Source organism: Mustela putorius, unplaced genomic scaffold, assembly GCF_011764305.1.
Source record: "Mustela putorius furo isolate JIRA1106 unplaced genomic scaffold, ASM1176430v1.1 tig00000450_pilon_pilon_pilon, whole genome shotgun sequence".
Classification (NCBI taxonomy): Eukaryota; Metazoa; Chordata; class Mammalia; order Carnivora; family Mustelidae; genus Mustela; species Mustela putorius.
The window spans coordinates 1,997,259-2,136,670 of record NW_025421385.1 but is presented as its reverse complement, the minus strand read 5'-3'; the positions used below and the strand labels follow the sequence as shown (position 1 = coordinate 2,136,670).

Genomic DNA, 139,412 nt, shown 5'->3' with positions numbered 1-139,412 from the left:
CAGATCACGATCTCAGGATCATGAGATCGACCCTGGAGAGGACTCCGCATTCAGCACAGTTTGCCTGGGATTCCCTTTCTCCCTCTGCCTCTATCTTTCTCACTGGTTCTCTCTTTCTTTCTTAAATAAATAAATAAATTTTTAAAAAATTTTTGAAGATCAATTTCCTCCATTTCTTTTGACCTTTTTAAGTGTGACTATTAGAAAATTAAAAATTATGGGCATCTGGGTGGCTCAATAGGTTAAGCCAGGTCAGGATCCCAGGGTCCTGGAATCGAGCCCCGCGTCAGGCTCTCTGCTCAGCAGGGAGCCTGCTTCCCCCCTCTCTCTCTGCCTGTCTCTCTGCCTACTTGTGATCTCTGTCAAATAAATAAAATCTTTAAAAAAAATTATACATGTGACTCATATTATGTCTCACAACACCATTTAAGATAGCATCTTCCCAGCCCATATGTTTGTAATTTCCTTTTTTCAGTATCTTATTGCTTTTAATTCTAACCACATCAAATAGTATAGAATCTTGAGCATTTTCTCTTTACTATTAGTTACCCATCACAAATTTTATAATTCAGCAAATTGGACAAGCATCTCTTCCCTATTTTCATCAAGGTCATTGACTTAAAATAATTCTGGTGAGCACAAGATCGATAGCACAACTCCATAATGCTTCACTAACCAGTTTATTTCACACTGAGGAAATGATTTACCACGCCTGGCTCTGCAGTGATTCAGTCAGTTAAGAATTTGCCCAAGAGTAGTGCTAGTCAGCCTACTTTTTATCATTTTATGTGAAAAGATTTAAAAGGAATTTTTGTGAAATGCTTTGCTAGAATCATAACATATTTGTGGAAATCCAGGCTTGAAGAACAGGAGGTAAAATTGAGATCTGCAGCATCGGAGGAGTTCCTCAATGTACCAATGAACCAACACTTCAAGAGGGAAACAAGGAATGAGTCAACCGAGATGATGACACAGTAGGCTTCTGAGCTCCCCTCCTCCCACAGCCACCCCAAATTTATAGCTACACACGGAGCAATTCCCTCTAAAAGAGATCCAGAAACTGGCTAAGCAACTCCTACACACTAGACACATGAAAAAATACCCACATCTAATTGTGCAAGAAAGGCTGAGACACACTTTAGCCGTAAACTGTATCCGTGCCAGGGTGCCACACAGTATCGGGAGGGAACTGCAATTCTGAGCTTCCCCTTGAGGAGCAAAAGGTTTGGATCCCACATCTGGGGTCCCACAACTCTTCAGACTCCCACCAGAGGGATGGGGCCTCCAGACAATGAGCTCTGAAAACCAATGGGATGTGTGTCCATGAGACTCATGAGACTGTGGCAAATGGAGAAGCAGTGGTCAGTGGGCAAGCCAGCACTCACCTCGCTACCCCCTCAGACTCAGCCCAGAGAAAGCAGGCAAAATTACCTACCTCTCAGTCTCCCCCTGAAAGGGGTTTATCTGCATACTCGAAAAGTCACTGTCCAAGGGTCATGCTTCTAACTTAGCAGGAACTAAGGTGCTGGTTGAAATAGTCCCCAGAGACTGGGAGCTGGTAGATACCCTTCATCCCTTTTCCCTCCAGCCTGCTCCAGTAATAAAACCTAGTTCCCAGTGTCTCATTGGAAAGTGTTTGTACCCACATATGGCTCCTCAGCTTTTGTGGCTACAACTGGAGGGACAGAACCCCAGACCACCTGTCCCCAGTATCCAGTGGGGCTTCCACTTGTGATTCTCAGGATGGTACTAAACAAATCGTTCTTAATGGTCATAGGAGCCATATAGCCTCATCTGTCCCATGCCTCTGGCCAGTGGCTACACACCCAGGACCAACATAGAAGGAGCAGGCAAAAATGCCCAACTCCAAGCTTCTGCCTAGAAGGAACTTAACAATGTATTTTCTCAGCTGCTGCCTGGAGTTACAGCTTCCAATCAGCTTGTATCTTGGTGCTAACTGTGATTCTTCCCTTTAGGATGATGATGGGTCCTGGAACACCATCAACTACTAGAAGCCACTAAGAACAAAGAAGGAGGCTTAGACAATCACAAAAGAGAGACAACTAACTAAGAGCCTGGGTCAGGCTAACTGATGATATTCATCTACACAAGACTATTCTTGTCAAGTCTAGGAGAGGTGGCTGTTTTACTGAAAGTGCAGAAACCAACATAGAATGTTCAGGAAAATAAACAGAGAAATAGGTTCCAAACAAAAGGACAGGACAAATATCCAGAAATAGATCTTAGCTAAACAGAGATAAGTGATTTACTTGATAGATATTTCAAAATCATGGTTTTAAAGATGCTCACAGAGGCCAGGAGAGCAAAGTATGAATGAAGTAAAAAGTTCAACAAAGAGATAGAAAATATTAAAAAGTACCAAATGAAATCATAGAGCAGAAATAACATAAATGAATTGAAAGACTCAGTAGAAGTGTTCATCAGCAGACTAGATCAAGTAAAAAAAAGGATTAGCAAATTTGAAGACAAGACATTGGAACTGAAAGGGCCAAAAGGGGGACAAAAAAAACCAGAATGAAAAAGAGTGAAGACAGCTTAAGGGACGTATGAGACACCATCAAACAGACCGATACATGCATTAAAGGGGTACCAGATAGAGAACAGAGAGAAAGGGGCAGAAAGGTTTTCGAATAAGTAATGGCTGAAACCTTTCCTGACCTGGAGAAAGAAACAGACATCCAGATCTGGGAAGCCATTTCCAAAAAATGAATCTAGAGAGACCTGCACTGGGATACATTGTAATTAAATTGTCAAAAGTTAGACAAGAAGAAAATCTTAAAAGAAGCAAGAGGAAAGCAACTTGCAAGGTACAAGGTAAACCCCATAAGACCAACAGCAGATTTTTCTACAGAGACTTTGTAGGCCAGAAGGGAGTGGGATAATATATTTAAAGCACAGAAAGAAAAAGAAACCCTGCCAATTGAGAATACTCTACCTGGCAAAGTTGTCCTTCAGAATTGAAAGAGAAATAAGACATTTTCCACAAAAACAAAAGCTGAAGGAAACAAAAACCACTAGAACAGAAATGTTAAAGGGAGTTCTTTAAGCTGAAATAGAAGAAAATAAAAAGAAAAATAAATAGAAATATAAAAATAAAATAAAAAAGAAAAAGAAAAAGAATTAGTAACATGAAAACATATGAAAGTATTAAAGTGGGAAAGGTAAATGTATAGTTAAATTCAGAATATTATTTTTTTTTAAAAAAGATTTTATTTATTTATTGACAAACAGATCACAAGTAGGCAGAGAGGCAGAGAGAGGAAGAAGCAGGCTTCATGCTGAGCAGAGAGCCTGATGTGGGGCTCAATCCCAGGACCCTGAGATCATGACCTGAGCCAAAGGCAGAGGCTTTAACCCACTGAGCCGTCCAGGTGCCCTAAATTCAGAATATTCTAACATTGCAAGGGTTGTCAGTAAATCACATAACTCTTACAAGGTTAAAGAGCAAAGTATTAAAAATTAAGATAATGACAGGGATGCCGTGATGACTCAGTGGGTTAAGCCCCGGACTCTTGATTTTGGTTCAGGCCATGATCTCAGGACTGTGAGATCATACCCCGTGGCAGTGTCTGCATCCAGCACGGAGCCCGCTTGTGGTTCTCTCCGTCCTTGCCCTTGCTCTCTCGCTACTGGGGCTCGCTCTCTCTCTCTAATAAATAAAATCTTAAAAAATAACTATAATGACAACAATTTGTTAATGGATACACAATATAACAAGATGCAGGGGTGTCTGTGTGACTCAGTCATTAAGCATCTGCATTGGCTCCTGCTCTTCCTGCTGGAAACCTGCTTCTCTCTCTCCCAGTCCCCCTGCTGTGTCTCTCTCTGTCAAATAAATAAATAAAATCTTTTTTTTTTTTTTAAAGATGCAAACTGTTACATAAAGAGTAACATGTGGGGTGGATATCTTTGGCACATGTTCAGAGTTAGATCCTTACCTGCTTAAATAAGATTGTAATGAATACAAGATATTTTATGTAAGCCTTGTGGTGACCACAAAGCAAAAGCTTATAGAAGATACACAAAACATAAAGAAAAAGGAATATGAGCACGCTACTCAAGAAAGTCATCAAATCACAAAGGAAGAGAGCAAGAGAAGGAGAAAGGAACAAAGGGACACAACTCAACCAGAAAACCATGAACCAAATGGCAACTCAAGTTCATATCTATCAATAATTTGTTTAAATGTAAATGGACTAAAATTTTCAATCAAAAGACACAGAGTGACTGAATGGATTAAAAAATATAAAACCTAACTATGTGTCACCCTCAAGAGACAGACGTGGACTAAAACTAAAGGTTTTCATATTCCATGTGAACAAAAAAGAAAAAAAGAAACAGAGGGAACTACACTTACAACAGACTAAATATATTTTAAGCCAAAAACTGTATTAAAAGACAAAGAAGGTCATTATAGAATCACAAAGGTGTCGATTCAGCAAGAGGATGTAAGTGTGAATATTTTTGCACCCAAGATCAGAGCACCTAAGCCTATAAAACATATATTAACAGAGGAAAAGGGAGAAATAGCAGCACATTAATAGTGGGGAACCTGAGTACTCTCCTTTCAACAGTGGACACAGCAACCAGACAAAGGATCTGCAAAGAAACATCGGACCCACAACTACTAGACCGGATGGCTTAACAGAGGCAACATTCCATTCAACAGCAGCAGCATAGCCCTCTTCTTGTGCACGTGGAACATTCTTCAGGATAGATCACATGTTAGACCAAAATATGTTGTGTATTAAAACCAACCTTGAGGAATTTCAGAAGACTGAAATCATAACAAGCATCTTTTCTGATCTCAATGGTATGAAACCAGAAGTCAATTACAAGAAGAAAACTGAAGAATATACAAATATGTAGAAATTAAACACCGTGCCCCTGAACAGCCAATGGTTCACAGAAGAAATCAAAAAGTATATGGAGATAAGTTAAAATGGACACACAGCATTTCCAAACTTCTGTGATACAGCAAAAGCAGTTCTAAGAGAGAATTTTATAGTGATAAGCACATACATTAATAAAAAGAAAGAGCTCAAATAAACAACCAAATTTTACACTTCAAGGAACTTTACACCTCAGGGAACTCAAAAAAGCAGAACAAACTCGGCCCAAGTTAGTAGACGGAAGGAAATAACAAAGATCAGAGCAGACATAGAGACTAAAAAGGCAATAGAAAAAGGATCAATGGAACTAAGAGCTGGTTTTTTTGAAACAAATAACAAAATAGACAAAATTTTAGCGAGATTTGCCAAGAAGAATAAAGGGAGGACTCAAGTAAATAAAACTAGAAATGAGAGAGGAGACATTACAACTGAAACCACAGAGATAGGAAGGATCATAAAGACTGCTATGAGCAATTAAACACAAAAATTTGACCATCTAGGAGAAATGGATAAATTCCTATAAACCTATGACCACCCAAGACTAAGTCATAAAAAGATAGAACATCTGGAAAGATCAATTACTGGTAAGGAAATTGAATCAGTAATCAAAAACCTCCCAACAAACAAAAGTCCAGGACCAGACAGCTTCACTGGCACAAGTCTGTGAACCATTTAGAGAAGAATTAATACCAATCCCCTCAAACTCTTCCAAAAAATAAAAGATATGGAAACATTTCCAAACTCATACTAGGAGGCCAGCTTTACTCTGGCATTACTCTGATACCAAAGCCAGAGAAAGTCATTGCAAGAAAAGAAAATTGCCAATAGACCTGGTGAACATAGATGCAAAAATCTCCAACTAAATATTAGCAGACTGAGTTTGACGATACATTAAAATGGTCCTACAGCATGATCGAGTGGGGTTTATTCTAGGCAACCAAGGATGGCTCAACTTCTGCAAAAGACTGAATGTGATTCGCCACATTAACACAATGAAGGATGAAAACCATGTCAGCTCAACAGGTGCAGAGAAAGCATTTGACAAAAGCAAACATCCTCTCATGACAACAATTCTCAACGAAGTGGGCATAAAGGAAATATACTCAACATTATAGGGCCGTATATGACGAACCCACAGCTAACAATATGTTCAATGGTAAAAAATACTGAAAACTTTATCCCAAAGGTAGAAATAAGACAAGGATGTCTAGTCTAACCACTTTTACTGACATAGTACTGCAGACCCTAGCCAGAGCAATGAGTCAAGAAAAAGAATTCAAAGGCATCCAAATAAGAAGGAAGAGTAAAATTGGTTCTATTTGTGAGCGACTTGGTGTTATATAAAGAACCCATAACTCTAAGTTTTAAGTTCATAACTCTAAGTTCTAAAATAGAACCATAAGTTGGTTCTATTTGCAGGTGACTTGGTATTATAGAGAGAACCCATAACTCTTTACCAAAAATGGTTTGAACTAATAACAATTTCAGCACATTTGCAGGATAACAAATCAATATACAAAAATCGGTTGCATTTCTATACACCAATACTGAACTATCAGAAAAAGAAATTCTGAAAACCAACCCCAATGACAATTGCATCAAAAAGAATAAAATTCTTAAGAATAAATTTAACTAAGGAAGTGAAAGATCTATGAACTGAAAAGTATAAGACATTGATGAAAAAAATTGAAGAAGACATAAATAAATGGAAAGATATTCCGTGCTCATGGGTTGGAAGAGTTAATATTGTTAAAATGTCCATAGTACTTAAAGCCATCTACAGTTTCAATGCCATGCCCGTCAAAGTCCAATGACATTTTTCACAGAAATAGAACAAGCAGTGCAATATTTGTACAGAACCATGAAAGACCTCACAGAGCCGAAGCAGTCTGAGAAAGAACAAAACTGAAGGCATCGCACTTCCTGATTTCACACTATATTACCCAGCCACATAAATCACAACAACATGGTATTAGCATAAAAACAGACCCCGGGATCAATGGAACAGACTAGAGAGCCCAGAAATAACCCCACACGCATGTGGTCAACCAAGTTTCCACAAAGGAGCCAAGAATCTACAACTGGGAAAAAACAGACTTTTTGAAAAATAGTGCTGGGAAAACTGGACAGTTACACACCAAAGAATGAAGCCAGACCCCGGTTTTACTCCTTACACACACAAGTGACTCAAAATGGATTAAAAACGTAGACACAGAACCTGAAACCATAAAACTCTTAGAAAAAAACACTTTACAGTCTTGGTGATGCTTTTTTGGATTTGACATCAAAAGCAAAGGCAACAAAGCAATAGTAAACAAGCAGGACCGCATGAAGTCAGAAAGGTCCGCACAGCAAAGGAAGCCGTCCACGAACGAAAGGCAACCGGTGAATGGGAGCCAACAGTGGCAAAACACACGTCTGAGAAGGAGTTGATATCTATACTGTGCAAGCAACTCACTCAACTCAATAGCCAGGAAACCCTCCGGAAGCAAAGAACCACCCCAAAATAAACGTAATCGAAAAATGGACAAAGGACCCACGAGACATTTTTCCAAAGAAGATACAGATGGCCAATGGGTATGAAGAAATGCTCGACATCACGCATCGTCAGGGAAATGCAAATCAAAACCTCAAAGAGCTATCATCTCCCACGTGTTAGGGTGTCCACGGTCAAAAACAACAAGAGGAGGTGGAGGACAGAAACCCCTTGCCTGTTGGCAGGGGCAGGAATGCACACAGCCAGTGTATGTGGAATCTAAAAAAAAAGGAAAGGAAAGGAAAAAAAAAGTTGCACTCATAAAAAGAGCAGAACAGTGGTTGCCTGGGGTCAGGGGTTGGGGGGAAAGAGAGGTAGTTTTTACGAGCACAAATTTTCAGTTTTGAGATGAATAAGGTCTGAGAATCTCATGCCTAACGTGGCGACTGTAGCTGATAACACTCTATTGCTTAATTGAAGTTTGCCGAGAGTAGAACTTGGACGTTCTCACCAAAAACCCCCCGAGCTGGTTATGTGAGGGGGGACTCCTGCCCCAGGGTTTACGTACATTGAATCATGGGTTTCCGTGCTTTCGATATCCGGCCATTTTATCTGAAAAAGCAGAGAAAGGAAGAGGTGTTTCTACGATGCGCTCTCCAAGCTCTTCCGGACGCGTCCCCGCGGAGGGCAGTGAGTCAGCCGGGTGCGCTCCCGCGCGTCTGGGGCGTCCGGCGACGAGGAGTCTGCAGGGCTCATCTTCCAGCCTTTGGTTGTGGAACTCAGCACATGTGCCGTCTCCAGTTCCGCGAGCATCGTGCTCTGTGGTCCAGTACCGCTGGCTTGTGGGACACTTGTCATCTGAATTCTGTGGGCACGTGTTCCCTCTCCCTCAGGTGTCAGGCTGTCGGCGTCTGCCCGAAGCTCACTCAGACAAGAAGAACCCGAAGTTTCCCGGCTGAAACTTCTCAGTCAGGAGAGCTCCACGGAGCCACGCCAGCCTCGAAACAGATAGAAAAATGATGTGCATAGAGGCAAACACGCTTTTTCACTAAAAAAGTGAAAATAATTCCACGTGAAAGTTTGGTAAAATTCAATACCTTCCCTGATACTCTCGATTTAACTTTCCTCCTGTGAAATATGTTCTTGCTTATGGAAGGACCCGTGACAGATTTCCACTGGGGACGCCTGCACCTGTGCCCGGGAGCGCCCCCTCGCCCCTCCTCCACCCACAAGGGTCCAGTGGGGGTCTGGGCAGGAGCAGCTGGGGAGCACCTGCCCCGGCCTCGGGCCTTCCTCGTGCTGTTCCGGAATGTGCTCTCCCCTCTCACCTCCTCAGGGAGGCCGACCCCGTGTCATCCTCCAACGCTCAGCTCAGGGGCTGTCCCCTCCAGGAGCCCGGGGCCCCATGCTCGGCAAACCCCCTCGGGGCTCTCCTGTCTGGCCTCGGCATGTCCTGGGTGCACAGCCTCGCGGTGACCACCACGTGCCAACACTGCCCACGATCGGCCACCTGGGCATTGCGTTCACCCCTCAAGCTCTGGCTTCGGTTGTTGGTTCTGCGAATCCTTCTTTCAAAACCTTCACCCCTGTTTCTGTTTTTCTCTTCTGTTCACTCCGGGACCTGTACAGGGAGGAGCAGCTCTTTCTCCTACAGCTGCAGCCCGGACACCGCCGTGACCGCCGACGGCAGACGGCGCAGCGAGGGAGGAGCAGAGGTTTACGAATTTCCTTGAGACGCATTGGGCTATACATGGGAGCACCCGGACCTGAGTGCCCCGAAGGCCGGTCAGAAGGCGGCGGGTCCCCGTCTGGGGCTGAGCACGGGGGAGGGGCCGGGCCTTCCGGGCGGGGGAGGCTGGTTGTGGGGAGCTGTCCAGGGAAGGATGGACGCAAGGGTGATGAGCCAGTTGCCTTATGCAGATAAGAGCCGGTGTCTTCTGCACGAAGGAACGGTGAAGTCCGCCGCCGCCTGGCATGGGAGGGGGGCCATGGGCTCCTTTCCAGAAGGAGAACTTGGGCCACGTTTTAGAACTTGGTCCTGCCTCTGCTGGTTCTCAGGGGCTTTAGTTGAAAGTGGTGCACAGGCGAGCGCTGGCTGGCGGGACACGAGGCCTGGGAACAAAAGAGACATATTTGGGGGTGGCATGTTCTGTACGCTTTGCCCGCATAAGCCAGACCCCCGCCGCAGCTTGCTTAACGTGTCCCCCTGCATCTGTCTCTCCCAAACCAACTGGCATCCCGCCTCCAGCCCACAGACTTGATTATGGAGCAATGCTCAACCTGCTCACCTGTGCATGACCCTCAGGACTCCAAAGACCTCTGGTTTTCAGGGTCAGAGTCCTCCCACAGGCAGTTCTCACTGTCTCCTGATCATGCTTCTGTCTGTAGGTCCCGGTGGTACTGATGGGCTGTTCGGCGTGAGTGTGTGGTGGTCGTCACGTATGGGGAATTATTGTCAGATGACCACTTCAGCCCGAGGATACTGTGATGTGACCTAACACCCATTGTCTTTTCATCCTTTCCTCTTGGCCTGATGACGTGAGAGGCGGTGCTCTCTCCTGTGCCTAAACCTCTTTGGTTCCCCAGAGTCCAGGCCCCTCGCAGCTGCTCAGGGACCGCGCTGAGGTTCGGGGGAGGGCGAGGGGCGAGGGTGCTTCTGGGTCGCAACTCTTACACTTTGGAGTGAGTTTTCTTATAGGGGGAGCACGAAGCCCCACACATCAAACTCAGGCTTTAAAAAGTGGAGTCGAACCCTCCGTATTCTAGTCTCCTCTCCAGGACAAACAACGCTAATCCTACCTTTCCATCTCCCTAACCACTGAGGTGCCCCCTGCTGTGCCTTTGTGCACATCCGTCTTCCCCAGCGATGCCCTGACTCCTGCCCACTTTCCTGCCCCATCCTTCAGGACAACGTGCAGGAATCTGGCTGCTGACTCGGCCTCCTTGGGAGCCCGTGCCCTGGGCTGCTGCTCAGGACTCCATCCCCAGGGATCCGTACACTTGGTCACACCCCCGCCCCCCGGCAGGCTGTGGTTGGGTTTTGTTATCTGTTGTCCTTGTATTGGTTAACAGCGAATGGTCTCAGATGGAAGACATAAGTGTGGAGTCTTAGGCAAGCTGAAATGGGGTTTTTCTCTCCTAGGAGGTCCCGTAGATACACAGTCCCAGATGGGTGGTCCCCACGAGGCCCGAGGCTCCCTGCCCTGCTGTCCCCTGTCCCCAGGGCATAGCCCTATGCTCACCAACTAAAGGGGTTGCTCAGCCAGAGAAGGGAGAAGGGCACGCACCAGGGGACCCTTCAACTACCCTAGGGCCAGAGCTGTCAGGCTGCTTCATGGGATGCACGCGGGAGGCTGCCGAGGCCGCATGCAGACTTTGGTCTTCGTTGCTGTGGCCACGTGCCCGGGCAACACTACCAGCGCCGTGGAAGCAGCAGGGCCCGGAAACCCGGGGAGGTTGGTCTCTGGGCCAACAGCTGCCTCTGTGATCTGCACATATTCGTGCCTAAACGTGGCCAGGCACGGCTCGTGTGCTTTGGAACTCACCTACGGGGCCACGCATCGGCCTGAAGACAACACAAAGGGGCAGGAAGTTTCGGCCGCTTGTTCCGTGGGTCTTGCTGGCTCAAAGGCAATGCCCTGTTACCTGTCTTCCTTGAGCCCGCAGAAGCAGGCTATCTCCAGTTTTCCTACAAAAGATGTCATTTTAACCAGTTCCAAACTCAGGAAACAAGTATGTAAGTGGTTGGAGCCTTGTGGCATCCAGGGAGGCAAAGCTGGTATGGGTCGGCTCTGCCCTGCAAACGGGGCGGCCGGAGCGGGACCCGGGAGAGCTGGGCGTCTGCCTCCTCCAGGAAGGGGAGACGGAGCTGGCCGGGGTGGAGGGGGAGGCACACAGCCTGCGTGGCACAGGGCGTCCCCCGTCGCCGGTGACAGCCGACATGCACTGGGTTTGTTTGGTTAAAACCGTGACCCCCTGGGAGGTGAATGAGGGATGTTGGGAGGGAAGTAAGAGACAAAAGCGTTTGTGAAAGAGTAACAGGCTGTTTCCGGGCTGCTCAGAGCGTGCATGACCGATGGCTTCTACTGACAGGAGCCGGGGACACTGGTCACGGACAGGAGTCACTTCCGTCTCTTTCGTATGTCCAAGGAGATGTCCTAGAGGCCAGAGGCTGTGGTCTTGGCAGCCCACTTGATTCCAGAGAATAAATGACGAATGGAAGGCCGGACTTGGGAAGATCCTGATTGATCCCGAAGTCCCAATAAATGTGAACAAAAGTCTTATATTCCAGCACAAAGCAGGGCACTCGGTAAGTATTGACCAAATAAGGGAGAAAAATATTTGAGGAAAGTTTTGTTTGTCTGCCAGTTTTATCAGTGGTTAGACAGAAACAACACTCATGAGTTTACTGTTACAGACATTTGTTTCTTGACTGTTTCCTTGGCTGGGCAGAAGCTTTTGATCTTGATGAAGTCCCAAAAGTTCATTTTCACTTTTTTGTTTCCTTTGCCTTTGGAGACATATCTTGAAAGAAGTTGCTGTGGCTGATATCGAAGAGATTACTGCCTATGTTCTCCTCTAGGATTCTGATGGATTCCTGTCTCACGTTGAGGTCTTTTATCCATTTCGAGTTCATCTCTGTGTACGGTGTAAGAGAATGGTCGAGTTTCATTCTTCTACATAGAGCTGTCCAGTTTTCCCAGCACCATTTATTGAAGAGACTGTCTTTTTTCCACTGTATATTTTTTCCTACTTTGTCAAAGATTAATTGACCATAGAGTTGAGGGTCCATATCTGGGCTCTCTACTCTGTTCCACTGGTCTATGTGTCTGTTCTCTATGTCAGTACCATGCTGTCTTGGTGACCACAGCTTTGTAGTAAAGCTTGAAATCAGGCAATGTGATGCTGCCAGTTTTGTTTTTCTTTTTCAACATTTCCTTAGCAATTCGGGGTCCCTTCTGATTCCATACAAATTTTAGGATTATTTGCTCCAGATCTTTGAAAAATACCGGTGGAATTTTGATCAGAATAGCATTGAAAGTATAGATGGCTCTAGGCAGCATAGACATTTTAACAATGTTTATTCTTTTGATCCAAGAGCATGGAATGGTCTTCCATCTTTTAAACAGTTAATGAAAACCAATGAGAATGAAGACACTTCGGCCCAAAACCTATGGGATACAGCAAAGGCAGTCCTAAGGGGGAAATACATAGCCATCCAAGCCTCCCTCAGAAAAATTGAAAAATCCAGAATACACCAGCTGTTTTACACCTTAAAGAACTGGAAAATCAACAACAAATTAAGTCAGCCCCACACACAAGAAGGGAAATAATCAAGATTAGAGCAGAGATTAATGAGATAGAAACTAGAGATAGAGTAGAACGCATCAATGAAATTAGAGGCTGGTTTTTTGAAAGAATCAATAAGATTGACAAACCATTGGCCAAACTAATCAAAAGAAAAGAGAGAAAGCCCAAATTAATAAAATTATGAAGGAAAAGGGAGAGATCAAAACTAACACCAAGGAAGTAGAAACAATCATCAGAAATTATTAACAGTTGTATGCCAATAAATTAAGCAACCTAGATGAAATGGATGCATTCCTGGAAGCCTATAAACTTCCAAAATTGAACCAGGAAGAAATTGACAACCTGAATAGACCAATATCTAGTAACAAGATTGAAGCGGTGATCAAAAACCTCCCAAAAAACAAGAGCCCAGGACCTGACGGATTCCCTGGTGAATTCTACCAAACTTCCAAAGAAGAAATAACACCTATTCTCCTGAAGCTGTTTCAAAAAATTGAAGCAGAAGGAAAACTTCCAGACTCTTTCTATGAAGCCAGCATTACCCTGATCCCCAAACCAGGCAAAGACTCTACCAAAAAGGAGAATTTCAGACCAATATCACTGATGAATATGGAAGCCAAGATTCTCAACCAGATCCTAGCCAACAGGATCCAACAGCACATTAAAAAGATTATCCACCGTGACCAGGTGGGATTCATTCCTGGGCTACAAGGATGGTTGAACATTCGCAAATCAATCAGTGTGATAGAACAAATCAATAAGAGAAGAGAGAAGAACCACATCGTCCTCTCAATGGATGCAGAAAAAGCATTTGACAAAATCCAGCATCTGTTCCTGATTAAAACGCTTCAGAATATAGGGCTAGAGGGAACTTTCCTGAACTTCATCAAATCTATCTATGAAAGACCCACAGCAAATATCATCCTCAATGGGAAAAAGCTCACAGCCTTCCCGTTGAGATCAGGAACAAGACAAGGATGCCCCCTCTCACTCTTGTTCAACATAGTATTAGAAGTCCTAGCAACAGCAGTCAGACAACAAAGAGAAATAAAAGGTACCCAAATTGGCAATGAAGAAGTCAAACTCTCTCTCTTCGCAGATGACATGATTCTTTATATGGAAAACCCAAAAGACTCCACCCCCAAACTACTAGAACTCATACAGCAATTCAGTAACGTGACAGGATACAAAGTCAATGTGCAGAAATCAGTGGCTTTCTTATACACTAACAATGAAAATACAGAAAGGGAAATTAGAGAATAGATTCCATTTACTATAGCACCAAGAACCATAAGATGCCTGGGAATAAACCTAACCAAAGAGGTAAAGGATCTGTACTCGAGGAACTACAGATCACTCATGGAAGAAACTGAAGAAGACAGACATCCGTTTGTAAGTGCTAATATGTCAGTAAGTATCTGAAGAAAGTTAAGAGTCTGGAAAGGAAATTGAGGTCAAACATTCCACAAACTATGATTCAGTTGGTTCTCCCTGGAGTTGTTCAGTGTACATCCTGTGCAACAATGAGCAGCAGGCTGGCTTACAGTTACTCACGTGGAAGTTAACACTCAGGTGCACGGGGGGCTGTGGCTGTGGGCACCTGGTGCAGGTGTGGACGCCTGGTCCAGAATACATGTGGATTGGAGGGGTTATTTATGTGGGGGTATGGATGGCAAGCAGGGTGGGTTATCAGAACCAAACAAGGGCAGAGGGCAGCTACTCCAGATGGCAGCTGTGGTGACCAGAGACTTGATTGACAGAGGGAGGATTGATCAAGTAGGTAAATATCCCGACGACTTTAGAAGCCATGTTTCTCATGGTGAGAAGGAAGTTATCAGTACGGAAAGAGAGAAGACTGGATTGAATCCTACAGCTCTGAGTTAAAATTGGAGATATTTGTGGGGAGGCCTGGTTTCACTGTATGTGGGCAGATGCAGATACAAGAAGAGAGGTAAATGTGTGTGTGTGCACTCACGTGTGAGTGTGTGTTTGTGTGTGTGCGGACATAAATGCATCCCCCAGCTTTTCCACCCAGAGGATCTGGGAGCAGACAGCCCCATAGCCAAGAACATCTAGAGCCCAGGGACCTGTTTCTGCATCCCCTTCTCCGTGGAATGGAGCCAGGCTTGGAGGAAGGGCAGCTTCCAGGGCTGGGGCAGGGCACACGGGCTGAGAGCAGGAAGCAGGACGCTCCGACAGTGACGTGGTGTGGAGCAGGCACAGTGGCCAGCTTGAGGGGCCCCTACGGGTCAAATCCGGAGTGCCTGCATGTCAGCATAGTGACGATACTGGTAACAATTAAACAACAGCGGGTCGTCAATAACCCACCGAGTCAAACAGGACCCCGGGAGCCTGCACTGACATCAATGACCAGGGACGAGGGGGAGCCGTTAGCAAAGTGGCAGCGTCTGGACGTGGAAAGACAGGAGGACGCAGAGTCCCCACTGGACGCTCCAAGGAAGCGATCGAGGAAAGGCCCAGGCGCGCTGCCCCCGGTGGCTGGAAGGTGGATGCGGAGGGGCCGCTTACAGAGTTTGCCGGCTTCTCTTCTTCAAGGACTTCCTCATTCCAAAGTGAGAAAGACTGACCCGAGAGTGCCCGAGTCTGCCAGACGCCCTTCATCTCGCCATTGCGGTCACTCTGAGCCCGGACAGTCCCAGCCCCGCAAATCCCAGCCGCGCACAGTCCCAGCCGCGCAGCACCGGCTAGGACCCCGTGCCAAGAGCACAGCCTAACTCCTGTGATGTTTCTGCCGGGACGGCGTGTCCCACATCTAGTGACAAGGAAACCCTGCACAAGCCCAAACGGAGCGACCTCCTCCAGTCTGAAGTGCCAGGGGTCAAGGTCATGAGACCTGGGAAGCCTGATTTTGAAAGATCCCTTGAGAACAAAGCATCCCACGTGTGTGTGCCCTGGCCCTTCCTGAATGGCTTTGGAGGGACGACGTGAGGGGAACGGGTCGGCCTGTGCGGACTGCGGAGCCATATCGGTGCCCGCGCCGTGTTACGGACTCTGTGTAAGACTGCGAAATGCACACCGGCCGCAGTTTCCTCTACGTGTTCTGCCCGATGAGAGCTGTAAGATGAGAGGCTGCTGAGAAAGGTGGAGTCTTAGCAAAAGCGAGAGCTTGAAGGTGGGTTTGGGAGACATTTCACGGGGAGTAAGTCAGGAGGGACGTGTGTTCGGTGGTCGGAAAGTGCAGACCGTGGAGGCGGCGTTTTATTCTCGTCACAATTGTCCTCGTGGCTTCAGACGTTCGGGGACCTGCTCTGTTTCACAATTACGTTTCCAATTACTTCCACGAATTAACTTTCTGTTTCATCTGACCCCGTGCTGGTTCCCAGGTGCTACCGTAAACGGGTGACACCCCGAAAAGCGGAACGCCCTCGGGCGACACGGTTAGAAATTCAACCTTGGGAGGCATGAAGGTGATGCTGGGGAGTCTAGTGGCGTTGCCCGGCTCGCTCGGAATTTAACTGAGACTTCACGCTGGTCCCTTGCCTTAGGAGAGCGTGGGAGGGAGAAGGGGCAGATGAAAGGTTGAGGCTTTTTGTTCTGATCATTGAAGGTTTGCTTTTAGTTAATGGTCATGTCAACCCGATACGTAATAACAGGTGCCGGCAGACAACCGTTCTACATAATGAGATCTTTTCTTTTTTTCTTAAAGATTTTATTTATTTATTGGACAGACAGAGATCACAAGTAGGCAGAGAGGCAGGCAGAGAGAGAGAGAGAGAGAGGAGGAAGCAGGCTCCCTGCCGAGCAGAGAGCCCGATGCGGGGCTTGATCCCAGAACCCTGAGATCATGACCTGAGCCGAAGGCAGCGGCTTAACCCACTGAGCCACCCAGGCGCCCCTAAATAATGAGATCTTAATGCACACGGAGGGAGGCCGTGACCGCGAGCATGGGAAGGGTTAGCCTTCATTATTCAAGCCCACACAGCCTCTCCAACTCCCTCGTGCACGCGGGAGCACATCTCCTTCAATGCAAGTGTTATCTGCCACAAACGTTCTTATTTAAAGGTAATGGAGTCCCGCGACATTGCTCTGTTTGGCTGGAGGAGGCAGAAGCCAGAGTGACTGAATGCTGTGGGCAGTGGGGGTCCCCAGAGAGGCTATGGAAGCGGACAGCCCGGTGGCTTGGTGGCTCGCTCTGCCCTGGTCCCATCTGACGTCCTTACAAGTGTGTATATTTCAACAAACCAACATGAAATGTTTAACCGTACATCTTTTTCTGTACGTATTGAAAAGCAGTATAAGTATTCAAACAATAAAAACATGTTTATCTCAGGGCCATGTTGACAAGTTTGTAAGTTCTTGGTTTGGGGTTTTTGCTAGAAGCCGGGCTTGGGTGTGAGGTAGGCCTAGTTGTGTCTGTTTCCGGGGCTCAGATAACGCCGTTATTCCAAGTGGTAAAAAGTCAAGTGGGTCGTCCCAGGGAAAGAACTCAGAATCACCTCCCGAGTGCGTGCTCAGGTGCAGCACGTGGGCTCGGGTGCACCAGGCCACGGCGGAAGGTCTGGGGGATGCTCGGGGCGGCCACACCCCGGGTGTGCCCTTGCTTTGTGACCTCCCACATTTCTAACAGTGCTCTCGGCCCCCGCCATAATGACTTTGGTCTCAGTGCTGAATTCTAAAGGCCATTTCTCTTCTTCATTCCCATGGAGTAATTCTGATACGTGCCTCATACAGGCCCCAAGGTTTTCCCTGATGTTTGGGGATGTTAGAGTGCTGGCTACATCACAGAAAAGGCCAGAAGAACCTAAAATCTAATATCAGAAATTTCTGCCCCCCAATTCATGGTATTTTATCATAATAATGTCTCCCATACCCCAGCCCAGGTAAGTCTCTGGATCTACATTTGATGTCTAAGAGTACCCATTAGCAGGCTTTCCAGATCAATACAGGTAGACGACCTTAAGATCGCTTATGCTCTAAGAATGAGCCGGCAATTTTAGGCAGCGACTTTTGCTTAAGTAACTTTTTTTTTTTTTTTGACCTTGCTGAAATACATCTGCAGTCAACAGCCTAACGCTGTAATTACTATTATCATGACTACTCTGCACACACAGGTTTGCTTGCTAAGTATCAGAGTGTTAGAATGTATCAGATGCCTAAGAAAGTAAGCTAGGGTTAAAAAAAAAAAAAAAAAAAGCGTTGGTTCTGTAGCTGATAGTAGAATTCAATAATCAACTCTCCCGAGAACTAGCTGGGCCAAAACTAAGAAAGAAGTACACAAAATTTAAATGTGTTTGGTGTAAAAGACCACCGTAGATTTTCTTTGGACACTTATTTATGTATTTGAGAGAGAGCGCAGGAGCAGAGGGGAGAGGGAGTCTCCAGCAGACTCCGTGCTGAGTGGGGAGCCCAATGCCGGGCCCCATCTCACGCCCCGGGACCATGACCTGAGCTGAAACCAACAGTCAGATACCGACCCAAATGCCCTGCCCAGGCTCCCCCATCGTGGCCTTTCAGAGGAGCCTGGACTCCCCTAAACCATGCACAGTCTACAAACTTCTGTCGTCGACGTCAAGGAAGACAGTTACACCCAGTGAAGATGCAGCCTTGGGTAGCAGCGTCAGAGACGGCCCTGTCTGAAGCTGCAGGTGACCACTACTTGCCTGCCTTCTTTCTTTTTTTCAACTAGCCTACCTTTGGGCCATCCCCGGAGTGTTCTGGGGGGCGCTCTGTCCTTGGATCATCCCCGGAGTGTTCTGGGGGGCGCTCTGTCCTTGGGCCATCCCTGGAGTGTTCTGGGTAGAGTGTTCTGGGTAGAGTAGGTGGAAGGTGTAGAACACTGGCTCATTCTCTGTCTTACTCAGTTGGCTAAACCACAGCTCGGCTTGAATTAAGGTCTCCTCCTACACTGTTCTAGTGCCGACAGAATGGGCGGGATAGATCTAGAAAAAGAGAGCAAACGCCCTGGTGGTAGTGGCCGCTCGCCGACTGTGCCCGGTGGGAGGGAATCCTCTGTCTTTTCCTCCAAACGGCTTCCTCCTTCCTATTTCCCCGGTGGAGACCGGACACCTCGGTCTCCATCTTTACGCTCAGGGGGTGACGTGGCTTCCTGTTCACGGAGAACACAGGAACCATCAGAAAGGAGCCTGCATAAGCCCCTCCCCACCCCCCACCCGCAGCCCCTGCGCCCACAGACGCTGCCGTGTCGCCCACAGCTCCGCGGGGGGGGGGGGAGCAGCCCCGCTCCTTCCCCGCCCGGCCCCTCCCCCGCTTGCTCAGCCCCCTTGGTCGAGGGCAGGGCGGAGAGCAAGGCCTTCCCACACCCTCTCGCGCGGTCAACGTTTTCTTCTCTACGGGCCATTCCCACCCACAGGCAAACCTGACCCTTATTCCCTGCATCTTAACAAAATATCTTTGACTCTAATAATATCTCAGCAAATTCCCTGAGATAAATGTTCATCTTCTCCCCTATCTTTAACTCTCCCGCAGACGGGTTTTTCCTCTACACCCCCCGGCGCAGCCGCGGCAAGGCTGCAATGATTTGCATGCTGCTGATCGGTCTACTGGCTCCTTTTTTCAGTTCTGGATCTGCCAGCAGCGCTGACACGGTGGGCCATCTGCTCCTTCTTGAAGCACACTTGCACCTGGCCTCCCGATCTCAGAACCTGGGCCCCTTGTCTTGTCACCTGCGCCCACTCCCTTGGTGACCGCATAAGGCATGAGCCTCCAGCCAGGACCCTGTCTGACCTCCGTGGGAAAAGAGACGTCCGCGTACTGGACGTCGCCCCTGGGCTCGTCTGCTTCTTATCCAGCTTCCCAAGTCCCTAACCAACCCCCTGGTCTTCTCCTCACCCCCACCCTGCCTTTGCCTCGGTGTTTCCTGCCGCGCCATGAGCTCCCTGTCTCCAACGTTGCAGGCAAACACCTTGGAGTCACCCTTGTGCTGTCTTTTCTTTCAAACCACTAGATGCGGCAAATCCAGCAAAGCACTGTATCTGTCAGCAGATCCTGCTGGCATTGTCTTCGAAACGAGCCCACTGTCCGTTACGGGGCCAGGGTCCTCAGTGCACCTCGGCCTCCCGAATCCATTTTTGACGTTTTCCCGGAGTAATCTCCTTACATTGTAGACCAGGTGACACCGCGCAGGACCTTCCGCCAGCCTCCCACCTCACGCCGGCAGGAAGGTAAAGTCAGCACCGCGGGCTCCGAGGCTCCGTCATGGGGAACCCATCACCTCCTTACCTGTTTGGCTTCAACGTCCAGTGCCCTCTCCTGGCTCACGGCCGCCGCGCCCATCACACCTCCTCGAAGTTCCTTCATCCTGACTCGCTCCTCCCCAGGTAAACGCCCGGCTCAGGCCCACCCCTCCTCCGGGCTCGACTCGAGTGTTGCCGTATCCGGGAATCCTGCCCTGTGACTCCATGTCCAGCAGCCTCAGCGACCCCCATCTGACCCTCCGCGGCGCTTGTCACCATCTACCGGACTAAGCATCTTTTTAGGTATCTTATCTACTGTGCAGCTCCCATGACTGAATGTGAGCCCCACGAGGTCAAGGATTTTGTCTGCTTTATTCACCGCTGCAACCCTTTGGCCTGGAAAAGCCCCCAGAGTGGCTGCTCAGTGTTTGCTGAGGGAGCAAAGACATTGAGCTGTGGCGTGAGGAGGACTTAGAGGACCCAAGTCTTGACTTGCGGAAGCCACGATTCCTGATGGATGTACTTTGGGGCGAATCACTGACATTCCTATGTGCTCGTCTCCTTCCCGTCTGTGAAATGTTTCTGTTGGTAAAATACTTCACCCAACTTGTTTGTCAGGATTAAACGAAGTAATAAATGTGAAAAATACCTTCTAATTTCTACTACACAGAGGCCAATTAACTTGCACGGCACCATTTACGAGCACGTGAGAAGGAGAGGTTCGGACAGAGCAGATGTATAGTCTCCCTTTTGCCCAACAGAGTCTGGTGTTTTAGATCAAGGGCCACTTTGGGACCTTTCTCGAGGCATTTATGGCTTGAATAATATTTATTTTAGATAGGTGGAGAACGTATTTCAGGTCATCCCTCAAACCAGAGGGCTTTTCCCAAACTGAATTTTGGCAGTTGCTCTGGGGCAGTGAAGCCTGTTTCTGCTCTTCCTAAATAGGTCAAGTCACGGTGTGATGGCCACACGAGGTCAAGTCACGGTGTGATGGCCACACGCTGCAGAAAAGGGTCAGTGACACAATGGGCTGGGGTTTCTCCTTTGAAATCGGGTTATGCCTGCTCTCGGAGATGGCCACAGGCCTGCAGGATTTGTGACACGCTGGTTCTCTAGTCATTATATTTTTACCATAAAAACATTAGTCATATTTTTTTCAGGCTTTTTATTCTCTTAAGAATAGAAGCGTGGGTAGTCGATGATGAAGTTCATTTGGTATCGTGTGGAGATTTTCAGAGAACTTTATAATCATTCTAATTAATTTGGAATTTCCAAGAATACAAAAAAATAGTCCCCAGACTAATAATTCTGAAACAAAAAGAATCGGTAGGTAAAATTGAGATGATCGAGTGACCTACTTGCATACACTTGTCTTCCTTCCTCCACCTCCCTTGTTACCTTTACACGATCTGAAGTACGTGCCGGTGGAGTCAACGCTGTGGTGAGGGAGTTCACCCCACCGCCCGGCCCGTGGGCACAGAGCGAGAGCAGTGGCTCAGAAGGTGGCCGAGCTGGGAGCATTGGGCCGTCCACCGCCGGGGGACCCTGGAGCGGCGACGCCCGCCCGCTGTCTCACGCCGCACCGAGAAGGCCGGGCCGCTTCCACCCGGGGGGAGAGATCTACAGATTTAAGAAATCTGAAGTTTAAGGGGAAAGTTCAGTGGCTGCTCATTTGTGGAACAAAAAGCTACTTGTCCTTGGTGAGTTTTTGTTTTGTTTTGGAATTCAGAAAACACTGCGTTTGCGCCGTCTTTGTAACTGTTTCAGGCAGCGCCGGCTTCATTGAGTCGGACCTTGACCGATCGCTTATTCGCGCAACTTTGGTCGTGGCTTGGGGACGGAGAAGCAAGCGGACTTGTATTGGGCCTGTTAGGAGCTGCACGCTGTTCTAGAGACTTCACATTTATTTTAGGGAGTCCTGATGACTGTCCCAGGGGCAGGTGTGACTCAGGACAGGCATGCAGGATTGGTGTGGGGCCAAGAGATTTGAGTCCGGATTTGTTCGATTCCGGAGTCTGTGCTCTCTCTATCTCATGAAGATGTTAAATATGACCTTCAGGTGCTTGGGACCTGAGGCTGGGGGCTTGTACCTTGAAAGCCTGTCGCATTGGCAAGGAACCCCGTTTTGAGGGCAGTCGGCCGTATGAGCCATAGCCGTGAGGGAGAGATGCGGATTCTGTAAACCCAAGCCCAACACAGTCTCCCTGGCTCAGTGCGCGCCGTGGGCCCTGGGCTGTGTTCCAGGACAGTGTGCCGGTGCTTCTGCACCCGGACGGTGTGCGGAGCAGGTGTGAGGCTGTGGCGCGGACGGACTGCCGTGGCAGGGCAGGGAAGGCAGGGAACGGGGCGGGAGCCGGTCCCGTGCGGACAGAGAAGAGAGCCAGGCCAGGCTGCTGGTGGGAGGAGGGGCTGGTGAGTCTGGGGCCCGGCCCGCAGAGGGGGCGAGGCTGGGTGTGAGCGGGCATCCACACGTGTGCACCCCTGGGTTTGGTTCAAGAGAACGCACCTGACTCTGACTCGTGGGAAGGTGTTCTTGTGGTGACATCGTCTTCCAGGGGAAAGTGACAAACGCGTGGCAAATGGGTTTCACCGTGTTGTGGGTTCCTGCACTGATGTCATTTAAAAAATACTGTGATTGTGTTTAGATGACAATAAGGGACGTCTGCTTTAATTGTGCTGTGACGTTCTGTTTTCTCTTATTAAGTGTTTTAATCCTTGCGAGCCTTCCTCTATCCGGAGGTCTCTTATCTAATAACAGACTCTCTAAGACAAACTGAGAAAGAGGAAGTGAAGCCCAAGAGAGACGGCAGCCGGAGTAAGCACCACAAAGCCCGTAGCCTGAGCCTTGTGAGTGTTTCTCCCCGGGGAGGCCCTCGGGTGCACACTCGGAGGTACTGGCTCTTACTTTGGGTGCATTTCCCGGAGGCTGGCGATTGGGTTTCCCAGCGCAGAGCTTATTGGAAGAGGAAAGGTCACCTGCTGGGGTCAGAGGCTGGGAGCAGCGGGCTGCTGGGCTGGCTTCCAGTGCAAGCTGGGATGGAGAATTCCCAAACAAGCTTGATATGCTCACCCTGGGGTCATTCAGTGTAGACAAGCAAAGGGTGGCGGGTATTTGAGCCATCTCCGGGTGCAGTGGGGCGCGGCTGCAGAGGGGAAAGGCTGTGGGGGCTGCGAAGGGCACGGGCTGGGGCCGGACGTCGCCGAAGGGCCCGGGAGACCTGTTTGAGCGGGAAACTCATGAATCAGGTCCCCAGTCTTAAAATACGGGTCTGCACACAATCAGCCTTAGTTGACAGGTAACACAGGGCACGTTTCCAAGCACAAGAGTGGGCAGAGCGGGCACCGGCGGCTGCTCTGGTGTCCCGACCCACCGTCAGGGGCCGTGATGGCCGCGCCCGGGTTTCACCATCTGAAAAGGATTCCATCCTTGGGGCGACTGAGTGTTTCGGAAAGAAATACATTCCTTTCTTCCTTCCAGATGTTGTTTGGGAAGCAGAGCCTGCGGCTGGCAGTGGGGAGAAGAGAACCGCAGGTGTGGAAGGCAGGGCACGCAGGGGAGGGGGGAGGCGAAGGCCAGGTGACACGCGGAGGCTGCGAGGGGGTGCGGCCACCCAGGAGCAGGGCGGGGCCCGCGGCACCACGACGCGGCCCTGGGTGTGGTAGGACCTCCTCCAGGAAGGGGTCCCGACTACTCTGAGCGGGCTCGCCCGCACGTGGGTGTGGGGTGTCCTGGGGGTGGGGTGGGCGCGGCCTCTGGGACCCCCACTCAGCACCCTTCTCCCGCGTTGGGGTCCCAGGTCGGAAGCCCTCCGTGCTGCTCCCAGCCTCGGGGCGGGGGCTCAGTGCACCCCCACCCCCGAAGTTCCAGGGGCGAGCGGACGGTGAGATTCGTGAACCTCAGGTTCCGAGCCCTTAACCGAGGCCCCGAGACTCCTCCTGCTCCAGCGCGGTGTTCGCAGGACCCCAGGCCCCAGGCCCCAACCAGCTTTCCGGGTCAGAAGCTGCATTTTCAGCCCCAGAGATCCACAGGCAGAGAGACGAGCCTCACCCATGGGGAGCGTGTTGTGTTGTGTGTGCACGCGCGCGTGTGCACAGGGTGTGTGTGGATGTGTGGCGGGTGGGTTTGTGGGGGGTCGTGGGGAGCAGCCTGTGACTGTCCCTCTTGACGTGACCCTTTCTCATTTCTGTAGCGCCGGCATCAGCGCCGCGTGGCTGTTCCCTTTAGAGTGACACTGCAGGTCTTGAATCTGGGTCACTGGGAGCACAGTGCATTGGGGGGTTCCCAGGCCCTGTGCTGGGCGCCCTCCCCTGTCATGCACGGCGAGCCGGTGAGGAACTGAGGCGCCGCTGTCTTCACCGGCTCAAGGGAGGCGCCTTGAGACTACTGTGGGTTTATGTAACATCAGAATCCTTTGCTCGGAGGCCCCGTTTTCTCGCCCAGATTTCTTGCTGGGAGATAAACATGTTTTATTAAGCCACTGCCCACTGTTCTGTGTGTCTCATTAAGTGAAAACACGATAAATTAAGTCAGTCTTCTTTGGTCTTTTTGTCAGTTTGAGCTTTTTCCGATCTAGTGACCCCAGGTGCAGTGATTCGCTTCTCCCCTCCCCCATGCCCTTCAGAAGCTGTGGCTGACGCGGGGGCACCCGATCGCCTCTCCAGACGCGCAGGTGGCTCTCGAGGTCGGATGCCAGGCCACGGTGTCCTTTGAGCTCCCGATCTGCTGGGACAGGGGCTAAGGTGGCCCTTCTGTCATCCTCGTTCTGTAATCTGGTGAAACCCAGAGTTTTGTGTGTGTTTTTTTTTTTTTAAAGATTTTATTTATTTATTTGTCAGAGAGAGAGTGAGAGCATAAGGAGGGGGGGCAGCAGGCAGAGGGACAAGCAGATTCCCCTCTGAGCAGAGAGCTCAGGTCCCAGGACCCTAGGACCATGACCTGAGTTGAAGGCAGACACTTAACTGACTGAGCCACCCAGGTGCGCCAAGTTTTGTGATATTTTTGAGTCTGAGAGACCAGTCCCGTTGGAAGTTAGTTTCAGAGCTTCTAAGAGCTATTTATTGACTGTCTCATTCGGTCAAAAATACCGTGTTCTCTGCTTTCCTGTGCTGAGCCGGGCCAGTGTCCAACATCCCACACCTTTCCTGCATCTCATTGAAACAAAATAGCACGTTCCTGTTCTGGAAACCGACAGAGAAGTTGCCGTTACAGGAACACTCGGGCAGGGAAGGTGGTCCGGAGAGATCTTGAAGGTGTGATGTTTTCCAGCAGTGATATGTGTAATAGTTGCTGTAATAGTGATTTCCCTGTTCTTAGAAATTGTTTCATTATGCAAACAACATCTCTCATTGTTGAACGTGCGGAAAGCCCGCGTCCTCGGCTCTAACCCCGGGCAGCCGCGCTCTCATTTGAATGTACTCCCAGCCGACATTCTGATCAGAGTTTTTTCACAGTTTCTCACTTTTACTTATAAAAACTCATCATTTTTCACACTTTCTGTGTCTAGAACATTGTGGTCAGAGGTAGAACTTTAAGTTTAGGACCTCGAACAAAGTGTCGTAGACGCGGCTGCTGTCGCGAGGCCGACTCGACGCCCCCATTCCAGAGATCCCGGCGCTGAATAAGGTTGACGTTGGTCCAGGTGAGCTCATCCCTGAAACAGCGGCTGTGCCGGGCGCGAGATGTGTCTAGAACGTCCTGCGTGAGGGGTCGTGTGTCCCCATGGCCGAGGAGCTGGGCAGCCGCCTTGCACAAAGCGTCAGGAACACAATTGCAAACCCTCACGCGGGAGGCTGGACGTGTAGGAGCTCTTTCCGGGTGGCCTTCCCGCCCCTCGCTCTCGCGGACCCCTCGCGCGGGCAGCCTGGTTTCCTCGGGACTCCTCCTCTTCCTATCTTTTGGCCCAAGTGTCTATTTGGTACCCCCAAGAGTGAGGCCAGCGAGCGCTGGTCCTGTGGGGGGCAGCCCCTGCCCCTGCCCCGGGCCCCTGGTCCGACAAGCCTCCCTCCTTTCTCAGTGTCCTGCTTTCAAGCCTGTCCTGCTTGGGAAGGAGGCACCCAGCCCTACTAACCGTGCCAGAAGGGCTCGTCGGTCCCGATCCTTGCTGCCAGGACTTCAGTGACACGTGAGTGACGAGGACCTGGGTGACAAAACTGTGCTGCTCTCAGCACTGAAATTTCCACCCACCCCCCTTGGCCAGCCAGCGTGGTCAGCCACCCTGAGCCCGACAGCCCCATAAGGAAGACAGGGAGGTCAGTGCCGGTGTGAAAGGCTGAGCCCCGTCCCTGTGGGCTCAGGGGTCCCCGGCTGGCTCAGGCGGGCCAGGATCTATGTCCTCTGCACCAGCGGCTGTGTGTGAGGGCGGAGTCAGAGGCCTGGAGCTTTGGGTGCTTGGGAGGGGGACTGGGCAGAGGGCAGTGTCTACCCCCAGCCCTGCCGCAGAACCCAGGACTGGGTCCCGGGGGTCCCGTGTGAGGGTCAGAGGTGCTGCCTGATGACCCCTAGGGTGAAGAATGAAGCATTTTAAGAGATTTATTTGAGAGAGAGGAAGAGCAGCGGGGGAGGGGCAGAGGAAGAGGAATCCCAAGGGGACTCCGCGCTAAGCCTGTTGCGAGGCTCGATCCCACGACCCTGAGATCACGACCTGACCTGAAACCAAGAATCCAAGGCTCCGCCGACTGCACCCCCAGGCACCCCCGAGGCATGAAAGCTTCACCCGCGTCCGCTGCTCTCTGGGGCTTCACTCTTTTTCTCTGAGTCTCTCGGCCGACCTGTTGGCACACACGGGCCACGGCTGCGGCCTCCACCCCCGCAGCCGCGTCCTCCGAAAACCCTGGGGCCGGCCTCCCGCGGCCGCGCGCTCGGAGAGTCGCCGGCAAAGGGTGCTGCGGGCTCGGGAGGTCGCACCGTCAGGTTTCAGTCCTCACTTTCCTTCCTCGGCACTTCCTGCCTCGCCTGCCCCAGGATCCGCTGGGAGTTTTTTTTTTTTTTTTTTTAGATTTACTTATTAATTTGAGAGGGAGAGAGAGAGAGAGCAGGGCTCTATCCCAGGACCCTGAGATCAGGACTGAAATCACGAGTTGGACGCTTAACCGACGGTCATCCAGGTGCCCAGGAACACTGGGTTAATTCCTCTGGCCACTTCTTTCTGGTCTTTTTTCCTGGCTTCAATTTGTCTTTCGGCTCCTAAGCATAAGCACACGCTCCCAGCCTGCTGTCCACACCTCTGGGCTCAGTCACAAGCTCCTGTGCAGAACGGCGGGCGGCGCTGCCGCTGGGGCGCCCCGCGCGGCCCCTCGGCGCACACTCACTCATCTTTCAGAAACCTTCACTCTTTATCTTCTCGATGAGGAGACAGACCCTGGAGACTGACTTGAAAAACGACTAACGTGGGACTGAGACGGATCTAAATTCACACCAGGAATGACCAGTTACACAGACCTTCATTCCTGCACATTCTGTGCCGGACGCGAAACCGATTTCCTTCCCCTCACACACGTCTCTGGAATGTCGCCGCAGGAATATGTTAGAAACTTAGAAGTAAGTTCCCAGTTCTTCCCAGTTCTGCCTGTCCTGTTGAGATGGAGAAATCGGCATCATTTTAACTCCTTCTCTGTCTTGTTTCTTACTGATTTTTCACAATATCCCCCAAACATGCGTGAACTTTGGGATCAGAGGACATGACCTTGAGTCTTAGCACTTCAACTTACTAGGCGTAATACATTTGAGGAAGTTGCTGTATTTCTCGGAGTTTCAGTTTGACAACATCAACACTACCTTGTTGTGAGGGTTAATGACACTGAGTCAGGGAAATGTCAAGGTATGAGCCCAAAGCACCTGGCCGCTGGCCTTTAGACCACCAGCGACCCCTCCCTCCCCTCCATGACTCCCTCGTCATGGAGGGGGTTCTTCTTCTCCAGTCAGTTCTCTGAACTTGCTCCCCATCATTCCACGACTTGCAAAGCTCCCCTGCTGTCCCAACCCTCTGTCTGTTCTCACGTTCCAGTTCGTGTCTCTGCTTTCTGTGCAGGTGCTGTTCGCCTCCATACCCCCTCCTCCTTGGCTGAGCACCAGCCCCTCCTTTTTCACAAGGACTGCTCGGACCGGTGCAGTGGCTAGAAGCACACACTCTTTCCCTCCTCGGAAGGCTCCACCTCTCAACACTGTCTTCTCAATGATGAAGCACGTTCAGCCTTGCCAACACGGCAGTGTAGTTAACACCAGGGATTTTTCTCTGTTTTCCAGCGGTGTAACTTTCTCAAAGTCAGGAAATAAATTGCACCACGTATCTGTACATAGTATCATGCCTGTGGTAGTTATCTAAAAATATGAACTTATAGGAGGCAGATTAGGTTGGAGTGGTTTTTATGAGTACAAATTTCAGACCAGATAATTTAGGACGTAGAGTCAAAACTGCAGGCCCAGAGCTAGAGCAGGCAGTGAGCACGAAGCCTGTACAGCTTAAATCTTCGTAAATTCTAAAATTTGAGGTGTCAGCCACGTTGGTAATTCCCCCTGTAAAATGCACTTTTATCCTAACTGGGAAGTTTGCTGATGTGATTTGCTGAGTAGCGTTTTCTTAATTTTATACGGAAGAAGAGAGGTAGATCCAACAGCGTGGCATGGACCCAAGCCACTGCTGAGTCTGAGACCCGATTTCCGGTGTCGCCCACTCCTACCTTTCCACCAACGCCACGGTTTTAGATTCCTCCTCCCTCCCTCCCTCTCCCTGTCCCGCTTCCCGCCTCTGTGCTAACCGCTGCCTTTCCCAGGAACGGCGGTTCGTCTGTCTGTCCGTCCGCCTGCCTCCGTCTCTGCCTCTCTGTCCTTCCCACCTTTCTCTCTTCCCCTCCCCCTTCCTTCCTCTTATTCCCTCCCTCCCTGCCGTCATTCCTAAAAAATGTATGTTTTGTTTTGATTTTGAAACCTTTTTCTCGCACCTTTGGGATTTCAGGGGAGGTCTCGCGCGCATGATGAGAGTAGAGAACCGTTCCTGGTGTCTCTTTGCTGACAAACCACCTGTAGTTGTGGCTCAAAACAATGATTAATTATTATTGTTGTTGTCGTTATTATTACTATTATCTCTTGTGGCTCTAGGGGTTGACTGGGCCCAGCCGAGTGCTTCTGGAGCAGATTCAGTCAGAAGGCGGTGGGTATCAGAGTCCCCCGAAGGCTCTAGTGGGCTGCGTGGTGTCCCACTGGCCTGGCTGGCGGCAGGGGTCCCCGTGGCAGCTCTCTGCCAGACCGCCTACACCCAGCCTCTCCTTGTGTGGTTTCCGCTGGGTTCCAGAAGGAAGCATGCATCCCAGGAGGCCCCGTGTGCAGCCTCAGAAATTCCAGATCACGACTTCTCCTCTCTCCTACCCGTCAGGCGGCTGGCGGAGTTGTTAGAGCAGCGGCCCAGGGCCGACGGGGCGGCCGAAGGGGCGTCCGCGTTGCAGCCTCAGGCCCGGGGCCAACCCTGCTGGTCTGGGCTCAGGTCTCTGGTTGGAAGGATCTGTAAAGCTGATTGAGTCCTTTGTCTTCCCTTAAGGAAACAGCTCAAGGCAGACTGTGAGGACATCCACTTGACTGAAAAACTTTCTTTACACAATTGTTGCTTGAAATCATGGACATTTTTTAGGATTTTGTAATGTTTTCAATTTAAGAAATTGTTTATTCATAGTTAAACACATTTCCCAAGTACCTGCTTTCCCTTTTCACCTTTTCCCTCTTGCGGGAGCCGGACGCGTGTCCGGACGCGTGTCCGTGGCCAGAGCCTCCCCTGCGTGCTGCGCTCCCGAGTGTCCGCGGCCGAGAGGGCTCCAGCCCGGCCCTGGGCGGGACCCGCGCTTAGAACCAGGAGCCTCTGGAAAGCTCGGGCCGGTGCAGCACCCCCGACGCACCCCACGCTGCAAAGCGGTTCCTCCCGGACGCGCGATCATCTAGAACCGCAGCCGGCGTTGGGCTGAGCGCTCCGCCCGCGCGGCCGGGCTCCAGCTGGGGAGATCGCGCTTGTGGATGCGTCGCCGCGGCCGGTGTCGCCCGAGGTTCACGCGGCTCTGGGTGTCTGTGAAGTGAGCGGCGCCTGTTTAAGTGCGAGGATGGTCGCCTCAGGCCGAGCGCTCGGGGGGTTCGACGCAGGCCTGTTTCGAGAGAGATGAGCACACCATGGCTCTGAGCTTCCTAAGGACGGTGTCTGGTCTGGATTTGCCGACAGAACTGAGCGGATATTGGGGCAAAGATCATCGCGAGCTCCAGGCCCGACGGGAGTCCCGGAGCGCGGCCAGCGCCGGCGGCGACAGGAGAGCCGTGACGACCCCGCTCCCCGGCTTCTCCGAGAGGCGACAGGATGGCCCTTTCCTCAACCTGCCCCTTCCCGGGTTTTTGTTTTTGGGTTGGTGTTTCTTAGCGAAATCAGATCTGTTTCTCTGTCTTTTTTCCTTTTTTTTTTTTTTTTTTTAAGGCAGACCGAGTCGAGGGCTATAATTGCCCCAAGAAGGCTCACTTCCCCACCTGCCCGCCCAAGGAGACCATCAAAGGGGATGTTTGTGGGACTCAGCAGAGAGCACAGGATGTGCACATCCCCAATTCCCCAGGGGGCCGGTGTCTTCCTCTGTAAGGCCTTTGGGGCCATAGAAGGCCCCTTCCAGCAGCTTCCACCCACAGCAAGAAGCAGAACCTCGGAGGTCGGGGGAGGCGGTGGAGGGGGTTGAGGTGTTCCTCTCGCACAGAAGAGGCGACAGGCTCGCTGCGTCGATGGACATCTTAAGCTCTGTCCAAGAGCAGCACCTCTTGGTGTGGAGGGACTTTTATTCAGAAGGACTTTTGTCAGGTAGGGACAAAGGCAGTGAGGGTCCCTGGGGCCATAAGACCTGTGAGTGGCTCAGAATCAAAGAGGAAAAGGCTTTTCGTCTAAGGAGAAAGGGGAAGGAGAAGACAGGCAGACTGGTTTTGGGGGGGCGGGGCAGGGGACAACGGGACGAAGGGAATGGTCTGTTCTGCCAGGAAAAGCAGCTGCCGCGGTCAGCCAGGTCCCGAGAGAAGCTGACAAGGGACCAGGCTCCACATTTCATGCTCACCCGGGCGCGGGGACAGGCGGGGTTCAGGGGATGAGAGGCAGGCATGAAGGCTGACTGGCGTCCGGGCAGGACACGCAGGGTGAGTCCCGAGCGGAGCAGGGCGAGTCCCGGTGAGCTGGGGAAGGAGGCAGAGACGCTTGCTCCGCGGGCCTGGCAGGCCCGGCTGGTCCGGTTCTGGCTCAAAGTGCTCTCTGGGTCCCTTTGCTACAAAACCTTTGGTGTTTCCTGAGACTGGAGTCACAGCAGACACTGTATGCTGAGCGACACCTTTCTGAGGTCCAGAGCTCTTTCTCCTTGTTCGCTTTTTTATTTTTTTTTTTTTTTTTTTTGCTGTTTTTTAAATCACTCAGCCCTAAAAATGAGTTTCCCAAGTAAATCATGAGTTGCTCCCTCTAACGACAGCGCACTCCGCTCTGCCACCTGCCTGCTCAGAAAGGTCGCGTGCCCAGCTTCTTGGGACTTGTCTTTCCACCCCAGTCCCACAACAACCGCTCACATGTGACGAGCGCTGTTCTCCATGCTCCACAGGGACCGACCCCGTGTTTCCAGGACACGCTGAGGCAAGAGGCACTCGGCCGTTATCTGACAGAGGAAGGAACTGGGGTGTCCCCGCAAGGTCAGGAACTGATCTGTGGGTGCACAGATTTTGGGGGAAATCCAGACGCAGGGGCTCCAGGAGCTGCCCTAACCACAGCCACATGTACCGGTTCCCAGACTCGTCTGTGCCTTCCCAGGCACTCTGCAAAGTGTCCAAAGTGTCATCACGGGACATGATCAGGCCCCGGGGAGTGGGGATGGTGGGGAGAAGGTTTGAGCTCAAACTGTGGCCATGAGTGGAAACGCAGCTCGAAGTCACCACGAGGAGAACAGCCACCCTTGAGTCCCGCCTCCTGGGCTCCCCCTCGGGCGGGACTCGCCTTCCAGGGAGTCACATGATCAGCTGGTGCCCCGCAGCACACACAGGGTTAACCTTCTGCATGTGGCCAATAGGCGTTACTTTTAAGTAGGAAGTGGTAGTTCAGCAAATTTGCTTTTGGCCAATTCTGGTCTCTTACTGTTTTTTTCTTAATGGCTATTAGAAATTGTGTCTTGTCGAGAGAATCACAGCGGCGTCGTGAAGCATTGCCGGGCGGGCGTAACGGGACAGTGCCCGTCGGGCCACGGCGTTTCTAAGGTGAGCACGGCCAAGCCCCTTGCTTCTTTCAAAAGCATCTTCCTTCCTTTGACACCCTTGCCTGGGTGGCATCAGGAATCCCAGGACACTGGCCTGGTGAGTGTGTTGCATTCGATAAAACAGCCTTGGTTTTGTGGACGTTGTCTTTCTGGCTTTAGGAACAGGGCTGTGCTTTCAAAAATCTCCTTTTTGCCTCCAAGTGCACAGTGAGTGATTCATCCCAATTGCCTTGCTTTAGAGCGTGGGGCACGGTCTGGGCATTGCTTCTTCAGACAGTTCAGTACCCGCAGGGCGGTGGCCTTGAGTGAGATGCAGTCATTTACTTAACATAAAAAGTTTGGAGAGCGAAAAACTAAGCTAAGAGATGTTTTGAAACCAATGCCAAATGTGATCTGTGCGATGGAAGGTAGTGGGTGTGCATTCTGGGCGGGGGATCGAGTCGGAAGGAGCTTGTAAGGTGTTTAAGAGGAGTTGATGGGGTGGAAATTTTTATGAGATTCAGGGCAATACAGAAGAACTCTGATAATGGCTGCAAATGCCATAATGATTAGGAAGTGAGTGTCTCATGACCACGGAAGAGTGTGTGTGGCCTTGGAGAGGGTCTGCTCCAGATCCCTCCCAAAGACTGCCCTCAGCAGAAACAGAAACAGAGATTGTGGAGATCAGCACCGGGAAGAGATAAACCCAAGGTCTGTATTGGAGCTTTTCTTACAATGAGGAAAGTTATGATTTCTGCAAACAAAAAAGAAAATATAAAAGTGAGCTTCCAAAGAAGCAGAAAAACCAAAAGAAAAAAAAAATTTCAAACCTATAGGCAAACCACTAGGAAAAACCTCCTGGCTTCTGTCTTAACTAGTTTTGTTTGAAAGCAGAAGGGAGCCAGCCTAGACTTCCAGCTTGGCTGTCACTATCTATGTGCCCATGATTCAGGTGAGCTGAGAAAATGTACTTTTATTGAGTAGCTACGGTTGCAGGACAGGAGATTCTGATATCAATTAAAAGGTTTTAAAATATACATATTATCTGAGCTCCCCTGAGTGTTGACTGTCCTTCACAGAGACCCCGTGAAGACAAAGTGGGTTAGAATGCTCAGAGCAAACAGCCCTCTAGTCTTCCATCTGAAAATGGGTACAGTGTCTACCTTCAAGGGTCTTGTTAAAAGAGATAAGGGGTGTAGAGCAGTGATCCCTGGTGTCCAGTGTGCAACTGGGACTGTGCCCCCTGTTGTAGCACACCCCCACAGTGCTCTCACACGTGCACATGCATAAACACACGTGCAACACCAATATGCAAACGTGTATTCATACAACACACACTCGCACGCACAACATGTGTGCACACAAACACACACGCGCACAACACATATATGCACGCACATACACACACAACCTACTTACCCTCATACACTTGTGCACACAGGTGTGTGCACACACACGCACGCTTCAGTTCTTGTTCTGTATCCTCTGGGCCGTTGCTGGTTGTGCAAGTAAGCACAGATTTAAAATCTGCTTCCATTCAATTTTTAACTGTTCAACGTGTTCAGTGAAAATGTTAGCAGTTTTCCTTGATAATATTTTGATGTCTTATTAATGTTTTCCCCAGATTTAGTTTTCTGGGGCAGGCTCTAACCTTGGCCGGAGGACCAGGAGTGGAAGTCAGTGTGCTGGCACCCCTTCTGCTTTTCCAGACCTTGTCTTTTCTCTAGGGGCTCCTACTTCCCGTTTGCGGCCCCTCTGCCTGCCGCCACCCACTTCTGGTCCCCACAGAGCGTGACCGGCCTGAGCATGTGTCAGCTGGTCCCAGTGAGGATGCTTGCTGCTAAGAACCTGAAATGTGTTCCACCTGCCCCTGGTCAGGTGACTAAGGAACTCCCAAGGCCCTCAGAGTTCAAAGAACAGAGGTGCCGTGGGATTCCTCTGCGCGGGTCGGGAGGGGGGCGTGCTTGCATTGGGGGTACGTGGACCGCTGCCTGCCCTCTCCACTGTGGCGCGTGGGCTGCCAACATTTCCTTGGCTTCCAGGGCTGGTCTGGTTTTTAGGGCATATAGTATCAGATTTCTGGTTTTTTAAAGACTTACTTATTTATTTGAGAAAGAGAGAGAGAGAGAGAGAGAGACTCTCAGGCAGGCTCTGGGCTGAGTGCGTAGCCCTGACAAGGGGCTGGACCCCATGACCCTGAGATCATGACCTGACTAAAACCAAGAGTTGCAGGGCCAAGGGACTGAGCCTCTCCAGCACCCCGTTCATTTCATTTGTGAATGACTCAGTCAATTAGCCGTTAGTTTCTGGGACTCATTTGCATGTGGTCACTAAAATCCTACCAGAAGTCACTCTCTTGCTGTAATAAAATATACGTTAACATTTTCAATACTATTTTTTAAAAATGTGACTCTCATTAAGTAACACTGAATTTTTCTTAAAGTAACACTTTGCAAAGGTCTCATGAGATTTAATTTATCGTCATGAGCCTCTAAAACAGGAAAGGGAGCCCCACAAAGGTGTATCTTTTAATGAAAGTTGATTTCTGAGCACGTCCACGAGCAGGGAGCAACTCAGCAGTCAGTTTCTGACTCTCATCTGCGGTGTGTCTGGGAGGTTGTTACTGCTTGTGCGAGCAGGCGCTGAAGGAGCGAGGAAACCCCTAGGAAGCTGCTGGGTTGGTGTCCAAGAGCCGGACGCGGTTCGCGGCGTTTCCCAAACCCCCCAACCACAGAGCCATCTCCCCCCCCCCCCCCCCTCTCGCTTCTTTCCGCCCAGAGCCTTCCTGGGAACCACGTTCAGAGGCTGGTCTAGTCCAGCACTCTGGTCCCTTGACCACACATGAGTACGGGCAAGAGTAATGTGGACTGTGTGGACCCCAATTGTTGAGTGGTCAAAGCAGACATGCACAGGACCCACGGCTCTTGCCAACGTCCCATTTTTCTAACAATGCAGAAGACGCAGCGGAGCACCAGGCACATTCCCGGAGGAGCCCAAACCGTTCGCCATGGCTCGCCGAAAACGGGCTTCAGTAAGCAGTGAACATGAGGTGTTGTGGAAAGTGTGTGTGAAAACATGTCACAAAGGTCCCCAGTTGATACCCGCCCATCCTGCAAAGAGAAGACGTCCCCGGGTGTCTGATTCCAGTGGACAGAGCTCCAAGTCTGTCAAATCCTGTTCGTGTGTAGTCAGAAATGTGGGTAACAGGTATCGTCTGCTCCAAAGCTCATTTAGATGTTTCGATGGGGACCCCCAGGTTTCTGTCTTTGGCAAATGCCATTACTGTATTTCCAAGGAGGGCTGGTCCAGGTTCACGGTCCCTGGAGCCCCAGCTAGAAGGCGGAGGTGCAGCCTGCTGTAAGCCTTCCTTTCTAGAGTTCTACTCCAGAAATGCTGCCTTAGTGGGTCCGGTGCTGCCCTCGCCACCTCACTTTCAGGGAAGACTCACGGTGCTTGACGGAGACGCATCTCTGGAGGGAGCCCGGGCCGGCCTCGCTCAATGGCCCAGCCGTTCTTCTGATGTTACGCCACGGTCTGTCTGTGTAACCTCCGCTCGTGGGAGTGCAAGGCGAGACCCTCTTTCACGTGATAACCCTGCAGGTTACTCGATGACTTCATTCTGCCTGAGCCGTCGTGGTCTTCAGGCCATGTGACCGGCGCTGACATGCGCAGTGGGCGGTCGCTTCTCTCCGCCTGGCCGCTGGGCCTCACCCGATTCCCGTGGCTCACGTTGCCCATCAGGCAGTCAGAACCACCGCGGAAGTCTGACTGGAGCACGGTGGGTGGCTCTCTCACCTACCTCCCCTAAACCTCAGAGTTTCACTGATCTGACCTAAAAAGCAAACAAATTAATCTTAGCAGGATGCGTTTAGGGAGCAGAGTTTTAGTTTTCTACTGCTGTCGTCACAAGGTCACTCCAGCCACGCAGAACGAGTACCTTACAGCGCCGCGGTCACGCGTCCGGCCGGGCCCGACCGGGCTGGGGGAGCTGTTGGCAGGCGGCGTTCCCTCCTGAGTCTCTAACGCAGGACCTGTCTCCGTGCTCGGTAGAATTGCGGCCGGAATTCAGCTCTCGGTCCTTGGGGACTGAGCCGCGTTCCTCATGTTGGGTGTCAGGGGCCGCGGAGGACGGTCCCAGCTCCCAGAACCCAACCCCTGCTCGGTCCTCAAAGCAGCGACGGACGAGCCCTTCTGCCTTCCTTCCTTCCTTCCCTCTCCCATCGCGGCTGGGGACGATCCCCGCTGCTAAGGACTCGGAGCGCTTGTGTGACCTGCTGCCTTGGCAGTAAGAGCTGGCAGGACAGCTGGTGCCGGCGAGGACATGCTAGCGACGGCGAGAGCGAGGGGGGGCGAGCTTCAAACACAAGGTGAGGCAAGGCCTTCCATGTCCGGAAGCTTCTCGACTGTGGGTTTGTCGGCTCAGCGAGGATGGACGCGTCCCCAGCGGCGGCCACCAACCCGGTAGATAAGACAGTATGTCCCCCTCTGTTCAGTGGAGAAGGTCAGAAATGCCTTCATGACTTTACCATCTTGGTGCTTGTAACAAAGAAGTTCAGAACGTATTTCTCCAAAAAGACGACATTTGCTACTCAGGACCTGAGGCGATTTACTTGCACAGAAAAGCACGTGTGGGCTTCCTCAGGGCTTGTGGCGGCCCAGATGCCAGTGTGTCACCAGCACGGTTTCCTCAGCACATTTTGCATGCGCCTGCGGTGACGGTGGTGGTTGGGGGCTCGCTGAATCATTTCCAGTCACACGACTCACTGGCATCCACCTAAACTTGACGATGGTGTTTTCTCTCGAGAATGCTGATTCTTAACCACAGCAGCGTCGAGTTCGCCGCTGTCCAGGCTTGCAGACTGTTCACACGGAGCAGGCAAACAAGTCCCCGTGGCCCCAGCCCGGGGAGCACCCGCTCCCCCTGCGCCGGGGCGGACGCCGGCCACGAGTCGGCCGCTCGGACCCTCGGCCTCCCGGGGCGGCCTGGCCTGCGCGGCTTTACCACGGTCGGTTTGCCGAGGCTCCGGGCTGCGGCTCACGTGTGACTCATCTTTGTGCCCCGTGTCATCCTCCGCAGGCAGCCCATAGACATTCGTTGAGCGGAATTAAACATGAATTCAGAAGACATTATAGGTCCGGGTGTGGTTGAAGGAACCATTTTTCTGAAGCGGGGTTCCCGCTGGGGTTCCCGCAGGGCACCGAGTCTGGAGCGCACGAGGATGCCCCCTTTCACAGCTGCTCTGCTGCCAGCCCTCATGGCCACCAGCCCCCACGTGGTCCGAATGTCGTCATGCCCCCCCCCATGGGAAGGCCATATGGCCCCCCTCAGCTTGGCATGCCATCTGTCCCCTCTGTGATCACGCACCCGGCCACGGCTCCCCCCGAGCACTCCCTCCAGCAGCTCCGTGGCCCCCTGCCATGTCCCCCCACGTCCCCCAGTCAGTGCTTTCCCTACTCCCGTGGCTGCCTCAAGTCCTGTCTTGCTCACAGACCTGTCACATGCCCCTCCCTCCTCGGGGGGACCCTGACCTACAGCATCTGTTGTTCTAACCAGCATGTTTGTCTGGACCTTGTGCAGTTACTGGATTCGCTCTCTTGGGGTTTAATTTATGTACAATGAATGTCACCAGCCTGAAGTATCTGATTCCGGGGGTCTTGACAAGTGTGTCCAGCAAGATCACGATCCTGACAGGGGACACTTCTGTCACTACAGAAAGGTCCCTGTGCTCCCTTCAGCCGGTGTCTTCTCGTCCCTGAGGCGTGACACTCAAGGACCAGACTTCCACCACTCTTGCTTTGCCTTTTCTAGAATTTCACGTAAATGGCATAACGCCACTCCTGGTCTTGTATGTCTGGATTCCTCACCCAGCCAAATGCCCCTGCCATCGCCGCCCCCACTGGCGCGTCCATCAGGACTCTGCTTCTTGCTTGGGGGGCAGTGATCTGTGATACGGAGACGGCACAGTTTGCTTATCTGTCCACCCGCTGATGGAAGCCTCTGTTCTAATCCAGGGCTGTCACAGAGAAACCTGCTGGGAACGTTCAAGTACTAGTCTTTTATTTTCATTTCTCTTGGCTAAAAACGTTAAGAGTCAGCTGTTGGTTTACATGGTAAGTGCATGTTTAGCTCCTAGAACATCGGCCCGTGGTCTTCTCAGTGTGGCCGTGGGACTGCTGGGTCATCTGCACGTCTCTGGCCTTGCCTCCTGTCTTGTCTGCCCCTGACGTTAGCCATCGAGTGGGCGAGAAAAGGTATCTCATTGCACTTTTAATTTGCATTTCCGTAATGACTAATCTCATCGAACAAGTTTTCTCATAAGGAATTGCCACCATGTGTTTCCTTTGGTGAACTCACTTCACATTTTTTGCCTGTCCCTTCTTGATGTTGAATAGTGAGAGTTCTTTGTATATTCTGGATATGATCCATGATCAGATACAAGGTCACAATTTTTTTTTCCCATTCCATGATCTGTTTTTACTTTTCTCAAGTGTCTTTCAAAAAGCAGATGTTTTAAATACTGATCAATTACAAAAATTTTTGAAAAGATTTTATGTATTTATTTGATGGAGAATGTGTTTACATGCACGCAAGCAGGGCAAGAGGCAGAGGAAGAGGGAGAAGCAGGCTTCCTGCCAAGGAGGGAGCCTGACATGGGGCTCAATCCCAGGACCCTGGGATCATGACCTGAGCTGAAGGCAAACACTTAACTGACTGAGCCACCCAGGCGCCCCTTAAATTCTGATCAATTTTAATTTATCAATTTTCTATTTCATTTTTTTTTTACAGCTCATGCATACGTTTTGCAGCTTAGATGAGACATCTGCCATTTCCAAGGGCACAAAGATTTTCTCTTCTGTTTTCCTTGGATGTTTATGATTTGGTTCTCACATTTAGAACTATAATTTATTTAGAGTTGTTGTTGTTGTTTGTAGCATGAGGAAAAGAAAAGATCGACTTCTTATGCAGGAACACCTTATCGGCCCTGCACCGTTTATTGAGAAGACTGTTTTTCCCTCTGGAATTACCTTGGCACCTTTGTTAAGAATCTGTTGGCCATTGGACTTGTGGGTCTATTTCTGGACTCTGTTCTGTCCATTGATTCCTGCATCTATTCTGTTTCCAACACCATGTTGCCATGATTCCTGTGGCTTCATAGTGTGTCTTGACACCAGGTAGTAGGAATCGTAGAATTCTGTATCCTTTTTCAAGACGGTTTTGGCCTTTCTTAGTCCCTTGGATTTCTATATAAATTGCAGGATCAGCCGGTCAGTTTTTTCCAGAAACCCCGACACCATTTTGATTTGGATCGTGTGGCATCTGTGGATCAGTTTGGAGAGAACAACATCTCACTATTGGATTATTTAATCTTGAACCTGATGCACTTCTCTTGTAACCTAGATCTTAATTTCTCTCAGCAATGTTTTATAGCCTTCGGCATGGAGATCTTGTAACGATTTAAGGTGTCCTCGTCAGTATTTTACTTCATGAGGTTTGATGTGATTATACTTTTTTCCCCAGTCCCAACTGCCAAACGTTCCAAGTATTGCTAGGGCATTGGATGACAATTGATTTGCATATGTTACTCCTCATCAGTGCTTTATTTCATGTTACGTGTTCTGTCTTTCATCTATAGAACATTTATTTGGGTCTTTTGAATATTTTTTGTCACTTTCTTCATTGCACGGTGCTTCCTCTACCCTCCGGGGCATCGAGATCGGCGGATCGTCGCTACCAGGTCGTCTGTTATCTCAGTCATTCTTGCTTCTTCGGGTCAATCATGGGTCATGGCTCCCTGTTTCTTCGAATGTCTGTGTCATGGTCAGTGTGAGAGGCTGTAGCAGATCTCCACAGAGAGGGTAGCTTGAACAGGATGCCTTTATTTCTCACGGTTCTGGAAGCTGGGAAGTTCAAGATTCAGGTGCCCCAGACCCAGTATTGGGTGAGGACCCCCCGGTTCAGTCTTCAGGAGGAGGGGGGGCAGACAGAGGAAGCAAGCTGTCTCTTCTTGAAAGAACATGAATCCCATTCATGAGTGGCAGTGGGGGGCACCACCTCAAAATGCCCCCACCTTGGGGATTAGGCTTCAGCATATGGATTTCGGGGACGCACGCCCATTCAGACTCCAGGGGCCTAGAAATTTTTGTTTGGATGCCTGACATGAATTTTACATGACTGAAGGCTGCATTTCATGGCATGTCTTTAAATGATTTGGGGCTTTGCTCTGGGATGTAGTGATGTTACTGGAATCAGACGGGTCATCTGAGACTTTCTTTCAAGCTTTGCTGCGGCAGGTTCAGAGTAACAGTCACTGTAGGCGGTTTTAGGCGTGTCCCTCCCCCAGTAGTGCTGTTCTGAGGCTGCTCTCCAATCCCCTGGGACTTAGACGGGGCTGTTGCGCCTTCTGTGGGAAAGAACTCCTTCTAGCCCACCAGGGCTCTGAGGATTTCTCGGTCTCTCCTTTCTCACACTCTTTGTGCACTGCTTCCTCTCAGGGACACCTCTCTGCAGTTCCCCTTTCTCTGTGTGAAGCTCCCTCCTCTCCCGCACCTCATCTTGCCCTGACCTCCCAGAACTCTGATCCCTGTGTCCTCAGCGAGGTCCCCATTCCCTGTTCAGCTTGTCCCCACGCTCTGCACTTGGAAACTGCTTTTGTGGGAGCTGGGAGCTTCCCAGAGCTCAGGTCATGCTCACTTCTCCTGTTCTCCTCTGGTCAGAGACCACAGTCTTGGGACATCAGTTGCCCAACAGTCTGAAAACTGTTATTTCATGTATTTTCCAGGTGTTTCTGTTTGTTTCATGCAGTAGGGTACATTTGGTTTCCGTGACTCCGTCATGGCTGGCGGAATAAATCTCGCAGTCCTGTTTGATTGAACATGTCCCATCGATACTCACATGGACGTGTTTGTCTCCTACATGGTTTTGCCACACCAAGGCTTTATGTTGTGGTTTTTCTGCATGCCCTGGGGTCCTCAGTGAGAATGTACAGCTGTAGGTCACTGTAGACGTGCACAGATGACCCCCCCCGCCCCGCCCCTAGTATCACGTCCAGAGCAATGGCTGAGAGGCAGCAAAGACTTGCTTCCCAAGTGATGGCTCCAGATGTCAGGGAGGAAACTGGGTTTGGGCCCCCTGACCTGTGACTGCGTCAACAACACAACGAGAATCAAGTGATATGAGAAGTGTGTTCAGGGAGTCCTCAGGCTGAGGTCTGGGTCACACTGACCTCCTCCCCCAGATGTCGGGGAGTGACGCTGACCACACAGGTGAGGACCGAGCGGCGTAGCACGATCGAGTCTCCGCCCGTGCACCGAGGCTTGTCATTCCGTGCTCCTCCTCCCTCTCGCTGCCCCGCTCGGTCCTGACTCATCTCGGGGACTTCTTGTGCGTCGTCCCTCTGGGCATTCCCCGCACATCACTGCCGCGTGCAGCTCAGTTGGTGAATGTCACCTCGAACCCGTGGGGTCGGCCCCACCGTGGAGGGGCAAACACTCAGCACTCACGATGCCTTTCCACCTGCTCATCTTCTCTGCCATCCCTTTGCTGGCCCCATGCCTGTTCTCCAAGGACCGAGGGGGCTTCCCACTGACCGTCTCTAACCTTTCTGCCTGCAGTCTGGTTTCTGACGATTAGGATGGGTCTCCCCAGCAGACTGGTGCTGGTTCGCTCGAGGGCATGAGGGCAATATCTGTGTCATGTAAGAGATACATATGTACGTTGCTGCTGCCCTTCAAGCCAGGGGGTCCTCTTCCGCGTATCTTGAGAATGACTCTCACGTTCAAACTTGAAAAAACTCTACAAGGGATTCTCACCTGCCCAGCTGAGTGGAAGCCACGGAATCCTACTCCACACTATTTACAGGCAAGGGCTGTGAATCATAAGTGTTTTAGATGCAATCCACAGTCCCATAGATTTTGTTCACCAGAATCCTGCTGAGTGTCACTGAATTGCATTTTGCACCAAGATTTCTGTGCGGATCGGAATCTGAGCTTCTGTGCGGATCGGAATCTGAGCTCTCTGCTGTTCACACCATTGATCTGGGCTTGACAAACTGTAGCCGTGACAGCCAAGTCCGGCCAAACCCGTTCACGTGTGAAGTTGTCCGTGTCACTCTCAAGCCACCAGGGCAGATTCTAGTTGTTGGGTCAGAAACTACAGGATCTGCAGAGTCTAAAATATTTTACTGTCTGGTCCTTTGCAGAAAGAGTCTGCCCACGCTTGTTCTAAAGGACTATTTTCCTGCAAAAGAGCATGCCATGTACTCTTTGTGTCCAAGGGAAACAGAACGCCAGCCCGTAACTGCCGGGCTCCCTGGGAATGCCTGTCTCACTCACAGAGTGTCTTGCTTTCTTTCCTCCTTAGACTCACGTCCCCGCATTATCCCCGCCGGTGAGCCGGAGGGCCTGGCCGTCCGTCCCTCCATCCCCGCCCGCCCCGCCTGCCGAGAACAAGCACCGCGATGAGTGAGGTGAGCGTTCGTTTTATTTTGGCCGGGAGAGTCGTGTCGGTCGGTCGTGGCTCCCCGCAGGTCACACGACAGCTAACTTTACCTTCGTTCACCTACCAGGAGGCGATGAATCTCAGCGCCGGCTTCAACTTTAGCGAGGACTACTTTGGGTCGGGCAACAGTTCGGACTACTCAGCTGACGGTGACAGCTTCTTGTGCTCCCTGCAGGAGGTCCGGAGCTTCTCTGGGCTCTTTGTGCCCGTGGCCTACTCCCTGATCTGTGTCTTTGGCCTCCTGGGCAACGTCTTGGTGGTGGTCACCTTTGCTTTTTACAAGAAAGCCAAGTCCATGACAGATGTGTACCTCTTGAATATGGCCATCGCGGACATCCTGTTCGTCCTCACCCTCCCGTTCTGGGCCGTGAGCCACGCCACTGGCGAGTGGGTGTTCAGCAACGCCACGTGCAAGCTCATGAAGGGCGTCTACGCTGTCAACTTCAACTGCGGGATGCTGCTCCTGGCCTGCGTCAGCCTGGACCGCTACGTGGCCATCGTGCAGGCCACCAAGTCCTTCCGGCTGCGGTCCCGCACGCTGGCGCACCGCAGGGCCATCTGCCTGCTGGTGTGGGCGGCGTCCGGGCTCATCTCCGTCTGGACCTTCGTGTTCAACCAGAAGTACCACGTGCAGGACAGCGCCGTGTGCGAGCCCCGCTACCACGAGGGCTCCGACCCCATCAGGTGGAAGCTCCTCGTGCTGGGGCTGCAGCTCCTCTTCGGCTTCTCCATCCCGCTGCTCTTCATGACCTTTTGCTACGCGCTCATCGTCAGGACCCTGGTGCAGGCCCAGAACTCCAAGCGGCACAAGGCCATCCGCGTGATCATCGCGGTGGTGCTGGTGTTCCTGGCTTGTCAGATCCCCCACAACATGGTGCTCCTGGTGACGGCCGCGCAGCTGGGCAGGATGAACCGCTCCTGCCATGGCCAGAAGCTGCTGGGCTACGCCACCAACATCACCGAGGTCCTGGCCTTCCTGCACTGCTGCCTCAACCCCGTGCTCTATGCTTTCATCGGACAGAAGTTTAGGAGCTACTTTCTGAAGATCGTGAAGGACCTGTGGTGTGTGCGGCGGCGGCGGAAGTCCCTGGGCTTCTCCTGCTCCAGGCTGCACTCGGAAAGCTTCGTCTCCAGGCAGAACAGCGAGACCGCGGACAACGAGAACGCGTCGTCCTTCACCATGTGAGCGGCCCGGAGCAGGCCCGAGGTCTGGGCGACTGCGGACATGGACTCGGGACCCCGGGGGTCCCCTGTGGTTGGCCTTCCCCAAAACGGACCCCCGGGACTACGAATCAGACATTTTCGGGAATATTCGTGAAGCATCTTGTGAGCATGACCTCTTTTGATCACAGCAAAACGCACAGGGTTGGGAAACCCAAGATGGAAAAAAATCACATAAGAGCCCTTGCACCCCTCATCTTAGGCAGAAGGTGAAACATTCCACCCGAGCCGGCCAAGTGGTGGGGGAGACGGACGGTGGCGGTTGTCACCGGTGTCCATTGTCACCGAGGATAAGGAAGACGAGGTGGTAACAGGCCATCGGGAAAGGGCAGGCTGGCTTTATTTCCCCGGAGAAGTGTTCTCTGCAGTCGCCGATTCTCCGAAAGTCGGGCAGGCAGAGCTCCACGAGCCGCAGTCTAACGGCACACACTCAGCACACAGAGGGCTTCGTGACTATTGTCAGACAAATCACAGTGAAACTGGGGGTCACAGTGCAGTTTAGAATGTAAGGTGTTTAAATTACCTTCTTTTAAAAAGCACAAGGAAGCTTCCCCAAGACAATACAGAAAGGGCTTTGTTCCCACATCCACGGAAGCAGAAGCAGCCCCCGGAGCCAAGGGCATCAGGGGCCACAGGGAGCTGGGCTCGAGCTTCCCTCTCTGCTTCTGGCTTTGGTTTTTACCCAAAGTCTGAGGTTGATCATGGAATCCGATTTTAACAACTGTCTTCAACTTCTAGAAAGTTCCTAGAACTCAAGCTTTGAGAGTGCTTTGTAAACACATGAACACAAGTAGAAAAAAACAAACCACATTACAAAAATGCAGGCGTGCGTTAGAAGGTACTGACGTGAGTTACAAAGATGCTGACATGTATAGCCCTGAGATACCTGTTATTGAAACTTTCTGCCGTTCTCATGAGCTTGACGTGCACCTCTGTATGAAATTCAAAGTGCCATCTTAGGGTTCCGAGTCTGTATGTCTCAAACATCATTTTGGCTTTGCAAAATGAAGGCCTTTGGTGCATGAAGTGGGAACGGTTTTCCAGAATCAGGGATCCGACTCGGGAGCTGAGGCGTTCCGGGGTCGGCCGCCCTCCCAGGCTGTAAGCGTGGGTTCCCGCGCGCAGAGCCCGGCGGCCGACTTGCATGCCTGCCCCCCGTGGGTCCCGGATGCGCTCAGAGGATGTAGGGAGAGAAGTTTGTGCCTCTAAGCAGGAAATAGCTCGCTTACTGTGACACAGCTGGAAATCAGCTCTTCTGTATAATTTGAATTTTCAGAAAAGTGAAGCTTCTTTATGCAACAGTCCATTTAATTTCAGCCGTACTGAATAAAAGTGTTTCTAAAGTAGGATACAGACTTTATTTTGTCCAATATCATCGTTGTTTCTTGCTGTTTGGTGTGAGGACGTGTCAGTACCCTCGGGAGACACAGAACCGTGTGGATTTTGGTCCGTTATTAAGCGGCTCCAGATGGCTCTTTAACGGTTCTGGTATCTTTATTTCATTGGTTTCCCCAGATGTCCTCCCAGCGTCTGGCTCTGACCGGACCTTGCGTGTGTCTGCTGGTGGCCGGTGCTCGGCCCTTTGCAAACCCCATTCCACTGTGTTCTCTGGCCAGACGGGGCGGTGCCTCAGGGACGGTGACTCAGGACTTGTCAGTCTGTTGTTAATAAATGAACTGTATACTCGGGCCTACCTTTGTCACACTCATGTATGTGTTCAAATATGATCACAGCGGATCGTGCTGACCAGAAGACGATTTCTCTTGGTTCCTCGTACAAAATAGTTGATCAATTATTTTTAGATAAAAGAGATTTTCCTATACTTCGTACTTCTTGAAAAAGGTGAAAATTTGGGCATTGTGTCACCTGCAAATGATCCACCTAGATGGCAGGTGTTTAACTGTCACCTTGCACACTGCATTCTAGTTGCTTCTGAACAGATAGGCTAGTTTTAAAATGAGGCCAGAAAAGTATAATATTTTCAAATCCCTTTACGATTTCTGACATCATGTGCGAAGTCCAGGAACTCTTGGCGGTATAGGCACAGAGACTCTGGTCTAAATGACTACAAAGTAGATGCTAATCGTATATTAGTGTCTTAGTTTGGGAAGGCACCCTGATGAGGTACCCCAGACCCAGGGCTGGCACCATAGACGCTCACTGTCTTGCAGTCCCGGAGCCTGGAAATCTGCGGTCCCGGTGTAGGCCGGTGTGGCCGCTCTCTGGGCAGGCAGACAGCCTCGGTCTCCCTGTGTGCTCACTGGGTCTTTCCTCTCTGCCCCTCTGTGTGTGTGTGTCCTGACCTGCTTATCTTATAAGGACACTCGTCACCCTAACCTGACCTCATTTTACCGCCATCAGCTCGGTGAAGGCTGATCTCCAAATACAGTCCCAGGCTGAGGAACGGAAGGCCAGGACGCCAGCATGTGAGTTCGGGGGACACAATCCAGCCCATAACCACGTTTTCTGCAGGGAGAGCAGCTTTTCATATTCAAGTTAATTTCAAATACTTGAGAGTTTTTTTTTTTTTTTTTCCAGGTAGTTTCTTCCTTTCGAATAAGGTGTGTTCCAAATATCCATTTCCACCCCAGTTTCTCAGATTTTCAGATGCACATCCCCAGGGAATGAAAGTGCGAAAAGACAGACCACGCCCACTATTGAACCTGCGCTGGTGACTGAGCCCCAGCGCCCCCCGCCCCGGGGGTAGCACTTTCTCTGGGGAGGGCTCAGTGCCCTGATTTTAGAAACTGGTCTGCTGGGTCCCAGCCTCAGGCTCCGGGGCTGTGCCTTGGGAGTTTCCCCAAACCCGCCTCCTCCGGGGGCGTGGCGTGGCGGCAGCTGTGCTAGCAGAAGGTGCTGGTTGTGGCGCCCGCGGGACCCTATTCCACACCCCCCCAACGTGTGCAAGAAGGGCGCTCCTGCTTCTGAGGTCAGGGTGGCCTCTGCAATCAGGGATTCTGGGATATCTTGTTACGGTGCCTTCCCAAACTACGCTAATACACAATTAGCATAAACTCCACAGTCCTGCAGACTCTCTTCTGACTCCAGGGAGACGATCCAAGAGGGTCGGGAGGATGCTCTCATCCTCAACTCCAGGCTGTCCTCTAGGGTGTAAAGGAGCTGCTGTAGCTCCCCCCATCACATTTCCATCCCAGCCAAGAGAAAAAGGAAAAGGGGAAAGCAGGTGGCAGGTGGCCTGGTGTTTCATGGGACAATCTGAAAGTTGTGGAAATCACTTCTTCCCAAACTATTGGCCTTTGCTTAGCTATGGGGCTGCTAGAGGTAGGAGAAAGCTGGGGAAAAGTCCTCGACTGGCTGTCTGCGTGCCCACCTCCCTGGAAAAACAGTGAACACACAGTAATTCTGTTACTATGCGAGACGGGGGCAGGGTCGCCAGAAGAGGGCCCGCCGGGGCAAGGGCAGCTGGACGGCTCACTTGAGGGAGGAAGGGACAGAGGCCCGGCTTCCTGCAGCCACGGCGGGAGTCCGAGCGCAGGGAGAGGCGGGGTCTCCACTGAGGCCCCCAGTGGAGGACCACAGCCCAGCAGGTTCTCTCCCACGTCCCACGGAGGAGCCCCCGGGCATCCGCGCTCAGTCCACGGGCTCAGAGCACTGGATTTGGAAAGAGGGTTACTGCTCGAATAAGGACTCTTCATTCCTCTGCCTCCTCTTGAGAGATTAACTGGGTTGAGTTCAACGTGACACTTTGGGATCTTTTTCAGGAGCCTGGCCTGGAGGCAGGGGAGGCTGCCAGGAGGACTAAGGCCCCAGGGAGATGGCAGGGCTGCGGCCAGCTCCTAGGCGGGGCACTGCCGCCCCCTGGTGGCCACATGTGGTATCTGCAGGCCCGCGCAGGCTCAGGACCCTTTGCCGGGTTCTTGGCAGGTTCTTGGCGGGTTTCAAGCAGGTGCAGCGAGCCTTTACACTTTACACTCAAAAACCAGATAATCACAGAAAATCTTCCCATCAAAAAATAGGAAGGAGACATGAACAGACATTTCTTCAATGAAGACATACAAATGGCTATCAGACACATGAAAAAATGTTCATCATCACTAGCCATCAGGGAGATTCAAATTAAAACCACATTGAGATACCACCTTACACCAGTTAGTATGGCCACAATCAACAAGACAGGAAACAACATGTGTTGGAGAGGATGTGGAGAACGGGGAACCCTCTTCCACTGTTGGTGGGAATGCACGTTGGTGCAGCCTCTTTGGAGAACAGTGTGGAGATTCCTCAAGAAATTAAAAATAGAGCTTCCCTATAACCCTGAAATTGCACTACTGGGTATTTACCCCAAAGATACAGATGTAGTGAAAAGAAGGGCCATCTGCACCCCAATGTTCATAGCAGCAATGGCCACAGTCGCCAAACTGTGGAAAGAACCAAGATGCCCTTCAACGGACGAATGGATCAGGAAGATGTGGTCCATATACACTATGGGGTATGATGCCTCCATCAGAAAGGACGAATGCCCAACTTTTGTAGCAACATGGACGGGACTGGAGGAGATGATGCTGAGTGAAATAAGTCAAGCAGAGAGAGTCAGTTATCACATGGTTTCACTTACTGTGGGGCATAAGGAATAACACAGAAGACATGGGGAGATGGAGAGGAGAAGTGAGTTGGGGGAAATGGGACGGGGAGATGAACCAGGAGAGACTGTGGACTCCGAGAAACTGAGGGTTTTGTGCGGGAGGACGGTGGGGGGAAGGGCGAGCCTGGTGGTGGGCATTATGGAGGGCAGCTACTGCAGGGTGCCCTGGGTGTGGCGCATAAACAATGAATCTTGGATTACTGAGAAAATGAAATAAAATTTTTAATAAATAAATAAAATTACTTCCTTGTTAAATAAAAATATAGAGACAAATAGATATCTTGGGACATTAATAACGTAAACAAAGCTCCCATTATGTTATTCCTCTTTTTCCAGTCCTCTAGTTGTCCTTTATTTTAGGATCTAAATTTTGAAATCCCTGTTATTGCCCATTTTAAACAATTTTTCTAACTTTTTAAAATAAACATGTAATGTGTTATTAGCCCCAGGGGTACAGGTCTGAATCGCGGGGTTTACACACTTCTCAGCGCTCACCGTAGCACGCGCCCTCCCGGTGTCCGAAACGCCCTCTGTTACTGCCCACTTGCCAGCCCGGAGCAGGCCCGCGCGATTCCAGAACAGGAGCTGCCGCGCTGGTTCGTCCTGTGGGAAACGGCCCCAACGTGTCCGGCTGGTCTCCGCACACGCGGTCCTGCGTACTCTACCCCACGGTCACCGGCATCGTAAACAACAGCCCCGTCCACCGTCCGGCCCATCCGGGTCGAGGCCGGTGTCATCTCACGCGAGCCGACTCGGAACCGGCCCTGGGCGGGACTGGAACCTGGCCGGGCGCCGTCGCGTCTTCACAACTGTCTTTCCCCGAACTCGGACTGTCATTCTCCTAAAACTTAACGCAAAGAAAGGGCTTCACGGGAATTCTTTCAAGTCCTCGAAAAGATGAAGTTCACACTCAAAACCAAATGTACAAAGTGGAGAAGAGCGAGGGCGCAAACCGCAACGACCTGGCGCTGCGCGGGTCCGCGGCCGCGGGCTGGTGTCCACCGGGCTCCGCGCCGCGCGGCCCTGCGACACCACCGCGTCCCACTGCGCGCTAGCGTTTGCTGGATGTTGCTTTGTGAGTCATGGGACGATGCTGGGGACACGGCGACACTGGAGCGCGGCCTCCCGGGAAGCGTCCGACTCGGTACGGCGCAGGCGCATTGAGAGCCCCCCGCCCCCCGCGCTCCCCCCCCCCGCCCGCCAAAGTAACAAAGTAGCTTTGAGGTATGTGGGGGCGCGTAACGCTTCACACTCGGGGATGTGCTTCCTGGTTGAGGAAAAGTAACAAAGTAGACAACAGAGACTCAATGTTGAAATGTCAGTTCTAAGGGGAGAGAGGCATAAACAAGAGACTCTGGAGAACCTAATAGCGCCTCGTGAGTGGAGATGCACAAAAATAAGCGAAGTGCCTTCCGATCTGGTACTTTTAATTGGAGATTTATTTGCAGTGACTAAATCTATTTTACAGAAAAAAAAATATACACAATGAATAGACTCTTTTACTAGATCCTCTACAATGGGTAGAAAACCCTTGAGATAATTACGAAGTTTAAATCTGATTGCTGGATTGCCACAGTTGACTTTTAAAATTGCCTTTGATACTCATGCAATAGTAGATTGACTCTTTTTTATCATTTATTTGTTGTTATGTGACTACCTATGTTTTGGTTTTCCGGTGTTTGCTCGTTTGTTTTGGTCCTGCTGTATGCATATGTGTTTATAAACGTGTATATGTTTTACAAAGGATTTAGAAAATATAGTATCTATATATACTTTAAAGTATATATTTTAGGACACTTTTTAGGGCATTCTAAAGTAATAAAAATCGTCTTTTTTTTTTTTTTTTTAAAGGAAGAGATATAATCTCCTACTCACCAGAAATTAATTCTAAAATTCTTAAACGAAACCCTCATTTTGTTAGCTTTCTGAATTCTGGGGCTCTCTGGTTTCTCGCCGCCCAGTTGTCGGGACACAGAGGAGTAGCGTACCGTTTGGGCGAGTCACCATGCCTGGAGGATCCTAGGGCTTCTGGTCTGTGCGGTGCGATGGGAGATGTACACGGGACCCCTCTGCAGAGCCCTTGTCAAAGGTTGCCAGTGCCACGGGGGAAGGAGGACTCAGGAGCCTAGTCTCAGTTTTGGGAAGAGCCTCTCAAAGGAGCCGTCCCTCAGTCATGTGGAGAGGGTCACGCAGGGGCCACCAGCGGGTCCAGGAGCGGGGTCTCTGGGGTCTCCACTATGGAGATGTGCATGACCTTGATAGCCTGTCATCAGCTGTTGGTCCTGTCCCATCGAAGCTCTCCGGGGGCTGCAGGTGACGTATCCCTGTGGCAAACACCACGCACCCCACTGCCTTCAGCCAGAAGAACAGCTGACTCTGTTCTAGCCAGAGATACTGGGTACCAGTGTGGGCATCATCCTGGGTGACCTGGGAACGGCAGAAGCCCCACCGGCTGGTGCACCCCTCCGCGCTCCAATGTGAGCAAGACATTAACCGTGTCTGAGCCAACCTGCCTTTTATTGTTACTATTACAGGGCTTAGCCCGTCCAAGTGGCACATCACCCAGGCCTGGCGGTCCCCCTCCCCCAAAGGGCGCTTCCCACCCCACAGGCTCCACCTTCCTCCCCGGCTCTCCTCCCACGCTCCCCTCCCCCTCCCAGCCTTGGCGGGCAGAGCCCCGAGGGCGTTGTGGGCAGAGAGAACCCTGCCATTTTCCACAAAGGGGGCAAAGACGTCTGCAGTGGGTTGATTATTGGTCTGAGAGCTTCTCCCCTGTATCCCATAGCTGCCCCTGGTCACGGCCCCTCATGGGTCTCGCACACTCCTGACCCTCTGGTTTTTAAGCCGTGCTTAGTTATAATAATAAGCCGAGCACAGACGTGGGCACCTGTTTTGAATGGCACATTTCACAGAGAAGTGGCTTGGTAGGTTTGATGTGGCTTCCTGCTCTCCCCGGGATGCCCATACCCTGGGCACCCCTGCTTGGGTGCTAAAGAATCGGTCAGTATCTGCCAACCGAAGGAGACACTCTGGCCAGCCACTCACCAGGCAGCTCCAGCACCCCAGGCTTCTCAGGGCTGTTGATGGTCTCTATGGTTACCAAGGCAGCCAGCAGCTCTCCAAGGGATGTGGAGCAGGGTGGGCACAACCTCCAGTGCCTGGGAAGCCCCTTCCCACCAGGACATGCAAAGCTGAGGTCTGAACGAGATCAGGGGTCCTGATTGTACGGGCTGCGTCCCCACCCCCCCACCGAGGATGGCAGACTCAGTCTCCCTCTCTGCTCATGACCCTCTTATTTTTCTTCCCCCAGGGTTTTATTTATATGTTGGAAAGACAGAGAGAGAGAGAGCAAGCGTACAAGCAAGGGGCAGGGGCAGAGGGAGAGGGAGAAGCAGACTCCCTTCTGAGCAGGGAGCCCAACATGGAATTCGATCCCAGGACCCTGAGATCATGACCTGAGCCGAAGGCAGAGGCTTCACTGCCTGCGCCACCAAGGTGCCCCTCCTCTTCGTTTTCATCGTCCGGACCCCTTAAATGTCAGGTGAGGAATTTAATTCTCAGCCAGTGAGATTACTAAGTCCGCACGGCCTCCAGGGAATGGCACTGGGCCATTTTCACAGTTTCCTTCCCTTAACTGCAGAGTGTTTGCTCTCGTATAACAGAAGTAAGCAGTGCGTGTTTCTAGACAGCTCGCTCTTAAATTTTCTTATGCTGGTTTTTGAAGTCAAAGAAAAGCCATGTTTTGGAATCAAGCAAAAGCTCTAACAGCTTTTCGTGTGTTGTGGGTAGGATAACACAGTCGCAGGAGCGTTCCTGGGTTATGAATTCTACTAGCGGGTTTGTTGTGCAACTCATTGTTCTTCAACCTCAGAAGTGTGATCGCGCCCGAGGTCTAGTGAAAATGAGAACGATGATTCATGAAAGGGTTGGGGGTTCCTCCCTCTGAGAGCCGCCCGCACGCTCGCCACCAGAGCCCACATCTCACGCCCTCCCCGGAGCCACGCTCCCGGCGGCCTGGACGGATCGTTTCCCAGAGACACGTTCATCTTCTCCAGAACGCGCTGCGCTCGCACCCCGGCCTCCCGCTCAGGCTCACGGGGGTCCCTGCTGCCTGTGTTTTTTAAGTTTAGAAATATTTCTAACTTTTAAATATGGCTTTGGTGTGTTTTAGCTGAAAATGCGCTGAGCTCAGAGTTGGTGGTTCTCTCGCGCGCGGGTGTGAAATGAGGGTAGGCTCGTGGGGAGGCTTGGCTCTTTTTCTTGCTCGGGCCGGATCCGAAAAGCATCACACGAATGTGCTGGTCGCAGAGCAGAGGGAGCTTCAGGCCCGAGGTTGAAAACAAAGCCGCGGCTGTGTCAGTTTCCGTGTTTAGCAGTGCTGGACGGGCAGCCCCGCTGCTAGATCTGGGGGTGATGCCTGTGCAGGGGCCCTCTGAGGTGTGGGTCTGCTGCTTCTCCCTTCCTCTCCCCCGCACGGTCCCCCGCCACACGTGCTGGCTGGCCCCGCTCTGAGCCTGTCTGCAGGGGCTGCGGGATCTGAGGGGCACCCGGCTGCCCCCTGGGCCGTCCCCGCATCGGTCTGCCCCGCGTGCTTGTTCTCAGAAGCTGCTGCCACGCCAAGTGGGGACGGTGGCAGGAACGTCATGGCTCAGTTCCCCGGATTCAGAGTGACCCGTCAGGGCCAACTGTCCTTTGTGAGCGAAAATGCAGAAAGCATTCTGCCTCCTTCCCCGGATGGACTGACAGAGGGAAGATTCCCGGTGCTCCCGCGGCCACCGTCTGGGGCCAGGAGCACTCCTGGGGAGGAGGGCCTGTGGGGCAGCTCGGAAATGCCGCCCCTTGATCTCCCCAGCCAGCTGGAGAGAGGCTGGGACACCTGGGCTGTGGGACGGAAGGACGGATAGACGGACAGAAGGAGGGAAGGAAGCCGTAGTTGGGACACCCGTGACGCTGGGAAGCCTCGTGCCCCAACGCCCACTGTGCCGTATTCAGTCAGTTTAACGTAAAAAGTAAGAATATAGTTTGGAGGGGCGCCTGGGGGGCTCATCCGGTGAAGCGGCTGCCCTCAGCTCGGGTCAGGATCTCCGGGCCCTGGGATCGAGCCCCGCATCGGGCTCCCTGCTCAGCGGGGAGCCTGCTTCTCCCTCTGCCTCGCGGCTCCCCCTGCTTGTGTGCTCTCCCTCTCTCTCCCCCTCGTTCTCTGTCAAATACATAAACAAAGTCTTTAAAAAAATAAAAAAGAATATAGTTTGGACCAAATATTCCTGCTGCTATCCTTGACTAGGACACTAAAAAACCGTTTCACGTTGTGGCGTACTTTGTGAACACAGTACAGGAGAGGGAAGCCGTGGAGCCGGGCTTGGTTAGCTTCTCTGGTGTTTCTAAGTTTTCTTTTCACCTCATCGTCTTAGTACTATTGAATTCTAAATCAGCTTATTCCCCTTCCGAGGACATGCTGCTGTCTCCCACGGTCCTCGCAGGAGGCGGAATGAGGCGGCCAGCTGTGGGAAGGACTCCAGGTTCCAGAAGGCTTGGACTGGGAGCCCTAAGCGGCAGAGGAGGAAGGGGCTTGGTTGGGGCCCGGAGGCTGTCCTCCCGTCTGTAGGCAGGAGAGCCGCCAGCATGAGGCTCGCTCCCGGCTGCACGTGCCCAGCCCAAGAGGAGGAGCTGGAGTTTCATCCCGGAGTGTCCTGCTCCCTCAGGCCCAGTCCCGGGGCACATCCCTGTCCATTCCTTAGAAATCCAGGGGCTTGCCTCCCGCTGTCCTCTAGTGACCAAAGCTCATCGCTCAAAGCCTCTCTTGGTTTCCTCCGGGTCCGAGGATCAGGCTGGCCTCTCGTGAGCCTTTGTCCACAGGGTGCACATACAGCTTTGTTAGCAACAAGCGGGTGTGCAGGGCCTCGGGGTGGGGGGCCAGGACCAGGCGTCTTCCCCTTACCCAGCTCGGCCTTCTCTCTCTCTACTTTCTCCGAGCGAACCCGCAGGGAATTCCGTGCTGCCTCAGTGCATCTGGGCCTGTCCGCAGGGGGACACTGGGGACGGTGGAGGACCACAGCTCGCAGGGACCGACGCCAGCTTGCAAGGGGACACAAGGGGGTACAATGGAGCTGCGCGGGCGAATCAGCTGTGGAATGTTCTGGAATCAGGAGCCCGCTGCGGGGGGCACCGACCCCACGGTGCTTAGCCAACATCCTGTCTCTCCTCCAGATGGCCGGTTAGCGGACGCCCCCCAGGTAGGAGGAAAATCAAAATACAACTAAGCGATGAAAGCCCAAGGGGAAGGCATAAGATCGAGAAGGTCCCAGAACACCATCACCCGCGACCCGTGCCTGGAGCCCAGGCTCGCGTCACCGTCTGGCCCGCCGCTGACCTGCCCTCCGGCCACACTGCCGACCCCGCGGGGCACCAGCTTGCTCAGCTGCAAACGGGAGCCCTGCCGACCCCCCAGGTCTTGCAAACGGAAAGGGGTGATTATTGCTACTCCGCGGGTGCATTTACTATTTTGGGCCGCGGGGTGTTACAGAAGCACAGCGTGCGCTTGTCTGCAATGTAGACCGTCTACACCCTCACACCCCCCCTGTGAAGGAGGGGAGCTGGAGCCGCCGGGGCCGTGCAGGAGGGGCATCTCTGGGGCTGCGCTTGGAGGGTAGCAGCCGGATGCCGCGGGCGCAGGGGGAGCAGGTGCGGGCCGTCTGCGGGAGCTGAGGCAAGGGGCGGGTGCTGGGGGCTGCTCAGCAGCGCTGCGGCGTGCAGAAGAGCTTGGGCTCTGTGGCCCCTCCATCCAGGCGAGGCCCGCTCTGACCCAATTCACAGGGGCGGTCCTGTGGCTGGTGCGTCTGATGGGAAGGTTCTAGTGAGAGATCCCAGGCCCCCAGCGAGCCCCGAGCAGACCTGGCTGTCGTGCGCGCACCTGGGGCAGGGTTTCCTGTTGGTCTCTGAGGTTCAGGGATTCTTCTGGTCAGAGATACGCATCCGCTCCGCACCCTGGAGGCTGGAGCTCTGGCCCCCTCCCCAGAAACAGGTGTCAGGGCGGACGGGGTGGCGCCGGGACCCTGAGCGTGCAGGTGGGACTGTGCAGTGGGGAAGCCACGTGTGGACAGCGGCAGCGCATCCTCTGGGAGTGGCCGATAGACACACACGATCCCGTGGTCGCCCTGGAGCCTACGCACTTGGAGGGGTTGGAGGCGGGTCTGGTGGGGACGTGCGCACCCGCTTGTCACAGCAGCCCAGAGGTGGAAGCAACGCAGGCCGCACCCATGAGCAGACCGCCCCGTCCAGGGCAGCGAGGAAGGAAATCTAACCCGCCCTGTGGCCTGGGAGTACGAGTGCCGGGGAAGGGAGCCAGCAGCAGAAAGACAGAGCTGCGTCCCGCTCGCTTGCTCGGGGTCCTGCTCTCCCCAGAGACGGAATGGAGGCTGGGGGTGGGGGGCAGCAGAGCGGTGACGGCCGCGCCCCAGGGTGACGTCCTAGAGACGGACAGCGGTGACGGCCGCGCCCCAGGGTGACGTCCTAGAGACGGACAGCGGTGACGGCCGCGCCCCAGGGTGACGTCCTAGAGACGGACAGCGGTGACGGCCGCGTGACGTCCTAGAGACGGACAGGGTGACGGCCTGACGTCCTAGAGACGGACAGCGGTGACGGCCGCGCCCCAGGGTGACGTCCTAGAGACGGACAGCGGTGACGGCCGCGCCCCAGGGTGACGTCCTAGAGACGGACAGCGGTGACGGCCGCGCCCCAGGGTGACGTCCTAGAGACGGACAGCGGTGACGGTGACGGCCCGCGCCCCAGGGTGACGTCCTAGAGACGGACAGCGGTGACGGCCGCGCCCCAGGGTGACGTCCTAGAGACGGACAGCGGTGACGGCCGCGCCCCAGGGTGACGTCCTAGAGACGGACAGCGGTGACGGCCGCGCCCCAGGGTGACGTCCTAGAGACGGACAGCGGTGACGGCCGCGCCCCAGGGTGTGACGTCCTAGAGACGGACAGCGGTGACGGCCGCGCGTCCTAGAGACGGACAGCGGTGACGGCCGCGCCCCAGGGTGACGTCCTAGAGACGGACAGCGGTGACGGCCGCGTCCCAGGGTGACGTCCTAGAGACGGACAGCGGTGACGGCCGCGCCCCAGGGTGAATGTCCTTGCTGCCCTGCACCGCGGCAAGACGGTGAAGACGGCAAATCTCACATGACGTACAGCATACGGGTGTGTGTGTGTGTGTGTGTGTGTGTGTGTGTGTGTGCAAGGCTGGTGGTCTCGGGGAGTCCACGAACACTGGTCGTGTGTTCTAGAAGTCTCTGACAGTCGCTGACCCAACCTGCAGGGAGATACGCAGTTCAGGATCCCGAGCCCTAAATAAATCACAGTCTGACTCAATCAGTGGCAGAGGTGACCGTGGAAGTACAGAGGACAGGCTTTCTCCAGTCGTCATGTTTTCATCTGTATTAGGGTCTTCCTAGAATACCCTTTAAAGATATTTTAAGTTTGCCTCTGGATCCAGAATTCCAAAGTATATTTTAATAAAACCTCTTAGATGATTAAGAAAGTTAATTTGTTAACTTTAAATCAGGTTAATTTGTTCATGTATTTATTACTGATTCCACAAACATAGTCCGTGTCTGCTGTGTACCAGGCCCTGTGCCCAGTGCTGGGGACCCAAAGATCAGCTTCAGGGAGGGGACACAGAGGGGAAAGCAGGTGCCAGCCCCAGCGGGACCTGCAGGGCGGGGCGGGGCGGGTCATGTGTGGGGTGCCGGAGGGTGTGGTCGGGGCTGGAGGAAGGGTCCGTCTCAGGGAATGGACCAGAAAGGTGGACAGGGAGTAAGACAGAGCTTCGAATGTTCCCACACCTGGAGGGCTTCTGTTTAGCCAAGAAGGGATCCGTGGCCTACTGGGTTTTAGGGGGAAAAATGACATTGAGAGAATTTGAAAACACTGACAGTCCCTTCTGAGTAGGGAAAGAAACCCATCGCTCAGACTGGAACTCGGGCTGCTGGCCGTCCTTCCAGACAACGCTGAGATTTGCCAGACTCACAGACGAGACTGTGCACCTGCTGCATTAGAAGGAGCGCGTCAAAGGAGAAAAGAAAGTAAAACTCGCTCCTGACAGCAAAATCACTGTGGTTCTGGGGCCCATCGGTGCTGCCTGCCCACACTTGCCTTCTGACTCATTTCCTTACTCAGAGAAAACAGTTTGGAGAAGAACAAGATCCCCCTTCCTCCTTGAATGTCTTCAAGAAGACAACTTTCTGAGGCTTCTGTGAGGAGAGTGACAGGACACGATCCCAGGGAAACGTCCCCAGAGGTGGGGTCACTGGACCCGGAACCTGGCGACAGGCAGAGACGTTGTCTCCTCCCAGAGATGTGTGGAATCATGCTCGGGGCAGAAAGAAGCCTCACAGAAGATCGGAAAGGACATTCCAGAAAGAAAGAATCCTAACAAACCTTTGAGTTAGCAGAATAGTGCGACCTCCAGGTCACTGACCGCCTGTCCCGCTTCAGGCCCCGTGTTGGCAGTGCACAGGCAAACCGCTGTGTCCCCGAAGGGCACACAGTCTGCTCGGGGATTAAAGAAAGTCGAGGGACTAGACCGGTCACCTGAAAACGGCAGCGTCACACCCGAACGGGAGGCTGATGCTCGCCAGGCTCCGTGCTCAGCGTCTCATACATGGTCTTCCTCACCCGGCGCAATCGTCCCACAGGTCGGGTGTTGTGACCCCATTTCACAGAGCAGAGAAGTTCAGAGCAGCTGGGTGGTTTGTCCCAGGTCTCAAAGCTCGGAGTGCCAGAGTGGGGAGCTGACCCAAGGGCCCTGACCATGGCTACGCACCCAGGGCAGACGGCTCCGGGCACACGTTCCCGGAGTTAACTAAGGGGCTCAAAAACCCGGGGGTGTCGGGACTCCCCAGACTGACCTAGTCAGAAAGTTGGGTTTGGCCAAAGCCTCAGGGTGTTCTGAGAGATCCTGGGTCCCCCAGAGGAGGACCAGCGCTCTGCTGGGATGAGACCCCGTCGCCCGGCTAATGAGCAGGGATTGGGGGGAGGGAGTGCAGCCCACGGCTAAGCTCCTGGACAGAGCTGGCTCGCCTGGCAAGGAGCCCAGAGACAGCCCTGCCGGGAAGGTTCTGCAGAGCCTGGCGCTGGGCCGGGAGCCTGTTCAGGCGGCTGGTGTGGGCTGGGCCACAGCCAGGTCTCTGGGGGGCTGTGTGGCCTCACAGCCTGATTTCCCCGAGCAGAGGGCACCAGCTCTCAGTGTCCATCTTCGGGGAAACGGTTAAGAAACATCTGGACAGGTTACGAGGATCGAGTAAAGAAAGCCCGTGGGGAGTTTATCACGACGTGGGAAAGGGTTGCGCTAGATGCTACATTTTTAACAAGTAGCGTCATGTGGGCCGGCGCGTGCCCTGAGCCCACGGCAAGAACACGGGCGCGATGTAGACAGTGTGAGGGCAGAGAGTTTTATCCGAAGCTCCTGCATGCTTGTCCGGCCGCAGATGCAGGCCAGACGCCTGACGTCCACCCACTGGAGGGGACTTGACACCGGCCAGCAGCAGACAGGCTCGCTGAGTGGGTTCACTGCCCTCTGGGGACCGTGGTTGGCAGAGCACAGCGGCAGGGACCCGCTCGCGTCGTAACTTTGCTTCCGAGAAGGTGCCTCCCGGGCAGGCGAACGATCCAAAGGGAGGGTTGCCATTTCTTCTGGCCTCAGGCACCATGTTTCACCCTGGATGTTACCAAGGTCATGGGGCGGCCCGGGGAAAGGCGGGGTCTGTCTGCGTGGGCGAGGCAGTGCAGGTCCTGGAAGGCCACGGGCTGGGCCTCCTCACACACTAGACCTTGTCCCTCCTCTAAGCATCTTGGGGCGTCCCTTCTGGGGCCAGGTTTGAACAGAGAAGGAGACGAAGCAGTCAGAAAGGAGACTTTCAAACTGTTGTCACCCTCGTGAGCTCCCATTGTGGGGCATCATGTGGCCGGGGCTGGGTTCAGGGCGGCCCCAGGCCCTGCCTGGCCTCCCGGGACTGGGCAGGTCCCCGGGGGCCCCTCTGTGCCAGGTGGGCCCCGCTGTCAGGTGGAAAGCCCCGATTCAGGTGCAGTTTGGTGCCTCACACCGTGCATTTCTCCGCGAGGCATTAACTATGATGCCTTCTCGGAGCCCGGGAAGCCGAGCGAGTTTCAAAAGCATTTAGACATTCAGACCTCAAGAGAGACATTCTGGCAGCAGTTTTGAGAAATTTAGTAGGAAGGTGTTTCTTACAATAGATTAGGGGACTGTGCTGTCTCTCGCATCATGTACTGTCTAGGCAGACGAAGCGAAGTGTTCTAAACTGGAAACGCTACGTGCCAGCCAGAGCCGAGCAGGGAGCACAGTGAGGTGCACACCCCCAACGTGGCCTTGAGCCCGGCCGGCCACTTTCCCGGGCCGGCCATCACAGGTCTGCGCAGCAGCCGGGGGAGCAGACTCCCGGGACAGGGAAAGCGGACGACTCACCGAGACCAGACAGAGCGAGGGCAGCGCGGCTCAGCCTCCCGGCTCCCGTGACGGACCCGCGAGAGCCCCTCCCATGAGAGCACGGCGGCAGCCTGCTTCCAGGTCAGCATCGTCGTGGCTGGAAAGGAGCTCCGCTTGCTTCTCTGCTCTGCCGACTGCTGGGGCAGGAGAGCCGAAGGAAATCCCGCAGACCTCATGGGTCCAAGCTTGGCCGCAGGGGTGCCGACGCATGGGTCCCGTTCCTGGGGGCGCGGACTCAGTTTCCTCTTCCCGCAACCCTCAGCGCTGGTCGTCAGCGCTCAGATCCCTGCCCTTCCCGTGCCCCCAGGCCTGGAGGGCTGGCCGGCCTCAGGAGTAGGAGTCTCTGATGTCCGCCGGGGCCTCGGTTTCCCTGCCGCGGCCTCTGAGGGTGTTGAAGACCTTGCGGTAGGAGCATCTGAAGGCGGGGTTGGAGAAGCAGTACAGCACCGGGTTCAGCACGCTCTGCAGGTAGCTGAGGCCGTTGGCCACGTCGGACACGTGCACCATCACTCCCAGGACCCTGCAGCTGCCCGTGCCGCGGAAGACGGCCACCAGGGCGCAGGCCAGGAAGCTGGGCAGGAAGCACAGTGCAAACAGGACCACGACCACCGCCACCAGCGCCCGGGCCCGCCGCAGCTTGGGCTGTCTTCCCGGCTCTCGCAGGCGCCTCCGGAGGGTCCTGATGACCCCAGCGTTGCAGAACAGGATGAGGCCGAAGGGGAGGATAAACTGCACGGCTTCCTGCCAGAGCAGCCTCAGGGACGCACCTCCCCGGGGCTCCGGACCGGGGCACGCAGCCTCCGAGGCGAACAGGCTCTGGTGGGTGAGGCCGAGCAGCAGCAGCCACACGAAGCCCGACACCCCCCAGGCGGCCCGCGGGGACAGGAGGTTGACCTTCAGCCGAGGGTGGACCACGCGGAAGTAGCGGTCCAGAGCCACGGCCACGAGGAAGGCGACGCCCACCCCGCGGCTGAGGACGCGCAGGAAGAGCAGGGTTTGGCACGACGCGTGTCCCCAGGACCAGGTCTTGCGTCTCAGGTAGAAGGCGGCGTGGAAGGGCTGGCAGAAGGTCAGCAGGAGGTCAGCGGCAGCCAGGTTGAGCAGGTAGACGGCGTAGGGCTTCCACACCTTCAGGCGAAAGCAGAAGGTCCACAGCGCCACGGCGTTGCCCAGGAGGCCCAGCGTGCACTCCAGCACGAGCAGCGCGCCCACGGTCACCTCCACGGCCGCGCTGGGCGCCGAGCAGTTGGCGGCGGGCATGGCAATGGCGATGGCACCGGCGCCGACGCTGGATCCCGCCTGAGAGCCGCGGGGCGCCGAGAGCTTGGGCTCCGGAGAGGCTCCTTCCCACGAAATGAGAGAAATGCGCTTTTTCCTGTCCAGGGTCTCTGTATGAGTTCTGCATTTTCTCAGCAAGAAAAAGTACTGAACCAGCATCAGGGTGAAGTCAAAAGCAAACTAAAATTTGTTTGGGGAAAGAGGATCAGAGGGGAGGGAAAAAACCCTTGCAGTTTTGTTCTGTTTTGTTTTGCCCTGAAAAGGGGAAATGGTGTTTAGCTTGATTTCATCCGGCATTTCGCTGAGCGCCGATGTCCGGGACGTCTGGGGAGCACAGGGACGCGCCGGCGGCCGCTGCCCGTGGAGCCTGAGCGGCTTCCATACGCCTGGACATCTCGTCCTTACACGGGTAGATCAGGATGGAAACCAAAGGCTTCTCCAGCTGGCATGTGCCTCGTGGGGAAGCCCCAGAGGAGGGACACTTACTGAGGCTCTCCTGCGTGGCTCCGTTTCACACGTGGGCACCCAGACCTGGTCCCGGGCATTGCAGAAGACGCTCTGGGTGGCCCAGTCTTCTCACTCACGATGCCCACTTTCCGATTGTCCTTTTATTTTGTCCGGTGTTATTTTCTGTTGAGGAGCTTCCCCTCCCTCCTACGAGACCTGGATTAGGACCTAGACCTGTCAGCCTCCATTGGCCTTGAGAGAAATAAAGTTGATGACTGGCCGAGATGCATAGATTCCACCAGAAAGTCAAGGTCATGAGATACAAGATGAATTCAGTCATCCTTTTCCATGGTGGACCATGCTTGACCTCGGTTCTGGCCCGTTCTTAACCCTGACTCACCTGGGTCATGACCCACTATTTTTTTTTTAAGATTTTTTTTGGTAACATTTTATTTATTTATTTGACAGACAGAGATCACAAGTAGACAGAGAGACAGGCAGAGAGAGAGAGGGAAGCAGGCTCCATGCTGAGCAGAGAGCCCGATGCGGGGCTCCATCCCAGGACTCTGGGATCACGACCTGAGCTGACGGCAGAGGATTTAACCCACTGAGCCCCCAGGCGCCCCCAGCCCTGACCCACTATTGACTCTCACCCACCTGGGTCCTGACCCACTGTTCAGCCTCACTTATCTTGGTTCTGTTTAGTGTGGTTTGAGCTCTGGAGACATTCTACCTCTGGTTTCCGCACTTAGCAGCAGTGTGATTTGGGGGAACCAAAGGGACGCCTGTGTTCCGCGCCTTGAGTGAGAAGTGCAGGTGACAGCCCCTCGCGGGGTCGCGCGTGTCTGAGATTCTGCTACACGTACAGTCCTGCACGCCGCACCGGGGTGCCGGGGCCACTTCCAGCTGCCGTTGCTGACCTCCGTGTGACGGCGACAAAACTCCTTCCGCTCCCGGCATCGAGCTTCCTTCTGTGCCCGTCATCCAGGGTGCTCTGAGGTCTTCCCTTCGGAGACCAGACTTTAGACCTAGAAGCGTCTCAGCAGTAAGAGCTACTAAGGTTTGCTGCACGTTTGTCTGGTGTGCGGCCCTCCACGCGCTCGCCATGCTACGGCGGGGCACAGGCAGCAGCGAAGGGAAGAGGTCGGTGTGAAGCTCCGTGTTGTGCGCGGAGCAGTGGAGGCCCAGAGAGGTTCGTTCTTTGCTCAAGGTCACAGTTCAGCAAATGGCAGGAGCAGGATCCTCTCGGCCCCGAGTCCAACCAGAGCCGGGGGGGTCTCGACCGCACGGCTCTGCTGCCTCCCAGTTAGCCACGGTTCCCTTCTGTGTCATAAAAAGGCCACGTCTCCAGAATCCCACCAGGGTCATTGATTTACCTGATTTCGGATGATTTGACCCAGAGTTTTCCTCTCCAGCTGGACCCCGGCCTACACCTTGAGTGCCTCTGCATCAGGCAGGCTCACCTGCCTCTCTGTTTTCTAAGAAGGGACCTTTGGGGAGTCGTCCAAGCCTCCAGACTGCGGGAGTGTCCCACCGGCACCGCCGTGGCGATGCCTTCCGTGGACAGGGACTCGCTGGCAGCACCCTCGCTGTGGACAGCTTCGGCCAGCTTCCGGGGAGGGTCGCCGGAGGCCACCTGCCTCATCTCTGCGACCGCTGTCGGCACAGGAGGACGCCTAGGAAGCCGGCAGCTAACTCTTCAGGGACACAAGTGACTCAGATGTGTTCCTCACAACACGTTGAAGACATTGGCAGACTTTCAGAGCTACCCCGTGACGGCGGACTTCAGTGTGTGCCAAATGCCTTCGAAATCATAGATCGCCCAGCTCATTAGACAACACAAATGTTAATAATCATGTATTTTTGTTTTTAAATATGGGAAGTAAAAATAACAGAATTTAAAATTCAGCTTCTTTTCCCAGTACGCATTTCTCTTCCTTCTTTCTAAGAGACTGAATTGTTCTTTAGTTCCTGTCTTTTGAAGGTTCACTGTAGGAGCTTCTCCCTTGGGGATCTTGTCTTATTAAATCTTATTATCCCCAGGAACTCTATTTTCAGTCACTATTACTATTTCTTCAATGTTCTTCTCATTAAGGAAGCTTCTCTGTTCTCAAAGAGAAGTTTTTATGTATGCTTATTCACATGCCTGTTCCTACATTTAAATGAAAATGGAGTCTTCAAATTGTGCTTGTGCTTCAACCCAGCACACACTTTAATTCTCCTTTTCCTTTGCAGTTTTTCTTTCACGTCTGAGGATAAGCAGATGGAAGACTCAGTTAGATTGTCCCGTCAGTCGCTTCGAGGTTAGCTAATGGCGGGGTTTGAAGTGACAGTCCCCACAAGACCACTTCTTCTCAAACACCGACTGGTAAGTCAGGGGTCTCCAACACCATCCCCTGTTTGGGTGATTCTCTAGACGGACCCGAGAACTCAGTGGACATTATTGTGTTCAGAGTTTCATTTTATTACAGAAACAGCATAGAAGAGCACAGGCTGGACTGAGGGAGAAGACGCAGGGACAGAGTCCAGGGAAGTAATCCGTGTGGAGCTTCCTTTGTCCTGTGACTAGGGATGGAGTGACGTTCGCAGGATCCAGTCAAGCACTGTCGGCGGAGGGAGCTCCAGCCTCGGCATCCGAAGGCCTCGTCGAGGTCCGTCCCGTCCGGGAGGCCGAGCTTCCACGTGGCCCGTCCCAGGCTCCTTCCGTGCTGGGGGGCCGGCTGGTGTGTGTGACCCAGAGCCCCGCGACTCCTCACAGTGTTTCCATCTGGCTGGCCCAAAGGCCCCGGGGAAATCATATCTCTATCAAGCATGACCTTCCAAGGGCTCAGAGATGACCTTCTGGCTGCTGAGACCAAAGATCAACACCTCTTTTTGGGCAAAGATAAATACTTTATTAGACACTTTTTTTTTTTTTTTTAAATATTTAGAACCTATCAAGCGTTGTTCCTTTCGTGCTGGGGATACAGATACTTACGATGTTCGAAATCCTTCCTGACTTTGAGGACTTACCTTCCAGCGGGAAAGGCCAAGGAATACACACAGATTTGCGAGGAACGCGTGACAAAATTCAGTAACAGGTTCGACTGAAACGGGATGGGGCTAGAGTTGTGAGGGATGCGGGACGTGCCCATGGCCGGGGGCACCCGCTCCCGACACACTGACGGCACGTGGTTTCCTCGGCCCGGGCTGCTGGCTGTCCTACGGACTGTCACAAGTTCACTGCGTCCCACTGTCCTTTCTCGTGGCCATACCCGACTGCCCGGCCCCGCGCCCCTGCTTCTCCCCGTCCTAAGGCATTCCTGCTTTACCCCAGCGGGGCACGACTCCCGGTCTAAGCCTCGGTGACTCTTCATTTCTCTTACTGTCACCTCAGACAGAAGCTGAGACAGAGGCTGAGGCTTCGGGGACAGGAGCGACGGTCATTTCCGAGAAAAGTGGTCTTGTTTTAGAAAAAGGAGCTGAGACGGCAGCCCCGGAGGGAGGAAGTCGTGACTGTGGCCAAGTCCTGTGATGGTCCCGAACACGCGTCTGAATTTAGGGTTTGGGTAAAAGAATTTCGGCGACCTCAGAATATCCCTGCGACGCGCGTACCACCAACGGAATGAACGATGAGTGTGATCAGTGCCTCCCGCACACCGGATGGAGCCCCGCCTCGGGTCCCTGCTCGGCGGGGAGCCTGCTTCTCCCTCTCCCACTCCCCCTGCTTGTGTTCCCTCTCTCGCTGTCTCTTCCTCTGTCAAATAAATAACCAAAATCTTAAAAAAAAAAAAAAAAAAGAAATCATTAGGGATATAAGTTATTGTTGTAGAAAAATGTTAATCCTACAAAAAAAGTTGTGAATGATTATACTCAAACTCCCACACAGGTCAAGTGCAGAAAGGTGCTTCCTAGTGGAATGAAAAAAAAAAAAAAAGCCAAACAAACTAAAACAACAGCAAGAAAACCCACAACAACTTTTTCACCATTTTTGGGGCACATGTTAACATGGAACAGTTTCGAGTTCAGGACGGAAAGCCCCGGACTCTTGCGAAGCGGACGTGTGAGAGGGAGATGTGGACGAAAGCAGAAGCTGGGGTGCTCTCGGAGGGCGGGAGCAGGTTTTCAGGGGTGTCTGCGCTCTTGGAGGGCGGGAGCAGGTTTTCAGGGGTGTCCGCGGCCTTGGAGGGCGGGAGCAGGTTTTCAGGGGTGTCCGCGGTCTTGGAGGGTGGGAGCAGGTTTTCAGGGGTGTCCGCCCGCCGCGGCTGGAGAAAGGATTGAGCATGGCCAGAAACAGCATTTTAAAATGGACTTTTGTGAGACTGATCGTTTACAGTACGTGATTCATTTATTTGTTCATTCAGCAAATCTGGGGCACCCTGACCACGGTTGAGTCCCATTTATGACCCTCGAAGCATCTTTATAGAATAATCTTGAATGTTACCTGATTACACATCTGACGTATTCTCGATGCGTAGCAGTGGAAAGCATAGAAACGCACGATGAAAAGGAAAAGACAGGAACTGTGACACCCCCTCCTCCAAGCAGAGGCACACATGTATTTTTTTTTTTAAAGATTTTATTTATTTAACAGAGAGAGATCACAAGCAGGCAGAGAGGCAGGCAGAGAGAGGGAAGCAGGCTCCCCGCCGAGCAGAGAGCCCGATGCGGGGCTCGATCATGACCTGAGCCGAAGGCAGAGGCTTAACCCACTGAGCCACCCAGGTGCCCCCACACATGTATTTTTAATCATAAATGGTGTCGGGGCAGCTGGGGGGCTCTGTCGGTGAAACGTCTGACTCCTAGTTTTAGCTCAGGTCGTGAGCTCAGGGTAGTGAGATCGAGCCCCGAGTTGGGCTCCTTGCTTAGCGTGGCGTCTGCGGGGGCTTCTCCCCCTGCCTCCGCCCCGTGCACATGGGGTATTCTTTTTTTCCTCTCTCAAATAAATAAATAAATAAATCTTAAAAAAGTGAGCGGTGTCCAACGTAAGTATTGTTTGTGCTTCTTCCCCATCCCTGACCCACGCCCTTCCCAGATCGGGGCGGGGACCCCAGATCGTGGCTGTCCCCCCCCCCGCACCCCCGCACCCCGCACTGGCTCTTCTCCTTTCTGGGCTTCTTTCTCTCGGGTCCGATAGGCCAGCGCCCGCCGTGTCTGTAGCTGTGAGGCCTGTCGGAAGCGATCTTCGGGTTCTGGTTCTCCTGAGGCCGGAGGCGACACGCTGGTCCCACAAATGTCCTCTCTCTCCTCATGGGGGAGGGACGTGGAGCCCATGGGCCGTCCGTGTGGCGCCTTCGTCTGGCGCCCAGCACTGGCCCAGCACCGTGCAAACTCACAACCCAATAATTGAATCCTTAAATTTGTGATTATTTTCTAATAACAGAAATGGTCTCTTCTATATAGGAGAGCCAAAAAGGAAAAACGTTACTCTTAACCCTGCCGCGCAGAGAATTTCCTTCCAGGAGGTCGTGCCGACAAGATAGAGTCGGCGCTGCTAGATGCGGCTCACAAGGGGCTTTGCCTCCATGCGACGTGCAGTTTTTACTAATTTATGTTTCAGAGAGAGACCAGGCGGCCCCTCCGGCGACTCACGGGGGACTCTCGGTTTCCCCTCAGGGTGGGTTATTCTACGAGCCACCTGGGCCTCACGCTTCGTCAGCGAGCAGAGGAGCAGACACAGGGATGCGGGTGTTCGTAATTCTGATTAAAACGTACTTCTTAGGGGCACCTGGTGGCTCAGTCAGTGAGGCGTCTGCTGTAGCTCAATCGTGATCCTGGGTCCTGGGTTCGAGCCTCGCATCGGGGTCCCTGCTCTGCCAGGAGTCTGCTTCTCCCTCTGCCCCCCCCACCTGTGTTCTCTCTCTCTCTCGTAAACATAAATACATAAAATCTTCTAAAAAATGAAAATAAATGAAACACACTTCTCAGAGCCTGATCCTTGAGAAGCGCCACCCCTTTCTCTTCTCTGTGTCCTTGCGTCTGGCTGCGGAGCTGTGACTTTGGGGGAGAAGCCCTCATTTTCCTGTTTCTTGGGCTCGAGGTCGTGACAAGCCTGCCTGTCCCCTGCTGAGCTGCCGGTAGACCCATCCTCCTGTGGGCAAGTGCTGGTCCCCACAGACTTGGAGGGGAAGGAATCCTGAGAGAATCACATTTTATCAACCAAGTATCTTTCTCCCTTTATCACAATCAAACAGAAAGTGAAGCCACATTCACACAGGCTTCCTCCCAGTTCTGGAGAAGCCAGGGAGCAAGAGGCCTTTGACCTGACGCTCAGCAGGCAGAGAGGGAACTTCCAGGGAACAACGGATCTGCCCATACAGGGAGAGAGGAGGACCTGAGGTTCATAGTGGACCCCATTCAGGACCAGCTGCGTTTCTCAGCCTGAGGCCCTCAGTGGAGCAGGGGAGACAGTTACGCCCCAAACTAAGACGTCTTGGCTACAGTTTAGACATTTTCCAGTAGTTGAAGAATGTTATAATCTGGTCAATCTAACCGTTCACAGGGGTCACCCTAGGCACGGTCACTACTGTGTTTTCAGACTGCTACTCAGTGGGTGTCATCAGCTGCAAATGATCTTTCTGTTAAATCATAGAATCACAGCATTTTTTAGAGCAAGTGAACTCTTAGAAATTAACCCCAACTTCTCATTTAGCAGGTGAGGAAACTGAAGCCCCCGGAGATTTATTGACCCGACTTGACCTGGGCCGAGTTTTCCCAGTTAATGTCTCTGTCGTTCCTGCACGTGCCCAGAGCGCCCGCCGCGGCCGACACGGTTGATGACGCGCTTCCCACGCCCAGGCCCCGGGAGTCTGCAGGCTGTTTCCTTGCCCTGCTCTTCTCGCTCCCCCTGGCCCTGGTGTGCAGTCCCGGGGACGGAGCCTGCCCTGGCCTTGCCTCTTCTCTCCTCGAGCCTCCAACAGCCTGATCAGCTCCTTCGGCTCCTGGTCTGTGGGTGCAGCGGGCCTCTGGGGCTCCGCTGGGGACCCGCAGTCCTCCTCGCCTCCTGCCCTGGCGCAGCCGCGCAGCGCACTGTGGCGTGCCACCTCTGAGACCCTCTCTCTGCCTCCCAGCAGCGTCAGGCCCGCTCTGCTCCCGCATCTGTCGGAGGACACACTGCTCCGTCCTCTGGTTGGAAAGCAGAGCATCGCGACCCCCCCGCTCCCCCCAATCCGAACCTCAGTCCCTCCGTCACCTGTGCTCTCCCCGTCAAGGAGCTGGAGTGTTTGATTTTCTGCATTTCGGTTCCTTTCCAGCTTCTGAGGGTAAGGCCTAGATGTGCGCAGTTTACACGGTGTCCTCCTGAGTCCTGTTTCCTGTGGCCGCTGCCACGGATCCCCACAGACCTGGTGGCTGAAACCAACGCCCATAATTCTCATGGAGTCAGAGGTCAGGAGACCAGCCTGTGACTGTCAGGCCCAAGATCCAGGGGTCGGCCGGGGATCCCCTTCCTCCGGATGCTCCGGGGAGAGCTCACTCTCTCGTCTTCTCCAGCTCCCAGAGGCACCTGTGTTCCTTGGCCTGTGGCCCCTCCTCGGTCTCCGAAGGGGAGCGTCGCTTCCTCAAGCCCCTCCCTCCTGCTCGGGGGCCAAGTTCTCTCCCAGACTCTGACCTTGAAAGCCGGGAGTGACTGGGGGGGGGGCAGATGGTCCAGGATTATCTCCTGTCTCGAGACCCCTGACTTAATCAATTTAAAGTCACTCTGCCAGGAAAGGTGACAGATTCACATTTTGGGGCTCGGCCTGTGGGCTTTCCTGGGGACCATTACTGTGCTGACGACAATTTTCATTCACATGTAAAATGTGGAAAACATTGGCGTAGACATGGCTGTGTGACTGGGTTACTAGCGCTTTCTAAATGGGCTCTCCCTCTCCTGCCAGAGTCCACTCCCACAGCCCCCAGGTCTGTCTTGATGGACATGGTCACTTGCTTATCACACTGGGTGCAACTAGCCCGTGTGTCTGAGCCCACCCCAGGCTTGAGCCTCATCCCACACACTGCCGGAGGCAGGCCTGGCCTGCGGGCTGCCCTCCCCTTGGCACCCCTGCTTGGCAGGTCCGTCGGGACACGTCCTCTTTCTCTCGTCCTGCGGAACTTGCCTCAGCTCAAGGCCTCCTCTGGCGTCTCCTTGCAGAGGAAGACCCCGGTCAGCACCGTGACCGACTGCATGCTGACGGTCCCCTCGTCACGAGACTCCATGGCCCAGGTGTGCCTGAGGTTCCGAGAGACGGGGGACCACGTCTTCCATCTGTCCTTGGCCCGACCCACTCGCATCCAAGAAGTTAGAAAATTGGTCTTCGTCCGATTGAAAATTTCAAGACCAACATTCGTTCTTATTTATTTGCAACTATCTGGAAAGAGCTGGTTGGCAGAGCTCTGACTCGATCACAACCAGGAGGTGAAATCTTTACTGTGACTTTATGTCGTACAGTAAATGTCCGTGTCTTACATGAAGATTTTTAGCCGAAGCTCTAACACGATTCTGCTGACGTGTATCTGTAAGAGGCACCATTACCTGCTGGTCATGCGCAGTAGGACCGTGTGGGGGTGGATGATGCCTGGCGGGTCCCCGGGGCCGGCAAGTGGGCGAGTTCGAGACCGTGTGGCGGATTCGTGGACGCGCACTGGCTGTCCACCCGCGCCTCACCGCGGCCTCCGCTGGCGTCACAGACTGCGGCCCTCTCTGAGGATTCAGACCTAAAACGGGAACTAAAAACTGAGTTCAAACCCTGTATAATGTGACTTTCCCCAGATCAGATGACCCTTCTGTGATGGAGGCCGGCTCGGGTAGGGATTTCTGCGCGGTCCTCTCGCGAAGGTGGCTGAGTCCAGGCCACACACCGAGGAGAAATGCACCAGAGAACGCGCTCACAGGCCTCTGCTTTGCTGTCAGGAAAAGTGTGACGCTGCTGGTTTCTTTGGCGAGGACGATTTTGAATCTGCGTTTACTGGTCTTGCATAAACGTAGTAGGTGAAGTAATTGCATGTTATTTAAAAATGTTGTGATTTAAATATCTCATAGGAAAAAAATTAAATTTAATAAGTGCCGTGGGGTTAAAAGGAACCTAGAGATGCCCTCTATGTTGACATGTTTCTCATTCTTCATGGCATAGGTAGGCTCTCAAAACTGATTTTAAAAAATAATTTTTTCTTTTACTGGCGTGGTAAAGAAATTTAACACCCGATCTATATTTAAAGCTTTCTTCATCAAATTATAAATGCACATAACTTACAGAAGCAAGAGGTCTGCTGGGATTCATGAGAAGAATTCGCAGGGCCTGACCCGCTGCCCCATCCCGGACTTTCCCCTCCCTACAAGAAATCCGTTTGCTCTTTTTTTTCATGTTAGCCACTGCGTTTTGGTGTTTATGAAACCGGCGTGGATGCTTTTCTCTTCCACCTTTCACTCTGGGCCATTTCAAAGCCACGGAGAGGACCGAGAGTCGTGATTCATGCGGGGCCATGGGGCGTCACCTCGGTCCGTCCCTGCTCATGGCGAGGCCGCGTGCTCTCTCCGGGTGTGCGGTCCGTGCGGCCCGTGGGAGGCACTGAGGACGCCCTCGGGCCCCTCAGGACAAGGACCTTCTCCGACGTCAGCCACACGAGCATCACACTTGAGCAGACGCAGTTCAGGCTCCAGGAGGCCCCCCTGTTCCCCTACCCCGCGGCTTCCTCTGTCCTTCTCTGCCCTCAGGTGTGACTCGGGTCCAGGGCCCTCCCGTCCCGCACCTCACACACACTCCTCTGGTGTCTGTTTCTCTTCTGTTTTGGGACGGCCCACCACGGCTGCTCCTCTCCCCTCCCCCGTTGTCCCCTGGCCTGCGCGGCCCTGGGGCTCAGGCTCTGCTGCTCCGTCGTGACAAATGCAGGGTTTGGGATCCCGTTTTCCCCTACGCGTTTTCCCCTCTTACGAAAACTTAGAGCACATTTGTGCGTATCTGCAACGCTCGTCATCACAGATGTGGACTAAGCTTGCGAGGCACCCGAGGGGTTCTGTTCGCCTTGTATGAGGATTTTTTCTTTGCTGCTTTCTGGTCAACAGTAGCTCGAAATCCCAGCCAGAGCCCTGAAGCTCTGTGGACACATTCGGCCCAAGACCAAGAGCTCGTGCTGGGGACGCGCGGCTCTGCCCCACCCCGTCCCCGTTCATCCCTGTGGTGCCTCTGCTCCCTGCGGGCGTGTCTGCCCCACATCGGACCCCCGGCTGCTCCCTGAGCTGTGGGACTCCGAGCGGGTCCAAAGATACAGGTGACAGAGAGGATTAAAAACACAGACACATGCACACATACACACAGATACACAGACACAGACACAGGCACACACAGACACACACATGCACACGCACAGACACACATGTACTCACACACACAGACACACACATGCACACGCACAGACACACATGTACTCACACACAGACACACACATGCACACGCAGACACACGCACTCACACACACTTACACACGCACACACGGACACACACACAGACACAGACTCACAGACACACACGCACTCACACACATACACACACAGAGACACACACACTCACGCACACACAGAGACACACAGAGACACACACACAGACACACACTCACACACATACACACACAGACACACGGACACACACAGACACACAGACCGATCCTTTTGCTTCCTCAGAGGCTCACTCCAGACTGAAAGACTGAGAATGAGGAGGGACAAATGGTGAGTCTGACCCGCAGGAGACCACCTGGGGGCTCTGGGGGCAGGGGGCTGTCGGGCAGGCGGGAGGGCCCGTGGTGGAATGGGCGCTGGGTGTCGCACGCAGCTGATGCGCCACTAAATGCTACCCCAAAACTAAGAATACACTATGTATTAATCGAATTTAAGTAAAACAAGTTAAGAAAAGAAGTGAGGGACCGAGAAACGTCCACCCGTCACGCCGGGAGAAAGCCGGGGGAGCGATACTGACATTGGGCAAAACAGGGTTTAAAACCCTCAGACGTTCTCAGAAGAACGCCGCTTGTGATGTTTTGAACGTGTTGGGCTTTTTCAGACGAAGTGCCCGGGGCAGCGCCCACAACGCCGTCTTGGTGACTTGACCATGTGAGAACACGACAGTTTTGTTTTAGAACGGAACCACGGAAAACCAAACGCACACAGACGTACGGACACCGAGGAGCGGCTGCGCACATCACAGCCTCAGCGAACCCCAGGGAGAGCCGACCCTACCTCCAGAGCAGGAGTCCGGCAGCCTGTCCCCCGCTGGTCAGGGCGACACTTACAGAAACAGATTCAGAGACAGGCAAAGTCACGGGTGGCAGAGGAGGTGAAAGTCAGGTTTATTCACCGCTGTTTCCGGGCTGTTTTTCCATCGCTCTCTGGTTTTTGAAACCGAAGGGTGTGGGCGCCTGGGGGCTCAGTGGGTCAAGCCTCTGCCTTCAGCTCAGGTCATGGGCTCAGGGTCCTGGGATCGAGTCCCACATCGGGCTCTCTGCTCAGCGGGGAGCCTGCTTCCCCTTCTCTCTCTCTGCCTGCGTCTCTGCCTACTTGTGATCTCTGTCTGTCAAATAAATAAAATCTTAAAAAAACAAACAAACAAAAAAACCCAAAAAACCGATGGTGTGTGTGTGTGTGTGCGTGCGCGTGCACACCTGACATTGCAGGTGGTCCTCCTACTGTCCCGTCGAGTGTCCGGTCAGCACGCTGTGGCCTGTGCTTGCTGGGGATGGTTGGGACAGGCAGCTGTGTGTTGTGGAGTCTGGCTGACCCTCCGTGTGTCCACACCATGGGCTCCAGGGCAGAGCCCACAGCACAGACTGAGTGTGGCAGGACACACTTCGGGGTGGGCCCAAGGGCAGGCGGCTGTGTTGATTCCACCTGTTGACGGAGCAGCACCTGCTCTGAAGACAGTCACCTGGGCTTCCGCTCAAGCCCCAGCTCCCAACACCCCCCAAATATTGGCACAAATCACTTCCCCATTAGTTTATGCTTTTTTTTTTTTTTCTTACTTCAAAGTTTGTTGGGAAACACAGTAAGACACTGGACGATTCTTGCGCATCCCCAGGCTGGGGTTGGGAGGGACGGACAGCGAGGTGCTGGCTCTCTTACGTCATCCCGTGGCATCACAGCTCTCCCTACGGTGACCCCAGGGCCTTGGAGCAAGTCCCACATTGGGTTTTCCCAGTCCCTGGATCAAGGGCAAATTATATAGTTACATCTATTTAATTTAGATTCTGTAGCTTTTTTTTTTTTTAACCACAAACCCTCATATTGATTTTTATTAATTTGTTTTTTGATAGAAGAAACTTAAAAAAGAAAGATTTTCAGCTTTAATGTCTGTGGCCCTGCTCCTGGCTCCCAGGGAGGCTGTCCTTTAACATTTCCCAAGGTCAGAGCAACTCGACCAAACTTCAAAGCGTGGGCTGTTTCTGCCCTGAGCACACATTGTACATCTGTTTAGTAGAATTATAAACCTTTAAAAAAGCATTTCAGATATAAAGATAAGAGTAAAAGCTCTTCAAGTTCCCATGAGACCCGAGCCAGGCAACCTGCACATACTAAAAGCTTGAGATAAAGACTGCAGCTTTCTGAAATGTTCTTCACCCTGAAGATTTTTAACTCTTTGGGTGAAAAGAAAAAAACAGAAAGCAAAAAAACCCCAAAACACATCTAACTCTGTATTAAGTGCTCTTCCCTGGAGCTCTCTGATCTCTGCGAAGGTGGGGTACCTTGGGCAGCTGTCCTCACTGGGGCTCAGATAAAACTCTTTCTTGTTTCTAGAAATTCTAACAGGCTTGTTCAATTTGTGTTGACAAAGCGCAACGATACTTCGGGAACTTGAAGGAGTGTGTGATGTGACCCCGGCAGATGGCTTTCCACTCTCCCAGGGGAAATCACGGGGGGTCAGACAGCACACACGGAAGACTCATTACACTGGGTCTAGAAGAGAGAAAGCCACGGGGCTTCGTGTCGGGCGTCAGCGCTCCTCTCCACGGACACATGCCCGCGTGTGGCAGCCTCCGCCTCCGTTGTCCCCGGACCCCGCCCGAATCTCTCGCACACACCTGGGCTTCTCAGGAAGCGGCCTCGTGTGTGCAGGCGCAGGACACGATCACTCCCTGCCTTAAGTTGACTGTTTCGTTGACGACCTGGCTCATAGGGTCTACTGTGGGTCGGGAATTAAGCACAGTCCTCATTCAAGTACCAACAATTCTTATTTCAAAACCTCACATCCTTAACCTGAAATCAGAAAGTGGAGAAGAAAAGCTACCGGGTGCTCTGCCTTGGAACAGGGAGGAGGAGTCTGGAGATGGCGTAGTCTACGCACATCACCGCATCAGACGTAGACGGGCAAGGCTTTAGACCATCTCGTATTTGAGTAATTTGGGCCCCTACAAGATTAGCTCCATTCATTCAAGACACCCGTGCTTCGCCTGTAAGTCAACAAGACCTGCGCCATGGTGGGTGCAGACCAACCGAAACCTAGCTGGACAGCCTTAAGGGCACCACAGGGACCTCTGTGGCTGGAGGCTACAGAGGATGGGGGAGGGGCTGTGTGGACAGTGCATGGCCGAGCTCTGGGCTCCCCAGCAAGTACAGAGCTGCAGGGGCATCTGGGACCACCGCGCGAGGGCGTGTCAGGACTCCAGGAGCTCCGCTGTGAGTCCCACTTCATGTGGCTCGCAGGAGCTACTCTGCGGGGGCCTTTCTCCCGGGCCAGCGGTCCTAGAGATCTCAGGGCTCTAGCACGGACTGCCTGAATACCACGCGGAGCACCGGGCGCCGACGAAGGCTGGTCTAGGAGAGCAAGGGCTGGTTGTCAGACCCTGGGGAGCACCCCAGCTCGCCAAGTCGTCGGGTCTCCCGGTGAACGGGGAGGGCGCCCCTTTAAGGAAGGGAGTCCGTTAGAGCCGGATGCGGGGGGGCACAATAGGGGGCAGAACTGCCACCGGGGCCGCGCAGGGGGCTGACGAGGGAGGGACTGAGGACCAGGCTGGCCGCCCCACGTCAGAGAAATGGGGGCAAAGAGCCTCCTGGTTCGGGGCCGCGGGGGTGACGAGGTCAAGCCGACTTCCCTGTGAGACTTAGGAAGCCCCCTGGGCCGGATGGCGGGAACACTGGCTTGTTCACTCATCGCGCCTGTCGGGACATTTGGCGGTCTTTGGTCAAGAGACACAGGCTTTCGCCCGGCCTGTCCTCCGTCGCTCTGGTCCCGTGGCTCATCCTCGTGTCGCGGAGCCCGTGGTCTGTGACAGGCGCACTCCTGCTCCGGCGCAGGGGCCCTGTCGGTCCACCCGAGGCGTCTTCCGAAGTCCGCCCCCTCCCCAGACTCGTCCCTGTGCCAGGAAGTCTTTGATGTGCTTCTGGGTCAGAACTCAGCCTCGTTTCGGTGGAGACCCTGTCCCCTCACGTGCAGAGGAAGAGGAAGGCCGCCGACCTCCCAGCGCCGCGGAGAAGCCGCCATCCCAGAGCCACTCCCCGGGTCCCCAGCTGGAGCGGGAGCGAGAGCAGGGGCATCGGTGCGTCCGCAGATGTCCGGGGGTGTCGGGAGCGCAGGGGACACAGCTCCGGCCTCTCTGGGAGCCAGGCCTCCCCCGCGGCCCCGCTCCTGCCCTGGCGCTGTACGGAAAGCGGTATTTCCAGCACGGGACATGGATCTGTGTGGGGTTTTTCCGAGAACTGGGGGTGGGGCGGCTCAGCAGGGCCGGGAAGAAGCCCAGCCCCAGGTTTCCCCGTGAGACGACCCTGACCACACCAGCCACAGTGCTGGGGCCCATTTCCGAGGGGTTCACGCGGTTTCCCTCCGTGGCCTGTTCCGGCCCTACGGTCTGTGGCTCCTGACACAGAGATGGCTTTTCCCTGGGGTCAGTTTTGTCACCGTAGGGACAGAGGGCTGTCCCTCGAGCGCACCTCACAGTGGAGGGGGGGCCCAGGCCGCTCCCCATGGCCTCCTCCTTCCCGCGCAGGATGCTGACCGCAGACGACCCCGCCGAGCCCGCAGAGACCGGCCGCCCGCGGGAGGATGGCGGACCCGGGGCCCACGCCAAGGACACGGCCACGCTCTCCGGGGAGCACGGCCCGCCTGAGCGGACGCTGGTGAGCGGCCCTGCTGGGGACGGGACAAGGCTTGCCCTGAGTCTCACCCGCTGCTGTCCCCGTCCCCGAGACCGGCACTGAAGCCCCCAGGCTTCCTCCTCTGGCCGGATGCTTCGACATGGCCATTGATATCGTCTCCTCTGGGAGGGGCAAACGGGTCTCCTCCTGCGGCTCTGTGTCTTGTAGATGAGAGGCAGGATGGGGAGGGTCAGGACCCCTGGGTGTCTCCATCAACTTCCCTAATTCAGGACAAGGCGCTAGACTGGACGCACTTGGTTAAAAGAAGCTAGAAGGTGCCCGTGACTTCAGTCTTGCGGTCGGAGCTCCAGAGCGCCCTCAGCCTCCTCCCCTGTGCCCAGAGGGGAGGTCTGCTGCTGCCCTCCAGCCGGCCTCCACGAAAGCCCCCACGTGTCCCCTCCTTTGGCGCCACAGGTCGAGGGCTCATGGCCATGCCACGCACGACCCTACCTCCCGTCACAGCCCTACTCATGCTGCACACACAGTGTCGGATGAAGGACCCCACGGGAAAGCGGGTCTGCTGGGTTTAGAACGCCGTAGGTTCGGCTAACTTCTGAGCAGTTGGCCAAATATCCATTTCAACACCACACAAAGGCTGTTCTTGTGTTTCTGGGAATTCGGAGGTATTTGGTGCAGGGGCACTGGTCATTAGTGGGTTTTCTGAGTGATGGGCCTGCCCTGAGCATGTAAGGTGCCCCTAGCGCCTTGGACCTTCAGGGGTCTGGGGAGCTGTTGCGTCTCCATGTCAGCAACAGAGAGAAGGGGCGTCTTGCTGACAGTCCCGAAGCACCAGAGGCGGGTGCAGCCCTGCGTCTCGGGGCAGGTGATGAGCTCAGAGACTCGTAAGAACACAGACACGTGAAGCGGTGCCAATGCAGTCTCGGCAACTGCAGCAGGGGTGCACGGGGAGGGCGCTGTGTGGCCTACAACGCCAGGTGGCCGGGGGCAGAGGACAGTCTCTGGTCAGCTGGACGCACTGGCTCGGAGGGTTCGGAGGCGTGACTGAGGTTCTCCTCAGATACGATTCAGATCCAGGCTGTACACAGTGTAAAGCCTTTTCCAAATCACGGACCACAACCGCCAGAAAGGGTGGGGCAGGGGTCCTGTGATGACCACGAGCATCACAGCCCAGCTGGAAACCCCTCCCGGGGTTTGTCCCCTGAGCCGGGGCCGCCTCTGTCCCTGACGCCTGGCCAACGGTGTGCCTCCAGCCCTTCTGTGACCGCGGAGCCCCAGATCCCTCTCTGTCCCCTCTCCTGCCTCCTCCCATGCCTCGCCCAGGGTCTGTTTGACCTTGGGAGGCGTTACTGGGCAGCGTCCATCCTGTCGGCAGACAGAACGTGAATGAGCACGGCCAATGGGCTGTTTGTCCCGTCAGAGAGTGACGAACATTTTCCAAGATACGGGGAGGACACCAGCTCTGGGCTTGACCTCTCTGTGGGCATCTACGGTCCCCAGCCCATGAGTCTGTGACCTCAGCCTGCAGGGCCTCCGTGGGCCGGGAGGAGGTCACTTCCCTCAAAGGCTGGTTTCAGAATTACACAAGAGGCCTTGGGAAGCTGGCGCCAGGGTCGGCCCCGCAGCCGGAGCTGGGTAGACCGTGTTTTCACGGGGCTGGTGTGCAGGACGCCCTCGCCTCTTTCCCGGGGTGCGTCCGAGCTAAGTTCCTGGCCTGCAGCCATCCGCCCCCAATGTGTCCGGGCCAGGGATCTGCCCCCAGTGCTGGGCCGCACCAGGTGGCGGGGAGCCCCCCGTGGACCGACGGCCTGGTGGTGCCGCCTGGAGCTGGAGGTGACTCACCGCCCCTCCCCGCGGGCCTCTCCCCTGCACGTGCTCCCCAATTCCCGAGTGCAGACTCCGGGGCGGAAAGTGACCCAAGTGCGTCCCAGGACCCTGGCACCCTCTCAGCTTCCACAGATTCGGCGTTGTCAGGATAATTCCTGGGCGAGGGTGTGGATTTTATTTAAAATGAAACTGCAGTTTCTTTCCCAGTCTTTCTAGAGTAAACAGAATGATACAGTCACTAATTTCTTCTCAAATGGTGTTATTTTCATTTTTAATCATAAACCTGCGATGTGATTCTAATTATTTTTCAGAGATAATCTCTGTGAGAGGAAAATACTTTTTTCCTGAGTCTTTTTAAAAAGATTTTATTTGCTTATTTATTTATTTGACAGACAGAGATCACAAGTAGGCAGAGAGGCAGGCAGAGAGAGAGGAGGAAGCAGGCTCCCCGCTGAGCAGAGGGCCCGATGCGGGAATCGATCCCAGAACCCTGGGACCATGACCTGAGCCGAAGGCAGAGGCTTAACCTACTGAGCCACCCAGGCGCCCTGGTTTAGTTTGTTTGTCTGTTTGTTTTGAGTTTTATCGACTCATTTTCTTTATTCTGAGGTTCTCTGCTAAATCGTTTCCCAGTAGGCGGGGGGATACGCGCCATCCCGCTGGGTTCTCACGTACAAAGACCGCTTTGCTTTGTCTGACACTCAGTTCCCCTCTTACCTGAACGTCTGACTCGTGTGCTTCCCTGGGAAGCGGCAGCACGTTCCAGAGGGCGCGGGAGATACAGACGCACTCACTCTGCGTCTTCCGTCGTCCGGGGCCCCCATTCGGCCCGGGTCCCACCTCTCAGAATACCCCCCTGAGGTCCTGCTGGCATTGTTTCGGAGGAGACACGGAGGCCCAGAGAGGCAACGTGTCTTACCAGAGGTCACACAGCCGGGCTGTGGTGACACCAGGGTTAGAACCTCGGTCCGGGTCACGTCAAACGCCTGCTCTTACCCCTCGCCCGCTGCCCCCTCAGCATTAGATTCAGAGAGAAGTGAGGGCTCTCGGCCTCTGCTTGCAAACAAAATGACTCTAGAACCATCTTTTCTGGTTATATCAGGAGGAATAGCTCCCGACGAGCACCGCTTGTTTGCAGAGGTGGACCTGGTGTCAGGGTCATGCTTGTGTCCTCCGTTCCTCTCCTGGAAAAGTCGGGTGACCCATGGGGACGGGCTGGAGGGCGCTGCGGGAGGGGCTGGCGAGCTGGCCGGAGCAGCGCCACCTGAGAGCTCGTCTGCCCTCTCCGTCCTCCCCTCTCTCCCGTCCGCGCCTCTCTCCCGTGCTCCCCCAGAGCCAGCAGCTGCAGCAGCAGGTGGCCCAGCTGCACGAGGCCCTCAGGAGCCAGGAGTCCCGGTGGGCCGCGGCTCAGCGCCACCTCCAGAGCCAGATAGACGCCCTCGTGCAGCAGAACCTGGAGCTCCGGGATGAACTGACGGCCCCACGGCCGCTGTGGGAGGCAGACGCCGCCCTGGGCGCCAGGCTGAAGCTGGACACTCTGGTATGGAAAGCGTGCTCGTTTTATGTAGAGGTGACGTCACAGTAACGGGGACGCAGGGTCCGTGGCGCTGGCAGTGACACTCGCCCTCCTGTCGGCAAACCCACTGCACTCCCGTAGGTGGTAGCCACCAAGCACGGGTGTCCCGGAGCTGCCGGCTCTCTGCGGGCACCTGGTGACCCACTAGGGCAGCCTCCGGCGTGTCTCCGGGACTGGGTGCAGACCAGGTAGGGGCTGTGTGTGCCTGTTTGTACATGGCAAGGACCCCAGTGCTAACCCCAGGGACAGACCTGGAGTGCTTGGAATTGGGGCCCCGCTCTCTGATGCCAGAGCCCGTACACAGTCCCCCAGGGGTGCTCTCGCCAGCACCGGGACAGCAGGGTGGGGAGAGATCCCACTGCCCTGCCCCACCTCCAGAATCCGTATTTAGGAACCGAGCAGCAGGACGACTGTGGGGTCAGCTGCGGGGCTGAGGGAACACGCTGGAGCGGCCATGGCCGGCAACCCCCCAACCCCCGTGTCCGTCCCCTAGTTCCTGAGTGTGCGTCTGAGCAACTCAGATCATCACGGGCTTGTGCACAGCTGTCCACAGGAAACCGTGTAAATCCCGGAGAAACCTACGTGGGCTATTTTCTAGTGAATTTGGGAAAGTTCTCATATTTCTTATTTGCACTTACTGTGCGAAGTTTCAAGTCTGTAGTTCAGAGTGAGGATAATCAGCGATGACACAGGCTTCACACACTCACACTCACGCACTTACTCACACATGCACCCTCACACTCATTTGAGCTCGGGTGCTGATGAATTTCGAAACATCCGTTGACTCTGCGAACTGCTCTGGTCACAGGGTGGGGGTTCATAAGCACAGCGTCCGCTCGGAAAAGCACACACGGACTGGAGGAGGACGGGACGGCCAGGGGCTCTCACGGCGGGGAGGCCCAGGCCCCTCGGCGGGCAGAAGTGACTGTAGGGACAGTGTTTCGAACGGCTAGTGACACACGAGAGCAAGACTGAGGTTTAGCCGCTCTGGCCACGGGACCAAAGGCAGTTCCCGTCGCCTCCCCCATCCACGTGGGGGGTCCTGTCCCTCGGCTGAGCGTCCTGCTGTCCCGGCTTGGCTGCAGAACACCGCGTCTTGAGATCCTGCGTTTCTGATCTTCGATACGCTGTGAGACAAGGTTGAAAGTAGAGTCACATTCCCTTCCTTCTTAACACTTTCCCAGGTGAAGACACACAACCCGGGGAAGTAAATGTGGGTGTCCTTTCTTTTGTGGCCGTTGGGAACGTGGGGTATTCTGAAACAGCGAACAGCCATGAAAGCAGCCCGCGTTGGGGATGCTGTGTTCGTGAGGCCTCCAACAGGCCGGGGGGGACCAGCCCAAGACCCTCCCCTTGCATCCGTATTTCTTCCTAGCACACTGCACTTGCTCTTGACTGGTTAAATTTTTTTTTAAAGATTTTATTTATTTATTTGACAGAGAAAGAGATCACAAGTAGGCAGAGAGGCAGAGAGAGAGAGAGAGGAGGAAGCAGGCTCCCCGCTGAGCAGAGAGCCCGATGCGGGGCTCGATCCCAGGACCCTAGGACCATGACCTGAGCTGAAGGCAGAGGCTTTAACCCACTGAGCCACCCAGGCGCCCGACTGGTTAAATTTTGAATCTGTCTTATAGTTACTATACCTTCGAAGATGTGGACGTTTCCTCTGAATTTTCTTTGTGATAAACCTCCTTGTAGGTATCCCGATCTGCTTTTGGGAAAATGTCATCTCTGTCAACTGATAATAAAGAGATGTTACTGAAACATGCAGGCTACAGGAGTCATAGTGCTATTGTCATAGGACAGGGACAGTCATCTAAACCTGGCCTTTCTTCCCAGGAGACCCTCCATGAGCATGACCTTTAAAGGAAAGCAGAGGTCAAGCACCCAAACTCACATATCCCACCAGCATGTCCCTGAGAAATCCTGCCTCCCCGAAGGAGCAGTCCTTACGACCCTGTCCTTATGAATGCAGGGGTCCTGACCTTGCCGGCACAGGGGTCCAGTCCGGCCGGTGGTCTCCTCAGCACACTCACCGCAGAGAGTCTGGCTGGGAGATGAGCACAGGTGAGGGCTCACACCCAGGGCTGTGTGCTTTCTTTCTATTCACGACGCCCACCCAAGGCAGGGATTGTTATTATTAGCTTCAGGGGCAGAATTTAGTGATTCATCAGTTGCATACAACACCCAGAACTCATCACTTCGCATGCCCTCCTTCCCGCCCAAGTCACGGCTGCCCCCCACCCACCTCCCCTCCAGCAGTCCTCACGTTGTTCCCTAGAGCTAAGAGTGTGTCATGGTCTCCCTCCCTATTTTTATCTTATTTTATTTTTCCTTCCCTTCCCCTATATTCATCTGTTTTATTTCTTAAATTCCACCGTAAAGTCATATGGTATTTGTTGTTCTCTGATGGACTTACTTCACATAATCCTTCACATAATACCCTCCAGTTCCTTCCACATTGTTGCAAACGGCAAGATTTCGTCCTTTCTGATGGCTGCATAGTATTCCATTGTAGATGAATATCGCATCTTCTTTATCCATTCATCTGGCGATGGACATCTGAACTCTTTCCATGGTTTGGCTCTTGTGGACGTTGCTGATAGAAACACTCGGGTACAGGTGCCCATCCATATCTTTAGAGTAAATATCCAGTAGTGAGATTGCTGGGTCATAGGGTAGCTCTATTTTTAACTTCTTGAGGAACCTCCACGCTGTTTTCCAGAGCGGTTGTGCCAACTTACCTTCCCAGCAACAATGTAGGACGGTTCGCTTTTTTCTGCATCCTCGCCAACTCCTGTCGTTTCCTGACTGGTTAATGTTAGCCGTTCTGACTGGTGTGAGCTGGTGTCTCATTGTGGTTTTGGTTTGTATTTCCCTGATGCCGAGTGACGTGGAGCATTTCTTCATGTGTCTGTTGGTCATTTGAATGTTTTCTTTGGAAAAATGTCTGTTCGCGTCTTTTGCCCATTTCTTGACTGGGTTTTGGGGTTTTTTTTTGTGTAGGTTTTTGTTTGGGCATTGAATTTGATAAGGCAGGGATTTTAGTAGCACATCTCTTCATGTCCTTTGGTTCCTGTGTCCCCTAGCTTTAAAGCTCTGGTGTTTCCTGGGGTCACTGCCGTGGCTTGTCCTGCTGTTTCCACACGGCTTTGTTTTGGGGCTCAGTGTAGGATGCTGTTTGATGTCCAGGACATTCTCCTTGCTCTGGTGAGCTCTGCTTTAGCATACATAGGCAGCCAGCAAGTTGGAGGCCACCCCCGCTTTGCCTCTTCCTCCTACTTCGGAAGCCCCTCTCTGTCCTCCGCCAGCTTTGGGTAACAGGGTTACCGTGGACTCATCAAGATGAGTCCCAACTCATCAAGATGACCTGATGTCCTGACATTCTTTCCCAACACAGCTGCTAAGCAGACGACATTTCACTCCTAGACGGAGGGTCTGGAATCTGCTGTCACCCAAGCATTGATTGCAAGTGGGAAGAGCTATTTTTTGGGTCAGGTGAGCAGAGATTCTGGAGTCCCAGGCTGAACCGCGTGACTCTCTGGGGTCCTCTGAGATGCAGCCTTGTCCTTGGTTTCCGTCCGGCCCTGAGTCATTGACCTGCCCGCCGTGTAATCGCTTCGTAAGAGAATGGATGAGTGAGCGCCTCCCTGGCTCAACCGTGTCTCGAAACACCGACTTTCGAATCCTGCCAAGGGTAGAAAAATTCTTATACATTTTCAAATTCAGTTCTGAGCTATTTATTTTGCTGTGATGGTCAGCCTCTCCCACGGGATCCATCATCACTTTCCGGACTCCTGTGAGAGCACGGGCCACGGCATGAGAAATGGGCCCCCCCGGAAGTTCTGCCGTGAAGGTGTCAGACCAGAGCTCCACCAGCCTGGCTTGCGTCACATCCGGCACCGCGCGTCTGCTGACGCTTTCGGGTAGAGCGACTGTTGTGAACGTAGGAGCTCCCCCACCTCTGCGTCCCGCCAGGGATGATGGAGACAGAAAGAAGCGAGTCAGGGAGACAAGGTCATGTGACGATGGAGATGAAACTCTCTGCAAGCCTTCGGGACGGAAGGGCAACACCTCCTTCCCCGGGGGATGCCCTCTGCCGAGAGCCCAGCCGCGTCTGTGGACGGGCAGGTGACAGTTTGCACTGGTCGTCTTTACGATTTACATTTCAGGAGCGTCCCACTTAGATCTAATAAGAATGCTCCACTGAGGACTCAAAATAGTTTCATTTATGTACAGTAACTGGACGGCCCCGGATTCAAGAACTGGGCCCCCCCGATTAGCCTTAATGCTAGAGAAGTGACTAATTGCGTTGCTGGTCGTTTGCTCTGCCGCGCTCTGTGTATTTCTGCATTTGGAAAAGTTGCGCACCTGGTGGGGCCGAGTGCAGGCTTTAGCTCGGGTCCTGGGACGTTGCTGGGTCATGGTGACGGTTGAAAGTGGCTTTCTGCCGCACAGCTCTTGATGTGATGTCACAGGCTCAGGTTTGGAGACTCTCGTTTGCTGCAGGCCACACACCAGTCCTCCCAAAGTCTGCAAGAACCCAGCGGCCAAAAGTCGCCAGAAGCAGCCGCGAGTGTCGCCAGGCTCCAGGAGTGTCCAGCTGCTCAGGGAAAGGGTGAGCGCCTCACGGGGGTCTCCTTCCTGTTTGCTGCTTGGCTTGAAGGCGTGAGCTTTGGTTACATGTGCCCACCCGAAATCTCTCCACGGCGGGTGCACGCCACATCCTCGTTTCTGAGGGTCTTTTCTGAGTCCCGTGCTGGGTCCTCATGTGCGGGTCTTGCCAGCACTCCGCGAAGCCCAGTGATGGCTCACCCAGGCTGGCTCCTGGGGGCTGGCTGGCATCGCTTGGCTTTTCTCTCGGGCAGGCTCTCCTGCCTGCACCTCCTGGGCGCTGCTTTCCCAGACTTCTGGGGGCAGACGGCACCCCCTCTCCTCGCCCCCTCCAAGCCTCAGCTGCCCAGCAAACCCACTGTCATGTCGAAAAGTCTCCAGTTCCTGCAGAAGCAGCTCAAAAGCAGAGACAGCATCTTCCTATCTTCATCCCCCAACTTAACACTTGAGACAGAATCACACCCAGTAAATGTCTACTCCATACATTCATCGAATAGTTCATGTTTCTTACAAGATCAAATATCACTTGTGGCAGACTGACCCCCTGTGTGTAACGTAATCTCATAAAAGGAGAGAAGGAGTCACTGTTGGCTCACACCGGACTTAGAAACTGCATTAGGATAGTAGCATTTTTCAGAAGTGTGTGCGCTGTCCATTAATACTCAGTTTCTTTGCTTTTTCAGGCACCCGTCCACTGCCTTGCAAGGGTCCTGAGGGCGGGCTTCTCAGCCGGGAGCGGGCTGGTAGGTCTGCCTGCTCCCCGCCGGGCACTGCCCGGCCACAGGTGGGTGGGGTTGAGGCTGGCGCCAGGCCCCCAGGACGGAGACCCTCGTCATGCCCCCATCTCCATGGGAAGAACAGCACTACTGTTCTAAAGGCCCCTGCTAAAGGCCCCTGCTTTCAGGGGATGGTCAGCCTTCCCTATAAGGAGCAACATTTCCCCCCTAGATTTTGGAGTTGCACTTAGCACCTGGTCAAAACAAGACTGATATTTGTACATCACTGAAGAGTTCCCGAATCAAACTTTTATATCATTTTTATTTATACATTTTCATTAAAATTAACAGCATCAAAGGCACATATAGCAGAAATACCTTTAAAAAAAAAAGATTTTATTGGACAGAGACAGGGAGAGAGAGAACACAAGCAGGGAGAGCGGAAGAGGGAGAAGCAGGCTCCCGCTGAGCAGGGAGCCCAATGCGGGGCTCGACCCCAGGACCCCAGGATCGTGGCCTGAGCCGAAGGGCAGTCGCTTCAGCGGCGGAGCCCCCGACGCGCCCCACAGCAGAAGTACTTTGAAGCTCCAGCTAGCGGTTCATTTATTATGTGTTATATTTAATGACAAAAGTCAAAGAAAGGAGAGACTTTTCTTTACGAGAGGAAATGTGAGACATAAGCTTATTTAGACGCAAACCCCGACAGCCAGCAGGAAAATATGAAAATGCAGGTCCCGTTTTTCTCGCGTCCTCCCCAGAAAAGCCCGCGGCCGTTCTGCCCTTCCCGACCGCAGGCGCCGGGCGCCGAGCGGGAACGGCTCCCTTGGGCTGCGTTTTATTTTGAACTGGGGGCTGTGGCTCCAGGGCTCACCCCTTCAGCGCCTCAGAACGCAAGCGCGCGGGCTCTCGGGGCGCCCTCCCTCCCAGCGCGTGACTTCGTGAGGCCGCACTGCTGTCCCCAGAGCGTCCTGGCCCAGGTCTGCCTAGCGAGGAGGCCGGGGACAGAAACCGCCGCAGAAGCGCACCGGGTGGCCCGCTGTGCCACTGCTGCTGAGCGCGGACCTTGTGGGCAGGGCTGCGGGAGGTCCGGGTGCCCGGCTCCCCCCGCCCCCGCTCAGAGCCGCAGATCTCATGGAGACCTCGTGGGCCCAGGGCTGTTCTCTTCCTGCAGAACCCTCCTGGAGAGCCAGGGCCTTCCCGCGTGGACGCCCAGACAGAACAGGGGGACCAGGAAGAAGGAATGCGGTCCCCGGCCAGCGAGGTAGGCAGACGCCCTGGTCCCCTGGGAGGGAGGGCCCTCCTGCGTGATTGGCTCTGGGGCTCCGTGCAGGTGCCCGCAGGCTTGGACCCAGGGCCAGGTCAGCAGCCCTTGGAGGGGACACATGTAGTGTCCTTGGCTGCCGGTTTGTTTCCAGTAAATAAAGCCACACAACATCTTAACGGGAAAAACATGTTTTAAACCCGACCTGCCCCTTATCGCCTCCACATTTTTGTGGTCTGTCTCGGCCTCCACCTTTTTGCCCTTGAGGAGCCCTCCTGGCTATGAAGGGTGCGTCCACGGGCTGACCGACGGTGGTCTCAGGAAGCCTGCAGAAGGGGTGGGCGGCCATCACTGCCCCTGGGGTCTCCCATGCCCCCGGGACACAGCGGCAGCAGCGCCTTCCTCCATAGCCAACATTTTAAAGATATATTGATTTATCAGTTTGAGGGGGAGGGGCAGAGAGAAAATCCCAAGCAGACTTCATGGTCAGCAGGGAGCCCGACGTGGGGTTCGATCTCACGTCCCTCTGACCACGGCCTGAGCCGAAATCACGCCCTTCCTCAGCCTTTGTTTTGAGCCGGTCCCACTGGGCTGTGGAATCGTCCTCATCCCTGTGGGGGGCTCTGGCCGACCTTAGGGGGACCCGCGCTCTCATAAGCAGAGAAAACGTCTGCGTAAACGAACAGCAGGGAGTGCTACTTGTGGGACAGCTTGAACCCCTCTACAGGCTCTTTCCTTGGTGCGGTGGTTGTATGGGTTTCTCAGGGGCCACCATGGGATTTGAAGACCTTCCGTCCCCGTCTCACCGGGGGGTCTACGAGAAGGAAGCGACGCTGTGTACCCACTCCTTGGACGAGAACGTGGGCGACCCCCTCACTCACCATAGGCCCCCTCGAGGGCTGGGGGTGCAGAAGGCGGCTCGGTCCCCCCCTCGAAGCCTCACGCACCTGCTGGCCCCATGCTCTGTCCCATGTCGCTCCAGCCTGGGGCCCCGGGTGTGTCTTGTGTCGGACACACGCACGGCTGTGTGCTCGCTTATCGCTCCCGCCTGCCTTTTTTATAATGTGGACAAAAGCTTAACATTTTCCTCATGTGGAATGTTTGAAACGTGACTTGTGCTTTCTCATTTCTGAGACGCGATCGTGTCTTCAAACCTCATCAGAGTTTTTACTGTGGGTTGAGCAGTCGATCTTCTAAGACTGAGCTGAACCCAGACTCGCTTCACCTCGCCAGTTGGTTTGGGACGAGGGCGAAGAGGTCTTGGTTCCAGCCCGAAGCCAATGGCTGCGGCGTCGCGGGCTGGCGGGGTGTCCACCGTTGACCTTTGCTCGAGGGGTGGCCGACGAGGCTTCGAGAAGCCCAGACTCTGCTCCTCGTCCCCTGCACCTTCCCCAGTCAAATCAGCAACTTCATTCCGAGCTACAGTCGAGGATGACAAGGCCACAACGTGACTAATAACAACACTTGGACCGTGTGGACTTTTCAGAGGTGCAGATGTTACCAGACGGGCAGATGTTACCGACGTGCAGATGTCAGCCCCCCAGGTCTTGGGCCTCCGTCGGTCAGCGCCCCCCTTCTGTTAATAGTCACATGAACACTATTTTCCAAAACTCCTAGTTAGCATCATGCCTCTGAACTCACACACCGTTTGCCGACCGTTAATGGAAATCGGTGAATCTTCGGGTCAGGGGGAGTGTCGCGGGGATCAGAAGAAAGGGATGGAAAATGCGCGGCTCGTAATTCTGACGGAGTGATGACGGCCGTTTACACGGCTCAGGATTCCCACATTCGGCAAACTCCGTGCCGTGGGCGGTCTAGACAGACGACGGAGAACTCGCATCGCGTGAGCTTAAGAGAAGCAGAGGTTTGGGGCCAATCGTAACCTGCATCCTCCACAACGAGATTCAGGGCTGAGGCGAGGTTTGGGGCGACGGACTTAGGACTTGCGGAGATAAACCCCGAGCCGTCGACACGTGAGGACTCTGGAGGGGGGAAGAGTGACTCCGTGAGAATCACGCTTTACGTCCTCTTGCCTGCTGGATCTCGTGTGTTTCCATGCAGGCGGCCGAGACCCCCGGCGAGGGCCGTGACGCCGTCCCCTTCTCGAAGGAAAGTGGCAAGGACAGGGGGGCCGGCCAGAAGACCGCCGTCCTGCGGTGCTTAAAGGGGGCCTGCAGAAGGTCCTGCCGGATCAGAGGCTGGTGAGTACAGAATCCACGCCTGCCTTTTCTTTGTCATCAAGATCACCAGCTATGAGGAAGGTCTCCGTCCGCCTGCACCCTTCTTCCTCTGGGGGCTCAAGGACGAGGGCCTCGGGCCCGCCGGGCGGCTTGGATGCGTTGGGCCGTGAGATTCCTGATGGACGAGCCCCCAAGTCCCACGTTCCGGTGGGAGCAAGCGCTGGCACCTGCTGGCCGTGAATTCCCGCTCAGCCACCTGGAGACCGCGAGCCTCGCGACGCCTCTAGTGGGAGACCAGGACGGGGAGCTAACTCGGAGACGGTGCGGACTCTCGTGGACAAGCGCCCCGTGGAAGGCCCCACCACCACGTCCTCTAGGGACACGCAGCGAACACTCAGTTACAGAGCGATCAGTGTGCCTCGTGCGAGCTGGGACCCGGCGGCTCAGATGGGGGAGACGCAGTGTCCTTTCCTGTCCCGCGGCGCTCACAGCCCGGGGACAGGAGGCCTGTCTCCCCGCGGACGCCACCCGTGCGGGGAGGCAGGAAGCGTGGGCCGCAGGGATGGGGACTTAGTGGACTCCCGGTGGCCCTGGGCCCGCACAGGAGCAGAGGAACTAAGCTCATCAAGCCCCAGTTTCTGCACCTGAAGAGCCGGAACAGCTCTTGGGAAGGTTAGGGACTCTCGGCTGGGGACGGTTTTGCTCCGGCACATTCGCAGCGTCTGCACAGCTTGGGATGTCCCGGCCGGCGGCGGGTGGGGAGGGCCGGGTGCTGCTGCCGCCCGGCGGGCACAGGCCGGGGTGCACCTCCCGCTCCTCCCAACCAGGAGCTATCTGCCCAAACTGTCCGTCATGCTGAGGTGGGAGGGGGTAACCGAGAGCGGCCGAGAAGCCAGACGATACAGGTGTGACGGTGGCAGGTGCCAAGGTAGACTCGTAATTCTGACGGAGTAATGACGGCCGTTTACATGGTTCAGGATTCCCACATTCGGCAAACACCGTGTCTGTGACCCTGGGACACCGTGCGTGTCCATGCGGTGTTACGCTGTCGTGTGGTTGGGGGGTGGGGGACTGAGTCCTCAAAATTTGGAGGATTTATAGCAAGACTGCCGGAGAAGCAACACCCCGGACAACTCAGGACTGACCGTGATTCTGGAAACTTGGTCGACTTACAAAGGCTCGTTGTGAGCGAAGCCTGGAGAAGAAGGGAGACGGACGACAGGCTTGGGGGACAGGGACGTCGCCGAACTGTATTCTTTACGAACTTACTCATTTCTTTAAAAAAGTCTTTTTTAGAATAATCGACCTCATTGTTTGTTTTGTTTTGTTTTTTTCACCAAGTTTTGGGATGAAAATGCGGACGTTCGGGGCCCGGGGAGTTCTGAATGACCGCGGCGCTCCTCTCCGGTTTCCGTTTTTCCTGTTTTAACGGTGGTAACGAGAGGCGTCGGCTCCCTGCTCTGTAACTCCGACCCAGCCCGAGGCCTCTGACCACCCGCGAGGGCGGCCGTTAGAATCCTGGGGCGGTCGCAGCCATGGCATCCTGGCCGTGTGCCCTGTCACTGGCCCGAGGTAACCCCACGCCCGCTTGTCTGCCGAGCAGCGCAAACACGGAGAGCCTAGAAGACCCAGGTACACGGTGACTCTGCTTATGTCCCCGTGTGGTTCAGTCATACGTGACACTGACTCAGCGCCTACTCCAACACTTTAAGTTCAGAACCCGGAGTCTCCCGATGTTGTCTCTTAGCCAGAGCCCCACAGCCGTCCTTGGAAGGAAAGCTTCCCCATCTCGGTCCTGGCACGTTCCCGGTGCGGTGCCGGCGGCGAGCAGAAGCGTGTCGTGGTGGGGCACCTGCCATGTTTTTCTCTGCTGCTGGCTCTTTGGTTTTGAGGGAAAACTGAGCCTCTGGAACAAGAGGGCAGGCCAGGCCCTCGGCTCTCAGCCCGGGGCGAGATGCTTCCCCTCCATCGAGCACGTTCCCCACGAGCGCACGGCGCCTCCTTTCCTGATGGCGGGGCCTTGACCTTACGGGTGGCCCGCACGAGGTGACCGGGGCCGGGCCCCAAACCAGGAGTTGAGTGAAACGTCTGCCTTCCAAGTCTCACTTTGAAAACATTAGCATGAAATGGGTTTTTGCTTCCTCGCCCCTCTTCTGATTACCGTCTCCTCCCGCGCATACGGTTCGGGGCGCTGCGCTGCGCCGAGAGCAACACTTCCTCCCCCGTAAGCGTCCCCGTCCGCGGCTGCTCTTTCCCGCCCTCCCTCGCCCCTTGGCTGGAGCCCAAAGGCGTCACACTGATTTGAAACATCACGATCCGGTGACCGGTCCCAGAGGCAGGGCTCCGTGGGCGTCTGAACGCCGTGGGGGCCTGTCCGAGTTCTCTGGAGCGCCTGGCGGGCGCGGGGTCCGAGCTGGGCGGCTGTGGTCGTGGGGCTCCCGGCTCGCACTCTCTGCGCCCGTCAGGAAGTCGCGGGGCCGGGTTAGCAGCAGGTCTCCCCAGGACCGAGGCCGCCCGGGTGAAGGACAGGGCCGCCCCACAGGAGGTGACCTCTCAGACGCGTGGCAAGCCCCAGGACCTTCCCGTGGACGGGGCAGGCCTTTCCCACTGGCAAGAAGTACTTCACTAGGTCAAAGCCAGGTTCAAGATGCTAACGCAAGCAGCCTCCCCACGCGGGTGTTTCTGGTTCCAGGTTTACGGTTCCGCAGACGCTGGGATCACGCACACGACCCGTCCCAGCGGTCCGGCCGATCTGCGGTTCCCTGAGCAGACAGGTGAGTGGCGCGGGCGGCCGTCGGCGCGTCTCATGCAACGTTCGCTTTACCAGACGGCGGAGCCTGCTATGCCCGTTCTCCCCGGCAGTGACCGTCCGGATACCTCGGGGCATGAGGAACCGAGTGAGGACCCAAGTCTCATTTCTGATTGGCCTCACGTAGCCTGGAGCCCGGTGCTGGGGTGGGGGCTGCAAACGCTCCAGAAGCCCGAGGAGATGGCGGCAGCGGGCACTTGTGCGCTCGCGGTCTGCCCGGAGGGGGCACGATGAGCAGGAGGCCGGTCGCTCAGCTTTCCAGCGGCTTTCTCTCCGAAGCCGTCCTCTCTCAAGTTCTAAGAATTCCGTGTTCTGGTTAAAATCTGAGGTTCTTGGTTTTGTGAATTGGCTTCAAACCGTTTAATTTTATCTCTCACTGTGCTGAGTCCCTCTTCTCTCACACTAGTGACCTGTGCTCTGGGAGGGCCGGCTCTCTAAATGGGACACCTCGTGGGCAAGTTCCCCGCTGAGAGGACGCGCTCTCACATCCTCCTCAGGGTCACCACTGTCGCTCGACCCCCACCAGCATCTGAGTGTGGATTATAAGAGAGAGTGCTCTATTGAAGTAGGTCATATTCCTGCTGTCTCCCTTGTCCGCCGTGGCCGCCACCGCCAGAGGATTGTACGTTTTCACAGACACGGTCGTGGCACTGGGCTGTGAGACCCGCCCTGACACTCGCAGCTGCTGCCTCTGGAAACGCGCTCCTGGCAGCTCTTGTCCACCAGAGACTAGCCCAGGGGCGCTCGCCGCGCAGAAGGACATCAGGTGGCTTGTTTTGTTTTGTTTTAACATGTCGTGATCAGTAAATGTGGTCATTTAGCCTAACTATGCAGTGGCTATCATTTTGGTTTTTTTAAAGATTTTATTTATTTATTCGACAGACAGAGATCACAAGTAGGCAGAGAGGCAGGCAGAGAGAGAGAGGGAAGCATGTTCCCCGCTGAGCAGAGAACCCGATGTGGGGTCGATCCCAGGACCCTGAGATCATGACCTGAGCCGAAGGCAGAGGCTTAACCCCCTGAGCCACCCAGGTGCCCCATGGCTATCATTTTTATACAAGTAGGTTGAAAGACTGTTCAAGAAAATGAGTATTTTTTAAGTTTATTTTTTTTTAAAGATTTTATTTATTTATTTATTTGACAGAGAGAGAGCGAGCGCATACAGGTAGGGGGAGGGGCAGAGGCAAAGGGAGACGCGGGCTGCCTGCTGAGCAAGGAGCCCGATGCGGGACTCGAACCCGGGGCCCTGAGATCACGACCTGAGCTGAAGGCAGCCGCTGAACTGCCTGAACCACCCTGGAGCCCTCAGATAATCAGTATTTGGTCTGGATTTCGCCCTTTGGTTTTCTTCTTCTTCTACTGTAAGAAGTCTAACCGTCACCGTTGAACAATCTGAAAACCTTCACGCCAGAACCTGTCAGGCTGCCGCGGCTCTTCGCCGGAGTGACACTGCTGGGGGGTATGAAGTCAACCCTACAGGGTCCCGTGCGCAGGAGGTCACTTCAAGGGTGCTGACCTGCGGGCCGTAGCCAGCGCCCGTTTGACTGCTTGCTGAGAGCCTCCAGGCCGCCTGACGTCTTGTCTGAGTTTCATCATGGACGTCCCGTGAGAAAGCCCCAACCATGGACCATCAGGGACCCGGGACCAGTGGGCGGCGCTGTGAGAGCCGAGACAGGGTGGACACCCATGCTGGCTCCGGGGCCTGGGGTGCCGCTGGCAGTGTGGTAGCCTTGTTGGCGCTGGCCAGTGCGGCGGGCGCTGCGTGTCTGGGTTCCCGCCCCTGCCCCCAATCGCGGGCCTGGCCGCTGGCTGGGGAGCTCTGACCCTGGAAGCTGAGACTTCCCACACTATGCTCAGATCGCTTGCCAGCGCCGCCAGCCGCATCGCAAGGGTTCCAGCAAACAGATTGGGAAAGCGCTGGGCTTGGGGAAGCTGACCCTTTCCTCTCTGGCCCTGTTCATCCTTAGTATCGTGGGTTCCGGGGCTCCAGGGGAAGGGGCGGGAGGCAGGAGCGCTCACTGTTTCGCAAACGTAGGTCAGCACCCAATGCTTTTCTCATGGACTGACTATCAATATGTTCCTTAGGCTTCTTGTTGGGAAAATACATAGTATCTCAATAACGAGGAGGTTTTGTGGCTGATTTTTTTAAAAATATTTATTTATTTACTTGACAGACAGAGATCACAAGTAGGCAGAGAGAGGGGAGGAAGCAGGCTCCCCGCTGAGCAGAGAGCCCGATGTGGGGCTCGATCCCAGGACCCTGAGATCATGACCTGAGCTGGAGGCAGAGGCTTAAACCACTGAGCCACCCAGGCGCCCCTGTGGCTGATTTTTTTACTTGGGTCTTTAAAAGTTCAGCAAAAGGTTTATGTGGACGTGGACGGATTCTCCGCCGCGGGATGCGCTGTGTAAACGTATCACATGGCGCCTGTGTGGACACCGGCCACGGAATTTCTGTCTGATGTTGATTTCTAGGTCCTCCTCACAGAGGCGAGGGGTCAATGCTCGGAGCTTGTTGGAACAAGACTGGGACTCTTCGGGTCTCTCTTGTCCCCGACCCAGTTAATCCTGAGCTGCTTCCAGGGTCCCCGCTGCTCCTGTCCTAGGCTCAGCTCCTGCCAGAGCCCCTTCCTCGCCGCCAGGCCCGCACCCCAAGTGCTAACCTCTTCCTCCAGCCTCTGCGGCGGCCGAGGCTTACAGTCTAAGTGAGTTTGCACATTTATCCAAATACCAACGAGATCTGCCAACTCCAGTGCGCCGTGTGAAAAACTCCTTACGGTTAATTTCCCGTCAACTTTGGGGTGGTTTTCTGTCTTGCAGCCTTGTCTCTGCTCCCCGCCTCCGACACCCTCTGCCTGGCCGTCCGCGTTTGCGAAAAGCACTCTTCCCTTTGGGTTTTGTGTTTTTGTGTCGTTTCCTGCCTGGCTGGCAGCAGCGGGAATGGTTAAATCCGGCCTCTCTGCACGGGGAAAAAAATGTCACTTCCTGATCTGGGGCCAATTTGAAAATGAAACCCGCTCTGGCGGCACACTTCCTACGCAGCATTGCTGCATCTTCCTGACCCTGCAAATAGTTACGAAATAGCCTGTGGCCGGACGGGCACGTCTGGAAAGAGGGTGAAAGTCCAGCGCCCCCAGCAGTGGCCAGGACGAGGGTCAAGTTTGTGAACAGCCACCAGCTGTCTCTGCTCAGAGATCAGCTTCCCTGTTCCTGCGCAGGAGCTGCGGCTCTTGCTCTCATTCCGACGGCTCGAGCTCCGCTCCCAGGTCTTCAAACCACACGCACGTTTCCTACCCGTCTGGGGCTACAGTGCCGCTGCTCATGATGGACTCGTTTGGGATGGGTGGGTCCCGTCCTCGGCTTTTCAAACCAAGCAAGCTGAAATTTTACAAAATCAGGAGCGCCCCACGTGAGGGGTGGGGTCCGGGTTCTCCGCGTCTGTAACCCACAGAGTCAAAGCCACTTTGGACATTAGCCATCCTGCTCACCTGCCAGCGTGCGATTGACGTCCGTTCGCACCGAGTCTCCTCTACTCCCGCCCCGGTGCTCATCCTTTGTCTCCGAAGGGAGTGGAACTAACCCACCCAGGTCGGCTGCGTCAGGCATGGTGGGTGCTTCCTGCGAATCCCCAGCGGCGGGCAGGGCAGCCTCCGGGGCCAAAGGAGCGGAGCGTCCTGTTTCGTGGGGGGTGGTGCCGTAGTGGGTCACCGTGCCCCACGGGTGCAACCACCTGCTCTGTCCTGCTGGTGTGAGACCAGCCGTCAGTCTATCCCTTCCCCGTCTGTTTCAAGTCTGTTGTTTAACCTCTGCCTGGCGGTGACAGCTGCGTGCACCACGCTCGGACACACGGTCTGCACGGGTCCTGCTTCTCTTCAGCGTCCGCGTGTTCAGTGTCCTGCTCCTGCGTGAGCTGGAGGGAAGACGCACTCTCACTGCGGGCGTCGCGCTCGGGGTCTGTCCTTTAACGCAGACTTCAGCTGTGCCGGTATGGTCCATTGTTTTTTCTTGGCTCTGAATTAAAATGATTATCATTTATTTTAATGTAGTTTCAAACTTCCAGGATGTGCAGAGAACTTCTGTGTGCCCTTTACCCAGATTCACCAATTTTTAACTTTTTGTCCTATTTGCTTTAGCATTCTCTGTGCCCGCATGTGTGCGTGGCCGTGTGGATCTCATCCTGTTTCCTGGCCCCTGGAGGGTAAGCTGCGCACCTCCAGGCCCCCTTCACCCGTCGTGTGTCTGCGCACGTTCCAGCCCCGTGCGATCAGGGCCCACCCGACTCTAGTGGGACCCCATCCTAACTCACTACCACTGCAAAGATGCTCTTGCCGGGTGAGGCCCCATTCTGAGGCCGTGAGAGTTAGGACACGCACACGGGAACTTTGCGGGAACATAGTTCCACCCACAACATATCCCTAGGATTTCTATTTATTCTGTTTGGAATTCGTTCTGCTTCTTACTCCTACAGATTTACGTTTCCTCGTCCACCCCAGAAGGTTCATGGCCGTGACCTTTGGGGAAATTGCCATTCCGCTGCATTCTCCTTTCTTCTTCTGGAACTCCCAGCCCATGTCCTTCTACATCAACTTCTTTCTCACTGCAGAACTCGGGGCCTCCCCCTGCTTCTCCAGGCTCGCCGCCATCATCCGCTCGTTTCTCCTTTTGTTCATTTTGGGAGGTGGTCCCTGGACCTCTGGTACGTTTTCCAGTGTGTCTCACAGCTGAGGTCTAGTTGGGGAGTGAGAAAAGTCCCTCGAAGTTTCCAGGTAATGAAAGCCACAGCCCTAATGATTTAGTACTAAGAGCCGTCGACTAACTCTGAGTTACGTGGTGGTCATTCCGTGGCCAGCAGGCTTCTAGCTGCTGTCCATCTGCGCACGGATCCGGAGACATAGGTGCCCTCGCTGTCCTCACCTTAGCGGTGAGGGACCTGACAGCAGCGAGCGTGCGGCCGGTGCACACTCACACACTGGCTTCCTGTGCGGTCTGGCTCCGCAGCCCGGAGTGAAACGCTGTCCCTCGGGATCCCAGAAGTCACGCACGATCGGACTCAGCCCGTTACATGTGCTCGCGTCTGCTTCAGCTGTGGCTGTGGCTTCTCTCTCCTTCCTAAAGCTTCTCCCTTGACCAGTTTTACAGAGGTCTTTGTGGTTATTATTTATCTCAGATTGCTGATTTCTGGCTTTGTTGATGTGTCGTACTACAGCTCTGCTTTTTCTCTTCCACAAATTCAGGCTTTATATTTATTATGCGTTTTGTTTGACTTCATTTTCTTCTTAAATCCTTCAGGTGGAGGGGTGCCTGGGTGGCACAGCCCATTAAGTGTCTGACTCTTGGTTTTGGTTCAGGTCGTGATCTCAGGGTTGTGAGTTCGAGCCCGGCGTTGGGCTCCGCACTCAGAGTAGAATTTGCTCGAGATTCTCTCCCCACTGCCCTTCCCACTTGAGCTCTCTCTCTCTCTCTCAAAATAAATATCTTAAAAACGGTCCTTAGGGGAGGCATAAGTTCTCCTCAATTTCTGGTGTTTGTTCTTTAACATAAACATTCCAGGCTATAAATTCCCTCTGAGCACCTTTTTCATTATATCCCTCGAATTGTGTTAGCATTTATTTTTCTAATGCAGTTCTAAGTATCTCTTATTATTTCTGGTAGTTTGATTATTGATTGATTGATTATTTTCCTGTAGTTTGTAGCTCGTGAATTACGTTTGAAAGTGTCTTGCAATAATTTCCACGTGTGCGGGGAGTTTTAGCTCTCCTTTTGTCTTCATTTTGATTCAGCTAAGTTGTGTCAGACCATAGCTTATATTGTTACCCTTTCTTTGATATATTTTGTCTTCCTTTAAGGACCAGAATATAGTCATCCTCCCCCAAATGTCCAATGTGTGCTTGAGAGCACATATTTATATTCATAAATATAATTCATATTTACATAAATTATAATTTACATAAATATATATAATTGCCTTTAGATTAAGGTTTATAAAAGTTGTGTTTTCAAGAATAGAGAATCTGGAAATAAGCCCCCAACTCTGTGGTCAATCAATGTTCATCAAAGCTAAGAGGAATATCCAGTGGGAAAAGACAGTCTCGTTGACAAAGGGTGTTGGGAGGACTGGACAGTCCCATGCAGAAGAACGGAACCGGCCATTTCCTTGCACTCTACACAGAGATAAATTCAAGATAGTTGAAAGACCTACATGTGAGACAGGAAACCATCAGAGTCCCAGAGCAGAACAGAAGGAGTAACCTCTCCGGGATCGGCCACAGCAGCTTCTTCCTAGATCTGTCTCCTGAGGCGAGGGAAAGAAAAGCAAAAATAAACTACTGGGACTTCAGCAAAACCAACAGCTTCTGCGCAGCGAAGGAAGCAATTGGTAAAACTAAAAGGCCACCGACAGAACAGAAGATATTTGCAAATGACATATCTGATAAAGGCTAGTATCCAAAATATATGAAGAAGTGATAAAACTGAACATTCAAAAAATGAATAATCCAGTTAAAAAATGGGCAGAAGACATGAACAGAGATTTTTCCCAAGAAGACATAAGGGGAGGTGAACCACGAGAGACTGTGGACTCTGAAAAACAACCTGAGGGTTTTGAAGGGGCGGGGGTGGGAGGTCGGGGAACCAGGTGGTGGGTATTGGAGAGGGCACGGATTGCATGGAGCACTGGGTGTGGTGCAAAAACAACGAATTCTGTCATGCTGAAAAAAAAAATAAATTAAAAAAAAAAAAGAAGACATACAAATGGCCAACAGACACCAGAAAAGATGCCCAACATCACTCATCATCAGGGCAATGAAGTCAGAACCACTGTGAGCTACACCCACACCTTCTGAATGACGAAAGTAAAAACAGAAACAACAGGTCCTGGCGAGGTTGCGGAGAAAGGGGAGCCTCCTACACTGTTGGTGGGAACGCACGCTGGGGCAGCTACTCCAGGCAACGGTGTGCAGTTTCCTCAAAATGTTAAGAATAGAGCCCCCCTATGACCCAGCCCCCCTATGACCCAGCAATTGCACTACTGGATATTTAGCCAAAAAAATATGAAAAGAGTCATTCAAAGCGATACAGGCTTCCCTATGTTTATAGCAACATCATTTACAATAGCCAAACTGGGTTTGCGCCGAGGGCCCTCGCTGGAGAATTTGGAGCAAACGCAGGACAAGCAATCATTCTCAGCGCGGGGAGGGTTTCCTGCGGCACCCGTCTCATCGGTGGGAAGGCCTGGCACCCCCGACGCCTTCCTTTGCGGGTGAATCGTCTTCTTTCTTGCTGCTCGCGGGGGACGCTGTGTCTCGCGGTCCGTGGCGACGGGGCGGCTGCGGATGGGACCGCATCGCGGTGCTGGGGACCGTGTGAGCCTCAGGGTGAGTGACCCGCGTCTTCTGAAAGGCAGGGCACCCGCCGTCGCAGGAGGCCTGGGGAAAGGCGAGCTTAGAAGACGGCACGATGCCCTTCTACAAGCACGTTCCACGCAGCTCACTCGTGGGCGTAGGAGTCTAGAAGCCCTTTGTGGCGCGGTGGACCGGGGTGCCCTCGGCCGCGTCCGGCACTCATCCGAGTTCAGCAACGCCCTCAGCCGTCGTCCACCGCGGCACGACCCTCCTGCACCGTCCGTCCCTCTCGTCACGAGTGTGGGGCTCAGCTGCTCCCGCCACTCCCCGGCGCTCCTCACACCACGCTGTCCTGGGTTTGCTGCTTCCTGGGCGAGCTGTTGGCCGTCGCCTCCCAGTCTCCTCGGCCGAACGGGGCCGGCCTGTCATTCGTGCTAATATCACTTCTCCCTGGTTTTCAGCGTCACACTAGGGGCGTTGGCGGCCAGCCCGTGCCGGTGCCACCCCCGTGGAACACTCCCTCCCCACTTCTGCGGCCCCAGCTGTCGGCTTGTGCGGGGCGGGGGGTGGTGGTGGTGCGTCCCGGGTCCCCGTCGGGGTCTGTCAGCCGGGAGAGATCTGGCCTTGCTTCTTTCAGAGGCTCTAGGGTGCTGCCAGCGGGGGCTCCTCTGGGTTTGCTCCTGGGACTGGGGCGTCCCCTCTCCCCAGCTTCCCGCAGGACTCGGAGCGGGACACTTTCCCTGGAGCCTGGTCTTGCCATGCATGTTTCCTGCCTCGTCCCTGTCCAGGGGGCATGACGTGAGCGTGTCGTCTGGAAGCAGGGATGAGCTCTGAGTCCCTGCGGAGCCCCTGCGAGGGCAGCTCGGACAGTGGGGAGGCTCTAGTCCGCTCCAGCTGCTTCTTGGCCGCCCCTGCAAGGTCAGGCCTCTGTCGTGGGCGTGAGCGCATCGACATGGGTCTCCAGTGCTGTTTTATCGGGCATCACACTTGGCGGCGGTGGTGTTGTCAGAGGGTCTGACCTGCCGCACGCCGAGAGTCAAGGAGACCATCATCAGGGGCTCGAGGGGCCCCAAAGCAGGCTCTTTCCAGCCGATGCCCAGATGGACCCTCACAGCCTGTCCTTTGGGCTCTGACTTGGCAAGTGCGCGCAGAGGCGGACACGAGAGCAGTGATCTCCTCCGGTGACCTTCGCCAGTTCTTGACAATAGAGCACGACGCGCGCTTGTTCCCGCACACCGTGTCAGTGACCCGTCAGTGTGTGGTCTGGTCACCTGGGGAGAGAGGCGCTTTGTAGACCTGTGTTTCCTCGCTGTCCCCAACCTCGGTCACAGCCCTGGGAGGCGCATCTGCACCCTCAGACCTGCTCCCTGGGACGGACATTTCAGGAGAGCGGTCAAAGGCCTGGTTTTCCACTCCTGCCGTCTGACGTGTGCCACTGTGTGTCACGTGCGTGTTCTTGTAGGATTCACGTGGACCAGCAGGCTTGGGCTCAGAGTGGCACCGGGGATCCGTGAGCTCCGTGCAGTCCGTGGGGCTCCGGAGAATCGTTCCAAAGAAGAGCCACCCCCGGGTCGTCCTGGGCATTCCCTCAATATAACAGAAAAACAAGCTTTCACAGTTTTTTTGCTAAAAAATATTTCAATGGGTAGAATTCTCCCTCAGTTGTAAGATTTGTTTTTCTCCTGTTTGGTGTTTCCTCTTATCTGCCGGCAACTGCTAACAGTTCAAACAAAAGCACATGCATATTTTCAGAAAGAAAACAGAAACTAATCAATCAAGTCTAACAGCTTTCCTTACTTCACAATCACATGCGAATAGTGATTTACACCACGTGTGTGCATTATAACCTGCCTTTGATCCTGTGGGAACATGGGGTAGAGCAGGGTCTCGGCATTGGACAGAGAGCCTCGTCGCATTTAAAGGTTCTGTTTAAGTACGCTCCGCTCCTGGCGTGGGGCTCGAACTCACACCCCTGGGATCTAGAGTTGCACGCTCTACCGACTGAACCAGCCGGGGAGCCCCTCAGGGTCTGTCTCTTGCACAAGGTTAAAAGTCAGCATCGCCCCCGGAGGCTCGCGCAGAGGAAGACCTGGGTCTTCACCCCGTTATCTCGTCTGACACCCCAGGTCAAAACAGTAAGAGTGAAGGTCGGAGGCATTCAGAAGCCCAAGGTCGCCCGGTGTGGGATGGACAAATGACCTTCCCTCTCGAAGGACCTGGCGAGCACACGGGAGGAAAAGAACATTTCAGCCAAGGGGATGACTTGAGCAAAGGTGGAAGAACATGAATTTTGTCTTCTACGGAGACGCGGGAGCTCAGTCTGAGCAAGACACTCGACTACACATAAAAAATGACGGAGCAGGACACAAGACCGCGTCTTGAATACCAGGGCTCTGTGGCGTGGGTCGCTGGGGGACACGTGGGAGCCGTGAGAGACGCAGCACGGAGAGCAGGGGCTGCATTTCTAAAACGTGTATTCCACAGAAAAATACCACCCCGATGGCTCGACGGAGATCGTGCATCCGGACGGGACCGTGAGACGTCTGAGCGGCGGCCGTGAGGAGACAGTGTTTCCGGACGGGACGGTCGTCACCGTGGAAAGGTCAGTACGACGACAGGACACAGGTGCGTGTGGGCAACCATTGCTTCAGCTTAACTTGGGTAAGAGTAGGTGTCTGCGTAAACGGGGCGATGGAAGATGCTGTCACTGACCCTGCCGTGTTGTCTCTGACCCTGATCTGGTTCCCACATGGATCCTAACACTGACTTGCGTTCTCCTCGCTGACGTGGCCAGGCTCGCGCTGCAACCTGAAAGTACTCGAGGCCTTCTGTGCACGCCTGGTCGGCTCGTGTCGGTGGGAGCCTGGGTGCAAGCAGGCCCACCGGAGCAGCCGCGGGAGACACCCCGAGGCGGCGCTCCCAGAGCCCGCGACCTTCCCACGCCCCGCGTGCGCAGGGGAGAGGCGTGAGGCTGTGCCCACCGGCCAGCCGCCCGCGGCCCCACAGGCCCTCCTGGACGTCGGGGTGGACTTTGAGGTGTCCCCACCGCGCAGTTTGCGTGAGCTCGGTGCCACTTCTCCAGAATATCGTACTTTGTGGTCCCCTCACTCCCCTGCAGCCCCTCCCCTCTCCCCCAGGTCAAGCTTCCAGCCCAGGAGGGCGGGAGCAGACGCACCGCCCGGGCCTCCTCCCACACTCCGGCCCCGCCACCGCGCCGGCTCTCTCACCGGCTCCCTGTCCTCTCCCAGGAACGGCGACAGGACCATCGTGCTCAGCAACGGGCAGAGGGAGATCCAAACGGCCGGGTTCACGCGGCGGGAATACCCCGACGGCGCCGTCAGGACCGTGTACTGCACGGGCTCCCAGGAAACCCGGTCCGCCTCCGGGACCGTGAGCATCAGGTGCCAGCCTGGGAACGTGCTCCTGGCCAGAAGGCATCGGGCGTCCCTCAAAACCCAACGTTACGCGTGACTTCCCAATTATGGTTTTGGTTTTTTTTTTCTTTTTGTTTTTTGTTTTTGTTTTTTTCTGAAACAGACACAGAAACTAATAATAGCCTATTCACGGCCCTAAATGGCGATAAAACTTTAGGACACCCCAAGTCATGCAGGATTTGTGACTCCATAGACCCCGGGCTTCCTTGGTGGAGATGCATGGTTCGATCGGCCCCAGCTGGGGGACAGGGGACTCACCAGAGAGCGCGTCCCAGGAGCCCTAGCAGGGCCGCCACTGTCCGCCTCTCAGGAGCCGGCGCTGCCCTGTGACGGGATCGGGGGGTCAGCGGGGCCATCCCGTCAGGCCCCCTGATGAGCAGACCCCGACTTCCCTCCCTCCACAAGCCCCAGCCAGACCAATTGCCCTCCGTGACCTCTAACCCCCAACCTTGCCGGGTCGGGAAGAGAGTTGTAGCCCGCACAGGGAGCCTGGCCCGGGTCAGCATGGTGGGTCTCGGGGCCCGTCCCTGCCCGGCAGCAGTCCCCTCCGGAGGCTCAGGATCTTCTCCTCTCAAGGTCACGACAGCGACCAATGACCTCCTCATGGTGCCGTTTGCAGGCCGCGACGGCGGCGAGCGGGCTTCGTCCTCACGCGGAGACTCCCCGGGGATGAATCCCTTCTGGAACCATCTTGTCATGAAACGTGGATTTGTGTTTGTGTTTTCGGTGCGCACTCCTGTTCTGCTCTGCCGGACGCGAGCCATCCTGTGTCCGTCGCTGTAACCATGTCAACCCGTGTCACCCGCGCCGCATTATGGAGGCCATCGGGACGCTGGTGACGCTGTCTGAAGTGACCCAGGGACAGCGTGCTCTCGGCTCTGGAGGAGAGCAGAGGCGCTCCCCGGCAGCTGCCCCGGACGGAGGCCTCTTCCTTCCCGAGGACCACGGCCCTGTCACTGGTCAGTTAACAGGTGAAACTAATCTGTTAGGGAAAAGCTGCTTTTGCTTTGTCTTAAGAAAGAAATAAAGAAAAGCACGTGCCGATTGTTTTATTTTGAATCAACTTATCCCGAGAATTTCCACTACAGCAAACAGGACGGCGGCTGGGTGCGGGACGAAGAACGGAGCTTCTGTGCGGGGACGGGGAGCGGACACTGGTCTTCATGTTCGTCGGTAAACCGCGTTCGGGCCCCAGACGACGGGCCTGGCCGGTGGCGTCTGACGTGTCCCCAGCTCCGGAGTGGTCTCACTCTGCGATCTGGAATCAGAGCCGATGATTCATGCGGGGCTTGGGGCGCGCTGGCCGTCAGGACACGCTCAGGACCGCACACCCCGAGCCGCACCTGAAGCCGCCGGATCGCGCCCCAGTCCCGTTCCTCGCACCTCCTCAGGGCTGGGCACGGGTCGTGTGGTCTGAGGGCGGGCAGGACAGAAAAGGTCTGGGTTCGGAGCGTGGCACTCCAGCCCCCGCCCACCTGCCCTGCCTGCCTCTGCCCTCCCCCCGCCAGTGCCCTCTCCCAGCACAGCTCAGGGACAGGCCCTTCCCGAGGACCAGCCCTGTCTCCCCCAAGCCCCCCTGTTGTCCTTCCCCTTCCCAGGCCTGCGCAGCCGCCTCTGCTCTAGGAAGCTCCCCGTGGATCCCACTCCTGTCCGTCCGGCAGGTCCCCCCAGTCCCCTGGGCCCTCGTCCCCAGGCTCGTCCCCAACTGCGTTCCCACCACCTACTTACCTGTGTGCCTCCCAAGGGGCCTGGAGCAAGTTGGGGGACATCAGGTCTCCTACATCTTTGAGGCCCCTCTCCACGACGGTGAGGAGACGGCCTGGAGGCTTCAGAAGTTAGATCTGGTGTAAGTGAGCGGGTCCGTAACAGGACACGGTCCCCGTACGTCCGATTGTCGTTGGTTCTGTAAAATCAGAGGCACTTTGAACGGGGACGGCCACAGTCGCAACAATTAGCACTGTTTAATGCCCAGTTTATCCAGTGTAGCTTTGAAATGACTGTTTCCTGAGCATTTGAAGATTGGTGCTAATTAGATTAGACGTCCTTAAATAACTAAACTTTACTTTGTAGGTTCAGTGCGGCTGGCGCTTTAGAATAAACACCCCACGCAAAAGACAAAACCCGATGCTTAATGACCATTTTACACGCTCACACCTTGGACCGATCGTTCAGCCTGGATTATTTTTTCACTAGTCCGTAGTTAATTTTCATGCCTTCCCAGAATTGTTACTATTCTCATTTTGTCTTTTAAAATTTTTGTTTGTTTATTTGAGAAAGAGAGAGTGAGCACAAGCAGGGGGAGGGGCAGAGGGAGAGGGAGAAGCAGACTCTGCTGAGTGGGGAGCCTGAGGAGGGCTCAATCCCAGGACCCCAAAATCATCACCTGAGCCGCAGTCAGATGCTCCCGGGCGCCCCGAGGGCAGCAGAGTTTAAAGACAGTCGGGAGAGCAGGGGTGCTCAGAGCCTGGGATCCGGGTGGAGCGCACTGGCTGCTGGTACCTCCGCTCAGAGCCTCAATCGATGTTTCTTCTTAAGGTCATGGACGTTTACGACTTTTCCCAAATAAAATTTGTTGTGCTGCTGGACCTTAAACAGTCCCTTTATCCACTGGGGGTCTCCCAAAATGCCACGGGCCAGGTTTGTGGAGGAAGGAGGTGTGTCTGTCCCCCCCGTCCTGCCTGTGGCCTTGAGCTCTGTGCATGCTGTACAGTAGCGACCCACACCTGTGCCTTGGTGACCCACACCTGTGCCTCGGGGATGTGCACGCTCTTATAGGTACACAGGCTGCCAATCAGCCGGCGCTAACCCTGAGCCGGAGAGACCAGGAGTCTGCGGGGAACCCAGCCGACTGCCTCCTACGCTATGTGAACTGACCTTGTTTTTTATGCCTCCATTAAACAGCCGCGCGAGCCCGTGTTGTGTTGGTCTGTGTTTTCTTATTTAGAACTCAGCCCTTAGTCTCCTGTTGCCGAAACATCTCTACGCACAGTGGCTTCTAGTTGGGAAGTCGGGATTCTGAGGTGGGCTGCCAGGGCCGCGTCCAGCTGGGGGCTCTCGGGGGGGACCCGCTCCCTTCTTTCCGCCAGCTGCTACCGCCCGCCTGTCCTGGGCCGCGGTGCCCTTCCTCTGCCCCCAGAGCCAGTGACGCAGAATCGTCCCGTCTCCCTGACCCTGCTCCCGTTACCAGCCGTTTGCTGCGTGAGTGACATCCGCACAGGCCCCCGGATTAGGGTGCAGACGTCTCTGGGGGACACCGCTGCCTCCCGCGGATACCACCCAGCAGCGTTCTCTCTGTGCAAACGTTTCCGATGACGTGGGGCGAATTTAGGAAGCGAAAATGTCCTTAGTTCTGTCCCTCGCTTGGTGGTCACCTGCCTCTAGTGAGCAGCTCTGGGGGGTCCCTGCCCCTGGCAGCTGGGTTTCTGCCGACGGCGCCGTGTGCTGGCAGGACGCTGGGTGCTGTCTTCCCAGCAGCGGGTCCCGCCCAGAGCCCACCGCCCCCTCGTGACAGCCCGGGACTCGACGACACACAGCACGGCCGAAACAGCCCTCGGCCTGCCACGGGCTCACGCACACCTGGACGTCACGGAGCCTTGTCACTTGCAGCCCTGCACGGACCCATCGCCCCGAACCTGTCTCCTCTCCCGGCGACTTTCTCCACGGGATGTGCCCCGCGGAGTTTATTTTTAGTGCAATCTTTCATTTTTAAAGTTTAATTCAATTAGCCAGCATATGGCGCAGCGTCAGGTTCAGATGTGATGTTCAGTGACTCTTCGGTTTGTAGGACACCCCGTGCTCATCGTGCGCCTCCCGAACGCGCGCCCCCAGCTGCCCCATCCCCCGACCCTCCCTCCCAGCACCCCTGAATCTGTTCCCCACGATCAGGAGCCTCTCGTGGGTCGTCTCCCTCTCTGACTTCTTCCCCTCCGTCTCCCCTCCTGTCCCCTCCTGTCCCCTGTGGTGGTCCACGCTGTTCCTGATGTTCCGCACACCAGTGACCCCACATGGTAACCGTCCTCCTCTGCTCGGCTCACGTCACCCCAGGGCTCTCAGGAACAAGACCACCCCCTCCTGAGACACTTCCCTCAGCACCTGAAGACGCCAGGCAGGTCCCCCCCGAACCGTGCCGTCTGCGCGTTTCCAGGCCCGAGACACGGGGAATGAAAAACGAGGCACCAGCACTGCGATTAGAATGCGATCGCGGCAAATTTGTTTCCTGGTTTGGATTTATACATTTATTTATTTTTTAAAGAAAAACGGACAGGGAGGGGTTTGGTTAAATTAGAGGCAAGTCAGATACTGAAAGTTCTGGTGGGAATGTCGGGTCGCAGCCCCCGGCTGAGGGAGGTGGCCTCACGCGGCCTGGGAGCCCCGCCCGGGAGCACCGGGGGCCTGGGTCTGTGCTGCCGCCTGGGTGCCTTCCGGCTCTCCGGACGTCAGTCAGCAGAGACCTGCGTGAAAATGCTTGGAAAAACAAAATAAAACAGAAACCTCTTCACGAACCTGAGAGAAGCCCCTGTCAGCCTTGATGGGGTCCAGCTGTGGCAGGAAGTACAGGCTGGACGACAGAACAGTCACCAAACCGACCCCAAGTCAGAGTTTTAATGACAATAATATTTGAGTTATTTTGGAACTTAAATTTCTTGCTAGTGAGTCATGTCCTCTATTCTGGGACGCTGCGCTGGGGAGGAGGAGGGGGACACGCCCCTCATCACCCCTGCGTTGCTCCCACCGCACAGGCCGGCCCCCGACCTCTCCCTGTCTGCCCTTGGAAAGCTCGGGCGCCCTTTGCTTGTTCAACCTGGGTGCCGTCTGCTTGTGTGGGCTTCGGAGCCCTTCCGTGCTTCTGCAAGGCAGCAGCGCACCATAGCCAGGGGCCCCGTGGCCAGGCCCCAGGGCTGTGACCCCCGTGGCCAGCGACTGTGGCGGTGCACAGAGCCAGCTCCCCCCCAACTCCGGGCCAGCCCCACTGCCCAGGACCCTCACCACCAGACTCCCTTGCAGTTTTCTAGCTCATAAGTGGGACAGGAGGTGACTGTGCGGGTCTCGGGAATGTCTGCTCACCCCCATTAAGGCACTGATCAGTCCTGCACGGCTGCCCGGGGCCGACAGGCACCCTTCCCGACAGGCACCCTTCCCGACAGGCCGGTGGCTGGGAAGGCCCGGCTCCGAGCTCCCCACGCACTCACACTCCTCCTCTGAGGGGACAAGGGTCCTGAAGCCCAGTGCCGTCCCCGGGAAGTGTTTGTGGGTAAACGTGGTGGAGAGCCCATGAGGTGGGAGGGTCCAGAATGTTCCAGGCGGGCAGTGACCACTGTGGAGCCCTCGCCGGTGCTGCCAGCCGCTGCTGGTCTTGCTCCCGTTGTGTCTGGACCAAGGGTGGAATCCTAGGCCGGTGCGTCTGTAACTTTCTGCCGCGGCAGATGCTGCCCAACTTCCAGTATCCGCCTGCGGCCTCAGGTGGCATCGAGGCCTCAGGGACGACCCCCGTCCATTTTCACGGCAAACCGTGCCTGCGTCTGCCGACACCCCTTCTTCCGAGACCTGTACCTCCTGCTTTCCTCAAGGAAAGTCTTCCTCCTGCTCTCCGGGGGCTCTGGGAGCCCGCAGGGGTGAATATGAACCCCCATTCTCTGGGATTAAGGATACCCATGCGACCTAGGCCTGCGCTGTCATCGTGAGCAACGTGGACCAGGGTTGTCCCTGGAGTTTTCAGAGAGAGAGAGAGAAGGTCTCTCTTTCGCCTCTGATGCTGAGATGAGATGTCACAGCCGAGCCAGGGGACGGTGGCGTCCAGCAGGGAACGCAGCGACCCGTCCCTTCCCGCCTGAGCCTGAGCCAGTCACCCCCCTCCACCCCTCCACCACCCCGTCTAATGCATCGTCCCCCCGCAGAGGCCCCGCACACACTAGCCCCAGCGGGGACTGGACTGGACTGGACAGTGACTGCAGACGGCAGCCTGCTTGGGCACATCAGCATCTCGGCAGAGGACGCGGGGATGTGGCTTACCTCCCACCGCCCCTTCCTGACGGGTGCACCCTGCAGGGGTGCGGACATGCCCAGGCCGAGCCTCCCCCGGGGGGGCCGTGCCGTCATTGCACACATCTGCAGATGGACAGGGTGAGTCCGCGCAACAGGCGGGAGGGGTCTCGAAGGGCAGGTTTGGAAGACACCGCGCGGGGGGCTGCCTCCTCCCGCCTGTGTCCGCCGGACCCCTGCATGCCCACGAGGCTGGCCGCTGCAGCCCGGCTGTGCCCCCCTGGGTCTGCCTCCTGCCCGCGGGCCGCTGTGCACCTGCCGCCCACCTGCCCCTGCCACCCCGCACTTTCGGGCTCAGGCTCCACCCACTGGGGGGGCGTCCCCCCCACACCCACAAGCCTTGTGGCCCAGGGTGACCCCAGTGTCTCTGGACCACGCGTCCTTCCCCATTCCTTCCCGAAGATTCTCATCCTGGCTTCCTGTGGCCCTGCTGTTGGTTTCGTCTAACCTGGAGTCCAGGGGAGATCAGACCCAGTTTGGAAATGACGCAAGACTCTCCCCTTCAGCGGCAGGACGGTCCCGCTCCCTGGGAGCGTTCTCAGGGCTCGTGATCCCATCTGCGTGCCGGGTCCTTCGCTCAGAGAGGAGGCTGGGTTCTTCGTGTCCGTGTGCCTTGTCAGCCCCTCAGCCCCCCCGTGGGTATGAGGCCAACAAACAAACAAACAAACTCAAAACACCCAAATCCCCAAAGCCAGAAAATCCCAACACAGTTTCTCTTGGACCCCGGGCGGCGCTGCCTCTCATCCCCTCGGTGACCCCTTACGTTGGTCTTTGTGCCGAGTCTTCAGCTGTACGTAGGGGAAGGACGAGGAGCGCAGCCCGTTCCTTTTCCCCAAACGCAAGTCCGGGGTTTCCTTGAAGAGCTCCCACGTCTCCTGGAAGTCTCTGGTCTCTGGAGCTTGGACCTTCTGCCCGAGAAGACTGTGTCGGTGTCCCTCCACGTCCCTCCCACAGCTGCGTCCCGGCATGCGAATTCCGCGCCCGTACAGGTTCCTGGCGCGTTTGGAGCTTACATTAACTCACCATGATTTTGGCTTAATTGACTCACCTTTTGCCATTTAAGAGAGACACTTCCCAGACTTTGCATGTTTTTCCCACGGCTCTTGCTGTAAAACTTCAATTGCTCCAGTAAATCCATCTTTCCTTAACAGCACACGCCTCACGCCTCTCTGCTGCGCTCGCCCTCCTGGCGGGGTCGTAACTCCTGGCTCGTGGTGAAGGGAGAGTATTCGAAGACACGGAGATTTTCCAGTGACGCCAGCCTCCTGGTCTGGTCGTGGAGCACGCCTCACCATTTCTAGAAAGAACCCGTTCTTGCCAAATACTGGAAGTGGAATCTGCTACGAAAGATCCGAACAATCGTGCTTCACTCATGCTCCCCCCTCCCCCCGTTCCCTTCAGCCCTTCCTGGACCGAGGCTGGGAGCGCGTGAAGTGCTGTCACGCCGGGAGCCGGGCCACGGGCACAGTGACATGCGGGCCGCGCGTCCAGACTGCTGAATTCCTCTTCCTTTTTTCTGAACCACTGAGGTCAAGTGCTCGGATTTCGTTAGCCACGGAGGGGCGCCGAAGCTGTGATTCCAGCTCGTCATCCTGTGCTGGTACCTCCTGCGTTCTGTCACCCGCCGCGTCCCGTCCCGCGTCCCCGGTCTCTAGTTCCAGCCAGCCCAGACTTAGCTCGTCCTGCTCTAACCTGTGATTGTGGTAACACGAGCTTAACGTGAAACCTACCACGAGTGACCTCGGCACTCCGTGTTGCACGACCATCTCCAGAACATTCTTGTCTTCCAAAAGGAAACCCCCTGTGCACTCACAGTCGCTCCCTGGCCCACCCCACCCCCCAGGCCCTGCAAACACCGGTCCGTGTTCTGCGTCTGTGGGTCGCCGGCCCGCAGCGTTCCCTGTAAAGGAAAGGCTACGACATGCGGCCTCTGGGGTCTGGATTTTCTCCACTCGGCGTAAAGTTTTCAAGTCAATGCTGCAGTGTTGTGTCTTAGGACTCGTCACTGCTTTCTTATGAGGCAGGAGTGGTAATGTGGCACGTCTGGGACGCATGCAGGCTGGTGACCGCTCAGCGAGGGGACCAACCGAGAGGCGGCCACCTTCTGGGTGTGGTCAATGGGTGTCCTCACTGGGAAGCTACGTGGCACAGTGTCTAGTTAGGGCCCGGGACTGAGGAATGACAGAGTTGTTTGGGTATTTTGGGGGGAGATTTTCAGCAATTGGCCTCACCCCAGATGACTGTTTCATCATTAAGTTGACAAAACAATTTTGAACAAAGAATGGTGTGTTAAAAAACAAGAAAGTTAAGGCTTGACCCTTTTATGGTACTGTTTTCCCATAAGAGTCCTTAAAAAAATATTGTAATAATCTTGTTTCCATGTTTACACAAGTGCGCAGTGTAATTGAGGTGACGCGTTTCCAAGTGCAGGCAAGAGGCAGAGTTGTCTTCTCCCAAGAAACCGGACCAAATAAACCAGTCATATCACATAATTCAATCACCGCCTGCATGTGTCTGACTTTGCCGAGACCTCCTATTTACACACCCCCCACCGGGGCCCCCAGGGAGGCGGTCGATGTGCTGAGCACAAAGGTCTGGGGCTGTCATTGCTGCCCCCGGTGAAGGGGTCCCTGGTTTCCCTCAAAGCCCGCCACCTTCTTTTTGCTTCCATGTCCACCACGTGGGGATGCTGCTCTTCATGAGTTTCCGGAGCTCTTGGATTATGCTTCTGACATTTAATCCATTCCTAGATGCTCCGAAAGTCGCTTCATAGAAAGGAAAAATGAGCACGAAATTCCCTGCTTGGAGACCCGGCACCTGCTGCTGTGCGAGGGGACGCACGGGGAGACGCCGGTCTTGCCCACGCACGACTGATTGAGCGACATGAACAGGAGGAGCGTCTTATGAGAGGTCGAGTGTCTCCGCGTTAGCTCTGGCTTGGTCCTGGGGGTTCTTTTGTGGACAGAAGCAGGCCCTTCTGCCCGCTCGCCATTTCCCTCGGCTGGGACGCATGTTTATTTTCAGGGCCTATTTTTAGGGCTTTCTTCACGGCAGATTCATCCTTCAAAGTTCTACTCGTCCGCTGTAAGAGGGACTCAGAGGAGCGCACGCTGCCAGGCTTGCTGAGTCCGCCCGCGTGCAGCTTGGCGAGGGAGACGCTGCGTCTCCCCTTGGCACCGTCACGCGGTTCTGCCCTCTCGTTTCTAAGACCGCATAAGTAAGTCAGCTCGATGGTGTCATGGATAAGTTTCCTCTTCACGGATGCGTCCGCCGAGCAGTCTATGGACAAGGCGGGGCTGAAGTTGACCTCCAGAAGCCACGGTTTCAAGTTGTGCGTCGACCAAAATATCAAAGCCAAAGAGCTCGAAGCAGTTGGCCGCGACGGGCAGCGAGGGCGCGATGGCGAGCACCGTGAGAATCACCACGTTGATCTTCTGCCGCAGGAGCAGGTCGTCCACGTCCCAGCTGCGGAGGGAGGAGAAGAACCTGCCGAGGGTCCACTTGCAGCCGTGGCCGACCACTTCCCTGACCTTCACGTACGAGGCCCCGCACTTACTGATGCTGCTGTTGGTCAGATGCGCGTGGCTGTTCCGCAGGTTCCCGAGGTCGACCTTCTCCGTGGCGAACCGCGCTGACCCCCCCTGGTAGATGTAAATGGTCAGAGGCTGAAAGCCAGTGACGCACGCGTAGATGCGGAGGTTGCATTTGTACCTGCCCACGAGCAGAGGGTTGCGGATGTATTTCTGCACGACGTAGGCGTCGTCGAAGACCTAAGTCTTTGATGTCCCTGAAGAGGAGGATGCCCCTCCCGCAGGCGCTCCGCCGGCTTGCAGATCCAGCAGCTCCGCGCGCCGCCCGCCCCGGGCTTCTGCCTGAAGTACTCGGCCACGAACTTGCTGTAGTCGTTGGGCATCACGAACGTCAGGGGGACGAACTCGTCCAGGGCCGCGCCGTACGTCGTCTTCATGTGCCTCAGGTGTCTGGCCAGGTGGTCCTTCCTGGTGAGCCGGGTGGTGCCCGGGGGGTGGTTGAGACGTTGCCAGGGTTTGATGTTCGCGTGCTTGGCCATGCGGACGGAGGAGGCCCTCCAGTACAGGTTCCAGTCTTCCACGTCCTGCCCTCCCTGCTCGAACTTGTCCCACCCCCGCTCCAGCAGGACGCTCTGCACCACTTCTGGGGTGCTGTCGTCAACGCGAAACACCAGCGGCTTCCCGGCGGGCCCTGGAGCTCTGTCCTCTGCCATGAAGTACGGTGTCCTTTTCTAGAAATTGAGAATCAGGACCACGTTAGCAGGTGGGCGGGGGGTCTCCCTGTAGGGGACTTTCCCATAAAAGACCCCATGTCCCACGGCCCACCGTTGGGTCTGTGCCTTTCCCACACACCAGACAGTCTCACCGGATGCCCGATCCTGGCTACCCCTGTGAAAACAGACCCGTCCTCCCTGTGCGTTCCGTCTGTCCAGACGTCACCTGCCTACTTCGTCCTCATAGAGACCTGTTCCGAGTGTGGGCAGCTCCGACCGCTGCTACTCCTGAGGGCCGCCCTGCTCTGGTCCTGGAGGCGCAGTGGGTCCTCTCGGCCTAAAACAGGAACATTCTCTAGAGAAAGCAGACGTCAAGTTCTCTATAGTGAGATGGACTTGAACGTGCAAGAAACACAGGAGACGCTGGAGTTAGCGTGACCGGCAGGGGTCCTACTGGCCTCAGAAGCTCAAGGAGCTTTGACCACACACCTGTGACGGCCACCAGCACCTGCCCTGCAGCCCCAGTGGCCGGAGGTTCACTCAAACACGTGGTAACTTGCAAGAAAAATAGTTAAGAAAAATCTGACATTTTAGAGACTCATTCTGCAAAAACAGGGATTGAAGATTGTGCCTCACAGTTTGCAAAATACACAGAAAGGGCATATTCGACATTTTTCTGAGCTTTTTAAGACAGAAAATAAGATCGTTTTTGAGGAAATCAAAACTGATGATGGGGCATGTTCCCTTATGACCTAGAGGGAAAATAGTAATAAAGTCGAAGCTTCTTGGGGGAGACGTCGCGTCTTCCAAAGTCCTAAACAATGAGCTCATCCGAAATTCCGAATTCAGGCCATTTGACTTGTTTCTCCCACAATGTTAGGGCTCTTCATGCCTATTTCATCATCTAAGGTGGAACATATCATTTAGTGGAAATTCTGTGGTGTCGGAAAGGTTTTGATCAATCAGTAAATAAACTTTTGTACCGTATTTTCCGTGAGGCTGGTCTGACCGGAGCGGAAGTGGGCGGGAAGCAGGGCCGGAGGGCCGGAGGGAGGCAGGGCCGGAGGGTCGGAGCGAGGCAGGGTTGGAGGGCCGGAGGGAGGCAGGGTCGGAGGGTCGGAGGGAGGCAGGGCCGGAGGCTCGGAGCGAGGCAGGGCCGGAGGCTCGGAGCGAGGCAGGGCCGGAGGGTCGGAGCGAGGCAGGGTCGGAGGGTCGGAGCGAGGCAGGGCCGGAGGCTCGGAGCGAGGCAGGGCCGGAGGCTCGGAGCGAGGCAGGGCCGGAGGGTCGGAGCGAGGCAGGGTCGGAGGGTCGGAGCGAGGCAGGGCCGGAGGCTCGGAGCGAGGCAGGGCCGGAGGCTCGGAGCGAGGCAGGGCCGGAGGCTCGGAGCGAGGCAGGGCCGGAGGGTCGGAGGGCCGGAGGGAGGCCGTCCTGCTTGCTCACCCGCCCCCTTCTCCAGACTCGCAAGTGGGAAGAGTCAAGGCGACACGTCGTCCCCCGCAACCTTGTTTCCGAGTCTGAAGCCGACCGTCGCGTCTGGTCCTGACACAGCTAACAGGCTGGGGCGGCAGCTCCAAAATTGTGTCCGAAGGGGCGTGACACAAGCAACGCCAGCAGCTGAACACGCCCCCGGCCAGTGCTGGTCCCGCTGTGACCGGAGGAGCGCACGGAACTGCAGATCCGGGTGGCGATGGAGAAAGTCAGTCTTCGCCGTTTACCGCACGCTTCAAACTACGCTCAATGACATTAAGAGGTATTATAGCCGAGAGTGTGTGTGTGTGTGTGTGTGTGTGTGTGTGCGTGTGTGCGTGTGTGTGCGCGGTACGTTCAATGACATTAAGTTCAGTGACATTAAGAGGTATTATAGCCGAGAGAGTGTGTGTGTGTTGCAGGGGGAGGAGATCCAGAGTCAAAATCTTCAAGGTGGATGAAACACGGTTGAACGTGTTTCTTCTCTTTCCAGCTCCGAGAAACAAAGCCATCTTTCCCAAGCCGCTTTGGTCAGGAAACCCTCGTGAGACTCCGGTCCGCTGCCGTCTCACCGAAGCGGTGCGGGAAACACAGAGTCGGCAAACCGACGCGCACAGCCCGCTCCTGGCGCGCTCCACCCCGCAGCGGGAGACAAGCCCGTCACAAGAGACGAGCGGCTGTTGCGGCTACAGCCTGCTTCCGCGGGGGAGCAGCACCGGGGCTGGGAGCCTGGCCTTCTCCCGCTCCGCAGGTCCAGGCCCCGGGCAGACCGGGAAGTTCGGCTCCTGAGGCCGGTCTGCAAACTTGGGTTTCCCTCACCACGGAACCCAGAAGGCCACTCAGTTATCCTCTCACGAGGCGCGGGACACGGTGAAGGACGCGGCCTAATGGGACTCTGGGCTACTCATGCTGCCGCTGGCCCTGGGTCCCTTTGCTAAGTGTCCGTCTTCCTGCTAAAACGTCGTCGAGAGACCGGATGCAGCATGAAATGTTTTCTCCACTGAATAAAAGCTCATCCGGAGCCCCTGAAATCTCTTTCGCTCTGCGCCTTTCAGACGTACAGGTCCCGATAGGACCAGATGGTTCTGTCTGACTGGGAAACACACTGGGGGTGGGAGGCGTAGGCAGAGCGACGGCAAGCGGGTCGGGACCCCGCCGGAAGCCCGCCCCGGGAGGGCAGGGTCAGTCTGTGTCTGTGGCCGGAGGCGGCCACCGCGGGGGGTGGACACGGGTGTGAGGGCCGCGTGGGGAAGAGCCAGCGGAGGAGCCTCCCCGGGGCAAGGCACACTGTCGGGGACCATACGCGGCAGCCCGGGGCACTCGCCCGTCCCCCGGCTCTGGCCGCCCGTAGGTATAAAGGAGAAAGTGCCCATTTTAAGGGAAGGGCAGATGTTCCTGTGAGTCCAGGTGTGGCCGTGACGCTTGCCTGCAGGGCCAGGCCTGCCTGCGGGAGGAACCCGGGACAAACCTCCGTGGCTTGCAGGCGCTGGGGCCACCCAGCCTGCGCCCCTTTCTGGAGCGGGACGGCCATCGAAGGGGCTGAGAGAGACCGGGCGCTGGAGGTGGGGCTTCAGGTCCAGAGGGGGTCAGACTGGGTCGACCACAGAGCAGCAGCATCACGTGCCTGTCCCGCAGTGAGGAAAGGGGGCGTCGTGCTGGGTGATGGTTCGCGAATGACCGGGTCTGTGCTCACACACGTGTTCGCACGGAGGAACCGCTGCCGGCTAGGTCGGACGCGGGCAGCAGCCCTGGGGACGGTGTCTGCACACCGCACTCTCCGCACACCCACAGTGAACCTGCTGGGGCTGCCGGCGGCCTGTCGAGTCTGGTGAGCGTGGGGTCTGCATGTCTGCGCTCTGGGTCTGTCGCTGCCCTGGGGTCTCGGGGGCAGTCTCCCCCTTCCGGGGCCTGCAGGCCAGCGTTGGTGGGGCAAGGTCATCTGTCCGCCTCACCCACTGAAGTAGGAGTTTACGAGGCCAGAGTATCCCCACATTGGGCACCATGTCTACTGGAGGAATAAAGGAAGGAACCAGCAGACCGGGGCCGGCCGGGGCCGGGGAGAACGCGCGGGGATTACATTTCTCCTGTAGATTAGAGAAATACGAGATACCGCGCTTTTCCCTTCATTTCAGCCGCAAATAACACCGACTACAGATAGAAACCAGATTCCTACTCCATTGCTCTTTTCTGCCTAAGATCTTCTCTCCCTTTTTATAACAGTTTAGCGTCCCCTTTGTCTAGGTCCGAAGCCAAGAGGTTTATGGATAACTTGGGCTTCTTGGACTTGAACACAACGTTTAGTGGAAAATCCTATTCCCAATGAAAATAGACATCACCAAACCTGACATTGCACCAAATAAACTCTAGACCTTCCCATCTTTTCTCCAAGTGCTTAAATCAGTCACTACATGGTTATCTGGGTATCTGGGCTTGTAAACTGTGACATACGAGCTGTGCCGGTGGGAAATTGGAATGACAGCGAATATAATGAAATTAAAGATAAAATAACTTCTGTAATGAGGGTGGTGCCGGGCACTTTGCTAGCGCTGACAGAGAGGCCCGGCTATTTCTCAAAAGCATCCGTTTATACTGATTGGTGCTTACAATAAATGATGAAGATATTGAATTGGGCTCACTGTGCTAAGGCAAAGTAATGCGTCACACAATATAAGTGTCCCATGTGAGCACACACGCGTGACATGAGAAATAGAATCTGACATGTTAGTTATTTTTAAATATTTGCCGTTCGTCCCGGACGGAAGCGGAGGCCCCGGCCACACCAAGGCTGCGGTTCTCAACCTGGGTGTAGGTGGGCTCCCATCAAAAGAGCTCGCAGGGACCACAGACTTTATCCAGAAAAGCGGGCGGTAAGCACTCTCTCCCAGTGTGGAAACCCTTTATTTGGAATATAGTTCTCAGCCTCCCGGGGCCGCCTCGCGGACTCCCATGATTGGCCCAGAAGTGTGTCCGGTAACGATGATTACTAGTAATGTGTGCATGTACACTCCCCCAGTTCCTTGCAAAGCGATCATCATCTAGACACAGTCGTGCCGATTCGGTCGTGATCGCCTGCACTTCCAGGTGCACTCTCCGGTGGGGGCCAAGCTTTCCAGGTGCGGCCCGCGGCGGGGGCGCCGGGTCGCGGGAGGCACACGGCAGGTGCCCGGCCGCACCCCGCAGACACTGGAAGCAGCTCCTCGGTCAATGAGGCTTGCTGGGGAGGGGGTCCCCGCGTGGTGTTCCACCATAAAGTCATCCCCCACTAGAAACCACCCCCAAAGGGAAGGGGCTGCCCCGGCCCACAGGACAAAGGCCACATGCTTTCACCTCCTTCAGGCGAGGGACAGTCTGTGACCGGGAACGCTGCTGGAACATTCCCAGGGTCCAGGCCCAGTCTGGACGGAGGTCACGGCCACGTGCTAGAACAGAACCACGGTCTGACTCTGGGAGTGTGACTCCGGGAGCAAGTAAAAGCCCAGAGAAGCAGGGACCCGCCGCCGGAGACCCACGTCCTGGGGCAAGCCACATCCTCGAGTCTTCCTTGGCTGGGACTCAGCCGGTGGCCACCGAGACTGCTCCCAAAGGGCTGATGAGCTCGTTACTGTAACGATGGAGCTTGGTGACCTCCGTGTTCCAGCTTGCTCTGTCCCACGCTGTGGGGACACTCCCGCGTACACGGGACCCCGCGGCAGGGAAGTCGGCCACACACAGCGTTGCCATTGCCGCGGGACCTGCAGGTGCGCTGCTTCCCCCGGAAGACGGATCCCCGAACGGGAGTCCTGCGGGAGGGGCCCCTCCCAGCGAGTGCTCCTGCACTTGCCCTTCCAGCCAGGGACCCCGAGAAGGAATCGGAGCCCGTTCTCTGTCTGCATACCCCTGTTCCAGCTCACTCACTGCCTGCGGGACCAGCAGCCTGCTGGGATCCAGCCGCGGCGTGAACCAGGTGGCCGAGGGCCACAGTGTCTGTCGTCCGTGGACGGAGACGGGGACTGCTCGGGGGTCGAGGAGAGGATCCTCCTTGGGAGACCCTGAGCTCAGACGCAGCAAGGGCAAACCCAGATTCTGCCCACGCAGAGCACCTCGGTCTGCGGGTTCCCCAGGGGTTCTGCATTCCTCGTTCGCGCACAGAGGATGAGGGGCTGAAACCGCACCCATTTCTATCAAACCGTTCCTGCTCTCAGAACCTCAACCGCTGTGTCCGAAGCGTCTGCCGGGCCTTCGAGGGCATTACTGGGGATTTGCTCTACGTGCCTCGAAGTTCATGAGCCCCACGTGGAAACCTGGTTTCCTTAACTTGCCTTCAGCCCTACCGCAAGTACAGAAACACGTGCCGTCCCGCAGCGCACAGGATGGCTCAGCGCGGCGGTTCTCACACTCACGAGTGAGCAGTTCACGCGTGCAAAGCTCTCCGTTTGTGTCAGCTCCAAACAGGCAGCGGCCAAACAGGCGGCAAAGCCAGACGGTGGAGGACGGCCCGACCCCTGCAACCATTTTTTTTGCTTTGTTTTGTTCTGGAAACGTTATCAACTTAAACTCAGAACAAATTTAATTATTCTCCGTCGGTGCCCATGCACTTCTTTTGCATCGATGACTGTTTTCTCATGAAAGCCACCCGTGCCCAAGGGAAAAGACCACGTCTGACTCCGCCGTGGCCCCTGCCTGCCAATGGCCGCCCCCACTGCAACCCCGGGGAACGAACAGATGCGAGCGGAACAGGCCCGCCTTCCCAGGACTTGCGGGGTTCCGTCGGGCCCTTTGCACACAGCGAATGGGAAGCCGGTGTCTGTCTGTTGTTTTGTCTACTGGACAGCCTCCACATATCCCGTCTGCGTCGAGGCCGCACTTCTTAGCGTGGGGTTCAAGGCTTCCCCCGAGTCTGCAGCTTCTGTTCCACAGAACGCGCACCCCGGCCGCGACGTCCCAGCACCGCACAGGAGGGTCGGGAGCCTGGGGTCCGGCACCAGCCGCTCGCTGTGGCCTCTGTGCGTCCCTACTTCAAGCCCCCCTTCCTCCCCTCCCCGGGGGCCCCTCACATGCACCGTAGGGAGAACTGTCCCCTGCAGCCTTCTGTGTTCCAGGTGGCGTCTTGCTCTGCCCTGAAGCCGCGGCGTCCATCCGATCTGGGAAAACACAGGCAGCTCGGGGTTCTGGGCCCGAATGTCCCCCTCTCCGAGCGGAGCCGCTGAGTTCCCGCCTTCACCCACTTGTCGCAGAACGTGCTGACCCCGTCTGTCCTCTTGCTGCAGACGCGCACAGTAGGTGCGTATCTGCGTATTTTCTGGACTGTTGAAATGATGCAAGCCAGCTGGGGACGAAGGGCTTTTCCTCCCGAGTCCCACGAAGTCTGGAGCACAGGGGCCCTGCCGGTCAGAGCGCACGCGGGCCGGTCCCGGCAGCCCGGGCCCCCTGAGCTCTCAGGGAGGGGTCGGCCCGGGGATGGAGGCATGCACTGGGGCCCCTCCTGTGCCGGGCGTGACTTCCATGCACTTGTCCCGGAGCCTGGCTTGGGGTGAAGGCAGGCGGGAATGATCCAAGGGGGTTGTGGCCACCTTCAGCCGCGGCAGCGCCCAGGTCAAGGGCAGAGCGGGAAGGACGCGGGCTGGTCGCTCAGTGATGCAAACCCACTCTCCTCACAAAGGGGGGCACACAGCGCCTCAGGGGCAGGGCTGCGGGCGTCACCGGCATCTCCTCCACCTTCTTCCTTCTGCGGGGACCACACTCAGCCTGGGGCTCCGTGGCCCCTGTCAGCTGCAGACCAGACGACACAGAGGGGCTTGGGGCGGTGGACGGATGGACCAGAAGAGGCGGGTGGGCTCCTCTGAGGGGCTTCCTGGGATCTCCTAGTGTTTTTCCCTGGTGGGATCTGAAAATAGATAATTTCCACACTGATGCAGTTGAGTTTGCAAAATGAATGTCTGTTTTCTTAAGCCAGTTTTACACCTGAGACCCCCAGTTGGCACCATCCTTCCCGCGAGGCTGTGTACTGTCCCCCGCGAATTTGTTCTGTCCCCGGGACCAACGCGCCTCACCTGGGGACTTTGGGAAGACACCAGGGGGAATCTGCCCAGCATTCGAGGGAGGCGCCGGGCCGCGGACCTGTGTACTCGGCTCCCTCGGGCTCTGGCATCTGATCAGTCGATCAGCGTTTGATGCTTCGATGCCCAGACCCTGCTACCCACTCGCAGCCCTAGTAGACCCCTCCCATGATATGTAAAACTGCCCAACAGAACAACCAGGGATGTCAGCCACGCTGTAGACTTCCCAATTAGCACACCAAGACAAAAGCAATTCATCGTCTGCAGCCGACAAGGCATTTTTCTCTTTTGGTTCGACATGTTCATTTGTGGCTAATTATCTCCGGTCCCTATAGCCGCAGGCGCCGGTCAGTAACGTAGGAGCGGCGTCACGGGGTCCGTCCGCCAGCTGTCTTCACCTGCGCCCGATGACGGGGCGTTTGGCCCTGATTTGGGGAGAGGGACAGAGACAGGGTCGGCAATCCAGACAGGAGTGCGGAGGGTCTCTGGGCCGAAATCAGCTAGTTTAGAGATCTACAAATTCTGAATTTGCTCAGTAGTTTAAAATCTTCCCCTTCGACGGGAGACGTTCACACAAGCTTCGGAGACCGCTGGTAACTCTCGGAGCGAGGGGGCGGCTGCCAAGACCCAAGGAGACTCCAAGGGCCCGTGGGCAGCGAAGCAGCAGCGGCCGCGCTTCCCAGAGAAGCTTCATCCAAACGCGGAGCGTCCCTCCGTCGAATGCTGGTTTCATCCGAAATGAGCATTCTTCCCCACGTTCTTCCGCTGGGTGGTTCCTCTGAATTTCTCGGGGGGCCCAGGTCTCCATTGGCTAGCGTCCCCCGTGGGGTCCTGTCCCCCTCAGACACGGAGAGGTTCGGGGGGCCTCCTAGTAGCTGACCACACAGGCCTCGGAGCTTGGGGTCAGAGGTTGAAGCCACGACGGCGTCGCTCCAGGACCTGTCGCTCCTCTGCTCCAGGCGGAAGCCAACAGCCTTGGGGTTCGAGGTCCGTGGCTCTGGGGCTCATGAGAGTGTGTTGTTCACGGCGTCCACATGTTCTCAACTTCAAGAGCAAATGCTCTTCGTCCAGGACACACTTACCTTCTCTGACAGGCTCCAGAGGACGTTAGGTTATGATGTTTAAATCTAGAACTTTGGTGGCGTCCAAGGAAACACTGAACCCGTAAGTAGATCTTTCACCTTTTTCTAACCCCAAGTCCTACCCACCAAGTGAGACCAAAAGTCACACCCCCGGCAGCTATTAGAAAAAAAATTCCTTCTATCAACTCCCAAGCCCAAGGGAGAGCCACGTGGGGAAGAGCAGGAGCTCCAGGAACCTGGAAACCTCCCCCGCCCCTGCAGCCTTCCCAACCGGGGGCCGAGCCCTTGACGCGCTCCAGTTAGGAGCCACCAAGGACGCCAGACCTTGCCCCTGGAAGGACAGCGGATGTTTACTGAGAGTGGATTTGTACTGGTGGCCGTGATCTCCTCAGTACTTCTTGAAGGACATTTACAGACATGATACTTTTACAATAAAAGCATAACCAAGAGAGGAATACATAGAATTAAGTACAAAAGGAGAATCTGTAGTTTTGGAAGTTGTTGCCCCAGAGGAAGGGAGGGGCTGGGTCCCCACGGGGCAGCGCACGGCTGTGCTGTTTCCTGGTCTGGGGCTGGGTTTTATGGGTGTTTTCAGTTTGTGAAGTCTTATCAAGCTGTAATTGCACAATTGTACATTTCCTGTCTTTATTTCACAATTCAGTGGAAAGTTCCCCAAAAATTAAGTGCTTATATTTCAGCCGAAGAATGCCATCTGGGGTTCCTGCCATCAGCTCCCCTTTTAGTAGAAAAACGTCCAGGAGTTGAGAAATCCAGTTCTGCCCATTTCTTCAACAAACCAGCCCCGTGACTTTAATCTTGCCGATGACCCCTGCCTTCCCCATCACCGCGTAGGGAGGCTGAACGACAGTGACCCAAAGGTCCAACATTTCAGCCGCGGATGAGCCTCCAGGCCCCACCTCGGGCCCCCGCCCCGACTTCGTTTCTGGAGACCCTGTGGGAAGGACTGGCAGTCCTCCGAGTCTCCACACCTCTCCTCTTTTGGGGACGCTGGTCCCGGTCTTCATCCCGCAGACGCCACGGAGCTGCTCTGGCCATAGACACAGGTGACCTCACTGGGCCTAGTCAGGGATCCGTTCCTCGCTGCGCTCTGGCCCCAGCAGTCGGCACCAGAGCTGACCCGTCTCTGGACAGTCACGAAGTGGGCTCCGCCGTGTCGCTCTCTTGGGGCGCTTGTTTGTCCCACAGGCTCCTCCGGGTCGCCCTGACCTCTAAGCCTGGTGGGTGTGGGGACCCCGACCGCAGGACTCTGCTTGCCCGAGGCCCACGCACGCGGGTGGTCTCCTCCTGCGCCTTGACTTGAGGCCCCTCTCCGTGGTGCTGACGTCGCGTTTCCCTCCGACCCTGGTGCTCCCGACCCGGAGTCCAGCCTCTGCGTCTCACACACCCCACACCAGGCTCCTGGTTTCTGCCCCACGGGTCCGCTCCTTGGCCAGCCTCCCCAGCCTAAGAAAGTGGCCACTCGACCCTTCCAAACTTCTGGAGTGTTCCTGGGCTCTGCTCCTCTCTCTCACCACACCTCCTAGACTCTGCCTTGCGAGCACGTCCTTGGTCTGAGCCCCCGTCACTGCCCCGGGACCGCCCTGGTGCCAGCCACTGTCCTCTCGCTCCAACGATTCAGCACTTCCTAGTTCGGTGGCTTTAACTCTCTGTCTTACTGCTGCCCTGACTAGGTCTCCGCGGCCAGCAGCCAGAGGAGGCCTTTGAAAACTAGGGGTTCTCATGTCACTCCTGTCTCTTGTGGGGTCTGTGCTGGGGTGAATAGTGTCCCCGGCAAATTCACGTCCTTCCCGGAACATTCTAAGGTCATTTCAAGTGTCATTAGTTAAGACGGGGTCAGGCAGGGTGGGGTGGGCCCTCACTCCGCACACGAAGAGGCGGCGAGACTCCGAGATAGACGCAGAGGACAACGTGTGTGACGACACAGAGTCCAGGAAGCGGGCGTGTGGTGTCGGAGGCGGGGGCAAGTGAGGGCGCCACGAGCCATGGGACAAGCCGGACCGCGGGCAACACCAGGGGCCGGAAGGGGCAGGAGGGGTTCCCACAAAGGCCGTCAGGGGGAGAGCGGCCCTGCCCACACCTTGACTTTGGGCTCCCAGCCTGCAGACCGGGACAGAAGCAGCTCCCATGGCTTCAGCCACTCACACCCCGTTTTGCGGGTTTTATCGCTCAGAGTAAAACCCAGAGTCTCACTGGCCCGTGGGCCCTCCGGGACCTGCTCTGCTTCCTGGCCTTGAGTCGAACGTTCCTCCTTACAGCCCTGGCTGGCCCCCGGGCTGCGTCTCTGCCCAGCTGGGCTGTGTTCCTCCGGTCACCCCTGTTTCCCGCCCCACCCCACCTCGTCGGAGAAGCAGGACGCTTCCTCCCGACCCAGAGACGTCCCGAGCCGGTCCGACGGCCCCGCTGCTCGTGCAGACTATCCCCCCCGGCGACTGCACGCTCTCTGCTTGGCACAGACTTCTTGAGGACAGGAGCTCGTGGCCAGCCCTGCTGTATGAGCCCAGAGCGACGCTGGACACCCACTGAGCGCACGAGCAAACACGCTCTCGTCGGCTGGACAGGCTCCTCGTGCGGCAAGACCTGTTCCGGGCAGACCGGGCCTGCCTGGGCTTTGTTGGGGTCGAGAATGGAGGCTGTGCGGGTCAGGTGAAGTCCCGGGCCGGGTTCACCGGGGCAGCAGCAACGGGGCCTGTCGTCTCCAGAAACGCATGCAGCGGAGGTGGGGGTGCCAGGTGTGAGGTCAGGGAGCTCGGGGGGTCCAGCAGCAGGACGGGCCGTGGGGTGGAGGAAAAGCCCTGCGAAAGGGTGGCCCTGGGATTCCTCACGTGCTCGGAGCAAGGAACGCGGTCCGGGGCCCTACAGGGAATGCAAATCTGCTTTTCTTTAAGGGCGTCACACCAGCTCAGAATTTCGCTCACGGCTCGGGGGCTCGCTGCACGTGTGGACAGGTCCCAGCGCCCCTGCAGCTTGTCCGAGGCACTCGTGTGGGTCTCCGCTGGGTGTCTGAGCACCTGCAGGTGATGACGGCAGGAGGGAAGAAGCTCACGCCGTCGCGGCCGGCGCTGGACGGGGAGGACCCCCCGAGCCCGCCATACGGACACCTCGGACTCCAGGAGAGCAGCTGAGGGGAAACAGGCAACTGTGCTCCCTGGCTGAGGTCTAGATAACGCGCTGTACCTTCCCGAGCCTGGAGGGAAGCCTCCAGTTGTTTCGTCCTACTTTGTAAGGAGGTTGGGGAAGAGGCCGAGGGCCATCAACACACTCAGATCTCGGTCGCTGGGAGGGAATCAATCAACACAGCGCCATCCCCGGGAAGGCGGGCAGCCCCTCCAGAGACGGTCACGGCGAGCTCAGGAGGGTCAGGAGACACGGGATCAGGTGACAGGCCCTTCTCTGCCCACGCCAGCTGGGAAGGCAACCGTGTCCTCTCCTGCCCGACACGGGGGCACTGTGTGGTCCCCTGCTCCTCCCGGGGAAAGGAGACCCCCGGGAACTCCACTCTCTGTGCTCACTGGGCAGCGGGTTCCTCTCCCGCGTTGTGTGGCCACGCGCACGGAATGCCCGTGGGAGTGTAGAACCGACGGAGAGGAGAGAGGAAAAGGGCCCGAGGGCCAGACTCAGATACCCTCCGGCTGTGGGATCTGCCCACCGTCTCACCCGCACTCCCACAGGGAGGGGACGGATAAGGGGCAGCGTCTTAGGTTCCAGTGTGGAAGGGAGGTCAGAGGGCACTGGGAACCCGTCGAGAGGGCGACTGAGGCCGGCGGGTTGCCGTCCGCAGGGCACTGGGCGGTGTTACAGCACGTCCCCAAAGAAGGGACCACTAAGCTGAATCCTGAGCCCTCGGGCAGACAGACAGACAGACAGACGGAGGAGGACAGGAACTCCAGGGAAGCCAGCAGGAACTGCCCCGTCGCAGGGATGCGAGAGACATTTATGTCGCTGTGTGGGGCACGGACGGGCTGGGGGCCAGGGTGAGGGGGACCAGCTGTGGGGAGCCCTGTAGGCCAGATGAGGGCATTGGGACTTCCTCCTGATCGAGAACAGCCATTGCTGGGGGATAAGGAGGGCAGCAGCGTGTCCCCCTCTCACTTTGAGGTGCGGTCCGTCGGGTCACCTGCTGACAGAGACCATGGGGACAGACGGGGTTCGGAAGATTCCCCAGTAGCAGCGTCGACAGAGCAGGTGACTGACGGGGCTGAGAGCCGGGCTGTAGAGGCGTCCGGGAAGAGACCCCAGCAGCGGGCCTGATCCCTGCAGTGGCTCTTCACGGGAGGGGGCACAGCAGCAGGACGGTCACGGGGTGGGCCGGACCTTGGGATGCCCACTGCCCGCAGGAGCCGGAGACAAGGGGTCACGTGGCCCGGGGAGGGAAGGCAGGGGCTTCTGGGAGAAATCTGCAGTCAGGCCAGTGGAGGGGCCCGGACGTGGGCCCAGAAAGGGGTTCGGGAGGAAGAAGAATCCTTGGCTTTGGATGTGAAGCCGGAAGTGGCAACAAACACCCTGGCACTCGCGCAGCTGTTGTTTGCTGTCACCTGGTGTCTTCTCCCCGGCAGGTGAGACTCGCTGCGGTCACACAGGAACAGGAAGCCCAGGCTGGAGCAGACCCTCACCAGCCAGGGGCAGGGGTAGGGGAGGGGCAGAGGTAGGGGAGGGGCAGGGGGTAGGGGCAGGGGTAGGGGCAGGTGTAGAGGTAGGGACAGGGGAAGGGGTAGGAGGAGAGGTCGGGGCAGGGGTAGGGGTGGGTAGGGGCAGAGTGGTGTAGTAGCAGGGGTAAGGGTAGGGCAGGGACAGGGCAGGGGCAGAGGTCGGGGCAGGGGTCGGCGTAGAGGCTGGGGTAGGGTACGGCCTCCGAAAGGCCCTTGGTCCGCACTCGGACTGTGCTCACCCGCATTCTTGGCTGAACGTCGCTTTCCGAGCTGGGACCGGGAAGGTGGTTCTCTCTGAAACACTGACAAGGCTGCTGTCCTCCGGGAATGACGACGGTGTGACCTGCGGGTTTCTTACTGCCCTGGCTTGGCGGCCCCTAGACTTGGGCTCGTTTCTGCAAACTGGAGGGACCGCCTAGATTTCTCTCATGTTTCTCTGCATTAGATGCTTTTAACTTTGTTTCTATGTTTAGCGTTTTCTTTCCGCTGTCTCTCCCGTTTGCAGAAGTTTTTGTTAACATATCGTGACACACGTCTCCACGCTGTAGGATTTGTAAGCCTCACCCTTGTTAGTGATCGGAGGGGGTAGGCACGGCGTAGCGCTGGGCCCCGGGAGCCGCGCCGAGAGGCTGAGGACGGCTGGGTCAAGCCCTGGGAGGCTGGGAAGTGCCGGATTTCAACCTTGGTCGGGGGACGGACGCCCCATCGTGCACGGCCCTCACAGACGTTCACCACAACACTTTGCCACGCTGACTCCTTACGACACGGGAAGAGTCTCACCGTGGGAAAGGAACACAAAAAGCAAGGTGACATCACTTAATTTCCGTTACAAGCCGGCCTTCACGCCGGCCCGTGGGGAGCTGGAAGTCCCGGTGTGACCTTGGGCGCTGGCACTCACCCTTCACCCGCCGGCTGGGCAGAGGCCAGAGCTGGGGCGGGGGGGCTCTCTGTCCAGGCCCTGCACCAGGGTCCTGGGGCACATTCTCAAACGCTTCTCACCAGCGAGTTCAAAGCAGAGAAGAGAGGAGAAGAGAGGAGGCCCTCATGCCGTAGGCGATCGTCCCGGGAGAGCCAGGGACGCAGCCGAGCAGCCGTGGGCAGAGGGGAAGGGGCTGTCCGCTGAGACCCTCCGCGACGAGCCGCCCGTGTCTGCGTCAGGTGGACCTTCGGGCCTCCCGTCCCTCGAGGGGGCCTGGGCTCCAGGCAGCCGCGCCGTCTGGCACGCTTTCCCCCCGGCATCCGCAGCAGCGGACGGGATCCAGGCTCAGCCGTCTCCCCGGCACCCTGGTGACCCCTTAGCCTCGAGAGAAATCGTTCAGCCCCTGCTGTGGGGACACTCGGAGATTCGGCCCCGTCTTCTCACAGTCTGTCCTGGGGTGGCCATTGCTCCCGGTATTGGGCCCGAAGTTCAAAGCTAGGCCCCTCTGCTCACGTTCTCATCCTCGAGGGTCTGACGGATCAGGGAGAGCCCCTTGGGGCAGGGAGGGGCGGGGCACCCCCAGCAACAGGGGCGAGAGTCCGGCCTCTGCCTTTTACGCCTGGTCTGCCCGCCCTCCTCCCTCAGACACTCGACAGACGCCCCTGGTCAGGAAACAGCCAGTGTCACCAGTCACGGAGGACACTTCCCTCGCCTTCCAAAATAAATAAATAAAATAATAATAATAATAATTAAAAAAAAAAAAACTAAGATAAAACAACAAACTACCAGGATGGCTTGCGTCCCCTCTGGGTCCGGGCCCTGACGCTGGACACTGGCTGGCACAGGTGTCCGTGGAGGTCGTAGCCCTTTGCCCGACACGTCCCGGCGCAGCTCACAGTCCATGGGGCCTTACTGCCGACCTTTGGCTCAGGGCACACTCCTCAGTGCCATCTACGTGTGAGCAGACGTCTGAGGGGGTCAGGGGCGTGTGCCCTGTTGTCTAGGATAATCTTCAAGGGCGTCTCTGGAAGGAATGAGGGATCCTTAAGTGAGGGGTCTCACTTTCAAAGGCTCTGAGCTGAGTGAGCAGAGATGAGCTCCGAACCAGCCCGTCTTATCCTGGCAGCGTCCGGGAGCCACACATCCTCTAGGCACAGAACCCGGACCTGCACGCGGGAGACGCCGCGCTTGCCACCCACCCTCGGGCCGTCCTGCAAACCCCTGCTGCCTGTTGCGTTTTCGTGAGACGGCCGAAACTCTCTGTTTGGAGACGGTCAGGATCGTGCACACAAAGGCAATGCGGGAGGGAAAACACACACGAGATTCAGAGAACGTGAAGCCACGGAGGGCTCCGGAAGTTACGGAATTCCGTGTGGGCTCGGGAGGGCAGGAACGCGTCGGACGGAGACGCAAGGGGGGGGGGCCTGGCCCGCCCGGAGGGGAGGAGGGAGGAGGGGTGAGGTGGGTGGTGGGTCCGCGAGGCCACGGGGAGGAGGCGAGCCCACTGGAGGGAGCCGCGGGGCCGGGGAAACGGGCTCGTACTCAATGCGGGGGGGGGGGGGGGAGAGAATTTCACGGAGAGACCCAGGAATGGGTGAATGATTCCTTGGATTATTGATAGATTTTCTTCACTCGACAAACAGTCACGGGTGCCTGTTCACACTGTATCGCAGCCCAGCAAAGCTCAAGGGTCAGCTGGGGAGACGCGGAGACGCCCAGTACGGCAGGACGGAAGCTGCTTGGCCCGTGAGGTCGGCCCGCCTGAGCCGGTGCACGGGTGTGGGGGCTGGAGGTTCTCAGCGTCAAGGAAGCCTGTGAGCAAAGGTTCGGAGCGAAGCGTCCGGAGAGGAGCTCGGCAGCCCCCGTGGACCTCGGGACTGGACTGCACTTGCCTCGTTGAAGGGCTGGGGGGTGTACGGGTTTTACACAGATGACAGCACTTTTTAAGGCCCGGAGGAGTGCGGGCTGGTGTGCGGGGTTGATGTGCGAGCTGGGGCCAGGGGGACGCCGTCCACAGGGAAGCAGGAGGTGTGGGAACGTGCAGAGGAGCGCCTCCGGGGACTGAGGACGACGGATGGCACCACGGGGTGACGGGGAAGGGACAGCCCAGGGACGCCGTCAGAGGGGCCGGGCGTGCAGAGCTTCGGGGAGAAGGAAGACGCCTCAGGAGGCGGCAGAGGCAGCGTTGGCGGGGGTTAAAGACCACGAGGGTGGGGGCAGGCTTGGCGGACGCGGGCTCTGAACGGAAGGGGCACGGCAGGCGCCAGATGCACCCACGGGCCAGGTCTACCGCGTCGTCAGCCTCCGCGTGGTGACCGCCGGCACCTAGCTCCCCGACCCGACGCCCGTGGTGCGTGTGAGCTGCCAGGGCTCAGAACAAAAGTACTCGAGTGAGTGGGAGACACGTCTGTACTGTAGTTACATTTATTTAGAAACCCGTAGTCTGTAAACTTTGAGGCACAGTAACTCTCGTCTGGCTTTGTCGCTCACTGACCCTGGGGGTGTCTGCGGACTTGCCTGCGCGTCGGGTTACCCGTGGGTACGATTATAGTGTCACACGCACTGTCGTCACATCCTTCCGATTCTTACGGACAGCAGCACCCGTGGGCACAACAGCAGGTGGGAGCTGCTGGCTCTACCCAAGCCCGGTGCCACTGGCCGATGACGTCTCTGTTGCGTCTGGCGTTGAGGGATTCCTTCGCACACACTCTCCATCCCCACCAGAGACACGGTGGGCTGCAAACTTGTCAGAAGAGAAAAAAAACCATACAGAAGCAGGTGACGTGCTCAGGACGGCTGGAAACCGCTGACACCGCTGGGAAGAATCGTCTAGAAGCCCCGAGCATGCGGGCGTGCGTCCCCATCACATGGCCGTCTCCATAACCACCTCCTTCGCTGGCTTTTTCTGTTCTGTGGCAGCTGACCTGGCCAGGCTCTGGGCCTCCAGATGCTCCACGGTCCCGTACGCCACCATGGCCAGGCTCAGGACGCCCAGGAGGATGTAGAGCTTGGTGCTGACACACAGGAACTTGCTGTACCCAAATGCGACGGTGAAGCCCAGGGCCTCCCACAGGCGGTAGTTCGCAAAGGCAGCCTCCTTGTGCTTCTCGAACAGCACGCCGTAAAGCACTGTGGGGAGACACAGCATGAACACGTGGCTGCGAAACCTGTAAGATTTTCCCCATTATTGCTGAAAACGGGGCAGCTTTTCTGTTGCCCAATTCTCTCAACAACATCAGGAACGTCTCCTTCTCAAAAAGACAGAATTGCGTTACGTTGGAGATTAGGGAAGTCTGGAGACAGTTTTTAGCTGTGAAGAACCAGGGGACCCCTGGGGAGAGCCCCGTCCAGCCTGTCCCTCGGTGGGTGAGCACGCGGGAGAGTGAAGTAGGGCTCAGAGGCCCGACCTGGCTCAGTGAGGCATGGCCCTTCGCTGGAGTCTAAAAGCAAAGACACACACGGGCAGCCCTAAGCCCAGGCCCTCAGAACATGACTGTGTTCGGAGCCAGGTCCTAGAAGGAGGTGACTTAGGTGAACGAGGTCACTAGAGAGGCCTCTCATCCCACACTAGTCCTTCTAGGGACGGGGTCAGGACACAGATGTGCACTAGGGACGGCCATGCAGGGACACGTGGAGAAGACGCTGTCTACATGCCGGGGGGCCCTGAGAGGATGGGTCCACCGCTTCCCATGTGTCCCCCGTGCTGGCCCAGGTATGGACCCCCGGGGGGAGACTCACCATTGTTCTGCGTCTGCCAGACGGCGTCGGCCACGCCCCAAAGCCCAGAAAACACGAAGAACATGGCCAGCTGGCGGGGGTCAGGTCTCCACAGCAAGAGGGTCGACGCTGCAGGACAGGTGGGTCACCGCACCTGCGGGCGCAGAGGGCGGAAACCGGCCGGAAGTGAGCGCAGCCCCCGGGAGGCGTGGACCAGGTGACGCTCAAGGAGCCTCTTGTTTGCTTCTATGTGTGAGTAACGTTCCCGGAAACGCTCCCAACCGCCCTCCGCCCCTGGACGCTGACCCTGAGCGCGCCGGCAGACCAGGAGCGCCCTTCACAGCCCCTCGTCGCCGCCCACTGGGTGGGGGGGCCACTCTGCCCACCTTCGCCCCGACCCCGTCTGCGGGGCTGGGCCACAAGCCCCTGGACCGTGCAGGGGGTCTCCTTGTGCTCCAGACGCGGAGACCCCAGAGTGACAGAAGGGGGGGGTTGTTGACCCCTGGACTCGCGGTGAGTGCTGGGGGCGGGGGACGGCGCTGGGCTCCCCAGCAGGTGCGGATGTGAGCGGAGAGGTGGGCGGAGTCCCCCAGGCTCGTTCCTCCTGACTCGACACCCGTGTCGTGAGTTCTGGCCTCGTGATTCCTGTGGACACGGGGGCGTCTAGGCCTGCCGTGTTTGCCGTGGCTGTGTGCTCCGGGGCAGCTCACTGCCTGCTCTGTTCCTGAGTTCCCTCATCTGTAAAGTGGGCAGTGTCCCCTCCCCAGGGCGACCAGAGGGATGAAACGGAGAAACCTGGTCGGATGACGTGGCCCCTGGTGGGCGCCGACTAGTGCTTGTGGCTTTCCCTGCTGTGTCCCCGCCACAGCCACGTGAGACCTGGACTGGGTGGCCTGGTCGTGGTCTCGTCAGTGCCCTGGTTATCCACGCTGCTGTGGATCTTCCCTTCCCGAGAGACCAGAGGGTGAGGTGCGCTTAGGGCGCAGTCTTGTCCTGACAGCGAGGACGGGAAGCCTCCCGCAGCGCCGCGCACGCTCAGCCCGCACCCCTCGCCGAGCCGCGGGTGCCCTTCCGCCCGCCCGTCTGCTGCCGCTCCCGCCCGCGAGGGGCCACGGGTCCGCCTACCCAGCGCGTAGAGCGCGATCCTGCCCGTGTGCTGGGAGAGCCTTCCGTACAGCAGGGAGCACAGTGCGTTGGTGGCCGAGAAGCAGATCATCACGTACCCGACGAACTGGATCCCGAGGGCGCAGGTGGTGTAGGACTGCGGGGGAAGCACGGGGCACGTTACGTGGCCGCGTGGGGTGCGGTGGCAGGTGTGGGTCAGGGATGCGGGTGGCACCGGCACGTGTTCTGCCGTGGGACGGCGGCCGTGCTGGGTGGGCCCAGACCTTCGTCTAGGCCTCGAGGCGGCCGGGGGAGGACAAACCGGTGGGAAGGAGCGAGGACCGGCCCTGCACCCGGTCGTCCCCACACGTCCTTCGCCATGTGTCGCGGGGGTCCTGTGAGCTGCGTGAGGATCTGGGCAGCTCCTGCTCCGCTCACTGCGGGCTGACAGCGCTGGGCAGGACGAACGGGGGAGCACAGAGGACTCTCGGGGCAGCAGAGCCTCCCCGTGTGACACCGGGATGGTGGACGCGTGTCCTTATGCACGTGTCCATACCCAGGGAACCCAAGCACCAGGAGTGCCCCCTGACATGGGCGGTGAAGACGCATCATGGCAGGTTCACGGGTGGGAACAAATGTCCCCTCTGGGGCAGGACACTGTTAGTGGGGAGGCTAGGCCTGTCTGGGGCTGGTGGGGCCCTCGGCTCCTTCCGTCCACCGTGCTGGACCCGGAAACTGCTCCGCAAATAAAATCCCGATAGAAAAGCAGCGGATGTGAAGGAACGAAAGGACTCTGCAGACGCGAGGACGGGAGCGCTCCTGCCCCGGACGGGGGGTACTGAGCGACCCCAGCCTGGACCCGGGACAGCGCCTGCCCCCACCGTCCCCAGGCAGAATCAGGACAGGCGCACAAGCGAGCGGGCTGAGCAGAAGCTCTGCCGCTTTGGGACGGTGGGGCTGTGGCCGAGTCACATGCCGCGTGGCCAACAGCAAGGCCCACGGGAGGGCCGTGGCCAAGTGCCAAAGGGCTGTTTTGTCATTTTTGTCCTCAGTCTTTGGAACTCCAAGACTCTCCATCAAGACTGTCCCTGGAGCAGGGGGTGCCAGAGAGAACCCAGGATGCACGCATCCTGCAGAGTGTACGTGTCCTGAAAGAGCTGGGGTTCACCAGAAATTCGGATTTAACTGGGCATCTGGCTAGCTTGGCACATCGGCTCGTCTACGTGGGGGTGAGCTGAGGAGGGCAGGGAGCAAGAGAGGTTTTCTGGTCAAGGAAGGGCAACCCCCAAGGAGCGGCCTTGCTCCCGGCTCTCGGCCCCTCGGCTCCCCGGCCCCCAGCCGGCACTTTCGGGAGAAGGCGTCTCTGTTCTGTACTACCCCCGTCTGACGCATCCCTCCCACGGCACCCCATGACCGTCTTCAGGACAGGACACCACACGGGTGGGGAGCCCCGGGGACAGGTGTCTCTGCTGGCTTACCCCCGAGGAGGCCTTCCCTGCGCACACAGCAGGCAGGACGGCCTGGCACAGGACACGTTCCACGTGACGGCTCCCGGAGCACGTGGGCCCTTGCCCAGAAGACACATCTCCAGTGAGAGCCAGGCCCCGGAGTCAAGGCCAAGCTCTGGGGGGACTGGGAAGAGACTGGACGCTGAGCTCCTGACCCCTGAACCTGCTCTCTGGCCCCAGAGGCCGCGCCCCCCACTCAGCCCACGGGCAGGGGACCCCGAGACACGCGGGTGCTGGGGTGCGCGTCCTGACGGGCTCTTGCGTACCCTGGTGTAGTCGCCCGCGAGGAAGGCTTGCTCGAACCCGCTGTACACCGGCAGCAGCACCAGCAGACGAAGGCGCTTGTCTCGAAGGAGCCTGAAGGTCGACAGCAGGGTGAACCAGAAAGGTAATTTCTTCTCTCCATCGTCTTTCTGCTGAGCATCCTTGATGGGTTCGAGAAACACGGCTACGAGCAGGACCGCCAGGACGCCGCTGCCTGGAGGGGAGACAGAGGGCAGGTCTGGGTGCTCCCAGGAGCCGGCGTCTCCCAGCCACTCCTTCTCTCTCCTTTGGGGCACTGGGTTCAGATCCTGGTTTAAGGGAAAGGAAGCTGCCAAGCCTGAGCTGGGCCTCTGGCCTGCGCCGCACACCCCGCGAGGCCGGGGTCCTCTGCGGCCCTCACCGCCACGGTTCCCTCCTCCTCCCCCGCAGGTGGCTCCCAGCGACGGGCAGTCCCCCGCTCTCGGGACCGCGGGTCCTCCGCGGCTATTGTTTGCCGAGTAGGACGGTCCCCCACAAGCCTTGGCAGGGGAACTAGCGACCCGATCGCCGGGGGTGCCGCATACGTGCCGGCGAGAGGCGGCGCCGCGTTTACCCGCTGCGGTGGGGAGTCTGCGCGGGGGGCAGCTGGGCGAGAGCCCCCGTGCCGGGCCGCTGCGTTCAGAGAGGGGGGGCCTGACGGGGAGGTCACAATGCCACTCGTGTCCAGGAACTACCGGCCACGGGGGTGGTCTGTGGGGGGAGCAGCGAGGAGGAGGGACGGGGGGCTTTCCCTCTCACCGGGGCGCGTTCTGAGCCACGTGAATGGGCTGACAACCGTCCGCCCCGGAGGGACACCTGCGCCCACCGAATCCCACAGGCGTGGCGGCCCCTCTCTCTGCACGGCGCACCCGGTGTTATGTGGGTCGAGGGCGAGTGCTTCCTCCTCGGTCCTTCCTGGACAGCGTCGCCTGTCCCGGTTTCTCCTTTCGCGCAACACCGATGACACTCGGTGCTCCGGGAGCCGAGGGTCCTTCCCAGAGCCGGATGCCTTCCCCGTTTCTCTGAAAGGCGGTGAAAACCCTTCGGAACGGGTTTCAGCCATGATTTCCAGTCCAATAGCTTTAGACCCGTCCCCTCTAAAGGGACCTGAAGTATTTTTTTCTGTTTGCTGCTTCTCACCGGCCTGATGGGACCGTGTGTCCGGCCACGACATGCCGGCCGGGCGCTCCCAAGCCCGCTGTGCTTACAAACCAGCCCTCTCCGGAGGTGTGGGCAGAGCCGGCGGAGGTGCACTGAGGAGGGGAACGTCGCACAGGGGCCGGGGGTGCAGAGCACGCGTTCCCGGGGCCGGGGCTGGTCCTCGAGAGCTGCCGTCCTCGTCCCTGTGACTTTGGAACAAGGTTTCTAACTTGGTTAACAAAACCACAGATAAACACCTGTGGCTACTGGCTACTGTACTGAACTTTGCAAAAGAAAAACGATCCTATCGTGGTAGGGAACTGTAAGACCGCCCCGTTCCGGTGTCTTTGACTCCATCTGAAGAACACCGGACGATCCAGCTGAACTCGTTTTGCAGGAATATTTGTACTTTGGGAAGACACTCTTTTTCCGCAGGGACACCACCCGCAGTGAGCACATACCTGTGTAGATGCCGAGCAGCGTGTAGATGAGGGTCTGCGAGGGACGCTGCGTGCTGTTGGTGGACGCCGTGGCCATCAGGCAGTCACTGGCCCCACAGGACAGGAGCTGCTCCTCGGGGATGGCCTCTGTGCCGTCGGAAGCAAAAAGGTGACATGAGAACACAGGGAACCGATAGGACAAGGGGCCCGAGTAAGGAAGCACAGAGCTAACAGGAGCCCGGACACCTGTAGCTGAGAGTCACGATAGGTCAAAGTCGGGGGCTTGTCTGACTACGTAGCTCCAAACACGCTTGCTTCTGGGCACGCATCTGTGTGCGTGATTTTACAGAGACACATGTGCCGTAAAGGCTGCCTGCTTGTGTGACTTTCTGCACATAATGAAAATGCTCAACGTTTCCAACCTAACCAAGGAGGAGTAGGAACACTGACGTGAGAGCAGGTGTTGGACGGAAATGCTGGGCCTGAGATTCATCGGTGGCCATTCCATGACCTTGGGCAGGTCGATGCCCGCCTCTTCTGAGTGTTACGTTCCCTATCTGCTAGAAGAACAAAACGTGCACCTTCCGCGCGTCTCTGACCCCATCAGAGTCTCTGGAGAGAGCGGGGAGACGCCATGCAAGACAGAACGTTTGTCGTAGCAGAAATCTCCTCACACAGAACCTGGCTGCTGAGATCCGCAGCACGGAGACTGAGCCGGCGCAGGGGGGGAGGCTGAGAAGCCTCGGGGGCGCTGGGGATGCCTCACTCCTCGGAGTCCGGGTCCGGAGACCTCTTGGGGAATGAAGCTCGCTTGTCTGGTGTCTTTAAAAGTAAAGACGTTCACTCCATTTTGCACCCGTCGTCTGTCAGAGACTGAAGCTTACTCCCAGGCCCTGTCAGGGTCTGTCAAGGTCAGCAATAATGAGTAAAGGCGGGCCTCCATCCACCCGAGGGCTCCCTTCTTCCGACGCACGTAGCAACTGATGACACCACGTGAGAAACAGGAGGAGGATTTTGGAGTTTTGCGAAGGTGGGACTTTATAGGGGACGGCGCAGTCCCGGGAGGACCACGCCGGAGAGAGGCGCAGTCCCGGTAAGAGTCAGGAGTCAGGACTGACCCTCACCCCGGCCCATGAATTAGGTTTGCCGGTGAGAATTGGTGAGATTTATTTCCTCGGCCCTCGGTTTAAATCCTCAGACATCAATGGGTGCGGATATTACACAAATACACACGTTATAGTCCTGTCTGGCCAAGGTCAGGTAAAGACGTGAGTTAAGTCATCAGCCGTCAAATGCTGAACCAGTCAAGGGACAACTGGTCTTAGTGGGACATTGAGACACTGGACAGTCGAGCCGTTTAGTGGGACAGTAAATCAGTTGAGCCTATTCTCAGTCCAAAAGGACGGTGGTGACTCTGTGAACCCAAGTTCCAGTGGCAGTGGCCTCCGTTTCCCCGGACACTGTTCTGCAAGCATTCCCCTGCCTCCGGGAGCGCAGGGCCAGCGAGGCTGGAGAACCTGTGGACAAGACCGACCCCCAGAGCTGCGTAGACCGCCCTGGAGAAGAGCTGGGCACAGGAGAGGCTGGGGCCCAGGGGTCGAGCCCCATGTCGGGTGGTGCACCTGCCCTTGTCGTGGAATAAAGACGCGTGTGAGCGGGATGGGGGGCGCTCGGGGGCCATCACTGAGCCCCGTGACCTTTTACCTTGCGTGGGCGTCTGGCCAAACACCAGGGATGAGATCAGGTTGCCCCACACGCCGGATGACTGGAATATGAGAAAGAAGATGCCGAAATACTGGTTCACCACGTCTCGGCCGACTTTCCCCACCTTCTCTGCTTGCGTGTTTCCCATGATGGTGAGGTACGTGCACTGGGCGGACCACAGCGGGGCTGCGCCGAGACCCAGGACTATGGAGGTGGGGATCAAGGTGTACCTGTGAGATAAAAGCAGACAGCGTCCCTGCCTCTGTGGAGAAGGAGACCCCTTCCTCGTCCTCACTAAGCTTCGTCGTGCTTGTGGATTAGCCGGATCAGTGGGTTCACCATCCTTCGCCCGCAGAGAAATGACCAGACCCACTGCTCTTTCTGGTTCAGGTTCATTTGCAAGAGAGAAATTCACTGCCAGGGAACTTCCTTGCGTCTGAAAGCAACTACCATGAGCTGGATTACAAGTAAGGCGGAGTCTCTAACAGCTAATGTCGAAAACGACTGATTTTTTGAATCCCTGACTGGCTGATTGGCTGGTTTACCCTCTTCACTGAAGGCTCCTATGGAACCTGTACGGCAGGATGAGAGAGAAGACTGAGGTCCCTGGCATCATCCTGTCCTAGATGAGAGTGGCCACCTCTCCGAAGAGATGCTTGACGGGTGTGTTCTTGGGAATAAGCGCGTGGGGCCAGTGCTCGTAGAGCTTGGTCCCGGAGGACCCCCTCCGTCAGGGAGTAGGCGGAGCCCAGGCCGGGCCCCTGCCCCAGCTCCAGCCCTGCTGCGTCCACTTTCTGTCATGCGGGGAGGGTATGGTTTGGGTCCACTGGTCACATTCTGCAAAATCCCCTGAAATTCACCCTGAACGCCAGGGTCCAGCTCTCATCGCTGGGGACACAGAAGTGCCCTGGCAGGGAGGGGAGCACCAGGCCCACAACAGATCTGAGGGGAGGTCAGGGCTGGGAACTGGGGGGCGGAGATGGGCCCGACCCAAGGGACAGAGACACCTCGAAGGGAGAGAAATGGGAAAAAGCCTCCACGTTCTCCTGTCCAGCAGCAGAGAGGAAGGTCAGGAAGTGGTGCTCATGTTACAGGGGAGGCAACGGGCATCCTCGGGCAGGTGCCAGCGGAGGGCTCTGAACCCTGAACCCGCTGACCCTGAAGCCTGACCCCGAAGCCGGGCGGGAGGCGTGCGGGAGGCGTGCGGCTGTACCAGCTGGCGTAGAAGTTGCCCAGGGAGAAGGCCACGTAGCAGCACATGGAGAGGACGATGGTCCACTTGCAGCCAAACTTCTTAATCAGGAGCGGCGGGAGGCACGTGGAGGACAGGAGCACGCCGCCGTAGAGCGAGCTGAGCGCCGTCACGCCCAGGCCTTCCTCGCTGTACAGGCTGCTCTGTGGGGGGCAAAACCGCCCTGGTCAGAGGGGCCGGCGGCCAAAGGGAGAGCGCTCTAGGTCAGCACTGGGTTCCTGAGACCACCAGCACAGGCTTTCCCTGGCCGGGGACCCCCACCCGCTGACAGGTCCGGCGCGGGGGGAGCAGCACGGTCCCAGCAGAGCGTGAGCTGCTGCTAAAGACTGGGGAGGGGGAAGCGCAGGCCACAGCTGGGGGTGTGGTGGGGCAGACGGCCTCACGCCTTCTGTGACATCTGCTTTATCTGTAGGACAGCTTTGCTCTCCTCCCCTTTAGGGCTGAGAAATGGGGGCTATTTTCCCCATGGAAGAGATAAGGAAGGGGACATTGTCTCCTTGTAGACTCATGTGCGTGGCTCGACCGATGGTCAGGAAGCGGGTACTTGACCGTGCGGACTCTTCACATTCCTTCCTGGCTGCCACGCCACCCCCTACCCCCGACATGACGATGCCCTGTGACAAGGGACCCTGTACTGGGCAGGTGCAGCCACCGGCACTCCCTCACTGTCATTCCGTCCACTGTGGCCCCGCACCCTTGGGCTGAGCTCTGACTCGGCACAGCACCCACCACTCAGATTCTCTCTTCCTTTCCTGCCAACCCCTCAACGTGCTGGGACCTTCCTCGTTCTCACTTTCCAAAGGGCTCCTGCTCTTCAAGGGCAGATCAAGGGTCTCCAAGGGCCCCTGGCTAGTGCCATCCGCAGAGACCTCCGCTTTGGTCCTGCGCCGGAGTGTCACCTGACCTCTAGCCCACACCACCTGGGGACCCGCGATGCCACCCCCGCTGACAATGGTCCCTGAACACGGGAAATGTTCTGCTCTTTCTGGATCTCTCCCGATGCCTTGCTCAAAGCAGGCACATAACAGTATTTGTGGATTAACTGAAACTGAGCATAACCACAGCTAGTGCCACAAAAATTCTGAAATCTGGCTGGAAGATGGAAATTGAGTGCTCTGCTCCGAAGTGGGAGTTATCGGGAAATTCCTGCTTGTGTGGAGTAGGGGAGCTGGTTCAGCCTGAGCCTTTTGCTTCCTTAATACAAACGTAGGAAATCCAGTGCCACTGAGCTCGGCTCCCCAGACGCTCGCGAGAAAGAAGCGCTCAGCCTTTCTGTGCCCTGGGATTTCTCGTCCACACACTGTGCTGCTGCAATCAGCAAAGGTATCTCGGTCGCAAACAGTCAAATCTGACTGCAAACCACTGAAAAGGAAGACAGATTTCAGTAGCCAAAGTAGGAATCAAATTTTAAAAGCA

The 139,412-nt window shown here is 55.8% G+C and overlaps 5 protein-coding genes across 17 annotated transcripts in view; 2 read left to right on the top strand and 3 right to left on the bottom strand.

Moving 5' to 3' along the window:
* Positions 1 to 21,257: 21,257 nt before the first annotated feature.
* CCR6 (C-C motif chemokine receptor 6) lies at positions 21,258 to 45,132 on the top strand. Of its 7 annotated transcripts, none has more exons than XM_013044394.2 (5): positions 30,476 to 30,667; positions 31,443 to 31,530; positions 31,994 to 32,088; positions 42,427 to 42,532; positions 42,632 to 45,132. In XM_013044394.2, the coding sequence occupies exons 4-5, from the start codon at positions 42,524 to 42,526 to the stop codon at positions 43,748 to 43,750; spliced, it is 1,128 nt and encodes a 375-aa protein (XP_012899848.1). In that variant the 5' UTR covers positions 30,476 to 30,667; positions 31,443 to 31,530; positions 31,994 to 32,088; positions 42,427 to 42,523; the 3' UTR covers positions 43,751 to 45,132.
* Positions 45,133 to 56,808: 11,676 nt separating this feature from the next.
* GPR31 (G protein-coupled receptor 31) lies at positions 56,809 to 61,482 on the bottom strand. Its single transcript, XM_013044400.2, has one exon. The coding sequence runs from the start codon at positions 61,325 to 61,327 to the stop codon at positions 60,218 to 60,220; it is 1,110 nt and encodes a 369-aa protein (XP_012899854.1). The 5' UTR covers positions 61,328 to 61,482; the 3' UTR covers positions 56,809 to 60,217.
* Positions 61,483 to 75,504: 14,022 nt separating this feature from the next.
* Positions 75,505 to 104,708, top strand: LOC101685581 (centromere protein J-like). 7 transcript variants are annotated; one of them, XR_006606782.1, is made up of 11 exons: positions 75,505 to 76,204; positions 76,538 to 76,667; positions 79,804 to 80,010; positions 84,553 to 84,661; positions 85,341 to 85,441; positions 86,545 to 86,634; positions 91,507 to 91,588; positions 101,448 to 101,565; positions 102,212 to 102,364; positions 103,017 to 103,356; positions 103,486 to 104,708. XR_006606782.1 is itself a non-coding variant. In XM_045080037.1 (10 exons), the coding sequence occupies exons 1-10, from the start codon at positions 75,927 to 75,929 to the stop codon at positions 103,234 to 103,236; spliced, it is 1,374 nt and encodes a 457-aa protein (XP_044935972.1). In that variant the 5' UTR covers positions 75,505 to 75,926; the 3' UTR covers positions 103,237 to 103,479. The 7 variants fall into 7 exon arrangements, 6 of the variants coding, with proteins under 6 accessions (XP_044935972.1, XP_044935971.1, XP_044935970.1 ...); XM_045080037.1 differs by lacking the exon at positions 103,486 to 104,708 and having other exon boundaries at positions 75,505 to 76,090; positions 103,017 to 103,479; XM_045080036.1 differs by lacking the exon at positions 103,486 to 104,708 and having other exon boundaries at positions 75,505 to 76,090; positions 76,505 to 76,667; positions 103,017 to 103,479.
* A 6,368-nt stretch (positions 104,709 to 111,076) lies between these two features.
* Positions 111,077 to 112,679, bottom strand: TTLL2 (tubulin tyrosine ligase like 2). The gene is given in 6 exon segments (XM_004828380.3): positions 111,077 to 111,264; positions 111,267 to 111,386; positions 111,389 to 111,770; positions 111,772 to 112,206; positions 112,208 to 112,253; positions 112,255 to 112,679. Coding segments are annotated over 6 exon segments (1,596 nt in total).
* A 16,578-nt stretch (positions 112,680 to 129,257) lies between these two features.
* Positions 129,258 to 139,412, bottom strand: part of UNC93A (unc-93 homolog A) — a 24,227-nt gene continuing 14,072 nt past the window's right edge. The window contains 9 exon segments of the mRNA XM_045080034.1: positions 129,258 to 129,978; positions 130,588 to 130,690; positions 130,692 to 130,720; positions 131,692 to 131,827; positions 133,445 to 133,656; positions 134,669 to 134,809; positions 135,062 to 135,187; positions 136,745 to 136,974; positions 137,958 to 138,139. Of these exon segments, the coding sequence (XP_044935969.1) occupies positions 129,713 to 129,978; positions 130,588 to 130,690; positions 130,692 to 130,720; positions 131,692 to 131,827; positions 133,445 to 133,656; positions 134,669 to 134,809; positions 135,062 to 135,187; positions 136,745 to 136,974; positions 137,958 to 138,139 (1,425 nt within the window). The 3' untranslated portion in view covers positions 129,258 to 129,712.

What these genes read in the sequence shown, in the direction of transcription:
- GPR31 (XM_013044400.2), bottom strand. Translation starts at nt 61,327, where the DNA reads ATGCTGGTTCAGTACTTTTTCTTGCTGAGAAAATGCAGAACTCATACA.
- LOC101685581 (XM_045080035.1), top strand. Translation starts at nt 75,927, where the DNA reads ATGTGCTTCTGGGTCAGAACTCAGCCTCGTTTCGGTGGAGACCCTGTC. An exon ending in TGCGGTCCCCGGCCAGCGAG is followed by an intron (nt 86,635 to 91,506) that starts GTAGGCAGACGC and finishes TTCTGGTTCCAG; the next exon opens with GTTTACGGTTCCGCAGACGC. An exon ending in TCCGGGACCGTGAGCATCAG is followed by an intron (nt 102,365 to 103,016) that starts GTGCCAGCCTGG and finishes TGCCGTTTGCAG; the next exon opens with GCCGCGACGGCGGCGAGCGG.